The 144179-nt window shown below is 37.1% G+C and overlaps 2 protein-coding genes across 2 annotated transcripts; both read left to right on the top strand.

Annotated features, from left to right (window-relative positions):
* Positions 1-75565: 75565 nt before the first annotated feature.
* On the top strand, positions 75566-108272 carry LOC306863839 (zinc finger protein GLIS3-like; the record flags this gene model as incomplete). The annotated part of the gene is given in 11 exon segments (XM_079407381.1): positions 75566-75839; positions 78129-78297; positions 82510-83071; positions 85181-85675; positions 95247-95408; positions 95507-95611; positions 98461-98593; positions 99777-99876; positions 102883-103004; positions 107889-108068; positions 108151-108272. Coding segments are annotated over 11 exon segments (2424 nt in total).
* A 1569-nt stretch (positions 108273-109841) lies between these two features.
* LOC306863760 (transcription factor RFX3) lies at positions 109842-143323 on the top strand. Its single transcript, XM_079407302.1, has 17 exons — positions 109842-109990; positions 119800-119924; positions 120971-121062; positions 122692-122953; positions 124833-124907; positions 125892-126073; positions 126996-127115; positions 127964-128088; positions 128178-128290; positions 129083-129198; positions 129289-129443; positions 130434-130531; positions 130633-130782; positions 132122-132330; positions 140702-140855; positions 140960-141002; positions 141852-143323. The coding sequence occupies exons 2-17, from the start codon at positions 119805-119807 to the stop codon at positions 142127-142129; spliced, it is 2292 nt and encodes a 763-aa protein (XP_079263428.1). The 5' UTR covers positions 109842-109990; positions 119800-119804; the 3' UTR covers positions 142130-143323.
* Positions 143324-144179: the final 856 nt, after the last annotated feature.

Here is a 144179-nt window from a genome sequence, read left to right as displayed (position 1 = left end):
ATCCAGCTGTATTTATTTATTACCACTGTTCTCACGTTTCTGCTGTTCATAATGTATATAATCCTACATTGCTCTGTTCATAATGTACATACAATCCCTACATTGCATTCCTATTTATATTCTGTATATACTCTGCTCAATACTGTACAATACTGTATATAGCAATTCCACTGTACATTCTGTAAATCATATCTTCATTTACTCTGCACTTATATGTATATAAAACACTATATTCTTGCACTTCTGGTTAGATGCTAACTGCATTTCATTAGCTCTGTACTTGTACTCTGCATAAATGACAATAAAGTTGAATCTAATCTAATCTAATCTAATTAGGGCTTGGCTTAAAGTTACATTTTTACCTCTCTGCTGCCTCGTGTGGTGATTTTCTTGTAATCAATTCTACATTATTAAGCTTGATTCCCATGCATATTTTCTGTGTGTTTCTGTAAAGCGTCGGAACTCATTAATCAGTTTTGAAGAGACAAAAGCAAGGCTTCTGCCTCTCTGCAGCGGCTGATAAAACCCAACGAGTTCACAGCCGCAGCAAGAATCCCAGCAGCCGATCTGAGCAGAAAGGTCACAGTCACGCTAATAAAGAACTCCAGCCACGGCACAGAGACGCAGATCCGCTCTCTGAGGAACCCATCAGTGGTTCAGAGAAACACAGCCGCATGGCTTTATCATTCGTAAGCGTGCGGGTCCAGTGCCGATCGGCCCCCTGTAGTTGAGTCTCATTAAATGGACAGATCAGGAGGAGGAGACGCATGATCATTCACTCGCCTCTTCTCATCCACATCCATCTGTTATGTCACAAACTCACTTCTCCTGCACAGATTTTAAAGGCACATGGATGATAAATGAAGCCAAGAGCACTGAGAGAAACGACAGCAGGCAACAAACGCTAGTTCAGTGCATGTGCATGTTTGGGTAGTTAGAAGTAGTAATGCTGTTTCATCTGTATTTTGTGTAAATGTATGTGTTTACTTGAGAAAAGCGAGTGTGCTGATGCACAACTGATTTAAAATAAATAAATGGATGTGCCACGTTTGGCGCAGCTTTAACCCTGAAAAGCCTGACATGAAATAGTAGTCCAAACAAAATCCCTTTTATTTTAAATGGAAGCATTGACTGAACCTTTAGACAAAATATTTTTATGAAAATTTTGCATATGCATTTTATGTGATGTATTTTAATGCATCAGGCTCATATAGTCTGACACAGTGAGAATATGGAGGACAAACATTTCAATTTGATTCAGACTCAAAATCTGGTGCAGATGCTGATATTTAAATGATGAAATTCTGCTGCTTGTAATGTAAATCAATGAGATCTTTATAACAGTAGAGCAGATACTGACATAAAATTATCTACATATCAGTAGTCACTCTATATCTCCAGTAATATGTCTCAGTACGATGAGATTGAAATGATCCAAATATATAATGCAATGCTGATTGAGAGATGAAGAAATAAACGCTACTCAGAAGATGTGAGATGAAGATCATTCCTCCGCTGAGGAACAGTGAAAGTAAAGCTTCTGGAAACAAACGTTCTTCAAAAGATCAGATTTGAGACGCACGGATTTTTCTAAAAAATGATTGATAGAGAATCAAGTAAAGCTGAGCTGCTTCAGTCCAATAAGTGTTCACCTGGAAATATGACTGCAGTTATTGTAAATTAGCGACAATATTTCAATATAACGAATCCGTGGATGTGTGTGTGAGCACAGACTGTGTGTTATTGTATGTAATCATATATGGATGGATATGAGAGCTTGAACGCGCTCCAGCAGCATTATGGGCTTTGTTGGTTCGTGCTCTTTATGCAGCAGATGATCCTCTCTAATAAAGCAGCAGACAAATAAAACAAAGACAGGCCGGATTCTAAAGGCTCGTTTAAAGGTCTTTTAATGAGTCCTTGTCCCAACATTTAGAGCGGATATCAGTGCAGGGCATGTTCTGTAAATCAAGGCTCATAAAGTTAATAATATGATTGCCGATGATACGAGGAAAGGTCAGCTCACAGCACTGCAGGAGAGACGTGCACACCTCGCCTCTCCTCTCAAACACACTGACAAAAAACGCTTCCAGAACATTTCAACTGTGGAACCCATCTAATTAATAGTCCAAATAGTTTCCTAAAAATGTTTTACTTTATAATAAATAAACAGTAGGTAATAAAGTTCAAGAGCTCTGGGACAGAGAAGAGCCATGCTTGAAAAAACTGGTTATTTGTAGCAAAGTTTGCATCAAAGCAGGATTATTATAGTTACTAAAACTAAACCTGAAAATAAAACCATAAAAAAAAAAAAACATTTTTGCTAACAACTGCTAGTCAACTGAAATAAAAATACAATAAAACTTAATTATAACATATCAATTATATATATTAGTGCTGTCAAACAATTAATCGTGATTATTCCTTCAAACGTTTCTGGGAACGCGAGTCGAGGGCTGACTGGGGGAATTGAAGCAGGTGGAGGGTTACTCTGAACTTGTGGTTGATCGGCGGTGGCGTTGGTCGACGACAAACGGAGGCCCTGCAGTGCTCGGACAAGCTCCTCGGGTATGGTTATGAGTCGATTTAACTGATGTTGATGCAACGATCCAACTGCGAGGCTTGGGCAGATAATTCAGTGGACAGTTGCATGAGAGCTGCTGGATCGCTGGGTGGCGAAGTCTTCTGTAGCAAGGCATCAGACTGAGTTGGATCCATTTGCAGCTTTTTATTAGAATGGTAGAGTCAAACACCAGCAAACAGAGCAATGGAGGCAAGGCAGAGACAGAGTCGTAAGTCAGGCAGTAAATCGGGGCAGGCGGCTAGAATCAGAGTTCAATAAACAATCCGGGTAGGGGCAGGAAGAGAAAAATAGGAGAAATAGTCCAAGATCAAAGGTTCAAGAGCAAACACAGGTAATAACGCTCAGAATTGACAACCGGGGCAAATCACGACTTCGCAGAGAAGTGGTGTGTGTGAGTGGCTTTTATGTGTGTGCGGCAAAAGGATGGCAAAAAAAAACTTCCAAGCCGGCTAAATTTTGCAAAAACACATTTTAAGTCCCCCAAAAAGCATGTGGGAAAATGTGTTATTGTCTGGTATTTGAAACTGTTCATAATTCCCTCCACCTTGACTAAGACTCCAGTTCCAGCTGAAGAAAAACAGCCCCAAAGCGTGATGCTGCCACCACCATGTTTCACTGTGGGTATGGTGTTCCTTTGGTGATGTGCAGTGTTGTTTTTGCACCAAGCATACCTTTTAGAATTATGACCAAAAAGTTCAACCTTGGTTTCACCAGTCAATATTGGTACAAATATGGTACAAAAAGAGGAACTTCATCTTTCAGCAAAACAAGCCAAAGCATACATCAAAATCAACAAAAGAATGGCTTCACCAGAAGAAGATTGAAGTTTTGGAATGGCCCAGCCAGAGCCCAGACCTGAATCCCATTGAAAATCTGTGGGGTGATCTGAACAGGGCTGTGCACAGGAGATGCCCTCGCAATCTGACAGATTTTGAGCATTTTAGCAAAGATGAGTGGGCAAATATTGCTAAGTCAAGATGTGCCATGCTGATGGACTCATACCCAAAAAGACTGAGTGGTGTAATAAAATCAAAAGGTGTGCTACAACAAAGTATTAGTTTAAGGGTGTGCATACTTATGCAACCACATTATTCAAGTTTTTTTTTTTACTCCCCGTTTCCTAAAATATTTCAGTTTGTTTTTTAATTGAGTTGTACAGGTTATAATTTATATTAAAGGTAGAAAACGTTCAGAAATGATTTATCTTGGTCTCATTTTTTTTTTTACATCACAGAAACCTGGCATTTTAACAGGGGTATGTAGACTTGTTATATCCACTGTGTATACACACACACACACACACACATATATATATATAATGAAAAACTATATAGACACATATGAAATAAACTGAAACTACTAAATGTGATAAAACAACAAAACTTTAACAAAATTTAAAACTTTTTAAACATTTACATTTTCTTTAACTTGCACTAAAATCACTAAAACTTAAATAAAAATAAATAAAAACTATATAGGCATACATAAAACTACAAAAAAAAAAATACTAAAACTTGAAATAATTCAAATGAAAATGGAAAATATTCAAATGAAATCTCAAAATAATAAAAACTATAATAACATCAAAATAATAAAAACTATAATAATATCCCAAAGATATTAATATAGCACAGCATTAAAGTAATGGTAATGTTTGCCATTCGTTTCCCACAGGGTTTTGCTGTTTTTGCTAAACAAATTAAAAAAAAAGATAAAAACAAAGACCACAAACTAGTAGCTGCCACATTTGCAACAGCCTTAAATTATTATTGTTTTCTTTAAAGAATAAAATCATTAAAAAGAAGCAAGTGAAGTGCTGCTTTTAAATAAATGATGCCATACATCAACAAAAACCTTCATGACTAGACCTACATAATGGACTTACAGCATTAATGGATGACTTTAAGTGCTTTTTGTCATTTCTGAAGCTTCACAGACATTGTCACTGTCACTGTATGGAGAAATAAAAAGCTCTGTAAAGATTCCTTAACATATGCCCTTTTGACAGAAAACAAAAACAGCATGCAGGTTTAAAACGATTGTAAATAATGGCAGAATTTTCATTTGTTTGAGCGAACGGCTCCATCAAAGACCGGCCGTGTATCGTGTCCTGGGTTTATTTATATGCCATTTTTGTTGCGGTTTGGTCCTGATTGCAGAAACTGGATCTTTATGTTTGATATTTTTTGATTTACTAAGTTAATAAATCTAGGCCCATCAATCAGCACGGCCACAGTTTGCTACCCATTTGAGTCTTGAATGTTACCACAGATGGAGTCGTTCTGAAACCTAAATATTTTGGCAGCGAAAGCTAAAAAATGGTATTTCTGATTGCAGGACTCTGCTAATGTCCTGTTTCTGGTCACTGAGCCAGTTTACAGTAGCTTTAGTCTTAGTCCTGCCTCAAATGTCCTTTTTAGATTTGTTCATATTTAGTCAACCTGTCCTGTTTCTTGTTTAGTCAAGTTTTAGTTGACTAAAAGTCTGGGAATTTTAGTCTAGTTTTAGTCCATTAAAATTTAGTCATGCTGCATAATGCTTAAATATTTAACAATTATTTTGCTCAAAATTATCATCTAGTTTCCTGATTTATTAGATATAAATGATATTACATGTATTATATGTAATACAGAAATACAAACACATTCTACATTATGAGAGCCAAAACTGTAAGCATGTGCGAATAGTTGCCAGGTTGTGAAGATAAATTAAAAACTGGCCAGATAATGTGTCTTTTTTCAGGGAGAGGCTCTGATGGGGGAATTTAAACTCTTGAAATCTGGCAACCCAAGCATGAAACCTCATGGAGGTCTAGTCTGGAAAACAGAGAAATTCTGGATTCCAGAGTTTTAATTTAAGCTACAGTCTCGTCATTTTTTCGTCAATGATATTGCATATTGATATAATCACAGTTAGTGTTTAATGATGTCACTCTCATCACGTCTTAGTCATGGAAAAATGTTGCCAACAAATATTTTTCGTCATAGTTTTTGTTAGCAAAGTGATCACTAGTATTCAGTATATTCCTGTTAATAATAAAAATAAAGTTGCTTAAAAGCTTCTTCACAGCGATGCCACAGAAGAACCATTTATGGTGCCACAGAAGAACCATTCAGTCAAAGAACCATCTCTTCCTTACCTTTTTATAATCTGAAGAACCTTCTTTCGCAACAAAGAATCTTTTGTGAAACAGAAAGGTTCTTCAGATGTTAAAGGTTCATTTAGACAAAAAGGTTCTTCTATATGGCATCGTGAAGCACCTTTATTTTTAAGAGTGAAAATACCATTTCAGTCTCTCGACTTAATTTCACATTTATTTCAATGTGTTACTTGCCATTTCTTTGTAGTCATTTGTGAATTTTTTTCAGTGTAACAGGCAAACGGAGGTCATTTCAAACTGCTGGAGAACAAACGCCATCACTTCAGAGTCACACTTGTTAATTAGCATTGGAAAATAATCATAAATCGGCATTTCATAAATATGAATGTCAAATAAACTCACCCACAAGAGAGGACGTGTTCTCGCTCATGTATTTTCCGAATTCATTTTCTCAGTGATCTCTGCTCAACTCCCCAAGAGCGGCACGTTATGGACTAAATCAATCAAAGGCCTGACTTCATTAATTGCGCAGAGGACCCGGGGCACGTTGTAAGTGGGGTTACTCGTCAGCCTGGAGCCGTGATGGAGGACGGGCCGAGCCTGAGAGGGCCAATTTGTGTGTCAAAGCCTGCAGCAGGACAAGAGCGCACTTAATGCAGATCACTGGAAATGCATCATTATATACACCATTTACCAGATGCCCATTTAACATGCAATAATTAGATCAGTACTCTTGAGAAAGGAGGGGGGCTGTATAATGGGGTCCCCTGCCATAACATTAACCGCACCCCAGGGTTGTCAAAATTATTATTTGGAAAGTCTCATTCTTTTGAGCGCTTGAGAACGCGAAAGCAATGCTTTTGTGTCGTTCCGCCATTCTTTCGCTTCCCGTTTCTCCATTATTCTTTCAGTCTGAGCGCATCCGGGCGGTGAGCAATGTTACTCGGGTAGTTACCCTAAAAGATGATGCAGCCTGTGTGCATCCACCAAATTACACTTCCATTCACATGCTGCACTCAGGGCCGCAGACATGAAAGAAAACATCATTTCTTATTGTGATGGAGCCGTCTTTGTGGCATTTGCCAGCCTCGTTCCTGCTTTTAAGATAAAACCAATAATGAGAAAATCGGAGTGCTTAGAGTTGTAGCCGTCCTCTTAGACAGACAGATTAACAAACGCTGTTTTATCAGAGCACTCCCAACAATTGGACGACACGCTCGCTTTTTCAGCCGTACATACGGCGATCTGTCACGGACGATGGGAACGCATTTGTTCTGCTACTATGATATACGACATCAAAATTAATCACTAAACATTCCATTATTGTAATCTGTTTAAATGATTTCCCCCTCGTCTGAGTAATTACGAGCCAGATTTTTTTCAAATACCATAAGAGTTCAGTACAGCAATGATCAAACGTGAGTTGTGACTGACAAAACAATGCTAAGCGATGTAATCATGCATATTCAATAAAGCTAAATAAATACACTTACAAACATTTAAAAGCAAGACAAACACTTCCTTTCAATTGCAATGTTTTGTTTCTGACATCAGAATTCTGGTGTAAATTTATCTGCCACTCGGTAGGTGCTCTACCAATTAGATGCTAACATGTATACATAAAAGTGTATACATGTAAAGTTACACTGAATTTGAATTTGGGCAGCAAACAGAGCAATAGAACAACAGAAAGAAAGAACAATAGATAGATAGAACAATATATCGAAGAACAGGTAGAGCGATAGAACGATAGAGTGACAGGGTGATAGATAAAGTGATGGAGAAATTGAGACAGAGCGACAGATTGTCACAAATCTGTGGACTTCCGGTTACTCACCACCAGAGGTCACTGCTCCATCACATTGACTTTTGCACCACACTACTGTTGCACTTCACCCACGACCTACAATTCCCATCATCCATTGCACTGATGACACACAGCTGTCACCAATCTCACATTGCTCTGATCACACAGCTGATTGCACTGATTACACACGTTTTATAAGCTTTGAACTTCCTCTCTGTCTTTGCCGAGTATTGTTCTGCGTATAACACTCTCCTAGTGTTAGCAGCCTTACCGAGCCATTCTGTGTTTTCTAAGTTTAGTTTATTTTGTTTATAGTCTTGTTTCCTGTTTCCCACCCTTGTATCGTGGATTTACCCTTGTCTCACCGTTTTGGACGCTGTGTATACCTCGTTTGGATTATTGCTCAGGTTATCGGACTACCCCTCTTCTCAAGTCCTCTGGATATTGTTCGCCGATCGAGGACCCACACATGCCCTTGGATTACTCTTGTGTCTTGTCCGTGCCATACCCGTTTGCTGGTGTTTTGACCCTGCCTGTTATTTTTCTGTTTATTAATAAAAGCTTGCAAATGGATCCGCACGTCTCATTCACCCCGTTACACAGATACAGCAACAGAACAAGAGAAAAAGTGATGGAACAGTAGAGTGATAGAGCAGAACGACAGAGACCGAGCAATAGAGCAACAGAATGATAGATAAAGCAATGAGACAGAGACAGAGCAACAGATAGAGCGGTGAAACAACAGAAAAAGGAATGGAACAGTAGAGCGACAGAATGATAGAGACAGTGATAGATAGAGAGATGGAATGACAGACAGAGCAATAAATAGAGTGATGGAACGATTAGATCGTTAGATCAAGCAACAGAATGATTAAAAAGTGATGGAACAGTAGAACGACAGACAGAGTGATAGAGTGGAGAACGACAGACAGAATGACAACGATAGTTAATGGAACGGTAGAGCGACAGAATGATAGAGACAGAGCGATAAATAGAGCGATGGAACAGAGACAGAGCGGCAGAACAAAAGAGACAGAGTGATACATAGAGCGACAAACAATGGATAGAGCAACAGAATGATAGCTAGATAATATAACAATAGAGACAGAGCTACAGATAGAGCAACAGGACAATAGATAAAACAATGAAATGGTAGAGCGACAAAGCGATACAGACAGAGTGATAATATAGATAGGGCAACGATAAAAAATTGATGGAACAGTAGAGACAGAATGACAGAGACAGAGCGGTGAATGAGAGAGAGAGCAACAGAACAATAGATAAAGCAATGGAACGGTAGAGTGATAGAATGATAGAAACAGTGATGGATAGAGCAACGAACAGTGGATAGAGTGACAGAATGATAGAGCCACAGCGATAGATAGAGTGATGAAACAATAGAACGACAGAATAATACAGCAACAGAGCGATAGATAAAGTGATGGAACCATAGAGCGTCAGAGTGATAGAACTAAGGAAAAACAGAGCGACAGGGAGAACAGATCTATCTATCTAGAACAACAGCAGATAAGCTCAATGGAGGCTAACAGCTGTTAGCTGCTTTCTGCGTTAGCCGCCTTCTGCAGCGCTTTATGGAGATCCTAATGGAGTAATTTATGGAAGAAATAAAAACGTAACAGGTCATCAGCATTCTTCTTTCCTCCTTCGGCGAGATGCGTGACGGCGCGCGCACTTCAGAGTCGTTAAACCCAACAGCCTCGGGAATGCTGGGAAGAAATAAACACGCATGGGGGTTAATGGATCTCAAGGCAATCACATGGTGCCTATATAATGCTGAATCCGCTTATAGATTGCATAATGTGATTGTTGGGATGTTTGATGGAGGAACGGATGTCGCAGGCCGTCAACGCAATGCAAACCAATGCAAGGAGTCGCTCAGGTAAAGCTATTACGATCTGCCTTCCATCTGTTCAGGAGCCATAAAATCACACTAAACCTGATATAATTTCACAGTCTTACAGCCCATAGAGAGCTTCACCATTTACATCGCATATAATCCAGCTGACTTCCAGATGAAAACTGACTAGAGATGGGGACTTAATTGAAGGAAACGCTTCAGCCGTCAGAAAATAAGAGCCAATGAGGATTTGTGTTGTTCTTTTGCATCAAAGCTCATTTACAGTCATTTACAGTGAATGAAAGAGCCTTTTATGAGACGTTAATGTTTATGTGTGTTTTATAGCTTGCCGCAATGCTGATGAGAAACACACAATCACTTGTTTCTGTACATTAACATCACAGATATGCAAGAGGAGAATGTTATTGCCAAGATTGTGCTCTTTCATCTCTGAGACCAACAGTGATATTTTAGTATCACTAATATACTATTATAATTTTGATTGGTATTTTGAATTATTTATTAATTTATTTATTTTATACTTCAATTTTAGTTTTCATAATTTTGTGGGGGGTTTTCATGTTTATTTTTTATTATGTGTATAAAATTAGTATTCATTTTAATTCTAGTTTGATTTTAGTACAAGTTCAACTGAAAAATGTTGGTACCGGTTCTACAAGGTAACAAATATTACCTTGGCAACTAACATTTACATTTATACATTTATCTGACGCTTTTATCCAAAGCGACTTACAATTGCTATATATGTCAGAGGTCGCACGCCTCTGGAGCAACTAGGGGTTAAGTGTCTTGCTCAGGGACACATTGGTGTCTCACAGTGGATTCGAACCCGGGTCTCTCACACCAAAGGCATGTGTCTTATCCACTGCGCCATCACCACCCTCTAATCTTAGCTTATCTTTATCTTTATTTTAAGCAACAGTTTTTAATGGTTTCATTATAGTAGAAGACAAAATATTGAGTATAATTCTCTATATAATGTGGTTACAGACATTACTGTGATCTCTTCTGAACTCTACAGGAGACACATGTGAGACGACTGGAGTCTTAATCTCAGGAGAAACATCTGAGAAGAAGGAGGCTCAAGATAAACAGAGAAATGACAGAGATCTCCTGTGTGGCGTTGGGTTATTGTGAAAGCGGTTGTGTTCATGTCAGATGTATAGATCAGCTCTCTTCCTAGTTCCTCTGGCTCTGGAATGGCAGGCTGTGATTGGCTGTTGGCTGTTTAGTGTGTTTAGCTTTGCAGATAAAATTAAACTGGCCGTGACATGATTAATGGAGGCAATTTCGCTCAGCAGTCACACAGCCATATTCAGTGGCAGCCAGCGTGTGTTTCACTGTCTGTGTGTGTGTGTGTGTGTGTGTGTGTGTGTGTGTGTGTGTGTGTGTGTGTGTGTGTGTGTGTGTGTGTGTGTGTGTGTGTGTGTGTGTGTGTGTGTGTGTGTGTGTGTGTGTGTGTGTGTGTGATGACAGAATGTGGATGTGCAGATGGCACAATGTCTGTTGTGTTTGGAGGCAGTGTACATACATTAACAGAAATCACAAATGAGATCTCTTTAATATCGCACTTTTTCCCTGGAGATGGTAATCAGATTTAATTTTCTTCTCATATAATGTTTCTCCAACAACAACAAAAAAAAAAAAAGTAAAACAGCATCATTAGGAGTTTCAGAAGAGATATCAATGTTTTCATATTCACAAAGACACTACACTGCAAAATAAAAAATAAATAAATAAATAAAAAATCTATTTTTTAGTCAGTATCTCTTGTTTCCAGTACAATTATGCAAACATTCAGAAGCAAAATGACTTGATTTTAAGTTCTACTTTCTGAAAAATATATAAAAATTAAACAATCTTACTTCGACGTTTATTTTTCTAAAAAAAAAAAAAAAAAATCTTTATAAATTAGAGTTTTAAGATTTATTTTTATTTTTATTCAGAAAGTACACATGCTTCTAAAGTAAATCTGTATTTAACGGTTTCAGTAAATCTTGATTTAAGGTTTAGATACACCGCAAAAAATATTTTCTTCATATTTTTGTCTTGTTTTCTAGTACAAATCAAGATACATTTACTTGAGAAGCAAAACAACATAAGATAGGCTATTAAGTCTGATTTTTGACGTTTATATTAAAACAGTAAACAATATCTGTCAGTGGGGTCAGAAAAAAAAACAAGATTTGACAGATTTTTCTTGTTTTAAGAATGAATTAATGAATAAATAAACAAATAAATTACTGATAATAAATGCCATTTTGCTTCTAAAGTAAATGTATCTTAATTTAATTTGTATTGCAAAACAAAACAAGAAGTAAGAAAATCATTTTTTGCTGTGTATATGGGACCTCTAATATTTGTCATCCAATGAGCTGAGCTGCTCACAACTAACAGCTCTATTGTTACTGTCTGACAACTAGTCAATAACAGTTATCATGCAGTGCCAAAACTAAATGCTGTCTACTGTTTATTATCCTAAGACTAACAAAGTTGATATTTCATTGATATTTCAAACCTCTTAACAATAACATTCTCTGGGTTACTTCAAAACAAACTCTCAACAGATTATCATAAACATGAGCTACATAAAATATGGACTCTTATGAAAGAATTCATTTCCTTCTCTTATTATTGACTGTGATATGAAACATTTAGCTGATGAAAATGAGACAACAGCAGCGCGAGATCACGAGGGATTCCCATTTAATTACATATTAATGATTGATAAGCTAAAATAACCTCTGCTGTTGATGTACGACTGGACAAAGGAGGATATTGACAAAGCCTCAGCCGTCAGAAACTCAAGGTCAGCCGTCAATCACCTCAGCAAACCAGACTTCAGTCTGAAGATAATAACCTGAGTTTCTCTCTTAACAAACAATCACATTCAGTGTTTCATCACTTCAAACGCTCTTTAGATATTTATTCTGCAAAAAAACATGTTTTCAGGAATAACAGCCATGAGCAAGAGAGAAATGAATTATTATCAACAAAAATGCCAGCATCGTCTTGCACTGTCAGCATGAATTATTAACACACTCGTCTCTGTGTAGATTTAACATGATTCAAGGAAAAGTGGCTTCCTTTGAGTGAATAAAGCCTTTCTGCTTTTATTGGAGGAGAAGCTCCTGAAACACAGAGCCGGTCCGGTTTGATTAGATTCATCTGTCCATCAGGTTTGGACGGGACCGCTGGAGAACAGAGGAAGTGATGGACGTATTTCCTTTCAGGAGAGACGTCTGTCTGCCTGTCACTTCCTGTTCTTCAGTGAGAAGCTGCGTCCACGGCTCTGACAGATCCCAACTCATTTAACTGAGAGGATTGATCGGGCCGGACTAAAGTAAGATGTACAATGAGGATCAGATAAAGAATCAAACTGCAAAGAATTCATCAGAAAGAATTAATCTCATAAAGACATCAGAGAAACGACCCTCAACCCTGAACTCAACCAGAGACAACCGAACTCACAAACCGACAAATCATTCACAATAAAACCAGGAACATCTACCAAACATCCATCTCCATTTCATGCTGACTTCAGTCCAATAAACTAGATCACCCCCACACAAATAATAATAATTTTAATATATTTACTTTATTTATTGTATTGAGCTTTTTTTGAGGGGTGCAATGTGTATAAACGGCATGTTTTGCATGATGTGTTATTGTTTCCATTGAATTTTGTAGAATTTTCTGCTGTTGTACATGGAACTACAACAATGGAGATCCTGAGATCTTGTCAAACTGACAATGTTTGTTATTTGTTTTTATATCTCCTTCTAAAATAAAGAGATTTTTAGAGTGCAGACCTTGAGAAACGCTGGATTGAGCAGAGAAATATATATATATGTTATTTATTATAGTTTATTTATTTTTTGGTTTTATTTATTGTGTTTATTTCTGTTCATATATAATGCCTAATCATTACATTTAAATAATGTTTCTGATCTCCTGTCTAATCATTTAAAACCACAGTTCGTCTTTAAGCATTATTAATTAAAATGAATCTTAGATTATACTAAAAATAGTACTGTACACTGTATTATATATTCAAATAAACGTATATTATACAGCGGTTTCAAGATGGCGCCGCTGTGTTCGGACGCCGTTAGGTTCGCTCCACTGAGAATTTGCTTCTACCTTCCTTTTTACTTAGTTTTACTTTCTCTTTTTACACATCTCACGTCGGCACTGATCACCTACAACATAGAAACACTTTTGGACATTGGAAACCGCTACACCAACCTGTTTCAGGACACTTTATCCACGAATCCTGCGTGGCCTCTGGAGATTCTTCGGAACGCGGAGATAAACAACACCCCCCCGAGGCGACGGATCAAGAAACACCGCGGGAAGCGCACTGGAATTCGAGTCAGACTCAGGAAAAGGGCTCACAGTCCTCCTCTCCCAAGCATTCTCCTCGCTAATGTCCAATCCTTGGAGAATAAGATGGACGATCTTAGAGTCAGGATTAGTTTCCAACGGGACATTAGGGACTGTAACATCCTTTGTTTGTCAGAAACGTGGCTTTCGTCCTCGGTCCCGGACACTGCTGTAATGCCGAGTGATAACTTCTCTGTCTTTCGGACGGACAGAACAGCAGAGGCCGGTAAATCCAGGGGTGGAGGAGTATGTTTCATGATCAACAAGAAATGGTGTGACCCCAGGAATATCTCCATTCTGTCGCGTTCCTGCTCGCCTCATCTGGAACATCTTTCCATTATCTGCCGCCCATTTTATCTGCCCCGGGAGTTTTCATCGATCATTGTTACTGCTGTGTACATTCCACCACAGGCGGACACTGGCTTGGCTTTGTCTAAGCTTCACGATGTGCTCAGCGGCCACATTAACAAACATCCTGACGCTGCCTTCATCATCGCGGGGGACTTTAACAAAGCCAACCTCAAGCAGGTCATGCCGAACTTTTATCAACATGTATCCTGTCCAACTAGAGGACCAAACACACTGGATCATTGCTACACTCAGTTCAAGGATGCCTACAAAGCCCGCTCACTACCGGCTTTTGGCAAATCGGACCATGCCGCCATCTTTCTAACACCGAGATACAAACAAAGGCTCGTTCAGGAACCTCCGGTGCAGAGAGTAGTGACGCGCTGGTCCTCCCACTCAGAGACTATGCTGCAGGCGGCGCTTGATGACGTCGACTGGGACATGTTCCGGGCGAGTTCTTCTGACGTCAGCGAGTTCACGGATGTAGCATTAAGCTTCGTAAACACGCTAACCGAGCAAGCTACAGAAACAATAACGATAAGGACATTCTCCAATCAGAAACCGTGGGTGCACAGAACAATCCGTGCCGCGGTTAACACACGCACCGCCGCTTACAATGAGGCTCTTCTGTCTGGGAATACGAGCGAGTACAAAGCATCGTGCTATGCTCTCCGACGCGCAGTAAGAGCCGCCAAACACAGATACAGAGAGAGGATTGAGTCTCATTTCCAGCTCAACGACTCTCGACGGATGTGGCAGGGATTGAGGACCATCTGTGCCTTCGGAAACAAATCCTCCGCTGAGGTGAGAGCAGATCCGTTGCTGGCCGACGAGTTAAACACCTTCTATGGCCGCTTCGATTGCAACGGCGGCGGCGCGTCTCTGCCGTCCAGCGCGTCAGGAAGCAGCAGGCAGAGCAGCGATGATCCTGTAATCACCGTGTCGGAGGATGAGGTTCGGAGGGCGCTAAAGAAAGTGAACGTCAGGAAAGTAGCCGGACCTGATGGGATAACCGGCCGTGTTCTGAGGTCCTGCGCCGATCAGCTCGCTGGTTTGTTCACTTCTATCTTTAATGAGTCCCTTGCTACCGCCGTGGTTCCCACCTCATTCAAAAAATCCATCATTATCCCTGTGCCAAAGAACAATAAACCCTCTTGCCTGAATGACTATCGCCCAGTTGCCCTCACATCTATAGTCATGAAGGTTTTTGAGAGTCTTGTAAAGAGCCACATTTGCTCCTCCATCCCTGATACTCTGGACCCTCTTCAGTTTGCCTATCGCCCAAACAGATCCACGGACGATGCCATTTCTCACGTTCTCCACTCTTCCCTCACACACTTGGATAGCAACAATGGAAATTATGTAAGGCTGCAATTCATTGACTATAGCTCAGCTTTCAACACTATAGTCCCCATCAAGCTGGCATCTAAACTCACAGACCTCGGCCTAAACTCCTCACTCTGTGACTGGATTCAAGACTTCCTCACCGGCAGACCTCAAGTGGTGAAAGTTGGCCAGTTCACCTCAAACTCCATCACTCTGAACATAGGAGCCCCACAGGGCTGTGTCCTGAGTCCCCTGCTCTACTCTCTCTACACGCATGACTGCGTGTCCTCTCACAGCTCCACATCTATTGTCAAATTCGCTGATGACACTGTGGTTCTGGGCCTCATCTCCAACAACGATGAGACCGCATACTTGGATGAGGTAGAGAGTCTCACATCATGGTGCCAGGACAACTGTCTCTCTCTGAATGTGAGCAAAACTAAAGAGCTGATCATGGACTTCAGGAAGAGAGAGCAGCAGCCCTACACTCCTCTTATGATCAGTGGGACCCCTGTGGAGAGAGTGAGTAGCTTCAAGTACCTCGGTGTAAACATCTCCGAGAACCTGACTTGGACTACACACATCCAAACACAGGTAAAGAAAGCCAGGCAAAGACTGTACCATCTGCGACAGCTGAGGAAATTCAGGGTCTCACCAGCAATCCTGAAAACTTTCTATTCAGGGACCATAGAAAGTGTATTGACTCAGTGCATCTCAGTGTGGTATGGAAACAGCTCCAATCAGGACTGCAAAGCACTACAGAGAGTTGTGCGCTTAGCTGAGCGCATCTCAGGGTCTGCTCTCCCCTCTCTGCAGGACATCTACCTCAAACGCTGCAAAAATAGAGCTGTCAAAATCATCAAGGACTCTAATCACCCTGGTAACCAGCTATTCACTTTGCTTCCATCTGGTAAGCGCTTCCGTAGCCTGATGGCAAAAACTGAGAGACTTAGGAGGAGCTTCTTCCCCCAGGCCATCAGGCTCCTAAACTCTAACTCTGTGTCATAACATCACTTGACTCCATGTAAATATCATATATCAATAAGCTATTCATAATTTTTCTCTACCTCATATTGCTGCTATTATATACCCTGTACAACTTTTTTGCACATTATTTTGCACATTCCTCTTAGTACTATTTAAGTCAACAACATACTGACCTGCACATTTATATTTATATTTTTTATCTATCTTTTTATTTTATTCTTTTATTTAATTTTATTTATTTATTAATTTTTTTCTACTTTTCTTCTCTTAATATTTGTATACATTATAATTGCACTGTCTTTGGAGCGGACCTGACCTACATTTCACTGCTGGTTATACTCTGTATAATTGTGTATGTGACAAATAAAAATCTTGAATCTTGAATCTTGAATTGAATATTAAAATACAATATTCTAAAATACTAATATATTAATATTGTGAAATATAGTATTCATATAATATTACCTTATTAATTTATAATATTAAAATTAGATATTTTAAAATATACATGAATATGTCTGAATGATAAAATATTTTCAGGTTTCTTTTTCATTTTTCTGTTTGTGGTCTGTTTTTAGCCATTATTTAATTAAAAAAATATAAAGTGTATAATATCATAAAACAATATCAGTATTGTACAATTAATATCATAATTAATTCATATTAATGAGTCTATTTTTATACAAATGAATGAATAGTGTCATATTTTCAACTGAATTTTATTTTACTCTGGCAGGAACATATTCTGTTTGTTGCATCCTGATTATAAGCTCCATAATCATGTCTGACGCAACACAAACCCATCAGGTGAGATGATCTAGTTTGGTGTCTTTGAAATCAGTGTGCAGTTGAAGGAGGAGGCGCTATCACAACATCTGTGCTCCTCCACGAGTCTGCCTCCTCCCAGCGAGAGCCACACCACAACAAGATCAGGAAACCCGAGTCAGAGCCAGAATCAAAGCGAAGGGAGCTGGCAGCAGAGCAGCCGTTTATCAGCCCAGATAAAGGTCATTTCACTGGCCGCCGGACGCCCCAAACACGGCAGGGGGGCAAACCGTCCGTCAGATGCTGCTGTGCGATAGAAGGCGACCTCAATATTTACTGCGACTCTAACGATTCACCAAAAACAAACAGCAGACATTAATGCAGGCTGAATCAAAACATAAACATAAAACCAAAATCACAGTACAGCTTCATGCAATTATCAAATCTCAAAGGCTGGGATTTAATTTAAAGTGGTCATGAACTGAGAAACCAAAATTCCCTTGATCTTTTGACATATAACAGGTCACTGTTCTATAAAAACATCCTGTAAGTCTCAAAACTCAAAACTTTCTCAGCTTATATTGAAGGTAGTCTGCCAAAACCACAGCTTGTGGAATGTTCTACTCTATGATGTAATAGTGTGGATAAGCACCGCCTCCGCAGAAGGTGGTCAACAGCACTGCCTGTTTAGCCCCGCCCATCGATTCTACATCACTGCCTATTTAGCCCCGCCCAACGATTCTCCATCACTGCCTGTTTAGCCCCACCTACCAATTTTACATCACTGCCTGTTTAGCCCCGCCCATCGATTCTACATCACTGCCTGTTTAGCCCCACCCAACGATTCTACAGCCCTGTCTGATTAGCCCCGCCCACCGGTTCTACATCACTGCCTGTTTAGCCCCACCCAACGATTCTACATCCCTGTCTGACTGGCCCCGCCCACCTGTTCTACAGCACTGTCTGTTTAGCCCCGCCCAACGATTCTACATCACTGCCTGTTTAGCCCCACCCACCGATTCTCCATCACTGCCTGTTTAGCCCTTCCTACCGATTTTACATCACTGCCTGTTTAGCCCCACAAATGGATTCTACAGCACTGGCTGTTTAACCCCGCCCACCGATTCTACAGCACTGCCTGTTTAACCCCGCCCACCAATTTTACATCACTCTGTTTAGCCCCACCCACCGATTCTACATCACTGCCTGTTTAGCCCCGCCCACCGTTTCATCGCGTAACCCAGCAGGTTAAATTTGGTTAAATTTCGATTGCGACATCGGGTGACCAAAATTCAATGTAAATTCAACGTCTAATGTCAATGTTAAATTGATGTCCATACTGTACTGTCTGACGTCAGCTGACATTGATATTTAGTTGTTTTTAGGTTGTGTAACCAAACTCCAACGTTAAGTCAACATCAAATTGACGTCAAATACTGACATCAACCCCATTTTCATTTTCAACCAAAATGCAACGTCTGTCCGACATCATGTCCAATGTCAACCTGACTTTATATAGACATCCAGTGCCTGCTGGGAAATAACAAGAGGCAAACACGCAGGTCTACGCAGAAAGCAAATGATAAAGATGCTCTGAAGATAATAAGATGCTGTTCAGTGCCAAGCTGTGGAAAAACAGTCTTTGCATTGCCTTCCTTCTGATCCCAGCATTAGGAAAGAGTGAATGAACTTTATTTTTAATGAAGATCCAGACCACGTCAGTAAGAACTTGGACTTTTGTTCTTTTCATTTGACAGCAGATTCATTTACAAACAAGACACAATTTGATGTGGGATTTTCAGAAAGAGTAAAACTAAAAGACGATGCTATGGTGAAAATATTGGATCTGACAGTAATGTCGCAACACAAGTGTGAGTAACTGATTTCATTACGTCATCACTATTGCTTTGTCAGTTAAACAGATCGTTTGATATGTATTGAGATGGATATGTCCATCTGTGAGGAATATACACTGTCAAACATAAACAGCCAATCACAGCAGTGGGCGTTTACTTCCGAGTCTACAATCCGCCACGCCTATTCAAAAGAGGACAGAAAATTGCTTATTATGCTAATAATAGCTAATTATGTTTTTTGACGTAAAAATCTCGATAACATTAAAAGTGGCCCTCAGAGAACAGTACAAAATAAAAAACAGAGGCAGTTCATGACCCCTTTAATAAATATCTGCAGTGTGTTCATTTACACGTCAGCAGCTCATGATGTTTTCAGTGTTTTACAGTTGAATTGTGAAATAAAAGTTTTATATTATTTTTCGTGAATGTTTTTATTTAGCAATTTTTTTTAACATATGAGGAGTTCATTTGCAAAAACAGATAACACAGTTTTTAACAATTTTCAAAAATCATGTGCATTCCAGTTAATCTCAATCAAACTGCAGTTGGGTTATTTTGATTAAGCAAAAATAAGTAAAAAAATACAGCTAACACAATTAAACACAATAAAAACATGATAACATGGTAAAAACATTATTTATAGAGTTATCTGTTTTTGCAAATAAACTTCATATTTTATTATATATTATTGGACAAATTGTGCATTACTATGCTTTTATTTAGTACAATTATTTAGCAATAATAATAATTTACTAGCTTTACTGATATTTAATCACAAAGTTTTTGCCAAATTGTGCAGCCCTACAAACAAGCACATGAAACCTGGAATGAATTGTTTTGTTTTAAAATAAAGAAATTAAGACATCATTATAATTATTATTACTACTACTATTATAATTTTCTAGCCATGTTGATATATAAGCACAACATTTTGGCCAAACTGTGCCGCCCTAAAAAAAATATATATATATATATAAGGTAATAGTACTGTAATTCTACAATTGTAATGATTTAAAAAATATATATATAATTATTTTTTTGAAAGTTAAATATTACAATAATATTTCTTATTTTTATTATTTATTTATTTTAATTTTATATTATATTTAGTAACACTACTACTACTATTATTATTATTATTATTAATAATAATAATAATAATTAATAATTAATAATAATAATAATATATGAAATAATAATAATAATATAGCCATACTGATATATAATCATTGTGCAGAATCCACACAGTGTTGACTTGACTCAACAACAACGTGACGCAGCAGAGCGGGTCAGAACGGGCCCGTCCCTTTGGAGGGTCACATTATCTAAATCAGCTCCATTAACCCGTGTGGTCCGGAGCGGCCCGCTGACGGAAGCAAACTGACAGTTGCACAGCTGCAAATGAGCGGCGTGAAGCCACTGCAGCGCTCTCGTCCTTTTCTGATTTACATACAAATTGATCTTGAGGTAAATCAGTTGTCATTTTTCTGCAGGTCACAAGGAACATGGAGAGATAATGAAACGGAGCCGTTGAGTGGAACGGGGCCGCCCAGATGGGGCTCTTCTGTTAATGTACTCCCTAAAGCCATCAGACGCACAAACACACTCCAGAGCCGGAGTTTAAACGCTCCGAACACATCTGACCTCGCCTTTACAAACACACACACCGCACAAACTCTGATCTGAGATAACACAGCTGTTCTTACCAGGAGCTTCACAGATATTCATCATGCTTCTAGAAAGCAAACGCAAACTCAATGCCAAACCGAATGACAGAAAAATGCATAACTACAGTGTTTGTGTGGCAGCTCTGTATTAATGTTCTGCAAACATTCTGAACATTTGTTCTAAAGTATTAAACTGCTGCATTTAATTGAGCTGACAGTGTTTAACATACAGACTTACTTTCTTATTTATTTATTGCATATATTGCATATCAGCAGCAAAGTTTATTTTCATGGCAAACTAAGAGAAGTAAAAAAAAAAACTTATGACAACAATAAAACGTTAGTAAAGTAAATTATACATAACAGTTTAACAATATTTTCCTTACAAAGCATTAAAAATGTTTTAAATTAAATACAATTTTTCCATTATTCTGATGATTTCTGAATACAGCTATTATTATTATTATCCAGCCATATTGATATTTAATCACAAGATTGTGCAGCCTTACAAACAAGCACAGCAAACCTGGAATTTTATTTTTAATTCTTGAAAATTAAGAAATTAAAACTTTGAATTTAATGGAATAATCATAACAACACTGAAACTCTATAGCCTTGAGAGAGAATATAATACATAATAATTTAACAATATTTTCCATACAAAAATACTAAAACTAATTTTTTAAATAAAATCAAATATATAAATGAAATGAAATAAAATAAAATAAACAATTTTCCCATTTAGTCTTTTTTAAAAATGTCCATTTAAAAATTCTGAATAAAACCATTCAGACTTCATCCAAACTTCACTTAGTTCATTTCAGTCTTGTCTATTTTCAACTTCACATTTAAGAAACTAAAATTAAAATTGGAAAATTAAATGACAAAGTACAAAAATGAGACGCAAACTGAGTCAAAGCAGCTCTGATTTACACACAATCTTCAACTTACTGCAACTTTACCATGATTTTACTGCCGCTGCACAAACACTGACACTAGTTACTCTCTAGTTATTAAAATTAAATGCATAAAATTAATATTTAATAAATATATCTATTCTAATATGTTGAATATTAGATTAATGTACAAAGTATAGTATTATAATTCAATATTAAATACAATATGAAATTGTCAGACATTAATATTTTAAAATAATATATAACATTAAATTATAAAATTACAAATTATTCTAAAATAGCCCCCAAAATGTAAACTTTTATACAAGCTTCAAGAGTTATGAAATGTTTTCAGATTTATCTTTTACTTTATGCCATTTGTATTTAAAATTTTTATAAACCTTAATAAATCAAGATCTCGAATTGCATTTATAGACTGTTCAGCCTTGCATCTATCTGACGCTCTAGACGTCTTCACATTGCAAAGATTGACAAAGCCGTACAAAAACAGACACTAACGAATGCTGCACAAACACTGATATTGTTTTGTCTGGACATGCATATCAAGTCATTAAAATAAAAAGCATGAAATCAATATTTATTGATTAATATATTCATATACTCCAGATTCTGTCAAACACAATTTGGCTTCAGCAGACAAAAGTGCCAGACGGATGATTTGTGTCTGGAATCTGACTCTATTTCAGCTCCATCTAAATTCACGACATCTGAATAGATGGAGTAAATGTTGACTGTAATTAAAGAAGCGAGGCTCCGCCCACCGCAGACTGACAGAAGCTCGTCAAGGGCCCCCGGGGACCGGAGCCACGGGACAAATGAATCGGACCATTGCACTCCATTAATGACGTCACAGCAAAATGAATAAGGAGCGCAGTCTGAGGCTTGTTTCTGTGGCTCGAGCGGCGAAGCGTGGCATAAGAAGAGCATTTGTCAGCGTTTCTTTACCTAAAGGCTGTGTTTGTGATCCCTAGAGAGCAGAGTTTACGCTTAATGAGCTGCTGAGGGATAATTATTATGTTTAAAACACAATCTAGCTCATATTATCAGCAGAGGTGCGGCGTTTTGACCCGTCACATATCTGCCGTCTGAAAGATAGCAAACAAGTCAATCAGCTTCAAGTCAACTCAACATATTCATCAACATCTCAGATTCACAAAGTTCTGTTTATATGCACACGTTTGTTTACATGTGCATTACATTTATTCTGAACAAAACAAGAGCATGTGCATCCAGGAACACTGAAAAAAATTATTCATTGAGTTTACTCATTTTTTTAAGGTAAGTGTTGCAATCAATTTATTTTTGCTACATTTAAATACATTTAGTTGACTGACTTTCAACAATTGTTTTTTATTAAATGTAGCTAAAATAAATAGTTTGCAACACTTACCTTAAAAAAAATGTGTATAATTTTTTTCAGTGAATAAAGTAAGAAAATAGGAAGAAATGGGGGGGGGGGGGGCATGCAATTGAAGCGTATATTTATTTCTAATTTCTATTTTAGTTTTAACATAGTTTTTTTTTTACATTGAAATGTAAAAAAAAAAACATGAGTGAAAATTATTTAAAATGAAGCAATCAATTGTAGTATTAAAAGGACTAAAAACAGATCCAAAACTAAAAGCTAAAACTTTATAAATACTACCTATACACATTTTAAAAATAAAGAAATTAAATACAAATGACAAATGCATACAACAAAATTTCAAAACGTAACATTTAAATGAAAAACAAAAAAATAAAGCTAAAAACAATTCAAAATATTAAAGAACAAAAGGTATGAGTATAATAATGATTCTAACATAACACTGAGCCAAACACCAAAACAACAACTATATATATATATATATATATATATATATATATATATATATATATATATATATATATATATACACACACACACACATTTATAAATTCAATATATATCATTTCATTTCCATTTAGTTTGTTGAAGTATTAAAATAACTCAAATTAAATAAAACTTATTAAAAGACCTATACAGACAGAATAAATTCAGACATCATTTAACTAAAATTAAAATAGATAAATACAAATCAGGACAGTATACTTTATCAGTAATCCTAAGAAATAAGACTGAGCCAAACACACATGCTGAAAACAACAGCTTACACAGAGTAAGAAATGGTTATAAAAACTGAAACAGAAGTGAAACAAGTAGCAGAAAAGAGGATAAATAATATATGTATAAATATAGGCTATATAAAACTGTATTTAAATATATAATTATAATAGTTTTCATTATTTTTATTTCAGATTTAGCTTTAGTAATTTTAGCACAAATGAAAATAAGAAATGATCTTGTCACTGTTATGGACTTTTGTTTCTTCATTTAGTCTGTTTTGGCTCTTGTTGTTCATTTGCTCATTAGTTGATTATGAGTTAATCACCGTCACCTGTCCGCCCCTCATTAGTTGCACTTATTAAGCTCCCCATTCAGTTTCATTTATTGTCTGGTATTATTTGTCGTTTGAAGGTTGTGTTGGAAGTCACCAGTTCTGCTTTAGAATAAACCACTGTTTGAATTCATCTTCTTATATTCATCACGTATTGTGTGTGACATATCTGAAATAAGTTTATGCTTTTTCATACTTTATATTTTTTTTCAACTAATGTTTAAGTTATGAAAAAATGCAATGTTTTCTGAATGCTTTATGCTTTAATTAAAATGTGCTCAAATTGCATGTTTCTATGAGACTCATTGACTAGATATGCAGAAAGTAATTTTCTCTATCATTATGGTTTAATAACCTGATTCTAGCACACACGCTGTATATTCAGCTGTAACACGTCTATCGCATCAGCTCCACTGACTCCAGATGCTCAAGCCATTGTTTTCTGTTCGCTATCAAACGTCAATCATTCAGCTTATCTATAATTATAACCGTGTTCTCTGTAATTAAATCATTCTGAAAGCTCTATTCATATTACTGAACACTAGTGGATGAAAAACACTACATCTGCTGCACATCTCAACTCTCTGTGCCAAGAAAAGCCCCCAAAAGCTGATGCTTATTAGCATTACATCTCAGAGAAATGGTCTGCTTTAATTGGTGGGATGATCCACGGGTCGAAGTGAGCGGCGGAAGCAGTATAAACCAGACAAATGAGACACGACCACTGTAACAGCAGCCCATGCCATTATAAAGATCAAAAACACTGAAGGTGTCAGAAAAGGTATAAATACTGCCAGTGTTTCACACACACACACACACACACCTCTGTCAGCCGTTTACAGGACTCTGTGACACTATCAGACCAGACTCCAGTCAATGTGAGTCCAGATGGGTCAGAGTCTAGATGTGCTGCAGAAACAAGTACAGCGGTCAGTTATCACTAACATGTTAGCATGACTAACTTTATCTACATCAACAGAAGATATTAGAGCTGGGAAACATCCAAAAGTACAGATTACATGATGAACCTATTAAACATGCAGCTACACTACAAGCTATTAACAAACTGTAGTTAACTGCATTTGAGCAATTTAATATGGCAATAATTTGATCAAATATAGTATCATGACATAATTTAAAATATATATATATTAATAAATTTGCTGCTGTATTTTATAACGTATTATTTCTTTAAATAGTATTTTAAATTAGCAAAAACAGTTAAAGATATTTAACTATATATTTTCTATGTATACTGAACGTGAAAGTGAAGTGACATACTGCCAAGTATGGTGACCTATACTCTGAATTCGTGCTCTGCATTTAACCCATCCAACGTGCACACACACACACACACACACACAGCAGTGAACACACACACACCGTGAACACACACCCGGAGCAGTGGGCAGCATTTATGCTGCAGCGCCCGGGGAGCAGTTGGGGGTTCGGTGTCTTGCTCAAGGGCACCTCAGTCGTGGTATTGAGGGTGGAGAGAGCGCTGGACATTCACTCCCCCCACCTACAATCCCTGCCAGACCCAAGACTTGAACTATATATATATAGACTATATACACTCACCTAAAGGATTATTAGGAACACCTGTTCAATTTCTCATTAATGCAATTATCTAATCAACCAATCACATGGCAGTTGCTTCAATGCATTTAGGGGTGTGGTCCTGGTCAAGACAATCTCCTGAACTCCAAACTGAATATCAGAATGGGAAAGAAAGGTGATTTAAGCAATTTTGAGCGTGGCATGGTTGTTGGTGCCAGACGGGTATGAGTATTTCACAATCTGCTCAGTTACTGGGATTTTCACGCACAACCATTTCTAGGGTTTACAAAGAATGGTGTGAAAAGGGAAAAACATCCAGTATGCGGCAGTCCTGTGGGCGAAAATGCCTTGTTGATGCTAGAGGTCAGAGGAGAATGGGCCGACTGATTCAAGCTGATAGAAGAGCAACTTTGACTGAAATAACCACTCGTTACAACCGAGGTATGCAGCAAAGCATTTGTGAAGCCACAACACGCACAACCTTGAGGCGGATGGGCTACAACAGCAGAAGACCCCACCAGGTACCACTCATCTCCACTACAAATAGGAAAAAGAGGCTACAATTTGCACGAGCTCACCAAAATTGGATGGTTGAAGACTGGAAAAATGTTGCCTGGTCTGATGAGTCTCGATTTCTGTTGAGACATTCAGATGGTAGAGTCAGAATTTGGCGTAAACAGAATGAGAACATGGATCCATCATGCCTTGTTACCACTGTGCAGGCTGGTGGTGGTGGTGTAATGGTGTGGGGGATGTTTTCTTGGCACACTTTAGGCCCCTTAGTGCCAATTGGGCATCGTTTAAATGCCACGGCCTACCTGAGCATTGTTTCTGGCCATGTCCATCCCTTTATGACCACCATGTACCCATCCTCTGATGGCTACTTCCAGCAGGATAATGCACCATGTCACAAAGAATCATTTCAAATTGGTTTCTTGAACATGACAATGAGTTCACTGTACTAAAATGGCCCCCACAGTCACCAGATCTCAACCCAATAGAGCATCTTTGGGATGTGGTGGAACGGGAGCTTCGTGCCCTGGATGTGCATCCCACAAATCTCCATCAACTGCAAGATGCTATCCTATCAATATGGGCCAACATTTCTAAAGAATGCTTTCAGCACCTTGTTGAATCAATGCCACGTAGAATTAAGGCAGTTCTGAAGGCGAAAGGGGGTCAAACACAGTATTAGTATGGTGTTCCTAATAATCCTTTAGGTGAGTGTATATATATATATATATATATATATATATATATATATATATATATATATATATAATTTTTTTTTTTTTTTTTTTTTTTTATATTATCATTTAAATGAGCCAAAAATATGGTGACAAACAGCAGCATTTAACTAAATATTTTGCTACCAAAAAACAAACAAACAAATGAATAAACAAATAAAATGGCTAGACTACAAGCTAAATAGCAGTAGCTAAATATTCTGATTATATTTAAGAGAGCAATATTTTTATAAATGTAATTATCATGCTTTTTTTTTTTACAATCATAATTTTTTATATATATATATATTTCTAGTACATTTCATGGTTCCCATCAAAACTGTAACTAGACTACAAGCTACTAACAAAAATCTAAGCTATTCAAGAGGGCAATGTTTTTTATTAATACATGTTATATATGTTATCAAATGCTTTATTTTGCCTTTATTATATAAAATCATACAAAACTTTGTAATAAACAAGAGTATTTAAATATTGTAATATAAAATGTGGTTTTTGAACCAGTTCTTTTATATGAATCAAACATCAATATTTGAAACAGTTCATTTATATGAATGAACGAATGCACCGGTTCACTAACAAGAATGCATAGCTATAAAGTTGCACATGCAATTCTTTGGCACAAAAATGCAGATGTAATGTGGTGCATGGATGTAAAACCATCTGAGAGAAAGATGTAGTAGTTAGAAGAGTTAGTAGCATGACTTGTTTAACAACCCAACACCATGCAGTCACATCTGACTTCATGATACAACCACAGCCGGTCTCTCAGACATCATTATTATATCATACACATCCATGACGTGTGTTGTTTTCATGGATCTAAAGGTTAATGGTGCTTCATCGAACATCTCCTGTGTTCAGCAGATGCTGTTTCAGAAATGAACGCGAGCTCATTTCCTCCAATGCTCTGGCATTTCAGATCAACTCAGGGATCATTTGTGTTAAAATTACACGGACAAAGCTGGATCAGACAGCAAACAAGTCTGGACTGCCGTTGTGATAAATCGCTCAACAGCTCCTCAAACAGACGGATATGAGTCTATATAAAGCAATCCACCACAGACGAGCGTGATTCTGCCAAGTAGGACATTCGTGGATCAACCTGACTGCCAAGATCACAGTCTGCAATTAAGACCTCAATATGAACTCCAACATTTTCATCAAACTCACCCACAATCAAATGAATTGAACTGCTGTCTATAATAACGACACCACTGTTTCTCAACCAGGGGTCCGGGAGCCACTTAAGGGCCTCGAGATGACTTTAAATGACTCAAAATAAGACAAAACAAGCTTTAAAATAAAATCCCATAAATTATTATTTTTTAACCAGTTCATTTATATGAATGAACAAATGAACCAATTCACTAAAAAGAATCATACTGCAAAGATATAAAGCTGTGTATGCAATTAACTGTGAAAAAAAAAAAAAAAATCAAATGGAATATTTAACAAAAAAGCTAAAACCGATAAAAGGAATAATAAAATTTTTTTTTTAATTAATTAATTCCCTTATAAATTTTCATTTTATTGATGAACCAGGGTCTCATGATCATGGAAAAGCTGGATATATGAGAGAATATTAAAAGTGTGATTTCCAGACATGGAAAAGTCATGGAAACTAATAAAGTCTTCAAAGAGTTACAGAAATTAACACAATCTTAAAAAGTAATCAAAAATATTTAAAAATGACAGAAATTAACACAAAACGTCATGGAAATAAATAGAATCTTTAAAAAGTTACAGAAATCAATACAATCTTTAAAAAATTAAAGAATTTAATATAATCTTAAAAAGTTATGAAATCAATAAAATATGTAAATGATAAAAATGTATACAAACAAATCAAGGAAAATTACAAAATCTTTAAAAACAGTAGATATTTATAGAATCTTAAAAATATATGGAAAAATAATAATGCAAATTAATACAATCTTTAAAAGTTATGGAAGTTCATAAAATCTTCAAAAAAGAAATGGAAGTTCATAAAATCAAATTATGGAAACGAATAGAACCTTAAAAAGTTATAGAAAATCATAAAAATCTTTGGGGACATTTTTAATAGTAAAATCTTTTTTTTTGTAGATAACATTTTATTAGAAATAAAAATAATAATAACACTAATAATAACAAATGACTAGAAAAGTCATATAAATTCATTGGTCATAAAACATTTAAAACCTGAAGAACATGACATTTTTCTTCTGAAATTATGGAATTGAATTATTCCAATTACTCAATTATTTTAATAAATGATTTGACTATATGGCCACTCCTAAAAACCGTCTGAAATGAGTACCTTTATGATTACAGTAGACATATCAGAAACATCTTCAAATGTTGTCTTTGACAATGGAAGTCAAAAGGGTTGATAACTCTTACTGTGAAAACTACTGACTGAGGAGAAACATCTGAGACAAAGTTGAAAGCAAGCATCCCTGAGAGTCTCTCTGGAAACCCCTGTGAAGCTACGGTCACGGTGCTAGTATTATATTACTACGGTAAACAGACACAAATGACTCACGGTGAGACGAGCTCATGGTTGAGTGTGAGAACATATGTGTCCCTGCAGCACAAAAGCAGTCATGAGTAACACAAATATATTTGTAGAAATAGCCAACAATACATTGTATGGATCAAAATTATACTTTTCTCTTTTATGCCAAAAATCATTAGGATATTAAGATCATGTTCCATGAAGATATTTAGTAAATTTCCTACCGTAAATATATCAAATCTTAATTTTTGATTAGTAATATGCATTGCTAAGAACTTCATTTGAACAACTTTAAAGGTGATTTTCTCAATATTTAGATTTTTTTGCTCCCTCAGATTCCAGATTTTCAAATAGTTGTATCTCAGCCTAATATTATCCTATCATAACAAACCATACATCAATGGAAATTGATGTATAGCTTTCAGATGATGTATAAATCTCAATTTCAAAACATTGACCCTTATGACTAGTTTTGTGCTCCAGGGTCACATTTATCTGTAAGCTGATGCTGTTTACATGTGGAGGAACATGAGCTCTGACAGTGCATTACAGCTCAGAGTTATTTTAAAGCAGAAACAGGTGCTGGTTTCTCTCTGGACGTTTGATTGTAGCTCACGCTCCGGGAGAAGACGAGGTTTTTCACGCTTCTCTCCCCGGAGGGATTTTACTCGTCTCCGGCCCGCTGCGCGCCGCAGAGTTTAATACAGTCTCGACCCTCATCTTACTCCAGGAGAGGCTGATGGATGGCACATGCTTTACACTGGCTTGCATGACTACATTCAGACTGGTTGTTTGTAAGAGGAGTTGTGGCTCTGTGGAGTTACTATTAATTGTGTGATTCAGCCGGAGTTCATCAGAACAAAAGTGTGCTAAAAGTGTGCCAAGATATAGGTGAGTTTGTTTCTTCATCAGGTTTGTATAAATGTGTGACTGCATCAGTGTCTCAGCAATGGATGCTCTGCAGTGAATGGGTGCCGTCAGAATGAGAGTCCAAACAGCTGATAAAACTCCAGTCCATCAGTTAACATCTGGAGAAATAACCTGAAATAAATCCAGCATTAAGACGTTTCGAACTCAAATACGAGTCCATAATCCATAATAACGCTTCCTGAACATTCATGTTCGAGTGAACTATTCCTTTAAAGCCGTTAAATTCACATTATTGCACATTTGTCAGATTTACAATTTTTTTTGCTTCCAATCAAACTTTGTAATGTTGTGATTGAACCAGAAACATTAGACATCCGACATGTCTTGAGCTGTAACATGTCTGGCTGCTGTTTTAGTTCATTTCTCATGACCGAGTTGCTGTCAGCAGCAGGAAATGACCTCGTTGACACAGACAGGGGACAGAGAGAAAGAAAAATGTATCCATTTCTTGCATTCAGTCAGAAACACTGTTATCAAGCTCAATGTGCCATTCGAAACCTACAGCTCTTCTATATACAGTAAATGGAGTATAAAATAACAATCATCCTGAACTTACTTCTGAAGTGCTTTTCTGAGAAACTTTCTTCTGAAACTTTAAATGCCGAATTACAGAAACACACACACACAGATTTTCTCATTCTCTAGAAGTAAACAGAGCAGATTTTATGAAACAGCAGATCTTCATGCAACATCGACTTCAACATATTCATTCTGTTGGATATTTCTGAAAACTAATTACTGTTTTCATCAACCCACAACATAAATGAGAATATCTTAAGTATGATCACCAGAAAACAGGTGGACACGCTCTCATAATTGGCTCAGAATCACATCTGTGTACACGTGTGTAAGCTTCAACAACAAACTTAATATGTTCAGAAAGACTGAACAGGTATTAAACAACAGCTGCCCTTGAAACCAACAATATATATTCATAACACTGTATAATAATTATTTTTAGCCATTAGAAGTAGGTAACATTAAATGATTAGTACTTAATTAACTGTCATACTCTACTTGAGCCTGTATACTGTAATTTAAATGTCCTACTTAAGGTGAAGCTATGCTCATGAATATTAATTACGTTACTGGCGTTCACCAAGTAGGCCTGACTACTGAAATGAAGACATTACTAGTTAGAGCTGCTGAATTAACTAAACCTACTGTTAAGAGGACACGGCTGATTAATGAGTATGAATAAGCTACTTGACTTTACTTAGTGGAAAGTTATTTTATTATTTACTTACATATACTCATTTTACTTAATAACGTTAACTTAACTTATAACAAACAAACAGCACATGCTGCAAGATGCAGAAAACAGCTGGAACTGACAAGAATCTGGATTGAATATGGATTAAAATCAGTGTAAACACAGTTGTCAAAGGCAAAACGCAAACCGGTAATTAATAGAGAACTTAGACAAATAAAATGATTTTAGGCCCCTTATAGGGTGCAGCGCCCTCTGATGGTATGTTTTGTGTGTTATTAGAGGGGTCTGGCAAACTAGGTCACTTACACAGTATTCAAATTCTTTAAATGAATTAAAAAGAAACTGCATTATAAAACTGACCCGAGATCAGTTAAAATGATTAGACACTTGTTCATGGATTCACCAAACGACATCTAGCGAAAAAACCATCGGAAATGTTGCGAAGCTGCATTGGGAGTTTTAAGTAACATACCATGATAAGGGAGCTATTTTGCTGAATTTTGCTTTTATTTTGCTTTTTTTTTTTTGTTAACTAATAATTTGACATTAAAGATGATGCATACATTTATTAAGGTTAAAACAATATTGGCCTTTATTAAGGTACATAACATCCTGGGGTAAATATATATATAAAAAATAAGATTTAAGTAAGTAAAAGCTGATAGAGCACTGATGAAAATATAGCTTATTATTATGTTTATACCACCCAAAAATCTTGGTGATGCAGTGCGTTTGTGAGAATATTTTGTATGGGATATTGTAAGTTCATTGTATGGTAATAATGGACAGCATTTTGACAGTGATGATATCCGCCTGATAACCAGGGGAAAAAGTTGTCATTACACTGTAGGGGACATTTTATTTTTTGTTCAAGATTTTTTTTCCATTCACCAATCAATTTTTAGGTTTCAGGATTTTCGTTAACCAAACTTTGTGTAAAGATGATTCTCAACTATGTTATGAAAGATTTTTGCATTTTTTTAATGCATTATGTGTGTAAAATGACCATAAATAAATGAAAAACGAAGTGAGATAGTAGTAATAATGGGAATAGTAACTGGCAACATTTTAATTAGAATATCTAATATTTCATGGGAATATTGATATTTAATTTCTTTCCCTGTTCATTTGTTGTGTTTGCCTGATTTACATGCTGTAAGTCTTGATGTCCACTACACTGGACAAAATGCTATATGCTTGGGTCTCGAGGATATTTTATTTTCTTTTTACATTAAATGCATTAAATATTACACATGCATGTAATATAATGTGTATTTCCATCACAGGTTTAGTCTTAAATTTCACGAAAGGTGGTATTAAAAAGGTCTGTAGACACCCTGATATAATTCTCAATTCTTTTTTTCGCTCTCCTCAGAATTGTAATGTATAAACACACAGTTGCAAGAAAATGCCAGAATTGTGAGCTGACATTTTTCCTTGCAGCCTGCAGTTAGGCTGCATTTAATATATCATGATGACTCACGAGTTCAGTATTTGCGCTAATTTTGCGTAGATTTGGCCTAAATGAACTTGCCCAAGAAATGAATGTAAATGTAATTTACAAAAAGTAACCCCCAAAATTGCCAAAGTTGCCAGATGTGTGAAACAAAACCAGTCAAACTGATACTCAAAACTAGCCCAATCCATGGTTTTCCACTCCATCAGGGATCCTCTTCATCTAAACAGGGTTCCGGGAAGTAGGAGGAGATCTTTTTTCATCAGTGCACTAAGTATTCCAATGGAAAACCACGGACTTGGCAACACTGCTTGGTGAGTTCGACAGAAGCTCCCCAGCAGCCACCAGACATCTATATAACATCAGGTTGGCGTTGGACAGAGGTTGCATTTAGTTGAAAATGAAAATGGGGTTGATGCCAATATTTGACGTCAATTTGGAGACTTAATGATGGAGTTTGGTTACACAACCTAAAAACAACAAAATCTCAACATCAGCTGACGTCGTTATTGGACATCAATTTAACATTGACATTAGACGTCAATCACCCGACGTCGCAACCAAATATCTTATGACGTTGTGTGCCTGCTGGGATGTGAATCACTGAATCGAAACACAAAAGATTCACAAATGTTTTGAGCAATGTTTCAAAATAGCGATCACTATTAAACCACACCGCAGTCTCTCTCTACGTATATAAGAAAAATCAAAGTGCCCACTATTTTAAAACTTATGATATCCTCTCTCTCTACATTTTCTTTTTAGTCAATTTAATTTAAATTTTTCACTATAACTGCTTATAACATGTTATAGCCTCCATTTCTCTCTCTACATTTTTCAAATTTGTATTTATTATTTATTTTTCAGGATACTTTTAAAGATAGATCACAGAGTTCCCACTATTTATATAACTCATGACATGCCTTTGTAAATATAACGTAAATGGTTCCATTTCTTTTATTCAGGTTACATTCAGTCAACATTTCAACATGTATATTTGTAGCGAGTCGTGATTTATTGTCACCCATATTTCGGATGCCTGTGTTTGGACAGAAGTGTTGATTATAAATCATTTCGAGCAGAAAGGAAGGCTATTTTCCCGTGTCACTTCTGAGCATCTTTCTAACCAGCAGTAGCGTATAGAAGCTCATCCATTACTGTCCCCACGGGCCCGGCGCAAATGCCACTTCCACTCCAATAACACGACAGACTCACGCGGAGATGCGATAGCGCCGTGTCCACAGACATTTCCTTCATGATACAGCAGTATCAAGGTTACACGTCCGTGCTTGTGAGCGCTTTATCGTAAATCACTGTGAAATTGCTGTGATGGTTATTCAGGAAGGCAATCGAGCGCCACCACGCTTCATAAATGTGATCCTGGACAACAAAACCAGTCATAAGGGTCCAGTTTTTAAATCGAGATTTATACATAATCTGAAAGCTTCCCATTGATGTATGGTTTGTTATGATAGGACAATATTTGTCTGAGATACAACTATTTGAAAATCTGGAATCTGAGGGAGCAAAAAAATCTAAATATTGAGAAAATCTCCTTTAAAGTTGTTCAAATGAAGTTCTTAGCAATGCATATTACTAATCAAAAATGAAGTTTTGATATATTTACAGTAGGAAATTTACAAAATATCTTCATGGAACATGATCTTAATATCTTAATGATTTTTGGCATAAAAGAGAAATGTATAATTTTGATCCATGCAATGTATTGTTGGCTATTGCTACAAATATACCTGTGCTACTCATTTACTGAAAATTGAGTGTTTACTACTGTCCTTTTGCCTTATTGACAAACTATTTTCCTATTTAATACTGTAAAGCTGCTTTGACACAATCTTTATTGTTAAAATTGCTGTATAAATAAAGGTGACTTGACTGGTTTTGTGCTCCAGGGTCACATATAAGCACTCATAGGCCCTGGACACCTCTTCCGCTGCTCCATCAGAGTGTGTTTTCATTCACGCCTGCCCTCATGAGCATGCCAGCATGTCAGAACATTTCATTTCGATGCATGCAAGAATTGATGACTCGCTCGCGTCTGCTACAGGTCACTTTGCTGGAAAGCCATCTATCTGAGGACGTCTCTGGAGCCGCGCACACATGTTGGCCCCGATTGCTTCTGTGGAGCGAACGAATGCAAGGAAACACATGTGTTTGGATCCCTGTGAAGTCGTGCGCGCGCGAGGCCCGAGGCGATGACAAGGCGATCAAACCGCACGTGTCAAATATAAATTGCTTTGACCTTTTTCCTCTCAGACTCGTGGCTCTGTGTCGGCAGGGGACGTTTTTAATATGAACCAAGTCTGCAAAATATTAGAGGGATGGAAAATGCAGAAAAATAACGAAGGTGAGTTTTATTCTCTATGGGACAAACTCAAATGATCCTAAATTTTTTATGCAATTTCCCCACGGACGCGCAGGTAACCTTGAACGCAATATGTTTGGATGCTGACTGGCCAGATTTAACGCTTTCCTGTGCATCTTTTTACATCTGAATGCTATATAACATTTAATAAGGTATTGATCAAATTTAAACGAGGCAGGACGTGTTCTTTTGGGAACGAGTCTAATTAGAAATAGTGATCAGCAAAAGCGTGTATCATTTATGAGTTCTGTGTTATTTGCTTGGGCAAGGTCAAAGAGCACTTTTCTAAATTATTCTCCATCTGGATCCATATTTCGTAATATTTTTCTTTTATTAGTGCTGTTTGCTGAGTCAAGCATCGCTGTAAATGCTGCTCAACATCAGCAACCCTGCTAACAGAAATATGTTTGCTAACGTTACCATTAAGTTATGAAAACGTTGTTCTCTGAATGATTTGATTATTTTGCAAACGTTATGGGAAGGTTGCTTCTGAATGTGGTCTGACACTGACACTAAAAACACATTAGAAGAACGTCCAACTAAGATGTTTCATAAAAACTAATGTTTTTAGTTTTTTGTGCTAATGTTTTGAGAACGTTATTAAAGACCAGATAACTGAAACATTCTATTAATATTACTGAAAGTTAGTTCATAACTTTCAGAGAACCTTGCCAGAACATTGAGAATATGCCCTGTTTGCTTGGCACAAACCACCCAGCAACTGCATAGCAACACACTAAAAATGTGGTTTATTTGGATGATTTTGGGATGACTGGACCTTCATTTTTGGTGTTTTGGCATCTATAAATAGCCACCGTGTAATCATTTAAAATTGTGAGTTCATATCTCATAATTCTGATTTTATTCTTGCAATTCTCCAAGGGGGGAGTCTGAGTTGTGAGATATAAACTCAGAATTCTGACTTTTTCTTTTCTTGAATCTTGCGATTCAAACCAAATATAATACTGATATTTGCTATATATCTCACAATTCTGTAAAATAAAAAAGCTTGTTTAATTATTGCAATTTTTATCTCACAAATCTGACTTTTTCTAAGCAATTCTGAGAAGAAAATTTAGAATTGTGAGATAGAAAGTTGCAATTATCATTATTATTATTTGTATTATTATTTGCACAAAACAGAACAGAGGAAAAAACAAATCAGAGAGAAAAATTCAGAATTGCAAGAAACTAAGTCACAATTTTATATCTTGCAATTCTGAGTTTATATCTCACAATTAGACTTTTTTTCTACATGATTAAAAATTTAAACTCAGAATTCTGACTCTGGCAACTCTGTTTTTTCTCCCAAAATAAAAATAATAAAGATAACTGCTTCTTATCTCACAATTCTGTCAAATAAAAATAGAAATGTCCAACTAAAATGTTCCAGAAAAACATTTCACGATCAATGAATAATGTTTTTGAGCTACGTTTTGAGAACATGACTAAATGAACGTTCTATTAACTTTACTAAAAGAATGTTTCTTCATAACCTTTGCTAAGAAGTTTTGAGAACGTTCCACACGAACCGCATAGCAACACTCTAAAAATGTGGTGTATTTGGACTGATTTTGGGATGAGTGGATCCTCATTCTTGGTGCTTTGTCATCTATAATAGCCATTGTGCAATGATTTCAAAATAAACCTTGGCTTCGCGCTTTAAATAAGGAGTTTGGCCCAAATTTTCCAGAACTGGATGGTCGCCTGGAAGCCTTCAGCCCTTGCCTGGATGACTGATGAATAATCCTTCAAGGATCATAATCTAGCATAATTAAAACATAATGCAATATGTTGTTTTCCAGCGTTGGACTTCACCTCTTCCTCGCGGCACCTGAGTCGACCCGTGACGTGTTGCAATTAGTGGGATTTGACGCGCGCCGTGGCTTTAGTCACGCTGCAGTTACTATGGTGAAGTTCTATTTTCTCCCCGAGCCAAAAAAAACCACCCATTTGCTGGAAAACACAAGAATGCTTTTACCTTCTGCTTATACATTAGCTCCATTAGATAGAAAAATCACTGCGAGTGTAGAAAGCCCTTCTTTTGTCTGCCTGTTGCTATGACAACGCATCGTGCCAAACAATACAGAGACTTGGGAAAGACGGGTCACCGAGGAGCATTTGGATTTGTGCTGATTACTGGACTCAACATCACTGAGTTTTCCGCTGAGGTGAGAGCGAGTCAGTCTCCTCTGCTCTCCACCGCAAAAATAACACCACTAACATTTCTCTACAGCTCTGAGTGTGTGTTTTAGGCTTGAAGAAGGAATGGCAGATAAAATGTCATCTCTAATGTCATGTACGTGTGTAAAATCAGACAGAAATGAGGGTCAGAAATGAACACAGAAGATCCTGCTAGAGGTTTAAAAGTGCCAGCAAACAGGGAACGTTCTCACAAAGTACACTAACGTTTCTTAAAAGTTACATAAATGTTAGGACAAAAGGTTTTTTATAATTTTATTAATATCTGATGTACGTTCTCATAATGTTGAGAGAAAACGTTCTGAGATCAACATTCTTATTTCTACTTGAACATTCTAGGAAACCTTTTTGTAATCTATAAATAATGTTCTAATCACGACAAGGAAACATTTTAACGTTCTTAGACATAGGCTATATATATATATATATTATATGTATTAGTTCTGTGAAAGCATTAATCGCATCCAAAATAAGTTTTTGTTCACATTATATATGTATGTCTACTGTATATTTATTATGGGTGCATAAATACACAAACATACAGTATATATTTGGAAAATATTAACGTTTATACATTTATATATTCATATTCTTAGATTTTATAATATATATAAATACAGTATATTTACTATATAAACATAACATATTTTTCTTAAATATATACATGCATGTGCTTATATTTATGTATACATAATAATATATTAACACACATATATTATGTAACTTTTATTTTGGATGCGATTAATTGTTTGACAGCACTAATATATATATATATGTGTGTGTGTGTGTGTGTTATTTCTATAGAAATGTTTTTATAACCTAAATAACATTCTAATCATGGCAAGGCAACAACATTTTAAAGTTTTTAGAATGTTCAAATAATGTTTTATTTTGGTTAAAAAAAATAGTAGAATGCTGTAAGAGACATACCTTTAAATAACGTTCTAATCACGGCAATAAAACTAGACATTTTAATGTAGAATATATAAGAAAAAAAGTTAAAATAAAGTTAGTAGAATGCTGTAAGAAATTTTTTGGTAAACTTTAAATAAATAAACTGGACATTTCAAAATGTTCCCACAATGTTTTTGTTACTAAAATTTGTTACCTGGGGACAATTAATATTATCAAGTAATAATGTAAGTGATGAGAACAAAATGAGCTGAATTGAGCTAAATAATTACACGACCGTAGCAACATCAGAATTCAATAACATTGACACTGTTATTGAACTAAACTGAGTTGAATAATTATTGTCTTCAGTAGAGCTGCTTTACATCTTAAGTTGAATTTGTTTCATAATTGTTGAATTTTAAAACATAAACACTATTATTTTTGTGTTTAATTACTGTGAAGCTGCATTATAATAAATGTGAATTGACTTGTGGCTTTATCAACCATGACCTCATTCAACATTCACAGCCCTTCTGAAACAGAAACTAAACTAACTAAAGCGAGTTAGCTGCTCATGCTTGGTTTTAGCTGGTCTTCCAGTCTGGCCGGACAAGTTAGTCCAAGAACTCTCTAAAACTCTAAACTCGGCTAGTTTAGTGGCCATTTAAGACCAGCAGACCACTCAAACGGGTTATTTCCTCAGTGTCTCTCTCCTCATGCTGGACATATTGATTGAGGTGAATCTTGTTAAATGGAATTAATTTCCTAGGGAAAGTGTTCAGTCAGACTCTGAGGAGGTTTGAAATGAAGGCTGCGGAGTTCTTCTGTTTGTGACGTGAGTGTTTCACGGTCTAGTCTGTGATTTAAAGTATAAAGATGCAGGTGAGTTTCCACACAAACTCTGTCCTACTTCATTTGAATTCAATGGAGATCTTGTTTTTGTTCAACAACTTTTCCATGATGTTTCACTCACAGGTCCCGGGGAGAAATAAAAACACAAAAATGAGTTGGCTATGGAAGGCTGTGTACCATAGAATGAAAAAAAAATTGGTAATTGCAACTTTTTTTTCACGATTTTTCATTAGTCCATCTTTTAACAGTTCTTAATACAGATTTAAGTTTCTGCCTGTAGGACGGTATGAGATGAACCAAACAGTGATCAGAGAGTCCTAAAGCTGCTCGTGGAACCGAGTGATATGCGTCCTTTATTGTTGTGTAACAGTGATCCAGTATATTACTGTCTCTGGTGGGACATGTGATGTGCTGTCTGTATTTTGGCAGTTCGCGGGAGAGATTTGCTTTATTAAAGTCTCCGAGAATGATTAAAACAGAGTCCGGGTGTTGTTGCTCACTCTCTGTGATCAGATCAGTGAGTTTCTGTAGAGCTGTGCTCACGTGCGCTTGCGGTGGAATGTAGACACTCACGAGAATGAACGAGCAGAACTCCCGCGGCGAATAGAACGGCTTGCAGTTAATGAAGAGCGTTTCTAGATCTGAGCAGCACATCTTCTTTAACACAGTTACATCTGTACACCACCTCTCATTGATGTAGAAGCATGTCCCGCCGCGCGATTTCCCCGTCGATTCCGCGTCGCGATCTGCTCTGATCAGCGTGAAATTAGTCAGATGTAAGGCGCTGTCTGGAATGGTGTCGTTCAGCCAGGTTTCCGAAACACAGAGCAGCAGAGTTTGAAAAGTCCTTGTTAAACGGGGAAAGCAGAAGGAGTTTGTCCGTTTTGTTGGGTAGAGAGCGGAGATTCGCCAGATGGATGCTAGGCAACGGCATTCGACAACCACGCTGTCTGAGCTTCACAAGCGCACTGGCTTGCTTCCCCGTCTGCGCATCCTAAAGCGTCTAAACCACGCCGCAGCTCCACCGACTACTATGTTCAGCAAAACCGGTTGGAGATTTTGTGGTGTGTTCTGCCGAATGTTCAGCAGTTCTTCCTTGGTGAAATTGATCGTGTGTGACAAACGAAAAAACGAACAAAAACACTAAAACAACTGGAGAGCCAAGCACAATGGCTGCCATGTGCGGCGCCATCTTGTGAAAGCCTACATATTTATTGTTATAGTTTTCATTTTATAAGTGTGAACAGGCCTAGTATACAGCTACAAAATGCATGTGAAGCAACTCAGATCATTTATGATAAATAATTAAACTTCGCTATCCTGGCAAATCTGAGACATCATTGAGATCCGTTCTGAAACTGAGACACACGTGAGATTTTCCCAGGAAAAACATCTGAGTTTCAGCAAACGGCTCCATTTGCTCCTCATTTCATCCGTCTGGCAGAAACAAGTGATATTCTGAAGTCGATTTTTCTTTCCTGTGGGGTTTGAGGCCCGTTCATTTCTCAGACTTGACATTTTCATTGTTTAATCTCATAGGTGATTATATTTTATTGCAGTAATGTTCACTTTGATCATTTACGATCCTTTTCCTTGGATATTTGGGCCGCATTTCATTAAACACACAGCAGGCTGCAAACCCCAAATAAAAGAAGCGGCATAAATAAAGCCAAAACAGCCGTCAAGCGCAGCTAATAATTGAACGCTCTTGACCTCAGAGAGGATTTCTTCAGTGAATGGAGCGCTAATGGACCATTCCCACAATGCAGTGAGATTCACAAGACAAAGAAACCAACTGTATGTGATCGCATCGGGCGATTCTCATTGCGACGGGAGGGTGAAGCCTCGCTCTCGCCACCTGTTATTTAGCGCTGATGGCTCGTCTGACGCGTCGGCACGGTTAAGCTGCGAGCAGAGGATGGGTTCCAGCTGGGAGATGTGTTCACACATGCTCAGCGGCCCAGACACACACACACACACATATTAGTGTAATGAAATGTGTACAGATCGTAATTGCAGTAATAAGGGGCTGCTTCCCTCGAGGAGGCCTGCAAAAACAAGTCACATGCAACCAGGCAGAAAAACAGCCAGAGAAAGACAGACACCAAACTCATTCTGTGCATCTGCTGTCAGGGGCCCGGGACGCTTTTGAAGATCACAAACTGTGTGCATCTGACATATCGTGTATTCTTTATATTGATTTGTCATACACTCTTAAAAATGAAGTTCTTTATTGGCATCTATGGCTCTATGAAGAATCTTTAACACTGTCCATTGCACAAAAGGTTCTTTATAGTTAGACTACAAAATGGTTTTTCACACTCACTATAATGTCATTTAATGTAAATATTTATTGAACTCAGAAAGTGAGCTCAAGCACTCAGCATTGTATTTGCTGAATCAAATTCAATACTCGTTTTTCACAAATTTTGGGATGTTGGTTCCAAAAATGTGTTTTGCTCAAGTACATCACACTTTATCAGTAAATATGATGCATTTTGTAGCATTTTTGCATTCGAGAACCATTAGTAAGGCGCATAAGTCTTGTATTCTCCCTTAATCAGCAGAAAAACTGCCACAAAGACAGGATTCCTCAGCAGTGTTGGGAGTAACGCGTTACAAAAGTAATGCATTACAGTAACGTATTACTTTTTGATGTAAGCAGTAGTGTAAGGCATTACTAATCACTTTTCAGTAATATTTTACTCGGTACATGTTCAGCGCTTGCGTTACAACACATTTTTAGCCCCCAATTTAATTTTTTAATTTGTTGATATTGTGAGTGCACACAAATAAAAGTAGACCCTTTACAGTTACGAATGATGTATTACTCTTACCTTTATGAGCAAAAATTATGGCGTAAGTTGTTTCCACTGAAAAAAAATTGCAACTGATTGCGCTGGCGCCTCCATGTCCTGCGCTTTAGCTTCCACTCTCCACACAAACTACTGATGCAGCGCACATTTATCTAGGTTTAACGTTTAAACAGTTATATGCTTGAACTGTTTTAGTATATCTATAGATTTTATTTTAGGCAAGTCATGATGATTTGAGAAGGCTAAATTGATCAAACATAAGCTATGATCAGCCTGCCGGTCTGCCGCTGGCCGCTTGGTCGTTACTTTAAGAAAGAAAAAACTTATTTAATAAACAAAAAATGATCCAAACGTTTTTTTTCTAAATGAACTTAATATAAAGCCGGAACAAAATATAAACACTTTGCCATTAGGGCAGGGCTCTAGTACATTTAGTCATTTTAGAATGTTAACCTGGGTAAATACTTATATATAGTATACTTATAGTTAAATCTGTCAGTAGGTTAGTAGTGTATAGGTTTATAGTGTTTTTTACTTCATTGTTGTATGTCTGTATTTATGTAGCACCGTGGTCCTGGCATGACATTTCGTTCCACTGTATGTCCCCACATGTAGCAGAATGACAATAAAGCTCGACTTGACATATAGATAGGACAATAGATAACACTGCAGAACGATAGCTAAGGTGATTGAATGGTAGAGTGACAGATAGAAAGAGCACCAGAACGATGGATAGAAAATGTGAAGTTTTTATTGGTATTTTCGATTGAATATTTTTTGTAAATAAGCAGAAATTATTTGTAAAGATGCAGGTCTGTGTTATTCAGAAAATGAACGATCCCAGCAGGCACACACCGTCATAAGATGTTGATATTTGGTTAAATTTCGGTTGCAACGTCGGGTGACCAAAACGTCTAATGTCAATGTTAAATTGATGTCCAATACTGACGTCAGCTGACATTGATATTTTGTTGTTTTTAGGTTATGTAACCAAAATCCAACGTTAAGTCAATGTCAGATTGACGTCAAATACTGACGTCAACCCCATTTTCATTTTCAACCAAAATGCAACGTCTGTCCGACATCATGTCCAATGTCAACCTGACTTTATATAGACATCCAGTGCCTGCTGGGATAGTTTGAATAACATTGTGGGATTTATCAAGAAACAGTCATTCAATCCTTTTAAATCTGTCATTCTGAATGATCCAAAAACTCACTCAAAAGACACTCACTGGTCACCACCAGCTGCTGTGAATGAATCTAAATGCAAGATTTGAGTCACTGAGATGAATCAAAATCCACTATAAATGCTTTTATATGATTGTATTATCATAATGCAGTGGAAATGTTTATGTTTCGTTATTTAACGTCTGTATTACCAGCAGGTTTCATGGGTTTTGACTGCAGATGGCTATGCATCTCATGATGAAACAGCTTTGCATCATCACAGTCTGTCTGGCTCTTAAAATAAAGTGAAATAAAAGTTTTTGCGCAGAGGCAATAAGCACAGATTTGATTTGGAACACAGACTCCTCGTTCTCTCAGTCTCTCACACACACACACACACGCTTAATACAATAGGCCCTATTTTTGAGAAAACGCAGCATCTGTGTTCTATAAATTTGCGAGTGTTATCTTCAGTCGGCTTCCCAATGAGCTGGAAGAGCAGAGGAAAGCGCGGGAGGAGGAATCCGGCTCATTCCGAGTGATGTCAGCTGCATTCTAATGTCTGATGATTGCATCTCCTCCTAAAATGTCAAGTGCATTTCCATTTAAAGTGCTTGCTTAAACACCCATGAAGAGGGGACACATGGGTGCTCCGTGCATAAAGGCATGAAGAGGGAATCTCTCAAGAGCCGGCGGCCAGAAGAAAAACACCTCCTTCCCCTTTTTCCCACATCTTTAGACAATGCCTGCTAATGCTGCATCTCTCCCTAAAGATAGAAGCTGGTCGCAGACTCTAAGGAGCGCCGACACCATCCCACACACATGTACGCGTATATATAATTTGTTAACCTCAAGATAGGAGCTGTATATTACATATATTATCTCCCTGCAGCGTTGAACTGAGGTGAGTCATCGCTTCAGTCCATATTACAGCATTTATAGTGTCAGAAATTCCAATTTGAACATACATAATTAAATTCCCACCTGCTAAGTTCAGTTTGTTGACTGGTTATTGAATATTGAACACTCAAATTGCATTTTTTTTTTCCAAAGTAAAATTATTCTAATATAATATTAGACCTTAGTCAAGGTAAATTACTAACAAAGTTTCTGGGCCTACCAAAAATGCAAAATTGCATGCAAAAACCCTATAAAGCGTGCTCTATCATATTTGATACACAAATTTCTAAGGTTTCAAACATGATAAAAACTAAGCAACGTCAACTTACTGAGAAATATTAATATTATTAGATACAGAGTGACAACTGATATTTATATCATTATATCAAATCTGGATGTTTTGAGGACTGTTTTGTTTCCAGAAGCTTTACTTTGTTCCTCAGTGGAGAAATTATCTTCACAAGCCTCCAAAACATCTTCTGAGGAGCGTTTATTTCTTCATCTCTCAATCAGCATTGCATTATATGTTTGGATCATTTCAATCTCATTTTACTAATTCATATTATTGGAGATATAAAGTGATATTTAGATCATTTTATGTCAGTATCTGCTGTACTGTTATAAAGATCTCATTGATTAACATCAGAATTTCATCACAGAAATAGCAGCAGCTGCACCAAATCGCATGCTTTTGCTCATTTTGGGCCTCTGAGTAAAATTAAGCAATTTTTCCTCCATATTCTCACTGTATCAGACTATATGAGTCATAAAAGCCTGATGCATCACACATCATACTTTTTAGACTTTGTCTAAATGTTCAGTAAAAAAATAAATTAAACAAAACAGAGAATTTTCTAGATATGTCAAGCTTTGCGGGGTTTAAATCTGTATGAAATATTAAGTGTTGCACAGCCTAATTTTTATTTGCCTCAAATTTAACATGGCATCTACACTGAAAAGAGTTATAATGCCACGAAATAAATAATGAAATCCTTAATTGCATTAGCAAGTGGCATGAAGGATTATACCAAGATCAGACAAGACCAACCACGCACTTGCCACATTTCATTTTGAGTCATTAGAAATGTAAAATGACACGCTTGAATAAAACTCGAGTGAACGGCGCCAACCTGTGCCAACGAATGCACCGAACCTCCTCCAGCATCCATCACGGCCGCGTCCTCTGCCACCTTTTCCTGAGGCCTATAAACAACATAAATGATGCATCGTGTGGAAGCATCATAAGGGAGATTTATTGAATGACACGTTTGGCCGTGCATCAGCCCTCTCGTTTGATACATTCTATTTAATTAGGTTGCTGATGTAGAAATGTTTGCTGTGATGAAAAGGTAAAGGCAAGCTCACACGCACCATAAATAACCCGCGTAACGACAGCAGTTTAATGTCCAATTAGATTAAAAGGGTCTGAGAAACAATGGCGCATTGTAGACGGACGCCTTAAGAGACATTGATGGAAACGAAACGGATTCATTAGTTCCATCAAAACATGACTTATCAACAGCTCTGACCGTCTTGAACTCGTCCGGCGTGATTGATTTGAAGCTCTGAGAAAAAGCATGTCAAAGGAGTCTATAACATTTTACATGTATTTACATGCATGAAGCACTGTTCTTGTGCATTTATGGAGAAAATGTCGCTGTCATTCCTATAACTTCGGCAGGTGAAAACCTGCTGCTGGTTTGCGTGAAGTCTTATTTCTCACACTTCTCAAAATGAACCTTTTCAAGGGTCCAAAAGGGGTTTTCATAGAAGAACCATTTTTTTTGGTTCCCAAAAGAACCCTTCAGTTAACAGTTTCTAAAAGAACCATTTTTTCTTAGTGTGAAGAACATTTAAAAAATACCCTTTCCACTATAAAGAACCTTTTGTGCAATGGAAATTTTCCATGAATGTTAAAGGTTCTTCATAGAAACAACCATTGCAGTTAAGAACCTTTATTTTTAAGAGTGTAGAGAAAATGTTGTGCTTTCAAAGACGCTACGCTCTTCAAAAAAAAAAAAAGGTTCTAAATGGGTTTTCACATGCCATAGAGAGAGGGTAGAGAAAGAAGACATTCAGACAATTTTAACACGGACATTTTTATATTTTATATACAGACATATTTTAACAACATCAGTAACGAAACAGCATACCTGATAAGACATAAAAGTATGTACAGTGTATATACGGTGTGAATCCCCCTTTGTTTCTTTCCTGTAACATGAATGTAAAGTGCAATGTATTTAGCATGTGCTTCAAGTTCACATAGGACAGAAAAGTGATTAAACTTGATGGAAAGATGAAAATAATCAAATATACAGGTAAAATAATGTCACAGATATGATTTAAATGATAAATTTAAGTACAAACGTAATTCAAAAGAAAAGATGTAATTAGATTAATCAGAGCTCATTAGAAACCCACCTCTCCCATGCAGAAACAATCCAGAAAGGGAAGAGGAGGTGCAAAGACAGGAAATTAGGTTCAACATTGCAGTCAGAAATTTAAAGGGGCAGGTGCACACACACAGACAGGCATATCAGGTACACATTTGAACATTTTTTGTGGAATTCTAAATACAGATGAACATAATACTTTCTGTACCTGTTACACTGCCAAATCCATTCATGTTCCATTCATGATGAGGCTGCAATCTATTTATTTATTTATTTATTTTTTTTTTTTATGCATACTGCCAAGTATGGTGACCCATACTCGGAATTCATGCTCTGCATTTAACCCATCCAACATGCACACACACAGCAGTGAACACACACACACACACACAGCAGTGAACACACACACACCGTGAACACACACCCGGAGCAGTTGGGGGTTTGGTATCTTGCTCAAGGGCACCTCAGTCGTGGTATTGAGGGTGGAGAGAGCGCTGGACATTCACTCCCCCCACCTACAATCCCTGCCGGCCCGAGACTCGAACCCACAACCTTTGGATTACGAGTCCGACTCTCTAACCATTAGGCCACGACTTCCCCAAATTATTTTAGCTACATTTAAATAAACTAATTTAGTTGACTAACTTTCAACATGTTTTTAAATTTTTTTATGTAGCTAAAATAAATAGTTTGCAACCACTTACCTTCAAAAAAATTAGCATCTTTTTTTTTTCAGTGTTTGACAGACTTCCACAATCTAATTCAAAAAGAGAACATTCTGCACACTCACTTAAGCATAGGCTATTTATTAACCAACGTTTCGGCTAGTAGCCTTTTTCAAGGTATAGTTTCACAAAAAGACTTCCAACCTGCAGCCAAATTACAGCAACAACAGAGCAGCAGTGGATCAAGCAGATGCCCGTCATCAGGTCAATGGCTCCTCCCATCAACTGCAACCGACCAATCACACTGCTCCAGTCTGAGTCTGAAACACTCCACAGAGACGTCCAGAACTTCAGCCAAGGACAGAAGAACGTGGCCCACATCAGAAGCACATGCGGCATCTGGGTCCGAATCAACAGCGAGCATCAGCCTCATTTAAGAGACTGCTTATTCAAGGACACCATCAAAATCTTAACAATCCATACAAAGTGTTTCAAGTCAAGTCAAGTCAAGTTGAGCTTTATTGTCATTCCGCTACATGTGGGGACATACAGTGGAACGAGATGTCGTGTCTCGCAGGACCACGGTGCTACATAAATACAGACATACAACAATGAAGTAAAAAACACTATAAACCTATACACAACTAACCTACTGACAGATTTAACTATAAGTATACTATATATAAGTATTTACCCTATACAAACTAAAAGAATAAAGGATAAAAAATACAAACTATACGAATGCTTCACATAAATATTTACCCTATACAAACTAAAAAATAGAAGATAAAAAATACAAACTATATTAATGCTTCACATAAATACTGTACATGTGCAAAGAGAGACATTTTGAGTCAAGCAGCTGGTTGGGTAACAGTGCAGGATGATTTGTAGTGCATGAGCATGTAAACATACATATATTGTTGAGTCTTTTGTGGGATTGTGTACACGCAGCAGTACACAATCTACTAGTTTCTGTTGTATAATAACGCTGTCGGCTTTGGCTTGCCCAGCTGGGGTTTAAAATACAGTTAATATTTAGTAATATTATTGATTTGACTGCACTGACCCCATCAGATGAGAACAAAACTTGAACTGAACTGATCTTATTAATGACACTATTTTCTTCTGTAGAGCTGCTTTAATTTGCAACATTAACACATTTTGAGAGCTTTTGAATTACTGTTTATTAGAAAAAAATCTGTATTGCATAAAGCACTAAATGTGACTTAATAAGAGCTTAAATATAAAATATATATTAAATAAACAAATGTATAAATTCTAGTAAACTGTGAAGCTCAGTGAATATATTTTTTAATTGATAATTTTTAATTGACAACACACTGGACATTCAACACAATAATCCCACAACAGCTCATAAATAAACTAAACCTGCTGGGCCTCAACAATTCCCTTTGTAATTGGATGCTGGACTTTCTAACCGGAAGACCTCAGTCAGTTCGTGTCGGCAACAACACCTCGAGCACTACAACACTGAGCACAGGTGCCCCACAAGGCTGTGTGCTCAGCCCGCTGCTCTTCACACTGCTGACCCACGACTGCACTGCCAAGTTCAGCTCCAACCACATCATCAAGTTTGCTGATGACACAACAGTGGTAGGTCTCATCAGCAACAACGATGAAACGCACTACAGAGAGGAAGTGGCACAGCTGGCTGAATGGTGTGGCACTAACAATCTGTCCCTCAATGTGGAGAAGACAAAGGAGGTTGTGATGGACTTCAGGAGAAACTCCGTTGACCACCCCCCACTGACCATCGACAGCTCGACTGTGGAGAGAGTCAGCAGCACTAAATTCCTGGGGGTGCACATCACAGAGGATCTCACCTGGACCACCAACACCATGTCACTCTCCAAAAAGGCACAACAGCACCTACACTTTCTCCGCCGGCTGAAAAGAGCAAGTCTCCCTTCACCATCCTCACCACATTCTACAGAGGCACCATTGAGAGTGTGCTGACCAGCTGCATCACTGTCTGGTACGGGAACTGCAGTGCTGCTGACCGCAAGACCCTCCAGCGGACAGTGAACACAGCTGCAAAGATCATCGGTGCACCTCTCCCCTCCATCCTGGACATTTTCCTTACACGATGCTCCAGCAAAACCAACAGCATCGTGAAGGACTCCACCAATCCCTCCCACAGTCTCTTCCAGCTCCTACCATCAGGAAGACGGTACCGGAGCATCAGAGCCCGCTCCGCCAGACTGCTCAACAGCTTTTTCCCCCAGGCTGTGAGAGCCCTGAACTCAAATCACCCCCCCCCCCCCCCCCAACCTTACCACATCAAAGAGAAACTGTATGGAACTTTTTTCTGTGCAATTGGAAGTGTGCTACACACAGGTGAGTGGGCCTGTACAAACCACCTGTAGTAACACACTCTCCTCTATGTGCACTAGACACTTCACACACACTGCTGCGTGTACACAATCCCACAAAAGACTCAGCAATATATGTATGTTTACATGCTCATGCACTACAAATCATCCTGCACTGTTCCCCAACCAGCTGCTTGACTCAAAATATCTCTCTTTGCGCATGTACAGTATTTGTGAAGCATTAGTATTGTTTGTATTTTTTATCCTTTATTCTTTTAGGGTAAATACTTATATAGTATACTTATAGTTAAATCTGTCAGTAGGTTAGTTGTGTATAGGTTTATAGTGTTTTTTACTTCATTGTTGTATGTCTGTATTTATGTAGCACCGTGGTCCTGCGAGACACGACATTTCGTTCCACTGACTTGACTTGACTAATGCTTTTAAAAATCTATATTTATATATTTCTTTTTAAATATTTTCAAATATATACAAAAATTGGACAAAAATATATTGGTAGAAAATATATGTACGTAAACATATTTTATCAAATATATTTGTTATTCATTTTTTTATATTTAAAAATTAATTAGATTTTTTTTTTTTCCATATGGGATCTGTTCAAGAAGGCACTGCAGTTTCACTTAATGTTTATTCTGATTATTTTGTCACACAGTTTTTAAGTGAAGTGACATACTGCCAAGTATGGTGACCCATACTCGGAATTCGTGCTCTGCATTTAACCCATCCATCGTGCACACACACAGCAGTGAACACACACACACACACACACAGCAGTGAACACACACACACACCGTGAACACACACACACACAGCAGTGAACACACACACACACACACCGTGAACACACACACAGCAGTGAACACACACACAGCAGTGAACACACACACACACCGTGAACACACACACACACACAGCAGTGAACACACACACACACACACCGTGAACACACACACAGCAGTGAACACACACACACACAGTGAACACACACCCGGAGCAGTGGGCAGCATTTATGGACTGGACTGGACATTCACTCCCCCCACCTACAATCCCTGCCAGCCCGAGACTCGAACCCGCAACCTTTGGATTACAAGTCTGACTCTCTAACCATTAGGCCATGACTTCCCTCCTTCCCTTTTTGTCATCTACAAACCACCAACAAGTTCTGTCTGTCAAATGAAGCTTTGAGAAATCTGATTCATTTTAGTGAATCAGTTTGTTCAAACGAATATTGATTCAAAATTTAAGAGTGTGCTTCGGTTAAGTGTTGCAGTTCCCACTTTAATCCCACTTTAAACTGATAGTTCACCTAACAAAAATGATCACTCTGTCATTATTTACAAACCTGTATGATCATTTCTGGATGAACTATCACTTTAAAAATATTAAATGGAAAAAAAATTAATGTTTTTAAATGGAAAAAAGTCTTGTTTTCCATTAAAATATCAAAAAATTCTTAAACCAAGATACATTTACTTGAGAAGCAAAATGAACGACTTAGGATATTGAGTCTTCCTTTCTGAAATAAGAATAATTTAAAAAATCTTTCAAATGAAGTGAGTTTATACTTAAAACAAGGAAACAATATCTGTCAGTGAGGTCAGAAAAATGAGTTTATTTTTCTGACCCCATTGGCAGAAATGTATTCTTGTTTAAGGCATAAACTCACTTCATTTTGATCCATTTCTCAGTAAACAAGACTTCATAGGCTATCTTCAGTAATTTTGTTTCTCAAGTAAATGTATTAAGAATGTTTATATATTTGTACTAGAAACAAGACAAAAATACTGAGGAAAAAGCCTGTTTTGCAGTGTAACAAGTTAACTTTTGTTTCAAAGGAAAGTTTGCAGCTTTAGTTTGTGAAGAAACAGTTCCCTTCACCAACATTAAACCCACCATGAACAAGCACACATTTCTAAAATTATTATTATTATGATTTTTATTATTGCATAATGGAATTAAACTTTGATTATGAGCACATGGGATCCTGTAATCACGACTTCAAAAGCAGATCATTACAGCACAGATGAAGACGAGGAGAGCAGCGTTCCTCTCCAATGCAAGATTGCGATAATTAAACCTCGGTCCCAGAGGAGAGCCACTAACCAACACCTCCATCAGACTAACTACTCGCTCGCTGACAGAGAAGGTCGACGCACAGATGTGAATTACACTCATTACACAGATCTCAGAGAAAAGCTGAAGAGGAACTCATCTGATGTCTCAGCACAAGCTCCTCTGTTCTCGGCTTTAATCAATGTTATCATTTCGCACAGACGCTCAGAAGCGCTTCAGTTTTACCCCGCTGGCAAAATCACTTCTGAACGCTCTGCACTTTCTGCTGTTGTGACATTAGTTTATCTAAAGCCATTAGAAAGGCTGATAAACACCGGAATCATTCACATTCACACAGGATCCGATCATTAAGGGTCAGACGCGAGTCCTCAGCTATCAAAAATATAAGAACATATTGCTAACGCTGTCATTAGGTTACGAAAACGTTATTTCTAAATGCTCTCTGGGTGTTCAAAATTTAACATGTTTTTAAAAAGTTTTTCGGTTACACTTTATAATAACTGCACGCTATGAGGTAAGCATTAGTAAATAGTCAGTTCATCCTTTATAAAGCATTGTCCCAACATTAATAGGCATTAGTAAGCAGTTTATAAATACAGCTATAAATGCCTTTTTTATAAAAACAGCTATAAAAGTCTCAGTTATCTTCCAAACAGAAAAAATAAACAAACACAACACAGAGGAATACAGAACTCAGAAATAATTATTTCAAGATGCAAAAAAAATGAAACTGTACAGCTGTACATTTGAATTTTTTTCTATGAAATTGCAGAGATTTATATTTTATCAAGTGTACAGTTGTACAGTTACATTTTTTTGCATCTTGAAAAAATATTTCTGTGTTCTGTATCCCTCTGTGTTGTGTTTGTTTAACTTTTCTGTTTGGAAGATAAATGAGTCTTTAAATCTCCTTTATAAATGCTTTATAAGGTATAAATAGTCCTCACTTTAGATGAGCTCACAAAAACAGATATCTGGCATCTACTAAATGTTTTATAACTACCTGACTTAATCATGAATTACAGCAGGAATATGTGTTAATAAAGCATTCATTAACACCCTGAGCAATTATTATCATGTGTCTAAATAATAAGATTTATAAATGTACATTTAAATAGTTTATTAATCATTTACTTACACTTTCTAAATGATCTTATGAACCACTGACAACTCCTAAATAACTGGTTTGTAAATAACGTAATAATTTAGAAATTATAAATTGATCATTAATAAAGTATGAAAATACAATTATTAAACATTGTAGATATGATCAAGAACAAAATGTTTATAGCTGTATTTATAAACTGCTTGCTAATGCCTATTAATGTTGAAACAATGCTTTATATAGGATGGATTGACTATTTACTAATGCTTAAGTAATGATTCTGTCACAGATTGGCTAGGCTCTGTCACCAGCCAATCAGAGTGCACTCCCTCACCTGAATTCTAATCACCTGCACCTGCACATCATCATTGGCAATCATCACTCACTCCTCAAATACACACACCTCACAACACTCCAGTGTCCGGTCTCGTTCCTACGAAGAGGACTACCATTGCAATCTAATCTCTATGCCTGATACTTACCGTCTTGTCTACTTACCTGCTGTGTTTCATCCCAAGTGTGTCTTCCAGCGGTCCCAAGTCTGTCAGCTCCTGAGTCTCGTCCTTGTCCACAGTATTGGTGAGGTGTGTGATCAACTCCTCTTCCGTGTCTTCGCTGTCTGAGTCCCTCTTCTGTAACAGAAGACCGGACCTACACCGACAGACAGACTATGAGCACCCCAGATCCACTCCAAGAGCTCGTGGATGTTCTCCGACGGGCTCTCACACACCGACTCCACCACCTGCACTTCCTGTCACTTCCGTAAACAGTTCTACCAGTTCTTCGACCACCGTGATCTCCAGTCCCATGGCCAAACCAGCGCCCTTCTCTGGCGTGGCGGAGGAGTGCAACTGCTTCTTATTGCAATGTTCCCTTGCCATCGAAATGCAGCCGCTGAAATGGCAAAGATCACGTTTATCATTTCTCTCTTAAAGGGAAAAGCCTTACAATGGGCAGAAACCTTCTGGGCTCAGGGAGGCCCAGCCACTCAATCCTTCGACGATTTACTCCCCAGCTACAATTCACTCCTCCGCCACCCACTCAGTCAATGCCCTCCAGAGCCAGCCAGCGAACCCATGCAAGTCGATCATGCTCGCCTGCCCAATCAGGAACGACAAAGAAGAATGTCCCTCGGATTGTGCCTATACTGCAGTGAAAGGGGACATTTCCGGGCAGCATGTCCCATACGACCTCCTCGTCTCTTGGTGAGTGCCATCCAGCCGGTGATACAGAATTTAAAACCGTTGGCAATAGAAGTTCTGCTTACTGCCTCCAAATTCTCTCTTCCAGCCTATGCCCTCCTTGACTCCGGGTCAGCCGGGAACTTTATCTCGGGAAACCTCAGCCGTCGGCTCAACCTCCCAACCGCAATCACCAAAACCAACTATCAAAAACAGTCGGTGACTGGCACCTCCCTCTGCCGTAAGAGTGTAAACCGCAGTGCAGGTCCTCTCCGCCTGAAAGTGGGTTCACTGCATGAGGAGGAAATTCATCTTCTGGTTCTGGAGGGTTCAACAGCTGACATCATCCTTGGAAGGCCCTGGTTTGTTCAACATCAGCCCAACATCACCTGGCATAATGGTGAGGTCCTGAAGTGGGGTAACCATTGCTTCCCCAGCTGTTTTCCCAACAGTCCCAGACCTGTATCTCCTCCTGTCAAGACGATCACGGTAAACACCACCTCCATTGAAAGTCCCCCAGAGAAACTGTCCATAGACATCCCAGCCTGTTACTCCCACTTCAGCAACGTTTTCTGCCCCCAAAAAGCCTCCCAGTTGCCTCCACATCGGCCATGGAACTGTGCAATAGACCTCATACTGGGTGACCCAGTGCCCCATGGGAAAATCTACCCACTCTCAATCCCCGAACAGAAGGCCATGGAGGAGTACATTGAGGAGGCACTCAAGCAAGGTTACATCCGCCCCTCCACATCCCCTGCTGCTTCGAGCTTCTTCTTTGTGGCCAAAAAGGATGGAGGATTACGACCTTGTATTGATTACCGAGCCCTGAACAATATAACGGTTAAATTCTGTTATTACTAGCAGCGCTAGAACACCTTCGCGGAGCCACCGTGTTTTCCAAATTGGACCTCTGCAGCACCTACAACCTCATCAGAATATGTGAGGGGGACGAGTGGAAGACGGCTTTTGTGACCCCTACTGGCCACTATGAGTACCTAGTCATGCCCTATGGTCTAGTCAATGCCCCCTCCGTATTCCAAGATTTTATGCATGAGGTGCTCCGGGAGTTTCTTCACAAGTTCGTGCTGGTCTACATAGATGATATCCTCATCTACTCCCGGGGGATGGCCGAACATCTTCGCCACATTGCGGAGGTCCTGAAACGCCTGAGAGACTTCCACCTGTTCCTCAAGGCAGAGAAGTGTTCGTTCCATCAGTCCTCAGTGCAGTTTTTAGGATATAACATCAACAGCGGTGGCATCCGGATAGACGAGGGGAAGGTGGAGGCCATACGGAAATGGCCCACTCCTGGCACCATTAAGGAACTGCAACAGTTCCTGGGGTTTGCCAACTTTTACCGCCGCTTCATCCACGAATATAGCACCATCACAAGCCCTTTGACCAACTTGCTTTGCAACAAACCCAAGTCACTAGTCTGGAATCCTACCGCTACCGAAGCCTTCGAGTGTCTCAATAACGCGTTTACGAACGCTCCAGTCCTCGTACACCCAGACCCCAGTAAACCGTTTATCGTGGAGGTTGACGCATCAAACTCAGGAGTTGGTGCCATCCTTTCTGAGCAGCAGGGGACACCATCTAAACTCCATCCATGTGCCTTCTTTTCTCGCAAACTCAGCCCGGCGGAGAGAAACTACGACATAGGTAATCGAGAACTCCTCGCCATTAAGCTGGCCCTCGAAGAGTGGAGGCATTGGTTGGAGGGTGCGCAACATCCATTTACAGTCCTTACCGACCATGAAATTGAGGAAGAACCAGAATCCATCCTGCCCAAGAAGATCATTGTAAGCCCCATTCAATGGAATTCTGTTCCATCAGTAGACTACTGGTTCCGAGAGAGTGAGAGGGTCTGGGACGCTGCTTACCACCATCTGCAGCGAGCAGTACGTAGGCGCAGAATGACAGCCGACCTTCGACGATCCGAAGCTCCCCAGTACCAACCTGGACAGAAGGTCTGACTGTCCACCAGAGACAAAAAATTAAGTCCCAGATTTGTTGGTCCCTTCACCATCACCAAGCAAATCAGCCCGTTCACCTACCAACTCCAGCTTCCACCCCAGTACAGAATTCATCCCACATTCCACGTATCTCTGCTTAAACCTTACCACTCTCCTGTCTCTCCCTCCACAGAGCCTGGCCCGATGGAGGAGCCCCCTCTCCCATTAATCCTGGAGGACGGCGCCATCTATCAGGTCAAGGAGATCTTGGACTCCCGGCGCCGTGGTGGTCATCTGGAGTACCTCGTGGACTGGAGTGAAAGACATTGTTACTGCTTGAAGACATTGCACGTGTTGTGAATTAGGCGGAAAGTTTTCGTGAGAAGTTCAAATGTGCATATAAATACAAAAAACATACGCAATTATTAGTGAATGAGACCCACTGTTTTGTGAACATTATTAAAGGCCAGAACAACATTCTATTATGTTACTGGTATTATGTTTATTCATAACGTTGAGAAAACTTTGCCAGAACGTGAAAGATCTCTATCTGGGTCAGGAATATTGTTAAATATTTTAGAGAGTCTCTTCTGCTCACCAAGCCTGCATTAATTTGATTACAAAAGTGTAAAAAATTGTGAAATATTATTACAATTTAAAAAAACGTTTTCTAGGTGAATATCTGTTAAAATGTCATTTATTTCTGTGTTCAAAGCTGAATTTTCAGCATCATTACTCCAGTCTTCAGTGTCACATGATCCTTCAGAAATCATAATAATATACTGATTTACTGCTCAAGAAACATTTCTGATTATTAGTGCTGCACAATATTTTTGTGGAAACCGTGATACATTTTATTTTTCAGGATTCACAGATGAATAGAGAATTCAAAAGAACAGAATTTATTTGAAATAAAAATCTTTTGTCACATTATAAATGCCTTCACTCTCACTTTTGATTAATTTAACGCATCCTTGCTGAATAAAAGTATTTTTTTCTTTCAACTTTTGACCAGTAGTGTATATATATACATATAAATTCCCTGAAGACTGCCTCTTCTAATCATCATCTGGAGCAGGAGGCGTTTAGCACATGAGAGGAAGAGAACAGAAGTCATTACAGCACGCCGGGCTCCGCTGGGGAATCGAGCGCTCGCACGGATACGAGGAAACAATCCACTGCGGACTGATAGGGGGAAAAAAGTTAATTACACAGGTAAGCCTCAGGGTTCATGTAAAACGCCTGTGGAAGAGGAACAACCTCCGCAGACGACCCCAAGCTACACGCCTCTGCTTACCCAGACAGAAAATCTGATTGCCTTTGGAGTTTCACCGGAATGCTCGTATTCTCGCCCCGGGACACAAAGTCACCCGGAACACATTAGAATAGCTGCATGTTTTTGGATTGGGGGCGGAGCTCCAGGATGAGTGACAGGAGGAACTCAAACTAGATTTAATGACATTTTTGAATTGCAACCGGTAGCTTGATATATTAAAATTCAGGAGATGTCAAATTATTTAAATAGAAATTCACTTATTTTACCTTGCCGTGGCAGGCAGTTCTACTCAATGTCATGAGTTCTGGGATGCTTGGATTGATTGACCGGAACGTCAGGAACGTCAAACACAGAATGGACGTCTGTCAGGGCAGATGGATGTGAATGAAAATGAGTCTGAAGAGCAGAAGTACAGTGGGTTTTTACTGTAACATACACTGACGTTGATCATTAAGGCAACAACACATTTATTTTAAATCTTTCTAACAGAAATCTATGGATAAAAACTTGTAAATCAGACTCAAACAGTACTGTACGTCTATCAATCACAGCCTTGTCTTCATTCACATTAAATAAAATAATTAAATTTACAATTAGAGTGATCTGAAACACATGAATACTCATTTTCTTCCTCAGTCTTGTTTGACAGTACAAATCATAAATCAAGATATAAGCAAAAGGACTAAAGATTGTAAGTGCTGCTTTCTGACAAGTGTATAAAGTTTATGCTTAAAATAAGAAAAACATATCTGCAAATGAAGTCAGAAAAACACTTAATTCAAAGGTAAACAAGATTACATTGGAAGCTTTTCTTTTAAGCATTAACTCACATTTTGCTTCTCAAAGCATAAATAGTGTTACTTGAAATAAAATAGTTACTGAAATATAATATAATATAAAATATGAAAAACATATTATTTCAATTAGTTTCCAAGGCAACATTTCTTTCTTTTTTTTCAGTTTAACTAAAATTTATGGACGCCCTTTTCCGCCACTGAATAAAAAATTAAAAAGGTAATTACAAGATAAAAAGTCGCAATAACCTTTTTTATTATTATTCAGTGGCAGAAACAGGCTTCCATAAAAATAAAAATTAATACAGACACAAAAAAAACTACTAATATCAAAATCAGACAACAAAGTTACTAAAACATGACAAGAAAACCTTTTTTTTTTTTTAAGTTTGCTTGATTTCATGCAAACTGAAATGTGCCAGAATTCACTTTCATTTGCAATGTAACTCAATGGCATGTTGCATTCTCAATATTACAGTAAACAGTCTTCTTCTTCAGTCTTTTCTCTTTCAGATCATCTACTGTCATGGCAGGCCAACAAAATGAAGTGAATCTTGCTCAGCAAGTTAAAGTTGGTTCATGTAAAGTCAATGGTTGATGTTTGTCGTCTCACTGTTAAACTCAGCAGACACGAGTTCATTAGCCGCACCATGATGTCATGACCTTACAGTTGTTGCCAGATTTGTCCCTGCAGGAACATCATCCGTCCCGATGAACTCTGACTCGGATCTGTCTCATCCACTCAACGCCAGTCTGAGAAGTGAGATCTGTCACTCGCGGCTCGTCCGTTACAGCGATGAGGAAATACATCAGGCCAAGAGCCTCTCAGAGCCTTAACAAGCCACGTCTGCTGCCAACGAGTTCAACGCTCACTCACTGCATCTAACGCAGAACTGATAGCGACAGCGACTTCCTCTCGAAGGCTTTATGACTTCATAAAGACAAAGATAAAATAACACACGGCTCACAGAGATGCAGCTGTTATTGTGATGAGCGACGATAATCACAGTCTCATCTAAGTCTGGTATTCATCAAGACTTCATCACTGAAAGTTTGCATGTGTGTTTTGTTAAGGCTTTTATAACTCATATAGTCTGATACGGTGAGAATATGAAGGAAAAACAGCTTAATTTATTCAGAGACTCAAACTGAGCAAAAATCTGGTGCAGATGCTGATATTTAAATGATGAAATTCTGCTGCTTGTAATGTAAATCAATGAGATCTTTGTAACAGTAGAGCAGATACTGACATAAAATGATCTACATATCAGTAGTCACTCTGTATCTCCAATAATATGTCTCAATAAAATGAGATTGAAATGATCCAAACATATAATGCAATGCAATCTAATGCTGATTGAGAGATGAAGAAATAAACGCTCCTCAGAAGATGTGCGATGTTTATTCCTCCACTAACAGTCAAAGTAAAGCTTCTGGAAACAAACACTCTTCAAAAGATCCTGATGGTCAGATTTGAGACTGAAAAAAAAAGTACAATTCTAAAAAAAATATATATATATATTGATGGAGAATCAAGTGAAGCTGAGCTGCTTCAGTCCAGTAAGTGTTCATCTGAAGATATGACTGCAGTTATTCTGACCTTTACTTGATCAAAATCAGTCCAGATTTGATACGAGAAGCTGAACGTTTGTACAATTACACTAAAAGAGCTTAGAATTCTGTGTATCTTTTTTTTCTGTAGTATTAAAATATCAGGTTTCACTCAGTATTATTAGCATATAAGAGCATCAAAAAACATTATAAACACTACAAGAATAAAATGCATAGCAAAAAGTAATTAAAAATAAACTCACTTGGTGTAGATCTGCCTCCATAAAGCTTTAGATCGTGTCTCTTGGGAGATGAATATATTCTGATTCATCCATCAGTGTGCATCAGATGACTTAAAATAATACCAGTAAATATTACAGTTCCCCCCCTAATTTCCAGTTTTGATGTATGATTGCTTCAGCAAAGACTAATCTCTTAAATTAAAAATAATATGAATATGTAAATAACTCCTTAGGATCGCCGAGCAATGCATTCTAATTGGGTGCGACCCTAAAGCCCCGCCCACAATGACCCTTATACAAAAGTTTCATGCAATAAACATAATTTATATCTGCCACCGCACTGATTATAATTGACTAGCTTTATACAGGAGATTATAATCTCAAATGAGATCTCTTTAATATGTCTCTCAACAAGATTAAAAAGGAGGTCTCCTGCATCTCAAATATTTAGAAAAATGCTTTATGCCAACACTGATTTATGTGTTTTAGTTTTCCTGACAACTTCAAGGAGAAGCATCTGAGATAAAGTCGATTAATAGAGAAAACATTACCAGATCTGCTGAGCTCTGTAAGAGCATTTCTGTGCAATGCATTTTTCCTCAAAGATGAATAATTAGTGTTGTTTAGCATTATAATCACGCGCTGAACACCTCATCTTTCTGTTGCTCCTGTAGCATCGTTTTCAGATGAGGAGATGAATGTTGTGAAGTGACACGACCTCTGGCGCCTCATCTTTTCTTAATATAGCTGCTGCCCTGAACACCTGCCTGACCTCTGACCCCTGCAGGACAGGACGGGGCAGATCCACAGAGACTGGGAGTTTATAAAGAATAGATAACGCTGACACACTCAGACCTTCAGGAATCACGGCCAGGGTCCTTCATTAGGCATATTCAAGTTTGCTTGTGGCAGACGGGGAACCTTGAAATGGCTTCACATATTCATCAGCGTCTCATAAATGGACCTCTTTGCTGTATTTGCATCCTGTCAGCCAACTGAATTTAGTAATTTAGTGAATCAAACTTGTAAATATTTTAACGCTCCTCTGTTGTGTTTCATAATTCACGCAGGTGAAGCTCTTACAGTCTCAGCTAAAGCTCAAACCACATGTGACAGCCGAACCAAACACGGCTTAAAGCTTTAAAGCTTGGATCAAAACTAATACTAGTACCTAAATCATTTATCAACAGGTTTTTGGTCCTAATCAGAAACGTCATGTCTGATTAGGTTGGGAAGAATTAGGTTAAAAACAGTGAATGTTTTCACGACTGATAAACTAGTTAAAAAGAGCTGATGATGAAGAGTTTCTCAACTGTTTCTGCTCCAAGATCCCCATTTTACTTTGATCCTCAAGTGGAGATGAACACTAAAGTAATACTATTACTAAAATCATTTATCCTCCCTTCTTTGGGTCACGACCCACCAGTTTATGTGTTAAGAAACAGTCATGATTTGATACGTTTAGTAAGAAAAACTGTTTTATATTATAAAATTACTGGAAGCAAATGATTTTCATGATATTATAAGAAACAGGAGCGGTGCATGAATGTCTCAATAATAAACATCATGTTTGGAGAAATTATTTTTATATTTTAAAAATAATGGAAGCAAATAACTATTATAAGAAGCATTAACTGTTCTTGAATATCTCTGGAATAAATGTTTCTGAAGGACAGAAATACCAACAGGGCAAAGAAACTGTGAGCTTACAGTCTGACCTGAACGAGAAATAATTGATTTAAAAAAGCCATTGGCGGTATTTTTATGGCAAGCCATTTTAACATTTAATCCTTATAACACTAACATCTGTTTTAATGCTATTACTACTTTTTTTTTTTTTGCGACTTGTATGTATCTTTTCCATTAAGTACTAACACTTTATATAGACAAAATACTTCCAAGGCACTCACATGGTAAGATAAAAAGCCTTTAATGTACTGGGCTTCAATCATTACAAAATGGTTAAAAGTAGATCTGCGTGTTTCACGTAGAAGCAGCTTCTACAACGAGAGACTTTTTGGATTCACACGCTCCGGGTGACTAAGTCCCCAGGAGTTAATGAAGAAATAGATGTTTTACCATCTTTGTAGTTTGCACCATTGATGTATAATTTTATTCCTATACTGTTGTATGTGTGTGTGTGTGTGTGTGTGTGTGTGTGTGTGTTTCTCTCTCCTTTGAATATTATTTTTTATTTTTTTGTACTAAGAAGCTAGTCTTGGCCACCCCCACATATTAACCAGCTGTTTTTGATGATTCATTAATTAACACCAGTTTAAGAATACCTGTTTGAGCAATTGATGTGTGTCCTGAAGAAGGCTGTTTTTTGCCGAAACGCGTAGATCTACTTTTAACCATTTTGTAATGATTTAAGCCCAGTACATTAAAGGCTTGTGCCTTGGAAGTATTTTGTCTATATAATTAGATTTTCTACCTCCACCACATCCAATGAGCAGCAGTGGCTTTATAAAGACACCTGTGTAGCACTCTCTGCTTCTGTTTTTTGTAAGTACTAACGCTTATTAATTAGCTGCTAGTGCTTATTCTTTAGGTACTAACACCTTTTTAAAGATACTAGTACTTATTCATTAGAAATTAGTTCTTATTTATTAGACACTACACTATAAAGAAAAAGTTGAGCAAACTTCAAATTTTAAGGCAACCAGCTTCAGGAGATTTTTGAGTTTTCTCAAATTTTTGTTGTATAAACTTAAAACAACAAGTTTAGAAAACTCAAAAAATCTACTGAAGCTGGTTTCCTTAAACTTTTTAAGTTTGCTCAATTTTTTTTTTTTTTTTTTTTTTTTGCAGTGCTGTAAAAAATCAAAAGTTGAGAGAACTTAAACATTTAAGGCAACTAGCACTTTTTACAGTGTAGTACTTATTTATTAGATACTAGTACTTGTTAGATACTAATACTTATTTATTAGATATTAGTACTTATTATTAAATACCAGCACACATTTATAAGACACTAGTACTTATTTTAATTTACTAGTAAGATTTTTACATTTTAACATTTTTAATTGAACTCTATTGTGGCCTGTCACGAATCTGGTCCATGCACTTCCGGTTAATCACCACCAGAGGTCACCCACTCACCGCATGGACTTTTGCACTTCACTACAATCCCCATCATTCATTGCGCTGACGACACACACAGCTGTTCACACAGCTGATCACACTAATCACTCAGGCTTTATAAACCATGGACTTCCTCTTGCTAGATGCCGAGTATTGTATTGCGTTTATCACTCTCAAAGCGATAGCTACTCTACGGAGCCCAAGTCATAGTTATATTCTTGCCTTGCTTTACCGTGTGTGTTCTCTTGTGTTTTGACTCCTGCCCATGTTTTCTGGATTTACCCTTTTGCCTTGCCATTCGGACTCTGTTTGCACCTCGATTGGATTATTGCTCTCGTACCCGGATTACCCCTTCTGTCAAGCCCCTTGTATATTGTATGCCGATCGCCAACCATGCTTGAGTACTTGAGTACTCTTCTGTCTTGCCCTCTCTATACCTGTTTGCTGTTTGTTCAACCCTGCCTGTTATTGACCATGCCTGTAAATAAAAGCTTGCACTTGGAGCCGCACGTAAAAATGCATTTTGACTATTAAGATAAGAATTACTACTAGCAACAATTACAAAATATACTGCGGTCTAAAAAATAAGTAAAAATACCTAATGAGTAACTACTAATATTTATTAAATAAGTACTAGCATCTAATGAAAATTAATAGTATTCAATTTAATAAATAAGTACTAATATTTAATTAATGCATATTAGGACTATTTAAAAAGATCCCTACTGGAATACATAGTAGTCAGAACTGAATAGCTGATATCTGAAGATCCCCATAGAAGTCAATGCCAAAAATATAAAGTGTTACTTGTAGCAGTAGTATATTTACTGAAATAAGTACTAGTATCTAATTAATAAGTACTAATATCTTAAAATAAATACTAGCAACTAAAGAATAAGCACTATCTAAGGAATAAGCACCCTTAACTAATGAATAAAAACAATCCCAGAGTTACACTTTATTTTAAGGTGTCCTTGTTACAGTGTAATTATACATTTAAGTACTGAGTAATATTAATTAACAAGTACTTACTACATGGTTTGGGTTAGGATTTGGGTTTGGCTTAGCGTTACTTGCATGTAATTATGCATAATTTATTGTTATTATAATAGTAAGTACATGTAACGTGTAACAAGGACACCTTAAAATAAAGTGTTACAAATGCTGCCAGCTAAAGAATACGCTCTAGTAGCTAATGAATAAGTATTAATACCTAATGGAATAGATACCATTAGGTATTAATACCCCCCCAGATGATTGTAAAGCGCTTTGGGTGTACAGCAATACACAATAAAGCGCTATATAAATGCATCATTCATTCATTCATACGAGTAGCTATTTTAGTACTATTAACATGAAAATAGATACTAGAATGTTTTGAGGATTAAATGTGACCCTGGACCACAAAACCAGTCATAAGGGTCAATTTGTTTAAATTGAAATGTACATAAGCTTCCCATTGATGTATGGTTTGTTATGATTGGACAATATTTGTCTGAGATACAACTATTTGAAAATCTGGAATCTGAGGGAGCAAAAAAATCTAAATATTGAGAAAATCATCTTTAAAGTTGTTCAAATGAAGTTCAAAATTAAGTTTTGATGGAACATGATCTTTACTTAATATCCCAATGATTTTTGGCATAAAAGAAAAACTGATAATTTTGACCCATACGATGTATTGTTGGCTATTGCTACAAATATATCTGTGTTACTGATGAGTGCTTTTGTGCTCCAGGGTCAAAAATGTTAAAACAGCCTGCCATAGTGTTTTTAACATTCACTGCACGCTGCTAAACTCTGGTTTCTAAACAGAAGTGATTGGTGAGTTATTAGACCTGATGGTGTCACTAAAGTAGGAGCACGTGGCATTTGCACAAGTGTTTATGGCTTCATTAGGCCTATTGTCATGCAGCTTCTCCACCCACCGGCAGCCATTTATAAACTGGTCTGGGAAGTGATTCAGAGAGGCGCGTTCCTCCAGAGTCTCTGCATCTTCAGTGCGGCGGCGTTCAGAGGTGACGTCTGTCCTCAGGTAGAGTCCCCGTGGATAGGGTGGCCACATTAATGACCATCTGCTCAGAGAGACCCAGTCAACGGCTCTTTAATGAAGATGAATGTGAGGAGGGCCAGACCAGGAGGCGGTCTGCGGGGGTCTAATGACACACCTTCAGCTGCGAACCTGCCACCCGCTGTGACTGATGGGGAGAAACACTCCATGAACTCAGACTCCAGCAGACCTGCTCAGGAGCTCCTCGAGTGACCAGCGCTGAAAGACAAACACCGAAGCATCAGTATAACCAAACCTCCTGCGTGCATGAACAATACTGACATTATAATGTGCATTATTACTTTAAATTAAATGAAAAAATATAAACCTTGACTACCAGTCAAAAGTTTGAAAAGATTACAATTGCTTAATGCTTTTGAAAGAAGTCTCTTCTGCTCACCAAGGCTGCGTTTAGTTGATCAAAAATACAGTAAAAATAGTGAAATATTATTAGAATGTAAAACAGCTGTTTTCTATGTGAATATCTGTTAAACTGTAATTTATTTCTGTGATCTGCAGCTGTATTTTCAGCATCATTACTCCAGTCTTCAGTGTCACATGATCTTCAGAAATCATAATAATATACTGATTTACTGCTCAACAAACATTTCTGATTATTATCAATGTTGAATACAGTTGTGCTGCCCAATATTTTTGTGGAAACCGTGATACATTTTATTTTTCAGGATTCACAGATGAATAGAAAGTTCAAAAGAAACATATTTATTCGAAATTGAAAATTATTCTAACATTGTAAATGTCTTTACTGTCACTTTGATTAATTTAATGCATCCTTGATAAATAAAAGTTTTTTTAGTTTTTTTTCTTACATACCTCAAACTTTTAAATGGTAGTGTATCATGGTTTTTCATAAAAATATGTTTTCAACATATTAATATATATTTTCTGATAATAATCAGAAATGTTTGTTGAGCAGTAAATCAGTATATTATTATGATTTCTGAAGATCATGTGACACTGAAGACTGGAGTAATGATGCTGAAAATACAGCTTTGGTCACAGAAATAAATTACAGTTTAACACATATTCACACAGAAAACAGCTGTTTTAAATTGTAATAATATTTCACATTTTTACTCAGTTTTTGATCAAATAAATACATCCTTGGGGACAAAAAAACAGTACTCTGATGGTACCACATGTGTCATATGGTAAAAAGTTGTACTGTAGTATTATATAGCGGCAGCAGTGAGTTCTGTTCATTACACACTGCATGTTTCTAACACAATAGAGGCTATAATGCTAAATCAGAATCATTTAAACCACTTTCACATTTATACTGAACAAACACACACAAGCAGTTCATCACATAAACCAACAGCTGTTTAACGTCACCGACTCCTACAGTAAAACGGTCAGTCGTTAACATGTTTTTAATTAGGAAAACATGAGAGTTATAACCCTGGAGGACGAGAGCAGCAGAGGACCTGAAAGAACACACACACATCTGCTCGCCTCAAAATTACATTTTATTGGGTTCATGAAAACCGTGCTGACATATTTTATTGGATTTTGAAGAACTATGTTGACACGGTGAATTTCACAGGATGTTTAATGCGAATCTCGGCGCTCACAAACGCAGTTTTCTGAGGGTCGATTCTCTGCTCGCGCCGCCACAATAAAAAGCAAACAAAACATAATCAAATCATACTTTGATCAATCGCCGCACTCCTCCAAATCAAATAACCATAAATAACTCACAATAGCAGTTCCAGTTGTGTTCATGACATGTTTGTGGATGGAAATGTGCAGAATAAAGCCACATATCAAGATCCGTACTGTATGTGTTTGTTTATAATGATTTCAAGGGTCGCTGTATCTTTCTCTTCACAAGAATATGTAAATATCATGTTTGTATTACACACATTATCAAATGACAGATCAAATACAGTGTAAAGTGTGACTGGATGAACATCAACTTAAATATGATGTGTTTTTCCCTTTAGTTGACAAGCCTGTTTTAGGGAGATATCGCTGAGCAAAAAAAAAACACATATCCTCGGACCCTGGACCACAAAACCAGTCATAAGGGTCTTTTTATTCTGAAAATCTGGAATCTGAGGGTGCAAAAAAATCTAAATACTGAGAAAATTGCCTTTAAATTTGTTCAAATGAAGTTCTTAGCAATGCATATTACTAATCAAAAATTAAGTTTTGATATATTTACGGTAGGAGATTTACTAAATATCTTCATGGAACATGATCTTTACTTAATATCCTAATAATTTTTGGCATAAAAGAAAAATGGATAATTTTGACCCATACTATGTATTTTTGGCTATTGCTACAAATATACCCCAGAGACTTAAGACTGCTTTTGTGGTCCAGGGTCACAAATATATATAATTTTTTAAACTAAGCTATTTACAACATTTTCCATTTTAATTTAAAGTACTAAAATAAGTCAAATGAAAACTTAATAAAAACTATACATTTCTTATTTATTTAGTATCTTAATTACTTATTTATATAAAACAGAAACATTTTTTAGCTTGTTAATAAACATTGATTTAAACAAAATATTAAAAAACGTTTATTTTTGTATTTTATTTCAGCTATTTACAACATTTTTCATTTTCATTTAAGCTACTAAAATAATTAAAACTAAAATTGAATTTAAAAGATTTAAGGCAGCGAGGCAGCAAGTCAGCTGCCAAGGCTTTCGGACACAGTCTATACTAGTGACACGTCTAAGGTCTTCTATAGTCTTTGCTGAAGGCCGTCTCAATCGGAAGGATCCCTGGAAGGCAGCCTTGGATTCTCGTCCTTCATTCAGCTGAATTTGAGGGATGCATGGGATGTATCCTTCGCTATCTTCAATCACCCACAATCCTTTGTACCCAATCCATTTCATGGAAATAAACTGACAAAAGTGAGTCAGTACTGAGCTTGTCTGAATTTATTATAAGAAATGTTTGACAAAAATAATGTTTTTGAACATGACAGTATAGATGGTATTTTTTGTATTACTCACGAAATGCTAAACTGCCAATAATGTAAGCCATGGGGAGACTGTAGACAGCTGTGATTCAGTGTATTGCATTATTAGAAAGCCAAATAATATAAAGATATTATATTTTTTACATATCTTGAGGGTGGGAATATATACTGTATGATGTAGCCACGCTCGCTTCAAGCACGTGTCGCGAATCATTTGATTCAGATCAATACCTTTCTCCCCAAATGTGCCAAAAAAAGTCTCTCCTTGTGAAAAAGAAAGACTTTTAAGATGAAAATGACATGAAACCAGTCATATCCAGTAGATATCAGCTGCCATTTCCACGCCCTAGTTTTAGTCACATCTTTCTTTTGGTTTTATTATAAAATGACAAATCTATAATTATAAATAATTCGAATAATAATAAAAAAAAATAGAAAAAAAATGAAATTAGAATAATAATTATAGATTCATTATAAAATGACAATTATAACAAATTTAAGTACTGTTATTGTACTGGAAAATAGTAAGTGCAGGAAGTCACAAAGTCATTTTAACAATAAATCAGAAAGAGCTTTATTGCCAAGTGCACTGTAAAAAAAAAAAAAAAGTTGAGCCGACTTACAATTTTAATGCAACGGGCTTCAGCAGATTCTTGAGTTTTCTCAGCTTGTTGTTTTAAGTTTATACAACAAAAAGTTGAGAATCTCCTACAAAAATAAATTGAGAGAACTCAAAAATCTGCTGAAGTCGGCTCAACTTTTTTTTGTTTTTTTTACAGTGTGTAACATATAGGAATTTATTTTGGTGTTACAGGCTTCCACTACACAGAAACAACAACACAGATAATAAAAAATAAGATGTGAATTAAATACTCATATATATATATATATAAATAACCAAAAAAAAAAGAAATAGAAAAATAAAATAAATTGTATGTACAGGTGTGCTATAGATAAAACAGAATCGAAAAATAATTATAAATAATTAGAATAATAATAATAATAAAATCTGAAAAAAAAAAGATTAATAATTATAGATTCATTATAAAATGACAATTATAACAAATGTTAGTACTTTTACTGTACTAAAGTATAGCAAGTGCATGAAGTCACAAAGTCATTTAAAAAAATAATAAAAATTCCACACACCAACAGCCTAGAAGGGTTAATTGTTTAGGGCCATAACCTGCTCTCATATCCTGAGTTTCTAGAAAGTCTGAGAGATTAAAGGTTCGCGCTGGTCCGTTCAGTGCTCTTTATAACTCTCATTATAACAGGAGGGAATGCTGGTCTGCCTCGGGCTGAGGCCCTGAGCGCTTCTGCAATTAAAACAGCATTTCTTCCTAATGAGACGCTGATGATTCAGCTGGAGTTTATCACTGCATGCGTCTCTACCGCTGGAGTACAGTAGAGCGCAGTGCATGGAGAGACTTTAACGTCTTTTCATTTCCTCTCATGTATCTATTCCCCTCCAGCTATTGCCTGAGAGCGTCTGAGAACAACACCAGTTTGTGGGAGTGAAGTGCTCTGTCTCTCTCCTGATGAGCTGAGGTGAACACGGAGCTGGTGACATTCACACGCTGCGTGACATTATCCAGCAGAAATGAGCTCTTAGAGCCTTTCAAATGGGTGCCGCGCTCTCCATTAATCACAGGAGAGCTGGAGAAATGCAGCATTATATTCACGCAGAAACTGAGGAAACCTTTAGACCTTCATCTGTGACTTACTGAATGAGGGCTTTCATGAGCGCAGCTTTGAGCCAGAAGATCAACGTGACTGTTTTATACATTATATTATCCAGTGGTATATAATTAATAAACAGAGAGATTATAACTTAAGTACATCTTAGAAACAATCCTAGCTAAGAAGAAACATTCTGGCAATGTTCTCTCAAAGTGATGAACAAAGTAACATTAATGGAATGTTCATTCAAAGTTATCTGCTTGGTAACATAGTTCTCAAAACACTTTATTTGAAACACTTTTAAATGTTGTTTCAGAATGTTCAAAGAACATTCAAGAGTAACGTTCCCGTAATGTTTGCTTAACCAAAAAATGTTTTTAAAACATTTTTAAAAACTGACATTTTCAATGTTGAAGAACATTCAGAAATAACGTTTGCATAACTTAATGGAAGCGCAAGCAAAATCTTTTCAGAACATATTTTTGTTATCTGGGATATTGTCAATATTGAGTGCTTTCGCTCCAAAATAATTTAGTTTTATAGTGATTCAGTGTTTTTTTAACGAATCGGGTGAGTCAATGATTCAATGACTCATTCATAAAGACTTGCGTCATTCCTGAATGAATCAGGTGTTTTGAATGAATGAATGAATGGATCAATCAATCAATCAGTCGATCAATCTATCAATAATTAAGATGTCGCCACCTACAGTTTTAGTTTAACATTTAAAGTATAATTTATTTTTTTACAACATTTTATATTTCTATATTCAATATATTTTGTATTTAAAACATAACTCTCATATTTACACAGTCTCTGTAAATGCATCTTCAGATTCAGATTCTGCAGCCCAAAGATGGATTTTGTCTGATTTCATTTGATTGGTAACAGCCTTCTTATGTCTAATAATTATTCAAAATGCATTCACTGAATAAATGTAAATGTAAGGGGGACACAAACATTTAAAAGGTTCGAAAATTTGTCTTTATAAAGAATTGCAAATTGATTTTAATTTCACCTATTATTGGAAAATTTCGGTCACTGCTTATAGGTTTGGGGTAATTTTTCAGTTGCTTTCTGATGTTATAGAAATGGCCATTGTGTTTGATAAATGCATGGCTGACTGATGAATCTATAGTGGATTTGGCATTAATCATAACGAGTTGAGACTAACAGTGAACACTGCTGTTACAAACATCTTTCTCATGGATTGACAAACTGATTTGACTTTTCTGTGCTGCTAGATTTACATTTGAACGATGGAAACTGATTCTGACAAACCTCAGTTTCATTTTACAGCCGAACAATAACACCACCCTGCTGTTCCTCTGGTCAGAATGAAATAATCATCACACAGCAGTTTCAGCTACAGGACCTGTTTGAGACAGTCTGTGTCTGTTCTTGTACTGCCCTCTGCTGGAGAAACAACACCAACAACACACAAGAGCAAATGCATTTTCATCAAATCCAATGCTTTCTAATGTCTCTGCACATTTTAGGAATAGTTACAAATAAAAAGGTTAATATATCATCAGAGTCAGGCAATATTTCTTTCTTTCTTTCTTTCTTTCTTTCTTTCTTTCTTTCTTTCTTTCTTTCTTTCTATTTATTAAAACATTATTAAATATTGGTAGACATTAAACATTATTTCTCCATCATTATATATAATTAAATAAGCATGCATTATAAATAATGTGTGCTTTCAAATGCCATTAAAAAAAAAGTATATATATTACCTGTATATATATATATTTATATATATATATATATATATATATATATATATATATATATATATATATATATATTCTTTCCAGGCACTCAGTGCAGGCAAGAGTTATTTTAATATTATTTATAGTATTTATTAATATTTTGAATTATTTTTCCTTATGCTTTACTTCCATTAACAAAAAGCTTTTATTTTAATATTTTCAGTTTTCATTTAATTTTAGTTTAAGTTTTTGTTACATTATTCTGTGATTTTGTCATTTTTATTCATTTTTGTTTTTTAATACATTGCTATATTATTTCAGATTTGTTTTAGTAATTTCAGTACTTGACAACATAACTTTTCAAAATTTAGTTTTGAAGTTTTCAATCTAATTTATATTTTAATTCAGCTTTATTTCAATTAATAAAACATTAGTTTTAATAGTAAACAGCAGATATCAGTATACACTGATGTCATTATTATTTAGTATTTTGACTTAAATTTTGTAGTTTAAATTCATTTGATTTTGTCTTTTTATGAGTTTTTGTTTTTCAGTATTTTATTTTGTAATCTATTCTATTGAAAATTCTATTTTTATTTCAGTACTAGTTTTAGTCATTTTAGAACGTCAACAAACTTATTTTATTTCAGTTAGTTAGCATGGGAAATGGCAACTATTCTTTTTATTTTATTTAGTCTTGTATTTATTTTAGATTTGATTTACATTGTAGTTTTCAGTTTTTATTTCAATGAATGAAAAAAAAAATAGTTCTGAATCCTGGGGCAACAATAGTTACAGTAAATCTTTTGGAATTTCATGTCACTGCATTAGTGTGAACAGATTATTACAGAGCAAAACACAAACGGCCCTAATCATAACACAATGAATGCAGTGAATCGATACAGCAGAAGCTCAGCGGCCTGACTCACTAAAAACAGATGCATCACAATGACTGCCATGTCATTTCTGCCCTGCAATCTCCACTAGAGGCCAGCATTTAATTCCTGTTTGGTCACCCTGAACACAGACACCGGCCTCAGCACTAGATCACAGATGAATCTTGTAATAATACTGGGCTTTTATCAGCCGTGCCTTTCTCCAGCACCTTCTCAAGTCTCCTGAAGATCTAACGACCTTGTTGCCATGACGACGAGCAGCAGAACTCACTGTACAAACACTCAAGTCTGGACTAAAACTCAGGTACAGTATCAGTGCAGATCTAGATCGAACCAGATATAAAAAACACTTACTGATCAACTACTATTCAGAATACTGAAGACTCTGGGTACCAGTGTATCATTTATGTATGCATGCATGCATGCATATATGTATTTTATTTATTTAGTGCATGAACATCTATGTCATTTTGATGTGCTTTTTTATTACAGTGTTCAAATTAATGAGGCATTTCATGAAGTGCAAGGACTGTCATGAATAATTTCAAGCCAGCAGACTCAAGGTCACCTGTGAAATCCAGCATTACAAAACTAATCAACACCTGTTAAAATCTGCCTTAAACTGATATCATCAAGCACTCGGAGCACAAACATCATTCAGATCGGTCATACATCCATATATACCATCAGCATGCACATAATTACACTGTAGAGCTTTCAAAGTTGAAAATAAAACACAGATTATTGAAGTATGTTTTGCATAAAAAATAAACCATTTCTGTCTTTCTACTTACTTTCAGTTCGATTCAGAGCAAATTCTACACCAAATGTTTTCAGTGTTATGCACTATTATAGTATTTATAATATTTTGACTATTTTTATATTTTCTCTGTTCATATTAAGTTTTAGTAATTGTTGTGCTTTTGTTATTATATTATATATTTGTATTTCATATACATTTTTGATTTAATTCAGTGTTACTCGTCGTCTCTTTGCAATTAGTTGTGAAATTTACTAGCAATGTCTGAGTGACAATTGTTTCAAAGAAATCCTACACCAATTCTCAGTGTTTATAAATTATTTATTAATATTTTGACTTAATATATATTTTCTGTTTTTATGTTCTTTGCAATTATTATAATTAAAAAAAATTCAGCTGCTTACATTTTCAAAACGTTGCCTCTTTTTTTCAAAACTTTACACACAAATCCATGAATTGCACACAAAATGCAAAACACCTCACATCTCTTGCAAAATGAAGCACTGCATACAAAATATCACAAACACGTCTCAAAAGCAGACATTCACAAACACTTTTGCCATAATATTAATTCCTGTTAGATCTGTGTGTGTTATATAGAGAACTGTGTGTTGTGTTTAGCAAAAAGTGTTTTATTAAACTGAAAACTGAGTCAAAGGCTGAGAATTAGTGTCTGGTTTTGGTGTGTGCTTCTGCTGTTTGAGTGTCAGCTTTCAGAAACTGTGTGACAAGGAAAGATTTTGTGTGTAAGCAGCTGAAAAAAAGAAACTGTAAGTCTTTGTAATTATTTCTGAGGGAAAATAGTTTCAGAGTAAATCCTGTAATGCATTGCATGAATATTAAACACAATGCACATACTTCCAAAAGTTATAAAACAAGTTACAGTAACGTCGGTGTAATTATTAATTAGATTAATAAAACGCATGCGGATCCCAAAAGAATCCAAATATGGTGTTTACAAAGCGTGCCATGATGTAATGCTGCCAAACATTCACATGCTGGAGGTTTAGCGGGGCAAAAGGGCAAAATGAGGCTGATCTACCCGCCCCTGACAACCATCACAAACCAACACACAACAGCAGCAGCAGCTCACATTCACTCACATTCAAACAAACACTTTTAAACACGACAAACTCCGCTCAATCTCAGCCACAATGCGGGAAATAACTCGGACCCGATGACGGCACGCGGCACAAGTTCGTCTGAAGCGCTTTATTACTTGAGTAAAGGTCTTTAACAGGTGAGTTTACCGACACTGATTCATCAGTGACTGTCGGAAACATCACATCAGATCCATACACTTTTAATTGGGTGTTTGATTAACTCTGTTTGTTTCATGGATGTTGGTGAATGCACGATTTCAAACACGCATTTATGTTTATTTTACATTATTGATTTTATTATTTGTAATGAAGCTTAAAAATAACTTAACAGTAGAATCTGAACAGCTTATAAAGAACATCTTTAAATATACTGTATTTATCTCACTGTTAGCATTAAAATATTCATCTGAAAATATCTAATTTTTATAATTATTTTAGTTGCTGTTTATTATATGGCAGCAGCTATTTGCATTATGTTTACACTAAGTGCAAATAGCAATGGATTCTGTTTACACTACATGAAAATAGCAGTATTTTTCATTTGCACTGTTAAAATAGCAGATTTTCAGCTATTTATATTATTTATTGCAAATAGTGGCAATTATCTGCACCTCAGTATTGTAGTACATTATAAAACAGTACGCAATAATAACATATTGAGTGTAAATTATAGTTTTAATTCAAAATATTAAATGGATGCCACCTTATTGGACAATAAAGCCCTCCCTACACCTACACGATACTTTATTTTCAACTTTTTGATTATTTCCTTCATTTATGTTGAAAATAAAAGTTCGTCTGAAGCGCTTGATTTCACAAAGAACACCACGACAAAATCTTTAAATATACTATATTTGTCTCACTGTTAACATTAAAAATATTCATCTGCAAAGATCTAATTTTTACGATTAATTTTGACGCTGTTTATTTTATCCCTATGACGACATCACGGCAGAAATTCGTCTGAAGCGTTTATTTCACACAAAAAAAAAACGTCACGACAAGTATATATTGAAATATTCTGTAATATACTGTATTTGTCCCACAGTTACGAGTCAAATGAAGTATACTTTGCAAGGCTGTGCGTACAACCGTATGCGTATGCTAACGTACGCGTAAAAAAAAGAAGTATGCTTTGGCCTTTAACATTAAATGTAACATTAAATTATGAATCTAATGTTTACAATTATTTTTGGTGCTGTTTAGGGCATCATTCAAAACATTGATTATAACCTTCTAAACAATTAGCAACACAGAACCTCAGAAGCCAAAATTCATTGCTGCCGTTCTCATTATTTCCCCTAAAAACAAGTACATTGTACTGCATTACAGTGTAAGGAGCTATTCCTCCCTCTCTGATCCTTATGCTACCTAATGTAAGGCAATGCTTTGACTCAAAAAAGTGGATCATTTAGATGTAGGCCAAATGTTCAAGTAACCAGACAAAACACTTTCCAATGTTTAGCTGTTTGAAATCTGACTGTGCTTCACGTTTATCAGGTGACCATGTAAATCTGAACGCAGAAGATGATGTTCTGTGTCGACCAGTGACGGACATGAACGGGAAAGGCTGTAACCTGATGGTTTCTCCGTCTGGTATGGCTCAGGTTCCTCACCTGAGGGTCCAGACGGGTCACTTTTCTTCTCCATCGCTCCATCCCGATGCCACATCTGGAAACCCCTCCCTTCTTCCCACGCTGAGCCTCCGCCGACAGGTGCTGACCAATGGGAAGCTGGGCTTTCCGCAGTCCTCACAACATCAAGCCCCGCCCCTTTCGCTCCCAGCATCCTCTTCCAAACAGTCAGCTCGACCCAGCTGCCTGGACAATGGTACGAAAGGTAAACAACAACAAACATCTCCAATTGTAATGCTTAGAATTTGCTACAAGCCATGTTCAGTGGCTTGAAAGAGCAGCTGTGGTTCATAAATGTGACCCTGGACGACAAAACCAGTCTAAAGGTCCATTTTTATTTTTTAATTGAAAGCTGAATAAATAATCTTTTCATTGATGTATGGTTTGTTATGTATATAGGGCAATATTTGGCTGAGATACAATTATTTGAAAATCTGGAATCTGAGGATGCAAAAAAATCTTAAGAAAATTGCCTTTAAAGTTGTCCAAATGAAGTTTTTAGTAAAGCATATTACTAATCAAAAATAAAAATGTTATGTCTTTACAGTAGTAAATGTACAAAATATCTTCATGGAACATGATCTTAATATCCTAATGATTTTTGTCATAAAAGAGAAATGTATAATTGTGATCCATACAATGTATTGTTGGCTATTGCTACAAATATACCTGTGTTACTCATGCTTTTGTGCTCCAGGGTCACAATTTAAAAGGGATAAGGGAAATAGGCCATATCTTCATGACTGTGCTCCACTCTACCCATAATGCTCAGCTCAGTGAGCCAGAAGATGAGACATGATGCTTTGAATTAGATAGGGGACTACTGAACATCCCCACTGCCATTTAATCAGCACTTTCAGCCTTCATTTCATCTCAGACTGTCAGTACAAAGCGAAGACATGTATTCTCATCACAATTGCACTTAATCAGTCCTATATACATATAATACAGTTGAATAAAGTCAACATGAAATCAAAATCAAGCTCATTGACTTTCTTAATCCGTGCTCATGATGTCCTTTGGTGTGACTTTCCTTCAGCCGACGTCATCCAGTCCTCCTATTTTTACAACCATCACCATCTAATTAATTAGTAAAAAAAACAACTTTCATAGAAAATAGTGTTGGAAATGCATTTTCTAATGGTGCTTTACACAATATAGCACTTTATATAGATCAGTTCAAAGCAGCTTCACAGTAATAAAGAGGACAGTAATGTTGTAAAATTCAATTTCAGCTGTAAAGCGGCTCTACAGAAGACAATAGTATTGTGTTGATTCAGTATAGTTGATTTGTGCTATCATAGTGTCATAATCATAAACCCAGCTAACAGGGAATGTCTTTTAAATGTTAGATTAATGTTAAAGCATTTTTAAGCAATGTTTTTGGAATGTTCTTATTATTATTCATATTTGATATACATTCTCATAAAGTTGAGAGAAAACACATTGTACTGATTTGCATAATGGTTTATACTTCAATAGCATCCGTCCATGTCTTCTCCCCAAACCTCTCATATTTTTGATGATTAACTAAGCTTGTACCCAAACGAGCCATGGAACCAAAGCAGAGAGAGAAACTCATTAGTACTTAACAGAGCAGAAACGCTTCCTTGGCTTTACGGGTTTGTTATAGGAATTCCATGATTATTCATGTGTTTCTGTTTGATAGAGACCAAAAATATCACGTTAGAGGACAAAAGCTCTGGTAGTCCAAACAAAAATATGTATAGTTTTCATTAAATGTTAAGTTTGCAAAAACTTCCTAATTTTAAATAATATCTGGAAATTACTGGTTGATCTGTGATTTATAACTCAGTATTATTGATGCTTCTGAGATTAAGTCATTATTGCTATTTTAACAAAACGTCAACCATATATTAACCAGCTAGTTATTTAATCTGCAACAACAATATTCAACTTAATATTTAATAGTCAGTATAAATTTGCAAAGCATGAAAAGACACCATCATTATTATTGAGCCCTGAATCATTGCGCTTCGCACGTGATCTTAAAATATCAGAATTCTTACTGCAATCTTAATGTGCAATTTGCAAACATAAGAAATTCTCGTGAAGTTACTTAATCTACAGCATGAAAAACAATAAAGGTAGAATAAGCAGTTCTGGGTAATCAGGATATGCATCTGAACAGACCAATCACAGTCCTGTTATGCTGTACAAGGAAGGAAAATAATTCTATCTCCAGGGCAGAACTGACTGAGCTATTGGAAACGCAGAGCTTGATTATTAGTTCTCTGCTGGAGACTAGTTTAGAGTCTTTTAGTGCCTGCTCTTTAATGGCTAGATTTTATTCTGACAGTCTGAACTTTAGCATTACATGACCGTGCAGCAGGAGTTCAAGATTTTTTTACAAACTTGAAAGTTTGATTTTGTGCAATTTTTACAGGATTTTTTTACATTATAATGCAGGAGAAGTGAATCATTATTATTCATGAACGTCTGATGAAATGTGACTCTTTCTCAGGTTACCTGTCTTTGGGGATGAACAGAAAAGTGTTTGGGCTGTGTGGCGGTTCAAACCTGCAGATGACGAGCAATGCCATGCTGGTCCAGAGTTTGGGTCCGGTTTCTTCACAGACTTCAGTCCAAAACGGCCCACCTCATTCACTCACCGTTCCCTTCACTGATGCCAGGTTAATATCCTTAAACACTTAGAAATAAAGAGTTCTTCACAGTGATGCCATATAGAAGAACCAGTTTGGGTTCCTCAAAGAACCTTTCAGTGATCAGTTCTTAAAAGAACCATTTAGTGTCAAGAACGTTTTAATAATTGTAAGAACATTTTGTACTGTAAAGAACCTTTTGTGGAATTGAAAGATTCCATGGATGATAAAGGTTCTTCATGGAACCATGGACACCAATTATATTTAAGAGTGAAAATGAAATTAACTTCTGTATTCCATAACAAACAAAAGAATATGTTTTTATGTATGTACAACAAAAGCATGCATTGTCTACAGGCTGTCAAACTCCAAAAAGTACCATATAAATAGGCCATTTGCACTATATATTTCAAAGCCAAACAGGTCGATATACAGGTGCATCTCAATAAATTAGAATGTCGTGAAAACGTTAAGTGAAACTTTCATATATTTTAGATTAATTGCATGTAAAGTAAAACATTTCAAAAGTTTTTTTATTTTAATTTTGATGATTAGAGCTTACAGCTGATGAAAGTCAAAAATCAGTATCTCAAAATATTAAAATATTTACATTTGAGTTTCTTTTAATGACCATCTCTACAGTATAAATTCAGGGTATCTCTTGTTCTTTGAAACCACAATAATGGGGAAGACTGCTGACTTGGCAATGATCCAGAAGACGAACATTGACGCCCTCCACAAAGAGGGTAAGTCACAGAGGGTCATTACTGAAAGCTGTGGCTGTTTACAGAGTGCTGTATCAAAGCATATTAAATGCAAAGTTGACTGGAAGGAAGAATTTGGGTAGGAAAAGGTGCACAAGCAACAGGGATGACCGCAAGCTTGAGAATACTGTCAAGCAAAGCTGATTCAAACACTTGTGAGAGCTTCACAAGGAGTGGACTGAAGCTGGAGTCAGTGCATCAAGTGAAGTGAAGTGACATACTGCCAAGTATGGTGACCCATACTCAGAATTCGTGCTCTGCATTTAACCCATCCAAAGTGCACACACACAGCAGTGAACACACACACAGCAGTGAACACACACACACACACACACCGTGAACACACACCCGGAGCAGTGGGCAGCATTTATGCTGCAGCGCCCGGGGAGCAGTTGGGGGTTCGGTGTCTTGCTCAAGGGCACCTCAGTCGTGGTATTGAGGGTGAAGAGAGCGCTGGACATTCACTCCCCCCACCTACAATCCTTGCCGGCCGGGGACTCGAACCCGCAACCTTTGGATTACGAGCCCGAATCTCTAACCATTAGGCCCTACCAAGTATTGAGTACATATACAGTAAATGAACATTTCCAGAAGGCAAAAAATTCACTAAAAATGTTTTTTTATTATTGGTCTTATGAAGTATTCTAATTTGTTGAGATCATCACAATTAAAAGAACCAAAGACTTAAACTTCTTCAGTCTGTGTGCATTGAATTTATTTAATACACGAGTTTCACAATTTGAGTTGAATTACTGAAATAAATGAACTTTTCCACGACATTCTAATTTATTGAGATGCACCTGTAGTCATTATCCACTGAAAATCTTCCTTTTTACCAAAAGCTTTAAAGTCTCATTCATGCTTCTTCATATTCAGACTTGGCACGTCATTGTTTACACCCTTTCTCTCTTTCATCTCCTCTGGTGAACATCTTAAATGGACTACAAAAGTCACATGGAGAAGAAATGACATATGGAAAACTTTTATGCAAATAGCATTGGATGTCTCTTCCCAGCGAACAAGGAATGTTTTTAATAAAAGTTATATAAATGTTTGGACAAAACATTCTTAAAGTAATGTTCATGGGATGTTCTCATAACATTGAGAGAAAACATTCTGAGATTAACATGATGGTATTTGTACTTCAGCATTCTGTGAAACATTTTTTTTATAACCTTTAAATAATATTCTAATAATGACAAAAAAATGGACATTTTAGCGTTTGCAGAATATTAAAAATAAATGTTCAAAATAACATTTTGGGTGAAAGTAATGTTTGTAGAACGCTGTAAGAAACAGTTTTGTAATCATTAAACTTTATAATCATGACAAGAAACCATATTGACGTTTTACAAACATTTAAAAATAATGCTCCCACAACATTTTTATAACCTAAATTTATTTCCAGTGTTCCTGCGACAAACCTCACAGAGCGTATGTAATGGCACCAATTTGGGGGAATTTTTCAGTAAACAACAACTTAAATTACTTGAATATAGATTTGGGAATCATGTAAACTGCTGTTGTGATACATTATGTATCTTGATTTTGGAGTTTGACGGCCCTAGTCCTCTTTAAATTAATGGAAAAGAGTGACTGGGATATTCTCAAAGTAGAGAGAAAGTCATCTGGGGCATCATTTATAAAATGTTGCGCAGACACTATCCTAAAATTTATCTTACGATCATCTCTCAAATATGTTTATATGCGTGTGACTCATAGAATGAACGTACGCACAGAAAACGCACATACGCATCTCTTTCAGATGTGAAATCTATGAATCGCAAATGATCTTGAACTTGCGTGCAACTTAATGATTTCAGCTCTCTGCCTTGCAAACGACTCCTAATTAATGTCATTAACATGTAAAAGATCAGCCGTCATCGTCCATATTCTTTCATTTAGAATAGCGAGCTGCAAAAACAGCTTACATTTCCAAAACCTGCAATACTCAAACAAGAAAAAGTGTTTACGTCTGCTCAGACACTGACGTGATGCTAAGCACTTTACCAAATCAAAGACAGTTTTTACAAATATGAGCGTTGGTGTGGATTTAAGCGTATGCACACTCTACGATCAAATCTGAGCGTACGTACACTAGGAGTGTGCGATACTGCAGATTTTGGTATCGATCCGATACCAAGTAAATACAGGGTCAGTATCACCGATACTTTTACCGATACCGATAATTTTTCCTTTTAATAACATACATTTAAATGACCAATTACACTTTGTAGACGTGAAATACAAGACATGAAAAGAGCGGCATAAAACACACACAGACATGTCTACTCGTTGTTTAATGTACAAAGCAATTTATTAACCCTTGTGTGACCTTTTGGACATTTTTGTCCTTTTCAGTTTAGTTTTTTTATCATTTTGTGTTATTGCCAACTGCATAAATTTTGGCACAGGTGTGTATTTTTATTGGAATTTCACTGTTTCACTTCCATTAATAAATCTGTTTTGCACTGGGTACACAAATAGTTCCTCTCAGGACCTTAAGGACAGAAATGTCCCCATTGAAACCCATTAAAACTGCTATTTTTAATCACAGTGCCGTTTAACTGTAAAATGATGCAAATTTTATTAATACGCTTTCATTCTGTTGGCAAGGCTTCAAAATGTAAAAAAAATTTACCAGGTATTTTCAGGTTTGGCCTGTAAAGCAAATACTCGCTTTATTCCTGTTTTCTGCTTCTGCACATTATAGAGCCAATTGGATAAATAATGCAGCTATAATTGTGTGGGTGTGTTGGTATGGATGTTGGAGTGTGGTTTGTATGTGTGTCATAAAAAAAATTTGTGTGTCTGTGCTTGTAATAGTTGAGAGAGAAAAACTCTACTGCAAATCACAAATCCAACCACTGTGTGCACCAGCGGAGTTTTGCTGGCATCTAATGGGGAAAATGTGGTACTGTGCCCAAACAAAATCTTACTGAAAGCTAATTTTTTGAGATATGAACCTTAAATTTGGAACACAACTTGTTTAGATTTTCAACATGTTTCATAAAATGTATATTTTATATAAAATATTGTTTTTTTTATTGTAAACTTTTTTTGGTTTCACTTTTTAAACTTTTTTTACTTCGACAATAATCTGCCATGGGTCTTCTTTAAAATGAGACCAAACTTAACTCTGTGCTCCCAAGCTTCACATTTTTATGACAATTTTTTGACACAGACATTTTTGTCCATTATGGACCTATGTGTAACTTTTTTTGATTGACGCACAAGGGTTAAGTGTAGAGGAGAGAAAATTAACCTAAAGTATCAATCTAATCAGGCTAGTATCGATCCGATACCAATACAAACATTGGTATTGATACTATCAATATTAGGATCGATCTGCCCACCCCTAACGCACGCTTTATAAATGAAGCCCTTGGAGTGAATTCATGAGAAAATAAGCTCTGTTGTAAACATAACTTGACAATACTTGGACATTTTGCTGTAATTTTTGGGTGATCTATTGCAGGTGTTTGCTGTCCAGAGAATCCCTGGCCTCGACCACCCTCAGCATCGCTGAGACTCAATCGATTCGCAGCAGTAAGCTGGACTGGCCCTACGGTTACCGCGTTCTGCCTCCTTTAGGGCTAGGGTTTAGCCAGACTTCAGAAGCAGCTGATCCCAATCTCATTCCCGGGACCTCCATGTCCGAATCCGTCTCCAACCCCGCATCTCTACCGCATTATCTCTTCAAGGAGGACGCCAGCAGTCCACGGCTCTCAGCCCGCTCCAAAAAGCGAGCGCTGTCCTTGTCTCCTCTGTCCGATGGCATCGGCCTCGACCTCAACTCCATCATCCGAACCTCGCCCACATCGTTGGTGGCGTACATCATCGGTTCGCGCACTTCGCCGGCCTCGCGCCCCACTCCTTCTCCTCTGCAGTCCGATGTTTGTGGACACCTGCTGGGCATCAGAGGCAGCTGCATCCCTCATCCCAACCCCAGCAAACACATCACCAAAGACAGGTCAATTCAGACGCTCTCTGATGACACTGAAAGGTTCTGTATGCAGCAGTTGGAGGCGACACCACACTGTAAAACAAAATCCATAAAATTTACGGTAAAAAAAACTGGCAGCTGTGGTTGCCAGAATTTTACCGTAAAAAATACGGTAGCAGCATTTTTAGGATTTACGATGGTGGCCGAGAGAGGTCAACGTGCTGCAATTTAAGTAAAGTGAAGTGACGTGTGTTCACAAAGCGTTTGTGCTCTGCATTTCACCCATCCAAGTGCACACACACAGCAGTGAACACACACCCGGAGCAGTGAGCAGCCAATGCTGCGGCACCCGGGGAGCAGTTGGGGGTTCGGTGCCTTGCTCAAGGGTGCCTTGCTCACCTCAGTCATGGTATTGAAGGTGGAGAGAGCTGGTTATTCACTCCCCCCACCGACAATTCCTGCTGGACCTGAGACTCGAACCTGCAACCTTCAGGTTACAAGTCAGGCCATGACTAATGGATAGAGATTTACATGTCTTTGCAAATTTTCTATTTGCAAACACATGCAAATAGAAAAAGAACCTGCAAATTAATAAGAAAACATCTTCATCAGTTTGACAGCACATGTGCTGCAAATACTTGCAACACAACCAAAAAACAGAAACGCGCTGCAAATACTCTCAACACAAACACAAAAATGCGCTGCATGTAGCACAGACCACAACAGAGGACCCCAACAATGTTTACGAAAATTAACCCTGGTTTTACTATAGTAAAAGTTTAGTAACCATGTATTGATTACCATTTGTATAACCACAGTTGTACAAATACCATGGTAAACTATGGATACTGTGTTTAATTTACCATGGTTTAACTATAGTAACCATTTTTTAATTAGTTTTTATTTTATATAATAATAAATATAATATATAGGAAATTTATTTAATAGTTAAACCATGATTATTTTTTTAAGTTGTAAAAGTAGCCAGCTAACATAACGTTTCACAGTTACAGCAATTGTGTAGTATTTCGTCAGCTTATTTAGGCTAATAATATAAACAAACCTATGGAATTATATGATCGAGATGCTAAAAGATGTTGTGAGTATTTACAGCACATGTGCTGTCAAATAGATGAAGATGCTTTCTTATTAATTTGCAGGGTTTTTTTCTATTTGCATGCCTTTTTTTCATTTTCCGTATTTTACAGATTTACCTTAAATTTACAGTTAAATACCGTAATATCATTAACTGATATATATACCAACCTATTGAAGTACTGAAATCTGTTTTGTACCTTTGTATTACACTGATAACCACCAAAAGCAGGAGCTGATGAGAAAGTCACATGATGAACCAAAGCCTATCACAAGCAGCTTTTAAATACAAACATATATAGAAGGTGCACAGTGTCAGTGTCAACTGAGAAGAAAAAACTAACAAGAATTCTACGGTGACCCTGCAGCACAGAAGCAGTCATGAGTAGCACAGCTATATTTGTAGCAATAGCCAACAATACATTGTATGGATCAAAATTATACATTTTTCTTTTATGACAAAAATCATTAGGATATTAAGTAAAAATCATGTTCCATGAAGATATTTAGTAAATTTCCTACTGTAAATATATCAAAACTTAATTTTTTAATAGTAATATGCATTGCTAAGAACTTAATTTGAACAACTTTAAAGGCGATTTTCTCAATATTTCGATTTTTTTTGCACCCTCAGATTCCAGATTTTCAAATAGTTGTATCTCAGACAAATATTGTCCTATCCTAACAAACCATACATCAATGGAAAGTTTATTTATGTAGCTTCCAACTAAATTGACTCTTATGACTGGTTTTGTGGTCCAGGGTCACAAATTTTAAATGTAATTCAGGGAATGTCAATTTACGGTTATTAACAGTAAATTATACATTCTTTTTCCATTTCCAAAATGGAAATTTCCCCGTAAAATTGTAATGTAATGTCCATTACTTATCATCAACTTATAGAGCATTGTGTTAGCAGCGCAAAAGGTCGTGGGTTCAATTCCCAGTGAACACACATACTGAAAAAAAAAATGTATAGCCTGAATGCACTGTAAGTTGCTTTGGATAAAAGTGTCTGCTAAATGCATAAATGTAATAGGCTTTTACTGTAGCATTTTTACAGTCTTTTGCCATTAAAATCACGGTAATTTTTTACAGTGCACTAGAAGACCAATTCACCAATCTAGTGGTGGAGCACCAACTTCTACCTGGACAGGAGATCCAAACTGGGACAAAAAACAGCCTGTCGCCTTCAATACAGCTTCAATTCGAACTGGCCGCTATTATTAGGACTCCTAGTCCTCCTAGAGGCCCTCCACCACCCTATAATTCCCATCTGCGAGCGTCTCACGTTCAGATCCCAGCAGCCTCTTCAGACAATCTCAGGGTCCTTCCGTCGACGCTCTGCCCGATGCTGGAGGAGGACGAGGAGGAGGACGTCAGCGGAGGACACTGCTGCCACTGGCTGGACTGCGGCGCCATTTACGGCCAGCGAGAGGAGCTGGTCAAACACATCGAGAAGATCCACGTCGACCAGCGCAAGGGCGAGGACTTCACCTGCTTCTGGGCCGGGTGCCCTCGCAAACACAAGCCTTTCAACGCACGCTACAAGCTCCTCATCCACATGAGGGTCCACTCCGGGGAGAAACCCAACAAATGCTCGGTGAGTCGATGGAGTTTTAAATCTGACAGTAAAAGGTCTCTATATGTGCAAGCACAGGCTAAAAAATAAATACATGCAATAACAGTAAATAATAATAATGCATACATACATACACACACACACATTTTTTAATCATATACATAAATATATACACACCAAATGTTATGCAATATACAAAAAAACAATATAGCAAATAACTTTGATACATTTGTAAAAATACAACTTTTATGTGAAATATAGGTAATTTATAAGAAATACAGTAATGATTTTAAATAATAAACAGTAAAAAATCTTAACTGGAAATAATCTAAAAATTAACTGGAATACAATAAAATATAAAAAACAAACTTATTTTTATTTCAATTAGTTGCTAAGGCAGCATTTAGCGCTTTAATTTAGTTTAACTTAAAGTATTAAAATAACAAACTGAAAAATGTAAAACTATATAGACATTTATAAAATGACAAACACAAAATTACTGAAACTTCAAAATGGAAAAGAAAAAGCTAAATATAAAACAACAAATGTTTATAAAAAACGCTTTATATTAAACTCTAATATTAATAGAAAACAATATTAGTATCTTAGTGAGACTATATAATGATACAATAAATATATATAAAAAAAAAACATTTTATTTAGTATTTTTTAACTGGTTGCCAAGGCAGCATTTCTCATTTTAATTTTAATTTGAAGTACTAAAATAACTAAAACTGAAATAAAAAATATATATATAAAAACTGTATAGACATATGTGTCCCTGCAGCACAAAAGCAGTCATCAGTAACACAGGTATATGTGTAGCAATAGCAACAATACATAGTATGGGTCAAAATTATACATTTCTCTATTATGACAAAAATCATTAGGATATTAAGTAAAGATCATGTTCCATGAAGATATTTTGCAAATATCCTACCATAAATATATCAAAACTTAATGTTTGATTAGTAATATGCATTGCTAAGAACTTCATATCATAACATAAACATATCATAAACCATATATCAATGGAAAACTTATTTATTCAGCTTTCAGATGACGTATAAACCTCAATTTCGAAAAATTGACACTTAAGACTGGTTTTGTGCTCCAGGGTCACATATGAAATAAAAACTAGTAATACAATGTTTTACTTAGTAAAAGATGTTTAATTACTAAAACTTTACAATTAAAAATAAAAAAAATAATTCAGCATATTAATATAAAACTGTGTGTGTCTGTGTGTGTCCGAATTATTTTTATCTAGTATAATATCTAGTGTTAGATATTATTTTTGCTATATATATATATATATATATATATATATATATATATATATATATATATATATATATATATTGTTGCTCCACTTAACTCTTTTCTGGTTCAGTTCCAGTGCTTCAGAGGTGAAAGTATCTCCTCTATATTAGTTTAAAGTGCAGACACAGCTATACAAAAGCCGACAACGCTCTCTTTGCAGTTGTGTTCCCAACACGAACCATGTTAGAGTAAAAGGTTTCTAAATTGAACTTTTGATATCATTAAAGAACCATTAAGGAACTTTTTATTTAGAATAATTAAGAGATGTGCACAAACAAGCACTTTATTAAATGCTTGTGTTTTAGACGGCGCAGGGTAACGACACCCCCCAGTGGATTCATCCACTGATCTCTTGTATTTTATTTCTGCAGCACATTGCAACACTGCAGAGCTTCAGGGTATTGCTTGTTTTCTTCTATCTATTGTTGCAGCATTAACAGCAGAAAAAGCCCTCTATGTCTTTTTGTCTAGGAGAGACTCTTCTGAAGGTTCAGACTAGCTATAATCAACATTAAGACATTAACAAGAAAGAAAATCCCTGGCGATATAATCAGTAGAGTTGTGTTGTGGAGAAGCTGCATTACGCTTCATCTGTGAGTTTTTCTCCTCTCTTTTAACTCCAGCCATCAGCTAATTAGTGATTATCCTTTATAATTGACATGGGAGTTTGTGCAATTATGCAGTTATTAAAAAGGGACAAAAGACTCACATTTAAGCTCTGGCAGAGACACGACTGCCTCCTGCCATGCGCTTCAATCAAATGGACAGCGTGCTGGACACCAGTCGGGCCGAGAGGCTTTTTTTATATACTAGATTTCCTGAAAAAAAAAAAAAAAACGGCGCTTGGGAATGTGCTTTAAAAACGTAAAATATATTTAAAGGGATAGTTCAGTCATAAATGAAGGTCATATGTTGTGTGATTTATTTTCTTCTTAGATAATTAGCAGAATGTTTGGGTATTTATATTAAGGATGTTTATATATTTGTTTTCCAGTAAAAAAAAATATCTAAACATACTTAAATCAAGATATATTTACTTTAAACGCAAAATGAAGAAATGATGTCTTGTTTTCTGAGAAATGTGAGTTTATGCTTAACTCTTTGGTGTTGTTTGGTCATTTTTGACTGAAAAATGTTACATTTGGGTTTTTTAAATGCTTTACTTCAAAACAAAGTTTTCAGCTGTTTTTGTTATTGTATGTGAACACACACACACACACACACACACACAAAGTCATGGACTTGATTCATAAAGGTTAAATGGTCCTGAATGGTCCTACTCAAAAAGCGCTTAAAAGGTTAGAATCGATTATGATGGATAATAATTATAATTATAATGGATTATAATTACTGCATAAATATAATTTAGTATGGTAAAATCTCCTAAAAATACAAAATATTAAATAAATAAAAAATTATCAAACTATAGAACATTCATTTAATTAAAAAATAAATAAAAATCGGTCAATTTTGACCTCCATGCGAACAACACCAGGGAATTAAAATAAGAACAAATATCTGTCGATGGGGAATTATTTTCCCTTTCAGCTTTTCTGACTCCATTAGCAAACATTTATTCTTATTTTAATTTAAAATAAACTATATTTCATTCAGTTTCTCAGAAAACAAAATGTAACGTCATTTTGCTTCTAAATGTATCTTGATTTAAGAAAATTTAGGCAATGAAACACATCAAGAATCAGAAGTACAGTTAAAAATGCTTCCATATTCTAGATAAGATTTTCTTTTGTAAAATGCATTAAAGTGATGGAGATCTGTTGGAAGTTGTATTTTCAAACTGTTGCTAATCAACTTATTTACTACATTTACATTTAGAGACCATTTTGGTATATTGTGTATTGATGTAAATTCTTAATTTGACTTTCATAAAACCAATCATATCAATATTATGATACAATTAATGATGAGGAAAATAGAGCTGAAACCCTGAAAATGGTACAAAAAAAACAGTGCATGCAAAACTCACCACCACTGTGCAAGGCTGTTGCTATGCAGTTGCTAGGGTGTTCTTAGTGCCTTTATCACGTTGCTATGGGGTTGCTAGGGTGTTGTGGTTGTTCAGTGTTAGGGGTTTGATCATGATCTATAAGCAGCATCTCTAGCAGAAGGAATGTTTCTCATCTAGACCCTGTAGAGCAGGTAAACTGTGCATGTTTGTCCTCTGGTGTTTTCTTCAGGAGTGTGTTGTTTCCTTCAGCGATCAGAGCTGATCAATCATTAATAGCGCACACATACCTGTGGTCAACCTTTAGCTCCGCACACTTACTCATTAAAGAAGCTGTTGCCATGGCGCCGGATGGTTTTCCAGTGAGCGTAAGGAAAGACAAAACTCAGACACAAAGAGTCTTTCTTGTGTGATTATCATCTGCTGAACGACAAAAAATGAAATGAAAACTCTTTTCATACGAGACAAGAAGAAAACACCTGGCAACTACATATTAACACTACAAACCCATCTAAACACCCATTCAATGCATAAGTGTGTGTACACTAATAAAAAGCGCAGTTTTTACATGATTTTTTGCAAGTGATAGCATGCTAAGGAGTTTCTGCTGCACAAATGAATATGGTATAGTTGGGTATGATAGTATATTATTATGATACTATCTCTGTAGCATGGTAGCACACAATACTTGTTGTGCTTGATGCCTCTGGCTGTGTTTGTGATAATCTGATTAGCACATGCTTTATAAGATGAAACTGTTGTTTTCTTAGTCGCTTAATACAATCATCATCACGATCAGGTCTGCCAAGGTTTTCAACAGCTGTAAGGAGGGATACGACTCTCTAATCTGTCTCTTAAGAAAACGCTCTTTGTTCATGTGAAATGGGATCAGAGCTTTTAACCGTTTAACAGATGCGATCTCAAACAATAGAGCTTCAAACGGCCATCACGGCTAAAGCACAGCGAGTTTCTCTCGTTTTGATCATGTGAGTGATCCCTCATCCTCCAATTTCCAGTTACCTTTGTTAACTTGACGATTTTGAGTGACCTTTCACTTCAAACCCACATAAGAATATAAAGGCCTTACGCTCTGCTTTATCGTACGAGCGAATGTAATAATTTATCACTTCAAATACCGAACCCTGTCGAGACACATTCATCTCCGGCATTTCCTAAGAGACATTCTAAAACGCTTAACGTGGCTTAATGCATTAAAACTGTGTTTTTAAAAGACCAAACTCAGCAAATATATGATTAAATATAGCTGCAAGCAGCAATTACCGGGTTTCAAGCACTAAAGGTGGTCTTGGCCAACCTGGATGTATGGCTGACAGTTAAACACATCCAACATGGAGAATAGGCTCACAGACACACAACACACATACAGACACACTGAAATTAAATGATTAAACTAGTATATTAATACTCTATAAGCATATTTACACACACACACACACACACATACACACACATACACACACACACACACACACACACACACACACACACATACATAGACATACATGCATACACATTTTGTTGCAGATATAGATATTTGAAACAAGTGATAGGTGACACAAAACCTATTGCAAATCTTTGATTTTAAGCGTTTATATGTCATTTTCAGGTTTCTCTGTGATCATAATATGGCAAAATTGTAAAAACTGACATATCTGTATGAGCAAAATGTTCAGCTTTAATTAAAAGTGATTTTAAACGTTATAACAGTGATTTTATAATATCTGCATAAGAAAGCTATGAACAGTACTGTTTTAGTGTTTAAGAAGCCTATTAGTGGTCTTCCGCTGCCATCTAGTGGTTATAAATTGCAATTTCTCATACAACACTGTGTTTTAACCTTTTATAAATATTATAGTGTTATTTTTGCCCAATTTCTTCAAATTGTGCATGCTTATTTAGAATGAAGTTATGCATCATTTGACACAGTTTTGAGACTTTGTAGGCTTTCATTTAGGATTCATAAGGGTACACTATGTAAAGAAGATATTATAAAATGACCGGTTTATAGATGTCCAAATGCATATAGTTAATTTATTTTGATTTTGATAATTATTGACCTAGAGAGTCTAGAGAATAGTACTGCACTGATTTTATTGATTTAGATTTTAAAAACCATGTCTAGTTCACTAGTTCAAGGGTATATTTGGCCACACCCCTTTTTAATGACCCCGTTACAGATAACCAAAGGACAAAATTCTATATATTTTTTTATAATTATTGATCTAGAGATAATTATTGATCTAGAGAAATCTAATGAACAATTTGATTGACAGCATTAGTCCCAGAGACAAAGCTGCTGAGAATGAGGAGATCTTTCAAATGATATGAAGGCCTAGTGTTTGTATGAATATATGAACATTTTCTACAATTTGAGGTAATTTCCTATACAAATATTGTGTTTTTGAAAGCTTTTTTTTTACTGTTGCAAAATTAAATTAATTTTGCACAAATTAAGATATTTTGATGAAATCCGAGAGCTCTCTGTCCCTCCATAGACAGTAAGGATATTACTGTATATAAAAAAGTATTCTCGCTGCTTTGTAAAATTACGGTTGAACCCCTGATTACACATAGACTATTTTACCGATGTCCTTGCTACATTTCTGTGCAATGATCGTGGTATCGTCGCAACTGCTCCGGGTGTGTGTTCACTACTGTGTGTACACTTGGATGGATTAAATGCAGAGCACAAACTCTGAGTATGGATCACCATACTTGGCCACACACCACTTCCCTTTCCCCCTTTAATATCATTGCTGTCTATGGAGGGTCAGAGAGCTCTCGGATTTCATCAAAAATATCTTAATTTGTGTTCCGAAGATGAATGAAGGTCTTACGGTTTTGGGACGACATGAGGGTGAATAATTAATGACAGAATTTTCTTTTTTGGGTGAACTAAGTCTTTAAGCATTTTAGATTGTCCCTTTCCTAGCATTAAATAAATGATAATGAAAAGTTGTAGTTGTCTGGGTGATGTTAAACACACGGAGGAACGTTCGCTCGACTGCTGGCACTCGCTGTCATTATGTGACGGTGCATGGCGTGCTGCCACGGCCTGTCAGGGGCCGCTTGTGACTTTGAGCGGCACATTGGAGCCATGTTGCCGTCTATTCAGAGCTCGGTCTCTGCGAGCGGCCAACAGGACTCTGAGCTTTATTAAATAAAGTCCGTGTGAAAGGTCCTCGAGTGCACAGACACGGCTGGACGTCTGTTTTCCCAGCGGGCCTGATCTGAATGCTTATTGATCGGCTCTTTTCTGTGGCTGGTGTTTGTGAGGCAGAGGACAGCTGGGATGGTTAAGGTGTAGTTTAGCTTCTTAATGATTCACTGGTAATTAGGGCAGCTGTAGTTATTACTTCTGACTTTAATGACTCTAGTCAGAGAGCTTAGGGGCTTCAGGTCCAAGATAAACGCTCCCAGTCGTCTTCTGCCTGTAGGACATCTATCTATCTATCTATCTATCTATCTATCTATCTATCTATCTATCTATCTATCTATCTATCTATCTATCTGTCATGCTGCAAGACACACTGAAGTTTGTTTTCAAACTGTTCATACCGCACTAGTGATTAATGTCACTAATTAGTATTCATTGTTAGCACTTACTATCACTCATGTTTGTTTGTGATTATTATTTATAAATTGGGATTAGGAAGGATTTTGGAAAGATGACAATCTGCAGACGTGAAGCAACTGCACAGCAGCTTCATCTTTCTCCCTCTGCTTTTAGAAACAGTCCTGATTAATCCCGATCCCAGACACTCAAACAGCATGTAACGCGGCACAAACCTCGAGTCCTAAACACATCCAAACGCCCGAGTGGAGCAGAATTCCTCTGCTGAGATTTACGAGCAAACGTCACCTCTGCCAACGCAAAGAAAAGAGAAAAAGAGCAGAATTCCTGTCCATTAGTGACAAACCTGCAAACAGTCCAACAGAACTGAAAGTACAGATCTTCCTGCTCTCACAAAACAAACCACATAGAATATAGATTCAATTTAGATAAAGATCAACACGCGCTTTGTGATTAAAGTACCTAAATGACACCCACATGCGATACGGAGGTTGATATCTACTAAAATAACCACTTCATTATAAAGCAATCAAAACATGCTGACAAAAACACACTGTTAATGTCCAACACTTTGACTTCAGCAGATTCCTCTTATATAAGATGAGCTCTGAGCAGAGGAATGCCAGCTATTGCTGAAGTCGTTTTCTGATGATTTTAGTAGGTAATCATTTATTCCCGAAACCATATTTCTGAAAAATAAATGAGGTCAGGACGTTTGTTCACAGCTCAGTGGTTTCTGGTATCCGTGACCGTGATCGCTGGCATTCCTGTCAGGACATTAGAAAGGACAAAGATCAGGAATGTCACATTCTTCCAAGATGAGGACACTGCTAAATCACTGTGATGTCATTTAATTAAGGTCAACAGCCATATGCAATAAATACTTAAATAATATTTTTTAATTATACATAACACACATACAAAAAAAAAAAATAAATCTGGGTAGAACTGTATTATTTTATACATAATATATAACATATTTCTAGATGTAGTATTATAAATATGACTCAGAAATATGATGTTGAATGTGTGTGTATATAAATGATTATTATTACTATATTGCAACACATATACACATACATTTTTTTACATAACATTTTTTACATAACAGACATGTCAAACAAAAAAAAAGCATAAATATACATACATTCAAACATTTATATATAAATAATATTATGAATATTTTATATTATATATAACATAATGGTTATGCATAATGAAAATGAAATGAATAATGAAAAATATATTTATTGCATACTAAAATTGTAAAAGCAAAACAATATATATAATTGTTAATATATTTGTTTCAGTGTTTTATGATATATATGATCATTTGATTATATATTGTTATTAAATTGGCCATTTAGGGCAACAGCTTATGGTTGCCTGATATAATCTTCCCTGTGATGATGGTTTTACACAGAAAATGCTCATCTAAAATGGCAACATCATTAAGAATGAACTATTATACACCTTTAGACACATTCCTGAAAAACTACGACTAAGTGTGAAAGTATGAAGCCTCGTGTTCACACTCAGAGATCATCATCCAGGAGAACGGATAAAAACATGTTGCCTGCTATTGTTTCTACATTAATTAGCTTATTTAATAATGCATAATAATAATAATTGCACAGACAATAGTGTTGGTTTAATCTAATGAAGACGGCACAAAATAAGCCGAGGGACCTTGAAATGGCACACGACTGGAAGCCAAGAGTGAAATTTGAGCGATATTGCAGCAAAGTCTCCAGAGTTAGCATCAGATCTGTTCATTTACAATTAGTGCACTGTAATGATAGCTCATGATGGCATTGAATGAGACATAAACTGGTCATTTGAGCAGCAAAACACTGACCCCTCCTGGTCAATCTGTGGCATGTAGTCCAGAAAATGTATATTTAGTCTGTATTCTCAGTCAAAGCTGCAAGGGACTGGAACTCCATCCATTAACAATTAGAAGACTGGATACGTGTGGTTCATTTCAGTTTCATCTTCAAAAACGGTTGTTGCCTACATTAGTACTGTATTCTTGATTTTAGACTTCTCTGTATTAATTACACTTGGTTATTAGCTTTCTCCTATCGCCATCTCTCTTTTTCCTTATATCTTATTTTGTTTAGATTACTCATTATTGTTTTTTAGTAATTCTAGCACAATTACAGCCATGTTTATTAATGTGCGTTGCCCCTGCAAACAAATAAACTACACTGAAAAAATGATTCTCTTGCTTAGTATATTTGTGTTGTTTTCTAGTAGAAATATCTATATCTTTCTATTTACTTGAAAGTAAAATGAATTAAGATATTAAGTCTCGTTTTCTAAAAAAAAAAGTATCAAAAATGTGTTAGTTTTTCCTTAAAACAAGCAAAAAATATCTGCCAACGGGGTAAAATAATCTTAATTCAAAGGCTAAACAAGATTATTTTTCTTACCCCATTGGCAGATATTTTTTGCTTGTTTTAAGGAAAAACTAACAAATTTTAGCTTTTTTTAGACATAATTATAAGACATAATATCTTAAGTCATTATACTTGTACAGTAAATTCATCTTGACTCAAGAATTTTTAGATATTTATACTAGAAAACAAGACAAAAATACTAAGAGAATAATTTTTTGCTGTGTAAACTAAACAGAGAGAAGGTCCAGCTGTTTAATGTGACACATCTAACCTTTTTATTGCATCGTATCTTTACTCTAACTTCAGTTTGAGGGCTGTCAGAAGGCATTTTCCCGTCTGGAGAACCTAAAAATCCATCTGAGGAGCCACACAGGCGAGAAACCCTATGTCTGTCAGCATCCCGGCTGTCAGAAAGCCTTCAGTAACTCCAGCGATCGAGCTAAACACCAGCGAACACATGTTGACACAGTGAGTGGAGCCCAAAAGCCTCATTTTACACACTTTATCACCCCCACGCAACACACAAGAGTCACAGACCTGTGCACTAACAGCTTGTGTTTCTGCAGAAACCCTACGCCTGTCAGATCCAGGGCTGCGCAAAACGCTACACAGACCCCAGCTCTCTGCGCAAACACGTCAAATCACACAAGGAGCAACAAGCCAGGAAGAAGGTACAACAATCATCAAAACACAAACAAGTCTTAGTTCTGTTATCAGTTATTCATCCTCATGTCTTTCTCCAAACTCTGATCTGTTTCTTCATGCACCACAAAAAGGACAATTTTAATTCACTTTATTTTCTATTATTTGAAGGTGCACTAATGGTCGAAAGTTTGGAACAATTAAGATTGTTTAAAGATGTCTCTTCTGCTCACCAAGGCTGCCTTTATTAAAAAATGCTATAAAAATTGTGAAATATTATTACAATTTAAAATAAGTGTTTTCTATGTGAATATCTGCTAAACTGTAATTTATTTCTGTGATCAAAGCTGTATTTTCAGCATCATTTCTCCAGTCTTCAGTGTCACATGATCTTCAGAAATGATTATAATATACTGATTTACTGCTCAGGAAATAGTTCTCATTATTAGCAATGTTGAAAACAGTAATACACAACCATAAGTTGTGATAAGTAAAAAAAAAGGGGTAAAATAACAGTAAAGGCATTTATAATGTTACAAAAATATCTATTTCACATAAATGCTGTTCTTTTGAACTTTCTATTCATCTGTGAATCCTGACAAATAAAATGCATCACAGTTTCCACAAAAATATTAACTGTTTTCAACATTGATAACAATCAGAAATGTTTATTGAGCAGTAAATCAGTATATTATTATGATTTCTGAAGATCATGTGACACTGAAGACTGCAGTAATGATGCTACAGTTTAACAGATATTCACATAGAAAACAGCTGTTTTTAATGATAATAATATTTGACTATTTTTACTGTATATTTGATCAAATAAATGCAGCCTTGATGAGCAGAAGAGACTTGTTTTTAAATGGCATTTATTGTCCTTCTTGGAGTTTTCAACTCTTTATATGTAAACAAAGACTTTAAAAATGATGCTTTTGAACAATAAAAAGCATATTGGTTTGGAAAGACATGAATGTTTTTGTGTGTATATGATTGTACAACACAAGCATCGTCTCACAATGAACGAACACAGAGAGGTGTGTTGATAACGAAGTCTCTAAACTTGTTATCAGGCTTGTGTAGGAGCAGTTCATTATCACAGAGGAACAAAATAAAGGTCACATCACCATAGATACAGATTCCTCACGTAGACGTTTCTGAGAGAGAAAACACCTGCGCCTTCGCTTGTACACGATCTGTCCAGTGTGTATGCATTCATTTCATTCTCACCTGTGATTATTATGAATTACTCACGATATACTGTATTCTTAGACACGCTAAATATAATCTCGAGAGCTCCAAACGCTGGGATATTTTAAGCTGTGATGTTAAACCATATGCTCATGATTAATTACTGTACATTCAGCTCAATTAAGCAAAAGATTAGGAGCCAATTATCCGAGACATTATCTCCACTTGTTGTCATCTATTTGCTTTAATATCATTTGGAAAGTAAATGCGGTCCTTAAATCAACATGAAATCAAATTGGACAGCTTTTGCTTTTTTTGGTCTTATTGTGCATGTTATTTCAAATATATAATTATCATTATTTTTTTCTTAAATAAGTCTATGCTGCAAAATAGATATTTACACTTTTAGTTTAAGCATATAATTAATTTTCAGTTCTACATCCTACCTGCAGCACAAAAAACAGGATTTTCACTCAGAAATTGCATAATAAAAACATGGAAAGGGAAACTAACACAGAATTAAATGTAAGATTTTTAGGTAGAAGGACTGAAATAGTATTTTCTTGTAAAATGTACTCTTATAATCTATTTACAACTTCAAAAATATAATTTTTACGCTGTACTTTATGGGCACTTTTTACAGTCCAATGAGTCTCTCATTGATAAATTCGGTAACATTTAAAGCATTTATGTATAATGCTTTATAAAGATATTCATAATGTATGTTGTAATGCATTATATCGTTTCAGAAATATATATACGTAAACATACAGTTGAATGCATGGTTTGTCCTTCTGGAGCATCAGTGAGTGTTTGAATCTTCTGTAATAGCTGCACATGAGTCCCTCAGTTGTCCTCAGTGTGAAAAGATGGATCTCAAAATCATACAGTCATTGTTGGAAAGGGTTCAAATACACAAAAATGCTGGAAAACCAAAGAATTTGTGGGACCTGAAGGATTTTTCTGAAGAACAGCAGACAGTTTAACTGTTCAGGACAAATAAGGGACTCATGAACAACTAAATAAAAAAAAACACAGCTTTGGATCGTTCAGGTAACAACACAGTATTAAGAATCAAGGGGGTGTAAACTTTTGAACGGGGTCATTTCTATAAATTCAACTATTTTCTCTTGTGGACTATATGTAAACATCTTTTATGTGAGATCTTATTCAGGTCAGTACTAAATAAACAATAACATGCATTCTGTATGATCCCTCTTATTTTGGTCAAATAATTAACATTTTGCAGATTCTGAAAGGTGTATGTAAAGTTTTGACTTCAACTGTATATACAGCAAAAGCAGTAATATTGTGAAATATTTTTACTATTTAAAATATGCTGAAAATGTAGCTTTGATCAGAGAAATAAATTACATTTTAAAATATATTCAAATAGGTTATTTTAAATAGTAAAAATATTTTTTAGCTTATGCTGTATTTTGGATCATAGAAATGCAGACTTGGTGAGCAGAAAAGACTTCTTCAAAAAACATTAAAAAAACTTTTGACTGGTAGTGTATGTGATCATATAGTGTATTACAAGGCATAATTAATGCATTAAACTACTTTTATAATGCATTGTATTTAAAGGCTTTAAGTAAAGTCTTAGCATATAATCAGAAAGAGTTGTGTTGATTTGAGGGCAGGAGATGAAGTGCTGAACGTGACTGTGTTTGATGTGATGTAGTTGAGACGCAGCACAGATCTGAGTCAGGACGGACTCACTGAGTGTTTGACGGTTCAGCCGCTACAGCACAGCCTCGCACCACTGGACCTGATTGAGAACAAGCACCATTCGCCCACTAACGATCTCTACTCTGGTATGAAACACTAATTAACACTTATATCAATTAGAATAACAGTGTAAGGGGTCTCTTCTTTCAGACTAGTGGAAAGAAAACATCCTAAATACACTTTTGAATATTTATTTTATTGGATTTTATATATTTGTGTCTGTATTTCAGTCCAATCCATGTCTTTAAAGAGTTTTTTTCTCTTGCATTAACCAAACGTTACAGTTTTATTCCTCTCTACGCTGCAAAACAATATTCTCTTACTTAGTATTTTTGTGCTGTTTTCTAAAATAAAGTAAAATGACTTAAGATATTGCCTTGTTTTCTGTTAAAAATAAATAAAAAATCTGCCAACTGTTAGCAAAAACGAACAAAATTTGGATAAAAAATAATTAATATAGTAAATCATTTTACTTGTACAGTAAATGCATCTTGATTCAAGAATGTTTAGATATTTATACTAGAAAACAACACAAAAATACTAAGTAAGAGAATATTTTTTGCAGTGTATATTTTGGAGTTTTTCCCAAGGGGTTTGTTCACGTATCATTCACACTGATTAAACATTTTACTCCTAAACAATGGTGAAAATGTATTGGTCTTCTGTCTGTTGACAGACTTTTCTGATTTATGGAGGTGATAAAAAGAGAAATCCAAAAATCCCCTTTGGAAAAATATGTCAAAAAAATCAAAGATTTTTGAATCTGGATTTATCCCACATTCAGTTTATATTCTGGAAATTGATGCAAATTAGTGCATATTTAATTAAATATGTCCTCATTTGCATATTTAAACATAACATTTCAGAAAACGTGTGATACAAAAATGTTTGCAATCGTTAAATTGGGGAAGTATGGTGATATCCATTAGTTAATTTTTTACCCTATTTACTTGTATCTTGTCTAGACATGCGTTTTTTTATTATTATTATTAAATTCTATTAACTAACGGTGATTTTAGAACAGTGCGAGATGCTGTAAAAATGCAAATAGAGTGATCAAATACATCGGTCTAGTCCATGTTTGCATAGAAATAAATTGGAAAAGCAGCGCAGTGTAATGCAAAAATGCATAACGGGCCCTAAGAAGCTTTCAGTATATTTTGGTTATTTGATGAGTTTTCATTGCAGTGATGGCTAATGGCATCTAATCTTACCACTGTTTGACTCAAGAGTGATGATTTTCTGTTTTGTCTTCTGTCGATGTGCAAGTGTTCAGCCAGACAAACGCCCTGCAGAGTCCGATGCAGATCTCATCCGATCCACAGACCGGAGCCCACATGCAGCTGCCGCCCGTACACGGAAACAACAGGTAGAAAAACATGATCAGGTTTCAGTGAATAACCTTTTGAAATGCACGAGTCACAGCATTTAACTTGTGTGAAAGTGAAAGAATATTGAGTGGGAAATAACGTAAGGCAGAACTTGATGTTATTCAGGAGGATTTCAGATATAACATTACTGCTCCAAAGTCGGCATGGAATTAATTCACCCTATTCATTTTCTAAATGCATTGATCTTATTGGGAAAAATCCATCCATGCATGTTTAATTTTTTAAAAGTGTTTTGAGCTTGTAACGTTTAATCAGAATGTCAGAACTGGCTCTTCCCTCTGCTGATGTGTTTGTATTTATATATACATAATAAATATACACAGAACACACATATATATTATATAAACAAAAACTTTTATTTTGGATGCGATTGATTGTGATTAATCGTTTGACAGCACTAGTAATTTTGTTATGTTTTGTGTTTATAATATTTAGTTTCAGTTTATTTAGTTTTAGTTATTTTTTAGAAATGTTGCCTTGGAAACTAGTTGAAATAAAATAAGTTGAAAATTGAATTAATGATAAAGTTAATAATAATGCTGAAATATTGTAAAGACAAACATTTATACACTGATGAATTAAGAGAGTAAATAATGGCAATTTTGACTTTAAGTATTAAGTAATTGAGTAATAACCTGCTCGTTTTGAAGGAAGCAATAACTATATTAAATGTTCTCTCGAGTTTCGCTGCTCTGAGAATCACAGCAGCCTCTTTCCTCTGCAACATCCCTGCTGGGCTCAACATTGCGAGCTAAGTCTGAAAGACATGAAAATAGGAGAAAAGGCGGCCGTTCATGCATCTATGACTGGAGAAAATGAAGGTACATTTGTATTCACTCAAAGATCAGAGCGCTGAAAGACAGGTTAGCCACGACACCAAGCTGGCATCACTTCTATGCGCCAGTGTCTGTGACACTCCTTTCAAGCTTGATGAATCGAGTCTAATAATCCGTGCCGGACCGCTGAATGCCGTATGTTTTTTTTCCTATCGCTATGTTTTTGGTCGAACCTCAATCGAGTAAGTTGCCACAAACTGAATCACTGTCTAGTTGACATTCATTCTGAGTTTCCCTTGGCGAAGTGAATCGCTATGACCGATTCAAAAGCCTCTTTTCTTTTACTCTGATCTGTGACAAATGCGTTCCTGGTTGTCATGGCTTTATGGCTGCGATAATCTGATTCAAATAAAGCAGGCTTTTCTCTGGTGAAAGGCTCCGCTGCGCTTTTGTGTGTTTTACACGTCTGCTGTGGCAAGAGCATTTGGGAAGAGGTTTATATTTTGGACGCCCATTCCTCCTCTTCAAAGGCACAGAGAGGAACCTTTTCTGCCTTTCTGGAAGCAGATGCGCATGGCTTCTCGCCGGCGGTAGGCACGCCATGCGCCGCGGGATCCAAGGAAGACAAATGGTTTGTGGGATGGAGACCTGCTCTGCATCGTTGGTCCCGTGTTAGCCGACGCTATAGCCACCGAGCATCAGGAATTCAATAAGGGAATCATAAAGTGCGAGAAATACCCAAGCAATGGGATCTGTGTAATTACCTCACTTGGTGCTTAATCAGTTGTGAAATATCTCTGACCCCAGATTCTCTGTTAAATGCAGTTCCTCTGTTCCTGTGCCACTGTTCTGATGCTTTTACATCCAGGAATAAATACAATGCTGCTTCTGATGCTTGTTAGAAATGGAGGCCTGAAAGAGTGGAAACTAAATCAAACATTTGGAAATTATGAACCAATATGCTTAAAAGGTACAATTAAAGCAAAATGTACTTGCTTTAATCCAGTGTGGCAAAAATAAAATGAAGTGTTTAAGCTCCAATCACTACTTCCCAGACTTGGGCTCCAAGCAAATCATTACCGCACAGACTCGGACTGCAAATAAACCACTATTGCACAGACGCAACTCAAATGAACTACTTCACAGACTCTGGCTCCAAACGAATCATTACCACACAGACTCAGGATCTAAATGAACCACTACTGCACAGACTCAACTTGAGCTCCAAATGAATCACTACTGGGCAGAATCGGACTCCAAACGAATCATTACCACACAGACTCGACTTGAGCTCCAAATGAATCATTAATTCACAGACTCTGGCTCCAAACGAATCAATACCGCACAGACTCAGGATCCAAATGAACCACTACTGCACAGACTTGATTTGAGCTACAAATTAATCTCTACTGCGCTCACAATGAATCACTACTGTCCAGACTTGAGCTCCAAATTAATCAGTTCATCTTAGTGTTTTTCAGAGAGTTCCACATGTAATGGTCATTTTATATGCTAAGATATTATCCAATCACAGCATTTTATTTGAAGTCTGACAGCAGGAACACCCTTCCAATTCAGGCTAATTCAGGGTAGAAAATGTATATCTAAGTTATGAATGTTTTTGATTTTTAAAAAAACATATATGAAATTATAAGAGTGCAGCTCAAGAAACATTATAAAATTTTAAAAAGTGCATTTCATGACCTTTAAAGGTACAATTCATGCAAAATTACTCATTGTCTACCCATACTTGTTCAAATGAAACGTTCATGCTGTTATTTCAGAGCTGGATGCAAAAATAGTATCAGTCCACAAATCTGACTTGAGATGCAGTCTAGAATCATAAATCTCACAGCGTTCGTTCATTTAGGCCAGTTCAACAACTAAGCCAGTTCAACAACAACCCAGTTCATTAGCTGCTTTGAAACAGTGTGTACTGTATAAAGCACTCTGGAAAAAAGGTGATTTGATTTGACTTATTTTCAGTGAACGTGGACTGCTGTCAAGAACCAAAAACAATAACAAAGCACCATAAAAATATTATAACAGTAGGGTTAGCATACTATTAGATAAGCATTTTGATTACATGAGTAAACTTATGTCAATTTCCATTTTTGACTGATCTACTGTACTCCTTTAAAATGCACCAAACCTATGCTGCTTATGTTTAATACAAACATATAACTATAAAAGCATCTCATCTCTCAGGTTCAGGGTTCCTGTGTCACATCAGATGTCTTCAGTACCCCTGTCATCTCATCACACACTGGGCCAAAACACTTACAAACTCCCCAGATACTCCAGCCATCCCAGGACATCCCACCCTGACAGTACGTCCCGGTTTTCTTTTATATCCTTATCTAATCTATTTAATCTAAAACTGCAATGATATTGTAAATTAAAGTATGGTTGGTTACTGTGTGAAAATGTTTCTCAAATTACGTTTTCACATTTAATTATACTTAAGTATTAAAATGTTTTAGAAATACTGATAATGTCAAGAGACAGAGCTATTTGCAAGTATTTACATAAACTTTGTAAAGCAACCGGTTTGCAAAAAAACTACAGCAGTATACCAGAACACTAGAGCTGTATGTTTTGGTAAGACAAAATAAATAAATTGCTTTTTTTTCTGATAAAACTGTAAATTAAAATGTGATTAAAATAAAAATGAGCAGATTGTAAAAAATAAATAAATAAATAAAAAACGCTGGCCAGAATTTTGTGATTCTATATCAATTTGGCAATAAAATAATAATAATAAATAATGATTTTTTTTAGCAGTAATAGTAGTTCCCTATCTGTCGGTCACTACGAGTTATGTCGTGATGACATTAGGGGATTTACCTGGGAGCCCCGATCACCTCTGATAAGAGAAAACGCCAATGAAATTTGCTAGTGGATTTTGCATACCTGAGCCACTCCCCGTGCATACGGGTATAAAAGGGCGACAGATGCATCAACTCATCAGATTTTTGCTTCGGAGCCGATTGGATGAGAAGAGTGCTGATCTCCACAAAGCCTTTCCACCTCTTTATTTGGTCCCTCGCAGTAGCGATTCCCCTGGGCACTTCAACTGAAAGACCAAATTCTAAAAGAGCAAATCACGGACGGCTCGCGTCTTTTTCAAGATTATTCGTTCCGTCCGTGTCCTCTTGGTTGCGGTCGTTACCTGTCCGCGGATGACGGACACGATCGTTGCCTTCAGTGTCTGGGCATCCAACACGCTGTAGACGCGTTCGTGGATGAGTCATGCACCTGTTGTGGGCGTATGAACATGACGCTGCGATCTCACCTTTCTTTTCTGAAAGCCTTTCTTTTTGTTTCTGTTCCGCCGCTGGCTCAAGGGCCAGTGGTACCCACGTTTTCAATAAAAGAGCAATAACCCTTTCCTCCGGGTTCGCAGGTTCGCAGGCTGACAGTGTGTGACGCGTTGCCTCCTCACTCTCGCCCGCGACCAGAGGCCAAGAGAGTGCGGTTGGGGGACGCAGTGCCTCCCCGCAGTGCGTGCGTCCCCCCAGGGACTCAGGGAGTTCTGCGGGGATGAGTCAGAACGCACCACCTTCTGTTCCATCCAGCCTTACTCCCCTTCGCTGCACCACTGCGGGTACGTCGGTTGTTCCTTTGGTGCCACTTGCATGGTGTTTGGGGGCATGGCTTGTGCTGCCCAGCCCGTTTCGCTGGCTCATTCGCACAATCCGACTCGGCTATGCGATTCAGTTCGCCAGGCGACCTCCCAAGTTCAGTGGCATTCTTGAGACTTCAGTGGCAGTCCAAGACGCACCTGTCTTGCGCGAGGAGATTGCTGTCCTCCTGGCAAAGGATGCAATCGAGCCGGTCCCTCCAGCCGAGATGAGGCAGGGGTTTTACAGCACTTACTTCATCGTGCCCAAGAAAGGCCTTTCTTGGGCACGATGAAGTAAGGGCTGTAAAACCCCTGCCTCATCTCGGCTGGAGGGACCGGCTCGATTGTGTCTTCACGAAGGTTGCGGAGGACGCCCTTGCCCCGTTACGGGAAGTGGGCATCAGGATCCTCAACTATCTCGACGACTGACTCATCCTGGCCCGGTCGCGAGAACAGTTGGGCTGGCACAGGGACCTGGTGCTCCGGCACCTCAGCCAGTTGGGGCTTCGGGTCAACTGGGAAAAGAGCAAGCTCTCCCCTGTGCAGAGAATCTCTTTTCTCGGTGTGGAGTTAGACTCCGTGAGTATGACGGCACGTCTCACGGATAAGCGCGCCCAATCAGTGCTGAACTGCCTGAGTTCCTTCAGAGGCAGGACGGTGGTTCCGCTGAAACAGTTTCAGAGGCTCCTGGGGCATATGGCATCCGTAGCCGCAGTCACGCCGCTCGGGTTGCTTCATATGAGACCACTTCAGCACTGGTTACACTCACGAGTCCCGAGATGGGCATGGCGCCACGATACACATCGTGTGACCATCACGCAATCGTGTCGATGCTTTTTTAGCCCCTGGATGGACCTTGCTTTTCTACAGGCCGGGGTGCCCTTAGAACAAGTTTCCTGGCATGTTGTTGTCACAACAGATGCCTCCAGCTCGAGCTGGGGCGCTACATGCAACGGGCAGGCAGCCTCGGGGCTCTGGACAGGGCCTTGACTGCTTTGGCACATCAACTGCCTAGAGCTGCTGGCAGTGCATCTGGCCTTGAGGCAGTTCCGGCCACTGCTGTTAGGCAAGCATGTGTTGGTCCGTACGGACAACACTGCGGTTGTTTTGTACATCAACCATCAGGGAGGTCTACGATCACGCCGCATGTCACAGCTCGCCCGCCATCTCCTCCTCTGGAGTCAGACGCAGCTCAAGTCCACATTCCGGGGGAGCTCAATCGTGCAATTACTCCCTGACCGAGGCCCCATACTCTGCGCAAGTATGCGTTTCCCCCAGTGAGCCTGCTCACACAGACTCTGTGCAAGGCCAGGGAGGACGAGGAGCAGGTCTTGTTGATTGCGCCATATTGGCCCACCCGGACCTGGTTTCCGGAACTCATGCTCCATCGCGACAGCCCCTCCTTGGCGCATTCCTCTGAGGAAGGACCTCCTTTCTCAGGGGCTCGGCACCATATGGCACCCGCGTCCAGATCTGTGGAACCTCCATGTGTGGCTCCTGGATGGGACGCGGCAGACTTGAGTGGCCTGCCACAGGCTGTGGTGGACACCATCACTCAGGCTAGAGCTCCTTCGACTAGGAAAGCCTATGCACTGAAGTGGAGTCTGTTCGCAAACTGGTGTTCTTCTCGCCGAGAAGACCCCCGAAGATGTACGATTGGAGTAGTGATTTCTTTCCTGCAAAAGAGGTTGGAGCGCAGGCTGTCGCCCTCCATCTTGAAAGTGTATGTGGCTGCTATTGCGGCCCATCACGATGCAGTGGACGGCCAGTCCCTGGGAAAGCACGATCTCATCGTGAGGTTCCTGAGGGGTGCCAGGAGGTTAAATCCTCCTAGGTCACCCTTGGTGCCCTCCTGGGATCTCTCTATCATCCTGGCTGGACTTCAGAGGGGTCCCTTTGAGCCGCTGGGTTCAGTTGAGCTGAAGTTCCTGTCTGCTAAGACAGCGCTCCTGACCGCGCTCACTTCCATCAAGAGGGTCGGGACCTCCATGCAAGAGTGCCTTGTGTTCGGGCTGGCCTACTCTCACGTTGTCCTGAGACCCCAGCCTGGATACGTGCCTAAGGTTCCCACCACGCCCTTCCGCGATCAGGTGGTGAACCTTCAAGCACAGACCCAGCCTTGGCGTTGCTGTGTCCCGTAAGAGCGCTGCGCATATATGTGGACCGCACCCGGAGCTTCAGAAGCTCTGAGCAGCTCTTTGTCTGCCACGGAGGTCAGCAGAAAGGGAAGCACCTGTTGCCCTTTTATACCCGTATGCACGGGGGGTGGCTCAGGTATGCAAAATCCACTAGCCAATTTCATTGGTGTTCACCTCTTATCAGAGGTGATCGGGGCTCCCAGGTAAATCCCCTAATGTCGTCACGACATAACGTCTCCGTTCCCTCCATCAGGGAATGAGGGTTAAGTACGTAACCGAGACGTATTGTAACTATTAAATAAAAATACAAAAATTATTTAAAAACTAAATAGGAAATATTACTACTGTACCACTACAATATCACAGTGAAAACGTACTATTGTAATATTTCACAGTAAAAAGAATATTGAATATAATATAAATAAAAATATTATTATTATCATTGATGCTAAAAAAAAATCATTAAAACTGTAAAATCACAATATGAATGATTATAGATGTCTTAATTGCTTTATTTTCAAATGTTAAACCATCAAACTTTTGTTGAATTTTATATGCATTAAATTTACTTTTTACAAAAGCAACCTGTTTACAACCACCTGCAGATACAACAAAATCTGATAAAAAGCACAATTTAAAATGTTATTTTAATATATACTGTATATGTATATATATATATATATATATATATATATATATATATTCATAAATTCATTATTTCTTTGTTAATAAAATATTACAGAGAAAGACGCAAAGAGAAATTTTCCTGACCAATTTACTTTTAGATTAAAAATGTAAAATAATATTAATGATCACAGACGGTTTAATTTAATGATTTTATGCTGACTAAAATTGCAGGAAGTTCTTGTTGACAAGTGCTTCTCATTACAACTTTGTGAAGATGGTCAGCACATGTCGAGTTACATGTTGTGTGATCGCACAAAGCCATACTGCGATGGGTTTCTATTCAGATTAATTGTGCAGCATAAAATCTAAAATCTAACAGCCGACATAGCAACCAGACAACACCACCCTAGCAACACTAATAGGCAGCACATCTGTGTGGCATCCAACACTATATATATATATATATATATATATATATAAGCACATTTACATATATTCCATATGTGCAGTAAGCAGATGCAGAATGCATATTTAAGATGTAAGCGGAGAACAAACCGATCAGCTCTGAATGATTCACAAACTGGTCCTTGCACTCTTAGAGCAACAGATGGCAGTCTGTCAGGCGAAGTCAGAAATAGATCCATCTAATCTCATCATACAGATTGTATAAAGTTTTCCCAAGCTCAAATATCACCCTGAGGAAACATCATTCAAGCCTGGAATCTTAAATGAAGGACACAGTAGTTAAAATACAGCCGTTAGATTGTAATGTTGTTTGTTGAATAATCAAATGACGTGATTTTTTTTGCATTAACACCCGTCAGGTTTCTCTGCTGATGCTCAGACCGTGTTCTCATACGGTGACTCACCGCAGGCTGCCAAACACATTACTCCCTGTTCCATGATGCAGATGCCCATGGCCATGTTTGAGGACAATCTGGGTTCCTCAGACGTGTCTCTACCAGAGCTTGACCTGGTGCACAGAACTCTGTCAGGCATCGCTGGTAAAAACACAAATACTATAAATCAGCATGATTGCATTGCAGAAACTCACATGCTTATGGTTCTGTGTGTTTTCATGTTCAGCAGCGTTTGATTGCCAAACCGGACCGGAAGAGTTTTTGGGAGAGCAGGATGATAATTACCTTCACATCTGTAGCATGGAGAGAAGCCCGAGCCGGATCTCATGCGTCTTCACTGAAGGGTGAACCTGAGCAGTTTGTGTCCACTCACTTTGGGTTGTTTAGATCATTGACAGAGTTTTTTGGAAGAACTTTCGTCATGGACTTGGACTGGATTTTTTTTTTTTGGACTTTTTGTCACTGGATAAAATATCAAAGCAAGTGTCTGTATCTGAGCATCTCAAACACTGATGGATATTTTTAAAATATCACTTTTTTTTTCATTTTTGCTCAGTGACCTTTAGTCGACATCATGTTCACAGAGGTGTACCACAATTTTATTTCAAACCAGAGAAACTTGATTTTGCAAAATGTTTATCTTAAAGGAATAGATCACCCAAAAACGAGAATATGAAACATGAAAATATGAAAACATGCTCACTCTCAGATCATCAGAGATTAGGATGAGTTTGTTTCTTCATCAGGTTTGTAGAAATGTGTCTCTGCATCAGTGTCTCAGCAATGGATGCTCTGCAGTGAATGGGTGCCGTCAGAATGAGAGTCTGATAAAAACATCACAATAATCCACACCACTCCAGTCCATCAGTTAACATCTGGAGAAGACAAAAGATGAAACAAATCCATCATTAAGAGTCTATAATCCATAATAACTCTTCCTCCAGTGCAAAAGTGCATCTCCTGTTGTCCTCATCCTGATCTCAGATGGCATGGCAAGCTTATTAGTGCATCTTTATTTAAAGTAAATGCCATGCTTTGATATTTTAAGTCAATAAATATTTTTCAGGGACCACTATATGTATATAATCCGTAAACCAATAAGCAAAAATATTGCACTTATCACAGATTAAAGCCACATTGATGTAAATATTTATACACAAAGCATATGTTTGTAATGTTTTATCTACTAAAATCATCTATGAACATGAATTGCCTTTGAGGTTTACGTATCCTCATCCAGTTTGTGTGTTTAATTGCTGATCAATGACAGCAGTAGTTGTGTATTTTGCATATTTCTGGATAAAATGTTTAAACCAGATTACCAAAATATGCCATTTATTTCTTTTTCTTTAATACTCTGTTGTTATGATCCAATTTAGAGCAATCTGTTAGCATTACTGAAATATGTTCTCTGTTTTAAAAATTAATTATAAGTGCCAATTAGAGTTTGTACATTTCCATTACAAACACGTGCACACGAGAGAAAGCGCTTTGGCCATAAGCCCCGCCTCTTCTTTCATCTCAGCCACACCTGCTTTAGAAAGCCCCGCCCACACGGCGACGGGCGCCTCCTATTGGTGCGTTAACATTCTGTGTGTGAACAGCCCACGATATTATTACTTATTTTACAATAAACGCTCGCGTTAGAAGTTTCAGCTTCTATGATAACACAAGAAATGTTAAAAACTGTATTTTATTAGGCAAATAAAGACTAAATGTATAATTAATACACACTCTAGCCGTCTCTGGAGGCCACAAAGATACTCGCCGCCTCTTTCCGGTTCAGTTTTACCTCAACCAGAGCCATCGCTAGCCCCGCCCCTTGCAGACAGCGTAACGTTTGGTTGCGCGCAGAGCTTTATAGTCTAACCACCGTAGGCTCCTCCTCTTTCCGCAGCGTCAAGTTCGTTTACGCGGCGAGCTTTATAGCAACCGTTGCCCTGAGCTGCAGCGCCATAGTCACCGTAGTCCTGGCGACTGTATCCCACCAACAATAACAACAACAACCTCCTCCTGTCCGCTCCATCCTTACCACCATCCTCATCCTCATCCTCACACTAGTCCAGGTGAATATTTCCATATTAACCGCTCGCTTATATATAAGTGCTCGGTTTAATCGCTGCATGATGCTTGTGGCTTTTTATTTCTATTTGCTGATTAGAGTGAAATGTACAGCTGTTGTGTATCGTGAAGGTTTAATCGGCGTCGATCTGCTGCTTCTTTCTCTCTTATTCTGCTTCTATTGATGCGGCGCGTCCAGATGTTTCGCTTCTCGATCGCTTTTATTTGTTAAACCCGAAGAGCAAACCACGTCTGTCGCGCTTTGAATGGTGTTTAAGAATAAATATGAGTATAACGACACGGGTTTGTGAGAGTTTAAGGCAGAAAACGGTGTTTTATTGAAGCGCAGCATCATCTCCTCACGAAGCAGGTGTTGCTAAGCGGCTAGCGTTAGCATCGTGAAGCGATTCTTCATTAGTTTGCGTTCGTGTTCGAAATCACAGCGTTTTGTGTTCATTTTCACGTTTTTATTCGCTAAATAACAAGCTTTGGTTGTAATAAACGCGTATATTTGGGTCATTTTTAACAGCTCGGTGTTGTATTCTCATTAGCGTCATTTGTGATGAAACCGAATGAATTTTCTCTTCACCGAGATGTTGGTGTTTTTGTTTTCGACTGATGAATGTTCCTGGAGGATTTGAAGTGGGCTTTTGTGGGATATAATGCTGCATATGAAGATTATCTGTCTGTCTTCTATTGTTATAAAGCAGGAGTTACTCTTGCTAAGCTATTGGCCCTCAGCCTCTGTGGCCGTGTCTCAAAACCTAGTGTGCTGCCTACATAGGGCGCAGCGTATTTGGCCATCCATAAACTAAAACACTTGTGTGCTGGACCTGAACTGTCCAAAGAGTAGTGGGCATCTCTAAGTAGGCAGCTCATTAGATCACAGGTTATTTGCACAGCTGTGTAAAATCCATCAGATTATAAGCTCATAGTCACATTAGTGTTGACATCACTTGTCGAATCAAACATGGCCTTTTGACATGATCAGTTGTAGTTTGTCCGGCTGCATAGTTTTATGCTTCTTGCATTATATCAAAGTGGATAAAGGAAGAAACGCAGGGAAGGTCACGGGATTGAAGATCATGCTGCTGCTCAGTGTTGTCAGAATGGCTTGGTTCTGGATGGATGGTGTATTTATTATCAATTTCAATCAAAGACTCAGTCACAAGTATGCAATATCATCTGTTTTCTAGTGCTGTCAAGAGATTAATCACATCCAAAATATTCATGCATTCATTACATATATGTGTGTTGTGTATATTTATTATGTTTAAAATAAATACACACATGCATTTTTATATTTAAGAAAAATATTATGCTTATATATTAAATATGTATATATAATATAAATGTGAATATTTTCAAAATATATACTGCTTATATATACATGATAAATATACACAGTACACACACATATATTATGCAAACAAAAACTTTTATTTTGGATGCGAGCAATCACGGTTAATCGTTTAACAGCGCTACTGTTTTCATTTCAAGCCATAATTTGTGTCATTTCATCTTTTATTTTTTCCTGACGTTTGCAAAGGATGATGAAGATCTGTGGATGGTCTTTCTCAACGATGGTTTTTACTAGAAGCAAACTTACAGGCTGCATTGACACCAACTAAACCTCTGCTGGAGATTGTTTCATGGCTCAGCAGAACTTGGCAGTTTGCATTAGTCTGTAAAGAGCGTGTCAGTTGTAGCAATGTTCATTTGTTGTCTCTTGGATGGATGCAGAAATGCGAGCGATCCTCACATGTTCGAGGCACATCGACTAAATCAATCGCTGAGGGTTTCCTTGAGTTGCATCAGGGTCCTCTGCGAGATGAAGTAGTGTCTCGCTTCCCCTGTTGTCTTCATTATAGGCCGAGGAACAGGTGTGTCATGAGATGCTGGAGAAGACCTGACATGTGCTCAGTGGAGAGGGGCAGCATGGGATATCGCTCCATCCAACCTGCTTCACTGACGCTCCACTAAAAATGCAACCTCTGATATTGTAGAAATGAATAGTGATTTTAGTGAAAGGAACTGTTTTGTGCTTAACGCATTTTCAGAATATTTTCTCTGAAAGCAAACAAAAGCAATCCAGCTAATGAAGTTAATCATGTTATTCCAGGTGTTCTCTGGTGTTTTAGGTCTATTTTCTGTCGTTGCCTTCCCACTGCTAGTCTGTTAATGGCCAAACCAAGAGGACAGGATGTCAGAAAGCACTAGTTATCAGCTCACGTTACCACTTATCTACAGTCAGGTGTAGAGTTGAAACGGGGCCGTGCCACCTGTCCGCAGTATCCTGTTGCCTTTCCAATCTCTTTAAGAGATACTGATTGAGTAAATAATTCACATCCATTTCATTTCAAGCTAAAACCCATTGAGGTTCATAACTCACAAGCGTGTGGGCGGATGCTGCACGGAAAAAAAATCTTTTTTTTTAATTAAGATTAATCAAGTCTCTTTATTTTTTTATTTATTTTAGTGTGTGTTTTTTTTTATTCAAACCACCCCTGACAATGCTAAATATACATCAGCTACTTAAATCACTTCAGATGTCTTTGTTTTAATGATTGTTACTGTATTCTGGACATTTTTGCTTCAAGCTCAATTGGCGCAGTGGATTCATTTTTTGGCTACACTCTTAAAAATAAAGGTTCCAAAAGAGGGGGTTGCAATATAGAACCGTTTTTGGTTCCCCTTTCAGTGAACAGGACCATTTTCATAATCTTTAATAATCTAAAGAACCTTCTTCCCCTTTTTGGTCAATGCAAAGATTCCATGGAAGTTCACAGAACCATCGATGCCAATGAAGAACCTTTATTTTTAAAAGTGCAGTGGGTTTTGTAATAGCCAGTTCCAATGCAGATGTCTTGATAAAGCCAGTACACTATTACAAATAAAGGTTCTTTATTGGCATTGATGGTTCTGTGAAGAATCATGGAATCTTTTAATTCTACAAAAGTTACTTTATAGTTTAAAAGGATCTTTAGGTTATTAAAACGTTCTTCACACTCAAAAAAGTTATTTTAATAACTGACCACTGAATGATTCTTTGGGGAACCCAAAATTGCATTGTTGCATAACCCCCTGTTGGAACTTTTGTTTTTATGAGTGTATGTACAATTTAATGATTCCAAATGAGACTCGGTCTCAAATTTCCCTGCCTGATATATGCATGGCGTCCCAAAAGCGCGTTTGACCCCTCGCACCGTGCCGGGGCAGATTCAGGGCTGTGGGGGTAGAGACAGCAAGTGTTGCCCTCCTCTTGGCCCTTTGTTACCCTTTGGCTTTTGAGGCTGCAGTTGCTCAGTGGAGCTCTGGGTTTAAGTGGCCCACAGGGGAGCGGATGAATGAGAGGAGGTGAAGTCAGCTGGGGCTCAGACAGGTGCCTGTTTATGCACGGCCACAGGGAGCAGGTGGGGTTACTGAAGACAATATAGAGCAGTGCTTCAAGATGCACATTTTTACATTGGACATCAAGTGCCAGAATCATTTAACAATAAACAAAAGTATATATAAAATCAAACAATGGAATATATTATTTCCATGAACTGCGTAGACTGTAAACAAAACTAGAATTGTCTTTTTAGTTTCACACTGGCACATAGTTTGAGTATTTGATTTCTAAATGTCTTTAAATTTGATGTTTTTTGCTCTAAGCTGTCAGTAATTTGCTGTGCAAAATGCATAGTTGTTAATAAACAATTTAGTTTACAATTCTCACTATTAACTAGTTGCTTATTAGCATGGCCATTATTAATTAAAATATTGGCTGTTTATTAGTATTTATAAGGCACATATTCTGCATGACCATATGTGACCCTGGGCTACAAAACCAGTCATAAGGGTACATTTTCGCACATTGAGAGTTATACATCATCTGAAAGCTAATATTTCCATTGATGTATGGTTTGTTATGATAGGATAATATTTGTCTGAGATACAACTATTTGAAAATCTGGAATCTGAGGGTGCAAATAAAATCTAAGTATTGAGAAAATCTCCTTTAAAGTTGTTCAAATGAAGTTCTTAGCAATGCATATTACTAATCAAAAATGAAGTTTTGATACATTTACGGTAGGAAATTTACAAAATATCTTCATGGAACATGATCTAATATCCTAATGATTTTTGTCATAAAAGAGAAATGTATCATTTTGATCCATACAATGTATTGTTGTCTATTGCTACAGATATACCTGTGTTACTCATGACTGCTTTTGTGCTGCAGGGTCACATATTCTACATCCCGAATCCTACCCAATACCTAAACTTAACTACCTTGCTGACTATTAATAAGCAGCAAATTAGAAGTTTATTCAAGGAAAAGTCATAGTTAATGGGTTGTTAATAGGGAGAATTGGACCTTAAAATAAAGTGTGACCACAATTGTAATCCTTGTTGTGAGTAAATCTGTATTTAATGTAGTCTGGATGAGGGTACGTCTCACAAACGGTCTCATAGGCCATAAACATCTGTCTCTGCGTCTGTCTAGTTTGTCAAGTGTCCAAGTGACAGATGCATGTGCGCTGAAATAACGCAGAGTTCGACTGGACAAAATTACTAACTGAAACACATTTATAGATATGTTTTATTAATTTATTTCACTAAGTGTACAAATGGATAGGCTAGCTGCAATGTTTGCATTTATCATATTCTTTCTTTGAATCTGATGCTATATAGATTACTGAAGGACACCAGAAAGTAATAAACTAGCAACTGTCGTCATTGTCATTTGTCACATTGCATTCAATATGTCTCTGATTTGCTAGCATATTATAAACAGGATGAGGGTTTTATGTGTTTACACTACAAATCCTCATCTGTTGTAGCATTTCGGAGGACATATTTGTAGCATTTACTTTATTTTAATTAGAATGTAATTCTGTTTAATGAGCGGTTCTGGTTAGGGGTGTGCGATATTGACAAGAAAGGATTTTATCAATAACAATAATTAAGTGATAGTTTGCTGAATGTGTTATTCTGCTGGTATATTAAGGACTACCGTGGACAGCTGAAACCTAAATATTTTGATATTATTCATATTCTGTGTGACGGTCAGTTCACAGCAGTGATAGAAATGATCTTTTCCATTAAGTTTAAATAGATTTTTACCTTTATAAAGCCATTTTTTTCTAAAAGTGTCTTTTTTTGAGTCAAATTCTTACATTTAATCAGTGAATTAGAATAATAAGACTTTTGGGCTGTTACCAAGCAAATTAAATCAGTATCAACAAAATTAATCTTTGCACTGCAGAGGAGACACAGAAGCTTTACACACTGTTTAATGCAGGACATGAATGCATTTAACCTGCAGTTACACATGCAGAAATAATGTCTTGATATTTTTTAAATGTAAAATGTTGAATACTGATATTTGAAATTATTAAAAAAAAAAAATTAAAAGTAGGGATGTAACAGTATGAAAATTTCTTAATCACGATTATAGTGACCAAAATGATCACGGTTATCAGTATTATCACGGTATTGTTAAAATGTGCTGGAGATGTTCAAAAAGTACCGACACATAAATCACTTCACCAACTTTTATATTTAAAAATCAACAAATAAAATGACTTTTTGTTTGCATAATCACTAAAAAAATAACATTACCAATGATGTTGGGATTTTAAATGACATCTTGACTGACAACAGTTTAATATCATGTTAAAATAAATTATGTAAATGTTCAAATAAAGCTTTGAAAAAGTTTCATATAAAGGTAAACCTCACATTTCAGCCTTTAAATAAAGAAAAGGGTAAAGTCAAAATGATATTGATTAATAAATGATTATATGTATTTCATCTGCTCCATAAATAATTCTACATAACTTATCTGAATTGTTTAAATGTGTAGAATCCACAGAAGTTTGTTTTTCATCAACCGCTCAAAATGTACAGCAGGGCATGCAGATTCGGTCTGTTTTTGGCCAGACAGAAACTGCACACAAGCTGAATGTAAATATAAGTCTCTGTAAATCCACTCTCTGACAGCAGGTGGCGCTGATGGAAATACTGAATAACAGCTGTTTCCCGTAAACTCCGTGAACAAAGCAGTATTGTGATTAAGAACACTTCCTTTAGGTATTACAGCGAAGAGTGTTTCTGAAGACAGTCAGATCCTTCAGATGTACATTCATATAATTAATTCGTTCATATATTCTTTTGTATAATTCCCTCAGCATTCTTTTAAAACCTCCCAGATTTTCCGGCCTATTTTCACTCCAAACGAAACTACTCTGTGCTGTGCGCTCGTGACACTGTTACACTCTGCTTTATGCTGGACAGTATTTATTTATCGTGAGTTGTTCAAATCGTGGTAATCGAATACGGTTTTAGTGATAATTAAAATATGAAACGGTAATACTAACCGTGGGGAATTTTATCATTATTTATCGTCAAACTGGTAATCGTTACATTCCTAATGAAAAGATACTTTAAATGTGAAGTTAAAACCGCCAGTAGGTGGCAGCCAGGTAAGATTTCACTCTATAGGCACATTTTGTCAGTTTTTTTACGATATACTCAATAATGTCAAATCGCACATCTTTAAAACAACAATTACGATATTATCACAGATGATATATATCGCACACCCCTAGCTCTGGTAAAAAAAAAACAATAATATGATTAAGACAAAGTCATCTAGTTTGGAGCCATAATAGAGCTGCTTTATGTTTTAGGAGCAATGGCAATAAAATAAAATAAAAATTATGGCAATCCAAACTGGCATAAAACGTTCGAATGTTATCTCTGAATGGTTTAAGTGTGTTCTGGATGAAGTCTGTTGACTCATTAGCGAGTGCATTGAAATGGCCGTGATTATGTGTGAGGCAGGAATGCTGGGTAATCAGACGTTTAGGGCTGAGGGGGAGGTGAACTGAACACAACACCACCTGCACCCTTCAGGTAAATAAGGAACAGAGGAAGAGGAGGTGGCAGGGAGCCTCTGGGGAGAGATGCTCGGCTGTCAGGAGGTACGAGGGTAATTAACCTGCAGAGACCTGATCATGGAAACTTGTGCGGCTAAGAAGCCTTGGGCTGCGTGTACGGTCGAGCGCCGCTGCTCAAACACGGCTTGTTTACATGCCACATTACGGCTCGCATGCAGTGGGAACAAGAAAAACCAATGCAAATACACCCATTTTCTTACATTTATGGTTTCAGCAATACTGAATTCAGGAGGAACGTTAGCAGCAAGCTGTTGCTTTTGAAATCTCATCGGCTTCAAGCGTGAGCGGAGAGAAACCTGCCGAGGCGATTAAATATTAACTTCATTTATTGCTTTGGGTACGAACAGCGATCTCCACTTATTGACCTGCCCAGAACACACAGATCCCGTCCACATCACCGCTGTGTGTTTGTGCAAGCAGAATCACACCCTGCAGAGGACAGGAAGTGACCCAAGACTGATTCAAATATATATATATATCTTTCCTCAGGGTTTTTAAGTGTTAGTATGATTAGTCGTTTTAGTAGCTTTTGCAAGACAAGCATCACTAGCTATGTTTCCATCCACCTATTTTTATGTGCATTTTGGGATATCGCATTAAAAAAAATGCTGGTTGGAAATGGCAAGATGTGCCAAGATGTGCAATTTCATTTTTAGAAATTATAAATTCTAAAAATGCACATAAAAAAAACTTATGCGCTCAACTAAGTAGGATAAATTTCTTATCCGGTAAGAAAACATGCACGTAAACTACAATGTAAACACTTTTACTGAATAAATTTCTTAATGCGCATCAAACAAGACATGACTTTGTGATGGGACAGCGTAACTGGACCAACCAACGGACCGATCTCATCGCACTGCATCTGAAATGCTAGTTTTGTCATTCTAAAATGCTTGAGTAAAGTCTCGTCAAAGTGCTTCGTTATAATTAACTCCCAGAACTGTGTTCCCAAACAGGCTCCGAAAATAAGATAACATGACCGCGTTTCGTCTGCGTGCTCTGAAGCTCATAATTTATGGTATACAAAAATTATTATTATTATTTAGTCATTTAGCAGATGCTTTTATCCAAAGCGACTTACAAATGAGGAGAATACAAGCAATCAATTGTAGTGTTAAAACAACTAAAAACAGATCCAAAACTAAAAGCTAAAACTCTATAAATACTACCTATACACATTTTAAAAATAAAGAAATTAAATAATGACATGCATACAACAACATTTAAAAACGTAACATTTAAATGAAAAAGCAAAAAATAAATAAAGCTAAAAACTATTGAAAATTAAAGAACAAAAGGTATGAGTATAATAATGATTCTAACATAACACTGAGCCAAACACCAAAAAAAAAAAAAACGTACAAACACACACACACACACACACACACACACACACACACACACACACACACACACACACACACACACACACACACACACACACACACATACATACATACATACATATATATATATATATATATATATATATATATATATATATATATATATATATATATATATACACATATACATACTAGGCATGGCTCGATACCATGATTTTGGCTTCGGTACGATACCAGAATGTAGTACCTCGGTATTGATGCTAAATCGATACCATAGGTGACAAATAACCAGCCTCAAAAGAGAACTGAATTTAAAACTATTTTATTAATAATAATAATAAAAACAGATTCATATCTTAATACCTTTGTATCGAACTAACAACAAACCTACAGGGAACATGGGTTACATTTTGATGTTGGAGGGGGAAAAAAAGGCAAACTGAAGTAATAAGATTAAAAAATATTCAAATCTTCTGATCTTTTCAGTGCAAACAAAATGTCTCAAAATGTAACAAAAAACCTACCGGGAGCATAGGTTACATTTTGACTGAGTTTGAAAAAAAATATATATAACTGAAGTTGCGCAATTAATGCAACAAATATTGCTTTATTGTAAAGTGTTATTACTGAGAGTAACGTAATTTCAATTCTCTGTATGTATATATGTATGTACATGTGGAAGAATTGACAATAAAGCAGACTTGACTTATTCTAAAAGTCAAAGTAATATTCAAAATCACGTTATTATTTCTCTTTCTCTCACAGATTGTTTTCAGACTCAGAAAACGCATTAAATATAACTGTCACTCTCTCGGCTGCTTCATATTAGTGGTTTACAGCACGTCAGAAACATTCCCTTCATATCATTGATACTCAGGTCAAGTCCAATTAATATTCAACTGTATGAAATGCAAGTGCATATATTACGTGACCAAAACTTCACTGGTTCTAGCGTGTCTCACATGCACGTTTGAGCTTGCTGTATCACATCTGTATGAGCGTTGATCAGTTGTAAATAAAAGTTAAAATTAAATCTGAATTTATGAATGATGCACTCAGCTGTCGATCTCTTAATTTTCTGAAAAGATCACATTTGACTCTGTAACATCAGGCAGCTTTTATTTATATGCGGTTAATGTTGACGATCGCATTATTTTTCATATGCATACATATGAGAGCGCTCGTATATGCATCTTCCTTGTCTGTGTTTTTGATCAGCATTTTCTAGACTCATTCAGGAGATGCGTAATAGCGTCCCCTAGCATATAGCAGTTAAAACACAGGAAAGTGTTTCCCTTGTGTTTGGAAGGGAAAGAGTTCATCAGGAAGTGACTATTTTGTTCTCTTCAGCTGACTGGATGGAAACGGTGCTTTATTCTCAAATGTTTTATCTGATATTCCAATTTTTTTGTGCATAAGTTTAATGGAAACACATTACTAGTGCTCAAACCTCTAGCGCTAAGTGTTAAAGTTAGGTGATGCATTTGTGAGTGATGGTGATTTCTTGTGTCCAAGGCGCCATGCAGACCCCAGAGGCAGGCGCTGACTCCACGTCCAACGTGCCCCTCCAGACCAGCGTGCCTGTGCAGCCTGCGGTCAGTGCCCAGCAGGTGGCGTCTCAGGTGCCAGTCCAGCAACAGGTGAGGCAGCCCAGACGAGTCTAAAAGCTATTACAGTTCAGCCAAAAATGAAAATCTGCTGAAAATGCGCTCACCCTCAGGCCTTCCAAGATTAGGATGAGTTTGTTTCTTCATCAGGTTTGTAGAAATGTGTCTCTGCATCAGTGTCTCAGCAATGGATGCTCTGCAGTGAATGGGTGCCGTCAGAATGAGTCCAAACAGCTGATAAAAACATCACAATAATCCACACCACTCCAGCCCATCAGTTAACATCTGGGGAAGATGAAACAAAACCATCAAGACATTTTTAACTTCAAAATGTTGCTTCCTGCTAAAATAAGAGTCCTGCATCCATAATATTGTGGATAAGTTTCAGCAAATTGTCATTTTTGGGTGAACTCTTCCTTTGAGGTGATGCTGTGGTAGATGGAGCTTCCTACATATCTCTATTGTATTTGCTAGAAAAACTCAACAAACATTTGAGTTAAGAATCCAGTTCACAAACGAATGAGCCATGCTTTTATTTTTTACTTGTATTTTAACTTCAAAAAAGGGCCAGAATTTTTTTTGGCTGAACTGAAATTATAAAAAAAAAAAAAAAAATAAAAAAAAAAGTTTAGTTTTTTTGTTTCCACAGTTAATAACATCTGGTTTTACAGTCTTTTATATTGTCATTTATAATGTGCATTTATAACAGTATGTGTTTTATAACTTTGGCATTAAATTGTATGAGTGTTTCTAATCTTTCTTTTTTTCCTCATTTGGAAAAGGATTTTTTTTTTTTTTTTGCTATTGGGGCAGATGGAAATGTAAAAACTATTAGTTGTAGTGCATTTACCATTATTGAACTTTATCTAGCTATGACGACTTCAGCTTCTGAGAACCATGGAAATGTGAAAAATGTTTTTTTTCTGTTTGGATCGTGATGAAAGCATAATAAATGTAATATACTGCCGTTTGCTTTACTATCATCTTGCGAAGCTGCTACTGAAACTGCTTATTTATCTATTCTCCTGTCTTTATGGAGACGTGAGTCACTCTCGGTGTAATTGTGTTGTATGTTTCAGGCGCAGACTGTTCAACAGGTCCAGCATGTGTATCAAGCACAGGTGCAGTACGTTCAGGAGGAAAACAATGGCGTTTACACCAACGGAACCATGTGAGTGTGAATACGTACATGCTCCCTGATGTGATTTGTGAAATGCATGTCAGAGCCGTGGCTTTGTAATTAGCACACATGCTGATAAGTGCTTTAGGACTAAATTAAAATGGTGCAAAATGCAGAATTAGTCCCTCATACTACCATATATATATAAAAAACAAGGGTTACATGTAGGGCTAAAAAATAAATAAAATCTTTTTTTTTCCGAACATTTGACTGATTCTCTTTTTTTAACTAGTCAACTTGAAAATGTAACTACAACAAGATTCAAGTAACTTTTTCTTTATTAACCCTCTAATTAAAGAAGATTCTGTTCCGAGTGCAGCACACATGAAGCTGTCAACATGATGTAAATGTTAAACAAATCACTTGTTAAATATCTTTGCAGAAAAGATGCATGAACTACAACTACATCTTGTACAAACGTGTCTTATACATGTTCAGAAATAATACGAGGAAAATGCTTTTAAAAAAATTCTCAAAAGTCAAGGTAATTCAAAATGAAAAACATATAACACCAGTAGACTATTATTAAATATAAATGTTCAGTCTGTCACCGTGATGCAAACATGAGATATCAGACATACAGTAGTAGTTCTGCACAGGTTTTTTATTCCATTGCACTGCTTTTCCGTTGTTTTTTCTGTGTAAACATGGATGCGTTTGACTTGCGCTCGCGTCTCATGCATGAAACGACTTTCTAAAAACACGCCGCTCAAGCTAAAAGAACTTCACTCCCATCTTCTTGCATTTTTTCCTATTTCACTGCCGCATCGCATCTTTATCAACACAGAATCGCATTCTGTGATATGAGCGCGTCACACATGAGCAGTTAATCACATGCGGTTGAATCACTCTTTTCTCTTTACGGTTATCATTGGCATATTGTCAAAGTGTCTAATTCTAACGTTTGATAACATTTCTATTCAAAATTGTGATTCCTTGATTTATAAAATTGTGGCAAAACATTTAAATCTAATTAATTGATAAAATATGAAAAATTGTCCAGCCCTAGTCACGTGATTGTGTTGAGTGGCAAACTGATTTAGTGCACTCCAGCTCTGTCCTGTCACTGAAACATGCTGCCTCTGAGAGACTCAAGCATCAGAGAATTGTTCAGCCACCTGGAAATGACCACAAGTATCAGTGAGTGGCCTGTGAAAGAGGGACGAGAGCACTCTGGGATCGTGTGCTTTTTACAGAAGAATCAAAAAAGCACTTCCAGACGTGTCACCTGAAACTCTCCTAAGTGCTTCTGTCTGCTTTCTCTCTCAGTAACATTTGGATCGCTCATATTTAGAAATTCACTCAGCAAGAGGCTAAGATCTTTTAAATTGGCTATTATAAATAAAATGTCATCAGCCGAATGGAGAAAGCACATATGAGCATGGCAATCAAAAGCAATGTTCTCTATAAAATAGTTATGCTTTGGTGATTTCTGTATCCATGGAAACAGCACTCTCACCTGAAGCTGAAAGGATGCTAACCTATCAAGACACGACTTATTTTGTTTCTCGAGTCAATTAAAGAAACCGTGTGCGCTGATATAATTAAAAAATGTCAGAACTCATTTGAGTGAAAAGCCAGTTGGCAGCCGTATCTCAAGCGCTCTTGTTTTCTCGGCAGACGGACGTATTCATACTCAGAACCGCAGCTGTACAACCAGAACAGCGGCGGGAACTACTTCGATACGCAGGGCAGCTCGGCTCAGGTGAGCACGGTGGTGAGCACTCACAGTATGGCCAACAACGGCAACGGCGCTCTGGCCATGGGGCTGTCAGGAGGCCAGATCATCAGCAGCTCAGGAGCGTATCTGATTGGAGGAAACTCCATGGATGGCTCCGCCCCTCACAGCGCGGCTCAGACCACTAGAGCCTCCCCCGCCACGGTGAGCTCCAATCACAGACGCACACGATTGAGTGTTCAAAAACACGCTGTACTTACTCTCATATGTGACCCTGGAGCACAAAAGCAGTCATGAGTAGCACAGGTATATCTGTAGCAATAGCCAACAATACATTGTATGGATCAAAATTATACATTTTTCTTTTATGAAAAAAATCATTAGGATATTAAGTAAAAATTATGTTCCCTGAAGATATTTTGTAAATTTCCTACCGTAAATATCAAAACTTAATTTTTGATTAGTAATATGCATTGTAAAAATCTCAATTTCACAAAATTGACCCTTATGACTGGTTTTGTGGTCTAGGGTCACATATGTGCTTGGAATGATTAAAGCCATAATTAAATAATTTTAGGGTTAGTTCACCCAAATAGCCCATGAGTTACTCACCCTCAAGGCATCCTGGGTGTATATGACTTTCTTCCTTCAGACGAATCCAATCGGAGTTATATTAAATATTGTCCTTGCTCCTTCAAGCTTTAGAATGGCAGGGTGTTTTTTTGTTTGTTTTTTTTCTCAACGGTCCAAAAGTAGTCAAATAAAGCAAATAATCCATCCATAATAAAACGTGCCTCACATGGCTCCAGCGGGTAAAAAAAAACCTCCTGTAGCAAATCGATGCGTTTTTGTAAGAAAAATATCCATAATTAAAACGATATAAACACTTTTCTCTCACTACCGCTAACTGTTGCACACAGAAGCTGTTCCAGCGGATTAGATCTTTTAATGGAGAATGTGAAAAAAAACATTTGTTCATTGTTCATTTGACTCATTTTGCCAGCACAGGTCACAAATATATATGCTGTTACCTATTAAAGTAAATCAACATATTTTGTGATAATGGGTTTGTTCCAAAATACTGTGGTCTTTCTGCTACTACACTCTTAAAAATAAAGGTTCCAAAATTGGGGTTTTACCGTGATGCCGTAGAAGAACCATTTCTATTTCCCAAAGAACCTTTCAGTGATCAGTTCTTAAACAAACCTTTTTTTTTTCTTAATGTGAAATACATTGTAATGATCTAAAGAATCTTTTTCCACTATAAAGACCTTTCGTCCAAAGAAAAGTTTCCATGGATCTTAAAGGTTCTTCATGGAACCATCAATGTCAATGTTTTAGAGTGGTCCATTGCATAGATTATTAAAATGCTCTTCACACTCAGTCCATGGGTGTTAAAGGTTCTTCCTGGAATCTTAAGCAACATATTAAAAGAACTGCATGCATATATATTACATAAAATGTCTAATTTTTAATTCGATTGCACTGTTTATTGATTGTTTACTTTTCAGTGTGTATAAATAAACAAACGCAGTGCATATGCACAACAAGGCAGCATATTTGATAAACACATCTACCTTTTAGAGAAGCCTTTACATCAGGGACACTTATGTGAGGTCTTAAAATATCCCCTATGTAGGCAGCTCATTAGGGTTTGGAACGGAGCCAGCGTGTCTGCAACAGATTTACTTTAAAAACAAAGGGTCGTTTAATTGTTGAGCATCATTAAAGGGTATCTTTGACGATTTTCAGCCAGCTTTGTGTTGTTGCACTGTCACAAATGTGTAAATGAACAAAGATTGTCAATGTAATGTTGCTCGTGGAAAACGTTCTTAGATGACCTTGGGCTGTTTATAAACGCTATGCTCAGTTCTGAACGCAAGTTTCCAAAAGCTTGACCGTTATGACTGTATCTGCGGTGCTGGGCTGTTGCGTGTGGTTTTGGTGGCTGGGATACTTTAGTCGGGTCTATTTCTGCTGCTCATCTCTGGTGTCAGTACAGCTCTCTGTCGCTTTATTTGATTTACTTTTCCCCCCTTTTTGTTTTTGTTGTCCTTTATTCTTTTGCTCTTTGGTCTATCAGATTGAAATGGCGATTGAGACGCTCCAAAAGTCTGAAGGTTTGTCCAGTCAGAGAAGTTCGCTGCTCAACAGTCATGTAAGTTGTAAACAGGACCACCATGCACAGCTTTGCTTTGCACGATCTGCTCTCTCTCTCTCTCTGGCTTTCTCTCTTTCCTACACTGTGCCATTCAAGAGAGTCACATTATCAATTCGGAACATTTATTTGCATTCTTCACATTTAAAAAAAATTAAGTAAATGTTTATTCCAGACTTTCTAAATGGCACTGTATTTATTAGGATATGCAAAGTTTATCTGTATTGTTCTTCCATGTATATACGTTCAGCATTTGTAATATTAACTGCTTTACTGGTGCAGGACAAGATGTTTCGGTTATCCACCTTTTTCCTGTGCCCCATGATGCTTTGCACAAAGTATGAGAGTAACTTCCATTTAAACTCTTCAAGGTTCGCTCTATGAACGCAACTAAGCATTTTCAAAAACTGGGTACAATTTATAAATATAAATACACACACATACAGTATATATTTTGAAAGTATTTACATGTATATGTTTATATTCATATAATTTATATGTAAATATATTTAATATATAAAAATATTTTTCTTAAATATATACGTGTGTGTGTGTATTTATATGTACATAATAACTATACACAGTGCACACACATATATTATGTAAACAAAAACTTTTATTTTGGATTAGATTAATCAGGATTAATCGTTTGATGGCACTAATCACATAACACAACATTTTTCTCCTGACTTCTGAAAATAGAAAATGAATGAAAATGTACAGCCCATTCAGTCAAAATGACATAAGGATTGTTTGTAGCGCAATCTTATGATTTGAAATGACTTGTTACAGTGTTTTTGAGTGGAACTTCCCCGAACCCGAAGTGCCTCCCATATTTTAAAACACAGTAGGCTCGTTAGGAAAAAGGTGGATCGCTCCATTGTCATTCCAAATCTGTGACTTTCTTTCTTCCATAGAACACAAGATGCTATTTTTTTTTAAGAAATGTGAAGTTTATCTGATGAATTCAGCTGTTCTCCACAGCTTCAATGGCTCCTGGATAATTACGAGACAGCGGAGGGCGTGAGTCTGCCCCGCTCCACCCTCTACAATCACTACCTGCGCCACTGTCAGGAGCAGAAACTGGACCCTGTCAATGCTGCGTCTTTCGGGAAGCTCATCCGCTCCATCTTCATGGGGCTGCGCACCCGCCGCTTGGGCACCCGGTAAAATCCTCTGATTGACACCTGCTCAGTTCTAGGGGTGTATCGGTTCACAAAATATTTCTGTTTTAAACCATGAAGGCGAGCCAACGTGCAAACTTTGCGCAAGAGTTGTGCCGGTGAACGTCTTCATCTTAATCAGTTCACTATAAGCAGAAAGTGAAGGTAAAGACGAGATGGAGTAATGATGAAGCTTTCGGCATCAGACTATATTCACACTTCAACACACTTCAACATTATTCCCTTAATAATAAATTATTATTATTGTGGCCTGTATATAGTGGAAAAAATTTGAAGAAATGTATTTCATGTTAAACAGATTGTTTTGCTTGAAATAAGCTTTTTATTGAATTAATTTTTATTGATGACTGCAGTGTTAATATTTTAATTATATTCATTGTATAATAGACCTGTTATAAAATACCTTTTTTAAAAACATTTTATTTGAGGAGTAAATAGACTAATCTTGTTATCCTCGCAGCGCATCAGTTATGTGGTCATATTGCGGGGCAAATTAATTGTAATTTTAATTTAATAATAAAAGTAACTTTATAATAATAATAATAATAATAGGCCTAATAAAAATAAGAACGTTACAGGCCTACATTAATTGGAAATGCCAAATCCTCTTAATATTGCCAATGATTTATGTTTTTGCCAATATCTCTGGCTATCGTTGCCTGTTAAGTCGTTTTGGCTGCCTTGTTGAGTGCAGTGGCACTGAGAACATTATATTACACACACTTTAAGCTCTTTTATTTTCCATATGTAATAGGATTAGTCCAACGAATCATTCGGTTTGTAATGCGTACTGAACCGAAAGCCTCGTACCGAACACGTGTATCGTGACACCCCTACTCAGTCCTGTACTCTCTCCACAGCTGCATTTATTCACAGCAGTCTCATTCTCTCACCTTGATTTTAGAGGGAACTCTAAGTATCACTATTATGGGATTCGCGTGAAGCCGGACTCTCCTCTCAACCGGTTGCAGGAGGACATGCAGTACATGGCGTTAAGACAGCAGCCCGTCCAACAGAAGCAGAGGTACAATCGTCTCTGTCAAACCGCACGAAAGAGACCTGTTCTCACGTGGTCAAAATTGTTAAAAAAGAATCTTAATTCAAAGGCTAAACAAGATCATTTTTCTTGCCCCACAGGCAAATATTTTTGCTTGTTTTAAGCAAAAACTAACAAAATTTTGATAATTTCATTTAGAAGACAAAACTTAATATCTTAAATCATTTTACTTGTCAAGAAACCTAAAGATTTTCACAGCATCCCGTCAGTTTGGTTTAACTTGAAGAAACGGTGACAAAAATATTACTTAATGTATTGATAGTACTACTACTAAAAAACTATATTTGTAAAGGAATATTTACCAGTTACCAATTTATTTAGCAGTGGAGGGGGGTAAAAAAATTTATAACATCAATTAACTAGAGATGCTTTTGATTATTGATAGTTGATGAAACCATTTAAAAAATGAAAAAATTAAATGGAAAACAGAATTTGGTCAAAAAACTGATTTTGAGGAAAAAATAAAACACTTCTAAGGGTCTTAATTTTATTTTTGTTATACTTTTATTAAATTGCTGTTTAATATTGTAAGTTGCATGATTTCAGTTAATTAGACACGTTTATTATTAATACAATTTAATTTAAACATTAAAACAGTCTAGAAAAATTCAAATGGGAAAAAGCGGAATCCAGAAAAATTAAAAAGGAAAACGGAAACGCAAATAAAATGGAATTTGGGAAAAAATAAATAAAACATTTCATAGGGCCCTATAAATGTAAATGTAGCGCCTATGTAAAATTTGTTGCAGTCCATTTCAGTTATGAACTCATTTTGTTTTGGAGCAGGGCTCAATCTCTTGTTGTCTCTTCTCTAGATTCAAGCCAGTACAGAAGATGGACGGCATTGCAGGGGATAACTTCTCCACCGGGGGGCAACACACACCCAGCGCTGCAGAGCAGACGTTCATCGCTCAGAGCCAGCATCATCAGCAGTTCCTCGGTAAACATAACACAAACATCACTGGAGACGGTTAGCGCACATTCGTGTTTTAGAAGAACTTCTCTGAATTTGTCCATATGCCCTATTAGATGGGACCAGAGCTCTGCCAGAGTTTGTTGAACTTGACCTCGGAGAGCCTGTGGATGGCGTTGGACCCGAGGACATCAAAGCCCTTCAGACGCTGTACAGAGAGCACTGCGAGGTCAGTCGTTACGCTGCAATAGACCTTTATCACAGTCCGCGTGTCGTCATATCCGGCTCCCATTAGTAGCTTAAAGGAATTTCCACCTGCATTATCATCAATGGACAGACGCCAGTTTTGCGAAGAAAATTAAACTAATTTAGTTGGACTTAGCAATACATGTCAATATTTGAAACTGTTTATTTATACTGATGCTCTACCATGTACATTGCCAAAAATTATTCTCTTTCTTACTTGCGTTTTCTAGTAGAAATTAGGGGTGGCTCGATACCACTTTTTCAGAACCGTTACCGATCCGATACCAAAAATTCTGAGTATCTGCCGATACCGATATCGATCCGATACCTGGGCAGTTTTTTTTAAATCAGTATTGAATTTTTAGTGTTGAAACATTCTTGAATCAAGATGCATTTACTTGACAAGTAAAATTAAGATATTAAGTCTTGTTTTCTTTAAAAAACAATTATCAAAATTTTGTTAGTTTTTCCTTAAAACAAGCAAAAATATCTGCCAATGGAGCAAGAAAAATTATCTTAATTCATAGGCTAAACAAGATAATTTTTCTTGTCATTTTACTTGTTTAGTAAATGCATCTTGATTCAAGAATGTTTAGATATTTATACTAGAAAATAAGACAAAAATACTAAGAAAATGATTTTTTGCAGTGTGCAGTGGAAGTTTTTCACGCTACTATTTGAAAGTTCTGCTCTACAAACGCAGAAGTGTGATAAAGGCCTATTCTCAGCTCACTGAGTTCAAGTTTAAAGGTGTTGTCACCATTTTCACACGCAGGCCATTTTGGACGTAGTGGTGAACCTTCAGTTCAATCTAATCGAGAACCTGTGGCAGACTTTCTGGCGCTATTCTCCATCCAGCTCCATAGAGGGCGTCACCATCACTGAAAACAGGTGTGTTACTCTTCTGACCTACCTCTTTGGTGCTTCATCCAGTTTATTAGAGAAACAAGTAATATTAAAATATGATTCTTTTTGATTCAGTGGCATGAGCGAGATCGAGGGCCGCCTGCCGAGGACCAGACTGATTCTGCTCTGCCGAAACGAGGCGGTGCTAAAGTGGATGAACACCTGTGATCACCTGATGCATCAAGCCCTCGTGGAGATCCTCATCCCTGATGTTCTGAGACCCATTCCTAGTGAGTCTTTCTTCATAGTCATAGCCTCAAAAGGCACTGATCATTGTTGATTATCATGACACACTTCTCTCCAGATACTACACTGCAAAAAATTCTTCCCTTACTTAGTATTTTTGTCTTGTTTTCTAGTATAAACATCTAAACATTCTTGAGTCAAGATGAATTTACTGAACAAGTAAAATTACTTAAGATATTATGTCTTGTTTTCTTAAAAAAAAAAAAAAATAATCTAAATGTTGTTATTTTTTCCTTAAAACGAGCAAAAATCATCTTGTTTATCCTTTGAATTAAGATTATTTTTCTTACCCCACTGGTAGAGATTGTTGCTTGAATGAATTTTTCAATGTTCTTTTATCTGAATTTTTTATATCCTGTACCTAAATTGGGACATTCACAGCCAAAAAAAAAAGATCAGCATTTATCTGAAATAAAAAAGCTTTTGTAACAAACTATACCAGTAACATTATACACTGTAACAGTATTTATTTTTTTCCAGGGCAAAATTATAGAAATTAATACTTTTATTTAGCAAGGATGCTTTAAATTTAACAAAAGTAATGATAAAGACAATGTTACAAAAAAGAAATCTCAGGTAAATGCTGTTCTGCTGAACTTTATTTATTAAAGAAACCTGAAACAATTCTACTCAGCTGTTTTCAACATAATAATAATAGTTTTTTGAGCATACTATCAGTATATTAGAATGATTTCTGAAGATCATGTGACACTGAAGACTGGAGTAATGATGCTGAAAATACACTTTTGATCACAGAAATAAATTAAGTTTTAAAATATATTCAAATAGAAAACAGTTATTTTAAATAGTAAAAACATTTCAAACTTTTACTGCTGTACTTTGGATCAAATAAATGCAGGCTTGCTGAGCAGAGGAGAAATATTTTTAAAACATTAAATATCTTACTGTTCTGGTAGTGTATCTTGCCTGTCCTCTGTTCAGTGTAAATCTAAATCTCCATCTGTGTTCGACAGGTGCCTTGACTCAAGCCATCCGTAATTTTGCCAAAAGCCTTGAGGGCTGGCTCACCAACGCCATGAGCAGCATTCCCCAGAGAATGATCCAGACCAAGGTAAGATGGTTACCAGTTGTTTTATCTAGAAAAGTTGATAATGAAAGCCTCTGTCTGCTGTAGAAATCCCAATCTCAAAAAGGTCATCCTCTTTTGCACAGGTTTCCGCTGTTAGTGCCTTTGCTCAGACCCTCCGCAGATACACGTCTCTGAATCATCTGGCGCAGGCGGCCCGTGCGGTCCTGCAGAACACCTCCCAGATCAACCAGATGCTCAGCGATCTCAACCGCGTTGACTTTGCCAATGTGCAGGTATGTTTTACGCTTCGTGGCATCCACTCTTGACCGAGAAAGCTGGACTTTTGTTCCATAGTTTTGAACATGCACTCTTTTGTAAAGGCTGGAATACACAACACAACTTTTAAAATCTGAATAGCCTGTAAAACACTAGGCACATTCCAAGTATGGATTATCTAGTAAAAAAGTAATATATTTAAAATACATTTATTTCATGCTAAGTATAGTTTAGTATAGTAAGTATTAACATATGTGACCCTGGACCACAAAACCAGTCATAAGGGTCTTTTTTTTATTATTATTATTATGATAGGACAATATTTGTCTGAGATACATCTATTTGAAAATCTAGAATCTGAGGGTGCAAAAAAAATCTAAATATTGAGAAAATCACCTTTAAAGTTGTTCAAATTAAGTTCTTAGCAATGCATATTACTAATCAAAAATTAAGTTTTGATATATTTACGGTAGGAAATGTACAAAATATCTTCATGGAACATGATCTTAATATCCTAATGATTTTTGGCATAAAAGAGAAATGTATAATTTTTATCCATACAATGTATTGTTGACTATTGCTACAAATATACCTGTGTTACTCGTGACTGCTTTTGTGCTGCAGGGACACATATTTACTGACATATCGCTCAAGAATTACTGATACAAAAAATAGAATTAAACTTTATTTGGAGTTCTACTTGTGCACAATGAAAATGTCTTAATATTAAGCCTAAAATTAGTTTTAATGTCACAAATGAATGAGGATTGTATGATCTTTGAATAATATCAGTCTTTAAATGCAAGATATTAAAAATGTCCCAGAAGTATACTTGCAATAGTTTCACTTTAGCACAACCAAATATACTTCAGTATATCTTTAGTTGGACTTGAGGTCTACTTTAAAACTAAAATTAGTTGTTCCAATTTAGCAGACGGTTAACTATACCAGTTTATTATACTAAAAGTACAATTTCAGGGTGTTTTTATTAAGTGCATAAACATGTAAATGTATTTGTTCTATGCTTGTATTTCAAATACATTTTAGTATATTTATTTTTCACTAGGGTTACGTCCACCTCGTTTCTAAGAGATGCACGACAAATAAAAACAATGAATTAGCTCAAAATTTCAAGCAGGTTTGAGTCTTTGCCCATCATGCACTACGCAGTTTTCTGTCAAATCGGTCAATGGTTGACTACCCAAAATCTGCAGACTGGATCTGACTTTTGTCAAACTATCGCCAACTAGCCGGAGCAAGAATCTGTGCAAAATTTGTGTAGCCTGTTCCAGCCTTACAATGTGAATTAGAAGATCCATTGTAGTGATGTTCTGACTTGTTGTTGATGACGTGCAGGAGCAGGCCTCGTGGGTGTGCCAGTGTGAAGAGGGCGTAGTTCAACGCCTTGAGCAGGATTTCAAGGCCACCCTCCAGCAGCAGAGCTCTTTGGAGCAGTGGGCCGCTTGGCTGGACAACGTGGTCACTCAAATACTCAAGCCGTACGAGGATAAACCCACCCTCCCCAAAGCTGCACGCCAGTTCCTGCTCAAGTGGTCCTTCTACAGGCAAGACATTTAGGCTGTTTTCACACTTGGTTCGATTGTTTGGATTGAAAACATGCTGGGATCTCCATGATCGCACCAACCAAATGAACCAATCTTACTGAAGTCCGCACCAGAATATCTCCTACACACATAAAGGATTGGTTCACTTCCAGAATAAAAATGCCCAAAAATTTACTCACCCCCATGTCATCCAAGATATTCATGCCTTTCTTTCTTCAGTTGAAAAGAAATTAATTTGAGGAAAACATTCCAGGATGTTTCTACATAGAGTGGACTTCAGTGGGGATTACAGTTTCAATGCAGCTTCAAAGGGCTCAACACGATCCTGCATTGCGTGATCACATTAGAAACGTCACTCGTAATTACATAAGACATGAGGTCGAGCTATTGCAAGATGAGCATTTAAATAGATCGTGTCGCTAGACAAGACCCTTATTCCTCGGCTGGGATCATGTAGAGTAGGGATGTAACGATATCAAAATCTCACGATACAATAATATTGCGATATGAAGTCCACGATATGATATTTATTGCAAAATGTAAAAAAAAAAAGAAAAGGCAAATGAAGAACTGGGAAAAAAAATTACAATTTTGTACATTTTAAAAAGTTAAAGTCTTCCATCTAATGCACTTTGAGAGTTCAAAAGTAAGAGCTCCAACCCATGTTTCTTAACTAAGAAAACTTGTACCTGAACTTTAAAGGAGACTCAACCCTCTTTTTATTCGTGTCTGAATTACATTCACACTGCTGTTTTAGGAAGACAATCAAATTAGAATAATAATAATAATAATAACAACAACAACGACAGTAATAGCCATATATTGTAAAACAATCGCTCAGTAAAATAAATGAAAATGAATAGGTATATTATTTTTGCTTTACACTGCAGTAGGGTGTAAGGCTCCACGCATCCGGCCCAAGGAAGGTCTCCGGTGGTGGATGAAGGTTTCCTGCGTGCTCGGTCTTTCCAAATGTGCAAAGTTCTTCAATTTTAATTAAACTCTAATCTGACTCCATTACTCCATTTAATCTGACTCCATTTCTTTATGACCTCGTATTTAACTTGAAATACAAATTGATTGCTTGTCCATTTCTAATTTATTATTCTGATATTTGATTATTCTAGTTAACTCTTGACTTTATATTTACTCGTTCATTCGGTTGCTCATGTCTTTAACAAGGATGCAACGTAATCTACTAGAGTCAATAATTACAGAGTAAAACAGAATAAGGTCAAATGTAACAATTTATTATCAGTCAGGTAAATACTGTATGTATTATTTCAATTCCACAGCAATTCAAAGAGATCAAATCATATCAATACAAAACATCGAATTCTCAAAGATAAATCTATGAGTAAAGAATGCATACCTGACTTTATAGAAATACATAGTGTAAGGTATTACACTACGGGCTTCTGACTACAGAATCGCCCCGATCCTTTTGCCACATTCTCTTTAAGTACTTCAGACCAGAATAAACATCCCCCAAACTCGAGACAGGAACTAACAATTTGGATTTGCTTTGATCAAGCCAAGTTGGCACCTTTAGGGACAGAAGGTAATTTGCATGAAAACCATTAGGTGCGGTCCGCCCTCTACAGTATGCAAAATGTCTCTGAACTCTTAGGATTTGTATTACCTTTTAGTTTACTTCTTATAAGAATGAGACCATTGTACCAGTCGCTCTGAGACAATTCAAATGATACCAAACATGACTGTAAATAACACTTGCATTAATGTAGAACATTAAATTTCTGCTATTGGCCATTCTGAGTGAGCTGAGTGAAAGGAGAGATGGGTGAGGGGAGAAGTGGATGAAAAGGAACTGATGCATATGTGAGAGAGGCATTTTCTTGTATTCTCTCTCAGTGGGATGTGGAGACAGATGTCTGTATGTTAATGCACTGTGTGTGTGTTATCCATCTCGGGAGTCCAAAGTGTCTGAGTTTCTGTAATTCTTACAGATTTCCTCCCTTTGACCACGTGGGTCAATTCCAAATGATTCCCAAAGAGGTCACTTGTCAGACACTTGCTGTGGTCCTTGTGATGTAGTATTTGCAGCTGTGTATGCCTTTAGAAAGGCCTTTGTGTGTACCAGTCTCAGCAGGTGCATGTAGCTTGAACTCAGCAGGTAGATGAACGGGTTCAGGGTTTCACCTGTCTGGTTGAGAACAACACGTGTGCATCCTTTCATTTCTTGAGTCGTTCCATCATGGAGAAATCTCTGTCTGTAGTGACACCTCCCTAGGACTTCCTTGCCTCTTTTGTTGAATCTCGTCACCTTCAATTGTGCAGATTTCTGGGCAGATTTCACTAGGTGAAGGGTTCTCGCTGGTTACATACTGCTTTGTGTGAGACACTTAAACAGCATCTTAATGGCTCAACGATTGACCAATGATGAACTCGATGTAGAAAGCTGTGAGATTTGGCACAAGAACATATAACAAGGCAAAAAACATAATATCATGTCAACAAGTGCGAATGGTACATTGGGTCTCTGGTGTCATTTGAGGTCTCATTTTAAAACAGTCAAATCCTCACTACCGCTCTGATGGATTTTTAATGGTAGTGGAATTACAGAATGCTTGGTCTGAGTGGCTTATATGAAAAGTAGCAAAAAGTCAGTGTACCTTACATGTTTATAAAAATGGTATGCATCATTGAAACATATGACAATAATAATAAACATTCAATCTCAATTACAAAGGTGTAGACATACATATAATTCTCCAATGCAAAGTCACCTAAGATTTCAAGGTAGTGATCTAAAGTGTGCTTAGGTACGAGAATGGAGATCCTGGATCCTTTGTAATTGTGTGTGTGTGTGTGTATATGTGTGTGTGTATGTGTATGTGTGTGTTATACAAGCTACGTCACATTCGATGGCATATTCAAGTTGTAAATTTTGTAGTTAATGAACAGAAGTGCCAACACTTCATATAATATTTCTGTTATTAGTGATGTGTTGGGAAACCAGCGGGCCCTCTGGTTTGTCAAAACATCCCAATACCAATCAGAAAGTTTAAATCTTTTGAATTTTCATGGCAGATTTGACTCTGCATTCAGAATTATACATCATCGATTTGTGACAGTAGCCATACAAATGTATTATGTTTTCCATGAGTTGGCAGATGGTTGTAAATCATAACTATTGTGTGTGTCTTTCTGAGACTGCCATCATGGGATTAACTAAATCCTATGTGTGAGAATCTATGTGTTTCTGTCAGTGTGAAGATGGACAATAGATCTTTAGTGGGGTACCACATTTGGAATCTAAGCCATCATTGTTTTCTGTGGTGTGCAGTGTTCAGACTGGACAGTCTAGATGAGGTGATGATGCGATGGTGGAGGTTTGTGTTCTGTGCTCGTGTCTGGGAGATGGGTGAAGTCTAATCTATAACAATCTGTGTTGCAAAAATTTAGTTCCGGTGCTAATCCGGAAAGGCCATGTAGATATTTGTGTGGTAGTGTGCTATTGTGAGATGTGACTGGCCTCTTGAAGTGTTATTGCACCCATCTCCTGCAATTTCAGGTTATTTCTAACAATTCCGCCGTCCTGGCTTGATGCAGCTGGCATCAGGTGCCTTCCTGGTATCTCACCTTCAAGGAATTGCAGTGGTCAACCTGAAACAGAACCAAATACTGAGAGAACCACAGTTAATTTAACAATTCCGCCGTCCTGGCTTGATGCAGCTGGCATCAGGTGCCTTCCTGGTATCTCACTTTCAAGGAATTGCAGTGGTCAACCTGAAACAGAACCAAATACTGAGAGAACCACAGTTAATTTTGAGTATTTTTCACCTCCCTTTTAGCATTTTTCTAGAAAATTTAGAAGATTGGGTGGTTAAAATTTTGGTTGGTGCTACCCAGCGACGAGTGAATTGGTTTGCATTCGCTTGTGCCACACTTATTAAAATGAAAACCCAACTCCTCCCTTTTGGCACTGGGTAGCATAGCATATCAATCTGCAACAAGATCTAAGTTGTCACAAATATAATTCACGTGTTAATTCATTTAAATATGGAAAGGCAGGTCAGAGCTGATGCAATGCACAATCACTGTTTTTATGTTTTCAAAGGACTATTTGTTTCATTTAGTCTTGCTGATCATTTTCATTAAGACAATTGTGAAATCACTCTGTGGCCACATGGCAATTCTATGCTCCTGTATCTGGTTTAACTGCAGCTATATGGAAAATAGCGCAGTGTATCACCCAAGAGACAAACAAATTCAACATAAACACACACATGTAACTTAAATTGCAATGCAATTCCAGTATTACAGTTATTCTAATTTCACACAAGAGACACGTTCTAGCATGTATGTAGCATCTACAACCTTAAACCTAAGTGTTTCGTACACTTACAGTGAAGCAGTCATGTGTTTCATAAAGAATAAACTCAACTAGCCTATGTGCACATGTAGTAGCACAAACAACTATAATGTGTGTAACATGTGCACATTGTGTTTAGCACAATTACAAATTTTAAAATTCAAACAAGATCATTGAAACTGGGATGTTTACATTTTAAAGTCATCACTATTAAGCTGCTAGCCCACTAGCAAGTGAAGTCAACATCTGGAGGCCTTGCATCAGCAATGCAGTTACCTCACAAAGAGTTTTAAATGAGGATGACTTGTTACATGTAAACAATTGGTCTTTACATTTAGAAAGTGAAATCCTATGTTTCAGAAAATAAGGTGGAGGTCTACCTCTTCCCAGTGACCAACATTTCTCCTCTGTGTGGCCTGTTTTAAGACAGGAACTACAAAACCTGCTGTCTTCACCATACAGTTGTCTGCTGTGTTCTCCTGGAGTTTGAGGTTTTTTATGACTCCCTAATGCTTCCTTTACACCATGCATTCTGGTACATGACTCTGTGCTATTATGGTGTTGCATCACCTTAAGGACTGAAACTGGCACGCTATCTTGAGTAGTAGCACATGCTTTCTCTGAACTAAAAGTTCTAGATTTCCATCTGTTGTATCCCTGTTCTATTCTTGAACCCCAACACACTATTGTTCTGAACGTGTTTTCAGTTGGATCTACTCCATTTGACAATGCATTTTGGACTGGAGTGCCAGCATTGTTCTTTATGAGTTGTAATAACGGTTCGTCATCACGGCTTGTATTTTCTAGACCGGAATGTTCTTTGTATGTTACCCACAGACGTTCGGCGTATATTTCAAACGGCTCGTTGCTGCCCTGTTTAATTTCTAGTATCCTGCCCCAATCCGCGCTTGGTGGTCCTCTCAAGTCTAGCAACGCCAGTTTTAATCTTTCATATATAGCCTCGTCAGATTCATTATTGTTTCGCTTGACTACGTCTCCAGATTTCATTTGAGGGGTTAATTTTGATCGGAGTTCATCCGGGATGGTTAATAGTGCGATTTGCCATACATCCCTAGTTTCTAATTTGTACACTGTGGCTTGTAACATCAGTGCTTCCCAGTATGGTTGGAATGGCCCTCTTTTGGGAATCATTCCCACGATCTGCTTATGTTTTGAACACTCTTCACATGTTAGTGGCCGGCTAATCTTGGTTATTTCATCATTTGCGTTTGTCATGGTTTTGAGTACAGCAACTCTAGCTGACGCGGAGGGCTTTTCGCTGGGTTTAACGTTAGCTCTTGTTATAATCGGACTTCGCTGACTTTGTTCATGTCTCTGAACGGGAGCTCGGTTACGAGTTTCTCTCCGTGTTTGACTCTCTAATGTGGCTACATCATGATCGCTGTTTTTATCAGGATCAAAAGTCTCATCCAGTGCTGCTTTCTTAACTGCGGCCACTGGAAATCCGACATTGTCGCAACATTCTTCAAGAGCAGATATATAATTACTGCCTGTTTGGAGTTTCTCCTGAAGCGCATCTATTTTTCTCGCCATGTTTTCACTTTTCCTTGCCCAACCTTGTCTTTCGTATGTAAACGCCTCGACCTGTGCTCTAAGCTTTTGTAATTCATCCGAACGCGCTTTCTCAATTTCTCTGAGACTCGCCATTATGCGCTCATTTTCGGCTAATGTTTCTAGGTCGTTTTTCCGAAGTAAGTAGACAATGGCAGCTGTTGTCTTTTTATCTTTTGATTTAGATGTCAATTTTTCTCCTGCCAAAAACCAGGATATGATTTCATTGTTTTTCCACGTAAGGTTTAATCCTTTATCGTTTAAATGAAGAAGGATATTTTTTATGTGTGCGGCGTGAATTCCCATGATCTCTTGATCTGCACTGCTGCTGTACTGTCCCTGAAAAGCCATGTTTTCTAGCTAATTCTTTTGCCCACCGGATTTTTCGGCTCCGGTCTAAAACAGATATGGGTATACCGACCCGTTCTAAAAATGTGTCTATATGTGAGATGCAAAAAGCTTTCCCTCAACACAAAAGTAAAATGAAGGAACTTACCGCAGCGGTTGCAGACAGGGAAGGAGAAGCTCAAACCTCAATATTCTCCGTCAGTGAGAATCAAAGCGAAATTCGCGCTGGAAAGACGTTGCTCGTCTGTTGCGAGATCACGTCGGGGTCACCACTTTGTAAGGCTCCACGCATCCGGCCCAAGGAAGGTCTCCGGTGGTGGATGAAGGTTTCCTGCGTGCTCGGTCTTTCCAAATGTGCAAAGTTCTTCAATTTTAATTAAACTCTAATCTGACTCCATTACTCCATTTAATCTGACTCCATTTCTTTATGACCTCGTATTTAACTTGAAATACAAATTGATTGCTTGTCCATTTCTAATTTATTATTCTGATATTTGATTATTCTAGTTAACTCTTGACTTTATATTTACTCGTTCATTCGGTTGCTCATGTCTTTAACAAGGATGCAACGTAATCTACTAGAGTCAATAATTACAGAGTAAAACAGAATAAGGTCAAATGTAACAATTTATTATCAGTCAGGTAAATACTGTATGTATTATTTCAATTCCACAGCAATTCAAAGAGATCAAATCATATCAATACAAAACATCGAATTCTCAAAGATAAATCTATGAGTAAAGAATGCATACCTGACTTTATAGAAATACATAGTGTAAGGTATTACACTACGGGCTTCTGACTACAGAATCGCCCCGATCCTTTTGCCACATTCTCTTTAAGTACTTCAGACCAGAATAAACATCCCCCAAACTCGAGACAGGAACTAACAATTTGGATTTGCTTTGATCAAGCCAAGTTGGCACCTTTAGGGACAGAAGGTAATTTGCATGAAAACCATTAGGTGCGGTCCGCCCTCTACAGTATGCAAAATGTCTCTGAACTCTTAGGATTTGTATTACCTTTTAGTTTACTTCTTATAAGAATGAGACCATTGTACCAGTCGCTCTGAGACAATTCAAATGATACCAAACATGACTGTAAATAACACTTGCATTAATGTAGAACATTAAATTTCTGCTATTGGCCATTCTGAGTGAGCTGAGTGAAAGGAGAGATGGGTGAGGGGAGAAGTGGATGAAAAGGAACTGATGCATATGTGAGAGAGGCATTTTCTTGTATTCTCTCTCAGTGGGATGTGGAGACAGATGTCTGTATGTTAATGCACTGTGTGTGTGTTATCCATCTCGGGAGTCCAAAGTGTCTGAGTTTCTGTAATTCTTACAAGGGAAATTACAATACTACTTTCCTAATTTCTACACTTAGAGAGATATTGTGAGTTTGGACTGCATTTAAACCGCTCGCTGTCAGTAATTCATGCTGTACTTTACGCTTTTATTTTGAAGGAACTCCAGCTTCAGAGAAAACAAAAACCCGTCTCACTACAAATCTAGTGAAAAGCTGTAATCATCTGCAGCTGAAATAAAGCAGAACTTTGTTCCCAAACGTGTGCTAAACTCCCAGCAGTGACTGCATTCATTCATTCTGAGACGCAGAAAACACCGGATCAGCAGCTGATCGTCTGAACCAAGTGCAGCTTCGCTTTAAAACACTCAGACACACTTGAAGAAGAGACTATATTGTGCTTTCGCTTCGAGTTTGTTTGACAGATGGCATAATGGCCCAAAACACAACTTTAAAAACCGTTTTATGTTAAAAAAAGAAGTTTAAATATATTTTAAAAACTACACCTTTTGCTTGAAAGACCTATTGTTTCATACCGTCATGTGACCACGATAATATGGAGACCGTTTTGCTATCGCGATATTGATAATATCGTTAGTGTAAAGCCGTTTGAAGCTGCACTGAACCTGCAGTTTGGACCTTCAACCCGTTGATTCCCATTGAAGTCCGTTATATGGAGAAAAATCCTGGCATGTTTTCCTCGAAAACCTTACTTTCTTTTCGACTGAAGACTTGTATTCTGGAACTAATACTTTAAGAGCGAAGTGCCAACTCTATTTTTTACTTGCATGTTTTGTGGGACTCTTGCAGCTCTATGGTCATCAGAGATTTGACCCTTCGCAGCGCTGCGAGTTTCGGCTCTTTCCACTTGATCCGGCTGCTGTACGACGAGTACATGTTCTATCTGGTGGAACACCGCGTCGCTCAAGCGACGGGAGAGACGCCCATCGGAGTTATGGGAGAGGTAAAGACGGTGCTGTTTGTGGAGCTCAGCATGAGCTGTAAAGTGCCATGAAGTCGGGCTTTCTCTCTAATTGCCATTTCTTTGTGCTGCTCCATCTATCACAGTTTCAGGACCTGAATACCATGTCACCTGCCAACATCGACAAAGGTAAGCTCAGACTGCAAGCTGAGACCTCATTACACCCAGAGTTACATAATTACAGTCCAGACTAACAAGCCCAGCCACTTTAGACCAGTAGGGGATTTGTTGCTTTCCTTTGAGAGACGAGATTGCTGGATGAGCCATTGCTGTACGAACGCTGTACTCCTCCATCATAAGGCAATTTTTGGTATATCGGCATTCATCATCACACATTATGTTTTCCTTTTTGGCTGACATCACCAATCCCTCTTAGTTGTCCATTTTTATCTTTATAGCTAAAAAAAGAAAAAAAAAACCATTTAGAATATTAAAAAACAAAAAAGAATATTACTTTATAATTTACTCACTCTTTTGGTGTTCTAATGCCATATGCCCCTCTTTCTTTTTCGGACCACAAAAGCAAATTTAAAAACAAAAAATGTCCTGCATGCGCTCATCCCAAAATTTTTTACTCTTATATGTTTCTTGAGCAGCAAGTCAGCATATTGTAATGATGCTGAAAATACAGCTTTGATCACAGGAATAAATTACATTTTAACATATATTCAAATAGAAAACAGTTATTTTAAATAGTAAACATTTTACTGTTTGTGCTGTACTTTGGATCAAATAAATGCAGGCTTGGTGAGCAGAAGACTGTTCAAAACTTACTGTTCAGACACTTTTGACTGGTAGTGTACGGACAAGCAAGCGCGGGACATTGTTTTAAAAAAAAACTCCTTTTGTAAAAAAAAAAATATAGGGTCAGTAAACCTAATTTTAATTTTTAGGCGAACTATCCCAAAAATGAAAAATTGCACTGTTGAAGTGAAATGGGTTGCGAATGACATTCTGCTTCTTTCTGATGTCTGCTAGACGAGGTGAGCGAGATGGACAGCGATTTGGACGAGGAGATGGAGGAGTCAGACGAGCCTCTGGCCAAGCGGGAGAAAGCGGAGACGGAGGTCATCCAGGTGCTGCAGGTGGGAGCCATGGAGGACGGCAGCAGCGCGGTGGTGGGCGTAGTTCAACCCAGCATGCTCAGCTCTTTGCCCCCGACCGCCGGCAATCACACCGAGCACATCCTCAGCTCGACCGCAACCAGCACCATCCGCCACTGCGGCAGCGTGGGAAACACGTACGCCTCGGTCTGAAACGCCGTCCTCTCTCTCTTATCCCCATCTGTGCTTTCACTACCATCCGTCTCCAAAACGTCTGTTCTTATCCTTAGCTGAAACGGATCTCCATGACACAGACTCAGTGGGATCATCCGCAAAGCTCTAGTAAATCAACTTTAGGATGTGATGAGATGCTGATTGTAAAGTTTAAAGCCCTAATATTCCCCGGTGAAAAAAGTGCGCTTCCATAATATACTTAAAGTGCGCTCTAATAAACTAAAAATGATTCTTTAGTACTTAAACTTCTAACTCCTCTAACTGTACTCAACGGACCTATTTTAAAACACCATGAATATGAACTAAAATGAGCTTTTAAATGATTTTCTTAGTATTTTGGTCTTGTTTTCTAGCATAAACATCTAAACATTCTTGAATCAAGATGCATTTACTAAACAAGTAAAATGATTTAAGATAAGTCTTTTTTGAAATGATCAACAACAAGCAAAAATATCTGCCAATGTGGTAAGAACAATCATCTTAATTCAAAGGCTAAACAAGATGATTTTTCTTGCCCCATTAGCAGACATTTTTGCTTGTTTTATGGAAAAACTAACATATTTTTTTTTTATTATTATTATTTTACTTGTACAGTAAATTCATCTCGATTCAAGAATTTAGATATGTATACCAGAAAACAAGTCAAAAATACTAAGAGAATAATTTATTTGCAGTTTACCATCTCTGTGTTTAAAAAACGTATTTAGTTACCATTTGTAGTACACTTGAACATCTTTCATACACTACTACACTCAAGTGTACTACAAGCGATGACTAAATATGTTTTTTAAATACAGAAATAGTATGGTGAAAGCTCATTTTAGTTTATATTCATGGTTTGCAGAGTTGAGTACACGATCTTAAGAAGTACTAAAGAATCGGTTTTAGTATATTTAAGTACAAAATTAAAGTGTGAAAATAGAGCACTTAAAGTATATTATGGAAGTGCACTTTTGTTTGACCTGGGTTTAAAGAAACCCTTTCTGGAGGACCCAGAACTCAAATCCAAGCCACTAGTTCCACCAGAGAAACAGTGATTCTGGAACATTCACTGCAAACAATCATTCTCTTACTCAGTACTTTAGTCTTGTTTTCTAGTAGAAACATCTAAACATTCATGAATCAAGATGCATTTACTTGACTAGTAAAATGATTTATTGAAGTCTTGTTTACAAAAAAAAAATAATAATAAAACCTTTGCTTAAAACAACCAAAAATATCTGCCAATGGGGTGAGAAAAATCTTAATTCAAAGGCTATATAAGATCATTTTTCTTGCCCCGTTGGCAGATATTTTTGGTTGTTTTAAGCAAAAACTAACATTTTTTTACAGAAAACAAGACATATCTTAAATCATTTTTACTTGTGCAATAAATGTATGTTGATTGAAGAATGTTTAGATGTTTATACTAGAAAACAAGACAAAATAGTATTTTTTGCAGTGCAGTCACTCTTTCTCACTTCTGGTCATTATTTCTGGTTTTGTTTAGATGTAATTGCCCAAGCGTTGCTTGCTCTTTGGTTAGGGAGTGGAAAGTCTCGCTGTGTATCTGTGCTGCTAGAATCGAAGCAAGCTAGACAACTCGTACCGAACGTAATGAGCTTGCCTTTTCACCTTCTGTACTTTGCAGTCTGAGTGTTTCCAATTGCCTTCTGTTTGTAGATGTAGTCGACTGCTAGCTTGAAAATGAGGTTTCTTTGGTCATTGTACATATATGCTGCATGTGCAAACTGTGTTGTGGGTCTTTTCTTTTTACTAATTGGACCAAAAACACAAGAGACAACAGGCTATCCTGGGCCATGTCGAAGCTTCGTTGCCTCTCGCACCTGTGCGATGTTACTGAACAGAGCGAATGTCAGGGATTTTATGTACCTCGGGTTCATCTTAGTGCCTTAACCCAAACAACAGCTTTTCATTACGTCAGAACCAGTGAAGCGTCACCGATGGTGTTTGTATTGAAAGCCACACCGCCAGAGAATATTCATAGTCTTGCGTAAACATCTGCCACCTGATTTATCACGGTGGACAC

Source organism: Barbus barbus (genome assembly GCF_936440315.1).
Source record: "Barbus barbus genome assembly, chromosome: 45".
In the NCBI taxonomy this organism is placed as follows: domain Eukaryota; kingdom Metazoa; phylum Chordata; class Actinopteri; order Cypriniformes; family Cyprinidae; genus Barbus; species Barbus barbus.
Note: the sequence above shows the minus strand (reverse complement) of the source record. Positions and strands in the feature narration are given on the sequence as shown.

Bases quoted from the DNA above. Each gene is read 5' to 3' on its own strand.
- LOC306863760 (XM_079407302.1), top strand. From the start codon at position 119,805: ATGCAGACCCCAGAGGCAGGCGCTGACTCCACGTCCAACGTGCCCCTC. The intron at 130,532-130,632 runs GTAAGATGGTTA...TCTTTTGCACAG, and splicing joins AGAGAATGATCCAGACCAAG to GTTTCCGCTGTTAGTGCCTT. The intron at 141,003-141,851 runs GTAAGCTCAGAC...GATGTCTGCTAG, and splicing joins ACCTGCCAACATCGACAAAG to ACGAGGTGAGCGAGATGGAC.